We start from the raw sequence: 125,435 nt of genomic DNA on the forward strand, positions 1-125,435 counted from the left end.
TGTGTGTGTGTGTGTGTGTGTGTGTGTGTGTGTGTGTGTGTGTGTGTTTCCATCCATGCAGGTCTGTATGGAGAGCGAGACTGGGAGCTGAGGCAGGTGAAATGTGAGATTAGGAAAAGAAGTGAATAAAAGCTCCTCACGAACTCAATGCTCCTCAGACTATGGTTTCCTCAAAGGCTGCTGCTTATAAAAATTGTCAGAAAATTGTCAGTGTTTAATTTGTCATGAAAGTCTTTTTTTCCATATTCCCTAACTATATGAAAAGGGTGAGTTCAGTCAACTTTTAAATGCGGGTTTTTAGTTCATTATAATTATGCAAAAGGTAATCAACACTCATTTCTAGTATGTTGTGACTGTGGCATGAAAATTCTAACTTCATGTTCCTTCAGAATAACAACATACTATCTCTCCAGTACCATTTTCCTCATGAGCTAAGGGAAGGAGTTCTGTTTCAAAAACATGTCTGTGAACCCTGAGCAGTGCACCTCGATAACTCACCTAAGGTAAGTGATAATGCTGACAATTTTAGTAGAAAGAAAAGAACCTAAAGAAACTGAATGAGAATAGAAGAATATGAATAGTTACATAGTATAACTGAGGGCTAAGGAACAAACTTGGAGCAGTTATCATCCCAAATATAACGTGCATTTTCACTTTTATCTGTGTTACCACACCACTGAGTATGCACCACAGTGAAATGTTATCTCCCACTGGTAGCCTGAAAACTCCTAGAGGGAAGAGATCCAGTTAATGGTTGAATCGCCAGTCTCTGATATTATGCTCTTTATGTAATAGACGCTTATTATTTCTTTGTATGAGTAAGTGTAGATTATCTGAATAAACTTTGGACTTTATTTAATAATAATGTATCAGTTCCAGTTCATTGGGCTTCCCTGGTAGCTCGGTTGGTAAAGAATCTCCCTGCAAAGTAGGAGACCCGGGTTTGATCGTTGGGTTGGGAAGATACCCTGGAGAAGGGAATGGTTACCCACTCTAGCATTCTTGCCTGAAGAATTCCATGGACAAGTCTATGTCCGATGCAGGATATGGCACGCTTGGGGCTGGTACACGGGGATGACCCAGAGAGATGTTGTGGGGAGGGGGGTGGGAGGGGGGTTCATGTTTGGGAGCACATGTACACCCGTGGTGGATTCGTGTCAGTGTATGGCAAAACCAATACAGAATTGTAAAGTAAAATAAAAAATAAATTTAAAAAAAAAAGAATTTTCCATAAAAAAAAAAAAGAATTCCATGGACAGAGGAGCCTGGTGGGTTGCAATTCATGGGGTCACAAAGAGCTGGACATGACTGAGTGACTATTACTTTTATTATAGTAACTTTACTCATTATAGTTCCGAACTGCAAATAACCCAAAAGTCCACCATGACTGAGCAGATTGAAAGGGAATATATATGCCAAACATACAGATGATTCTCAAAAACATCTGGAGTGAAAACCAGATTTAAAAGATGGTTCCAATCATACAAAATTATTGAAAACTAATTTATACTGACAAAAAGCAAATTAATGATTATTTTGGGGGCCCAGAGTAAAGGAATGGATTAAATTGCAAAGGGAAATGAGGGAGATTTTTTATGATGGAAATGCAATGTATCTTGCATTGCATCTTGAGGTATCTTGGTTGTGGTGGTGGTTTCACAGATATATACATTTTTTCCAAACTCACTGAACTGCAAATCTTTTAATGATTGCAGTTTATTATACATAAAAGAAAGAAAGAAAGATAGCACTAAGTCGTGTCCAACTCTTGTGACCCTATGGACTGTAGCCTGCCAGGCTCCTCTGTCCTTGGGATTTTCCAAGCAAGAATACTGGAGTGGGTTACCATTTCCTTCTCCAAGTATACCTTAATAAAACCAAAAAAAAAAATTTGAATTAACAATCCCAAATCCTAAATACCAGCAAATCTTTAGGAGCATTTCTCATATAGTTAATACTACTTACCCACCAACTCAGATGTATGTTCTTTGAGTTGTTCTTTCAAAAGAATGATGCAATAAGAACTAGCACTTTTAAATGAATGTGCTGCTGTTAAAATTTGGCATAATAAATAAGGTGATCAACATAACATACCAATTAAATATTTTTCCAAGCCCATGGACATTGAACACCAAGAATGAACCATAAAGTAAACTAACAGACTCTGAGTGATTGTGACATGTCAAGTTCATCAGTTATAACAAATGTACAGCTCTGGTGGGGGTTGTTGATAATGGAGCGGGGGGAAGCTGTGCATATGTGGAGACAAGAGGTATATGGGACATCTCTGTACCTTCCCCTCAACTTTGCTGTGAACACAAAATTGCCCTAAAGACATGTTTTGATTTAAAACACACCAAAAAAAACTACTAATAGATTTTTCTTGGTTTTGAAAATGGAGTATTTTGGTGTAGGGTGGAGAAGCAAAGAAAGAAGAGGATGGGCAAAAAAACTTCAAAAATGACATCCTGGTCCTCCAGGATGAGGGCAAATATTGCCACAAGGCAATCTTGTTAAGAAGCTGAATGTCAGATTTAATGGCTTTTTAACTTAATATCTATTTAAATATACTTTCTTTTTTCTAATGTTTATTTGTTTGTTTATTAATTTATCTGGTTGCCCTGGTCTTAGTTGCAGCATGTGGGCTCTTCATTGTGGCATGTGGGATGCTGGCATCCCTAACCAGGGATCAAACCCAGGACCCCTGCATGCACAGAGTCTTAACCACTGGACCACCAGAAAGAAAGAAAGTGAAGTCATTCAGTCATGTCCAACTCTTTGCCACCCCATGGACTGTAGCCCACTAGGTTCCCCAGTCCATGGGATTTTCCAGGCATGAATACTGGAGTGGGTTGCCATTTCCATCTCCAGGGGATCTTCCTGACCCAGGGATCGAACCCGAGTCTCCTGAATTGTAGGCAGACACTTTACCATCTGAGCTACATCCTAAATATACTTCCTATTTGGAGAATTAGAGGTGTAAGATTCATAATAGGTATTTCTTATAAATGTCTCAGTAGGATGTCAAAGTCACTGTTAACAAACTGATTATTAAGTAAAAGAAAAAAAGTGCATGTTAACTGGCTTGCTGGGATATTTCATTCATCTTCTAATACTAGGTTTTTATGACATTTGTTTCTTCATGTGGATTCACTCTTGACTTGGCAGGAGGCAGTGATGAGAAATCATACAGCAATCACAACATTCATCCTCCTGGGACTGACAGATGACCCAAAACTACAAGTTCTGCTTTTTGTATTTTTGTTTCTCACCTACATGTTGAGTGTGGCTGGGAACCTCATCATCATCACCCTCACACTTTTGGATTCCCATCTTAAAACGCCCATGTATTATTTCCTCCGAAATTTCTCTTTCTTAGAAGTCTCATTCACCACGGTCTGTATTCCCAGATTCTTGTATTCTATGGCAACTGGAGATAATACTGTTACCTACAATGCTTGTGCCACCCAATTATTTTTTATTGTCCTCTTTGCAGCAACTGAATTTTTTCTCCTTGCAGCCATGTCTTATGACCGCTACATGGCCATTTGTAAACCCCTGCACTACACCACTATCATGAACAACAGAGTCTGCACTGCCCTCGTTCTCTGCTGTTGGTTGGCTGGCCTGTTGATCATCCTCCCACCTCTTGGCATGGGCCTCCAGCTGGAATTCTGTGACTCGAATGTGATTGATCATTTTGGCTGTGATACATCTCCTATTTTACAGATAACTTGCTCAGACACAGTGTTAATAGAGAGAACTGCTTTGAGTTTTGCTGTGCTGACACTCATTTTTACCTTACTGTGTGTGGTCCTCTCCTATACATACATTATCAAGACCATTCTAAGATTCCCTTCTGCCCAACAAAGGCAAAAGGCTTTTTCCACCTGTTCTTCCCACATTATTGTGGTTTCCGTCACCTATGGCAGCTGCATCTTCATCTACATCAAGCCTTCAGCAAAGGAAGGAGTGGCCATCAACAAAGTGGTGTCTGTGCTCACAACTTCAGTTGCCCCTTTGCTTAATCCATTCATCTACACACTTCGAAACAAACAAGTGAAAGAGGCCTTTAAAGACACAGTAAAACAAGTTGTATTTCTCACAAAGAAGTAAGAGGCTATTAGTGTTTTTGAGACCAAGGTAAAATAAATTTAAATCTTAATAACTCGGAAGTAACAATTGTGAATTTGCCAAATAAATGGTTTCTTTATATTCTGTAAATTCATCAAGCTAATCCTACCCCAGGAAGATTTTCCTCTTATCACGCAAAGGCAAAAATAAAGCTTTTTCTTCTTTCCTTCAAGCTTATTTCATTCAGTATGGTTTCTTCAATTAATGCATGTTCCAGAGACCAGATTCCCCTCCAGTATCTAGTGTTCAATTGTACAAGAGTTGTTAGTCATTAAAGATTCTTTACCAAAGCTTTAAAAATGATCTTTAAATCGTAAAGCTCTCTTTCTCATTTTAAAATGTTTATTTTTCAAGAATGAGTAGATGGTATTAATAGAGCAAACTCAAAATCAGTGAAGATAATTATATTCTTTCTTTTAAATCAATTTATATACAAAAATGTTTCTGCTGGCCTTTCTGAAAATTATTTGTACTACATCCTGAAATATATGATTACAGAAGAGAAAGAAAAAGACTTCCAAATGCTGAAGACTTCTACTGACACAACCATCAGTGGTGCTTAGACATAGACCCAAGAAGAACAAGCCCTGAATTTAGGAATAAAATATGTAAATCTTAGTTAATTAAGTTCTCCAGTATCCAAACATTTATTATCTCTTTTTTAAATATAAATTTATTTATTTTAATTGGAGGTTAATTACTTTACAATATTATATTGGTTTTGCCATATATCAACATGAATCCATCACAGGTATACACATGTTCCCTATCCTGAACGCCCCTCCCTTCTCCCTCCCCGTACCATCCGTCTGGGTCGTCTCAGTGCACCAGCCCCAAGCATCCAGTATCATGTATCGAACCTGGACTGGTGATTCGTTTCATATATGATATTATACGTGTTTTGATTTAAGGAGAACGTTAGAAATTAGAAGGGTTGATCAAAACATCGAAAAGTTCACGATTTGGGAAGGACATTCTAAGGAGTGTTTTGTTGCTTATCCTAGACTACTGAAGATAAAATCCAGGTATAGTGTGAAAAAAATGATAGACTTACAGAAGATAGAAGTGGTAAAACAGGTAACAGTTACACAAGGACCTTGGACCAAATGATTAAAATTCTATTAAATGGTCAGGACAGTCTTTGTAGTTCTGCACTTGTAAATAAAATTTTGTGCTTTCACACTATTATCTATGTTTATTAACCATCATCTCGTTGCTCAAATGTACTTTTTATTTCAATCATATTTTTAATTGTTCTTTACATGATAATGGCCATAGCATGAGTGCAAGCTTCTTCTATACTTCAAAAATATTCAGGGAAAATAGGGCTCTATTCTCCAAGACCTTTCTTCTTTTTCCATTTAAAATTTCTAAAACACCAAGAGTCCATACTGATACAAGTAAATGATGGAATAAATTAACAAAGGAGGGAGAAATATTGTGCAGAAGTATCCCAAATAATTTATATAGATACTCCTTTTATACAGGAGAAACTGACAAACACTACACCAGTCAGATGATCCAGATCAACATCATAAATCATGTTGTGGTATGTATCCTTGACAGCATGTGAAAAAAAATGTCACTTTACCTCTGTGGTCTTCTTCCCAATATTGTCAGACTTCCAATAGTGGAGCATCTTATATTAATAAAATATCTAACCAGCAATCCTCAAAGCTGCCAAAGTCTTCAAATATAAGAAAGTCTGAGAAACTGTCACAGGCAAGAGGAGCCTAAGGAGATCTGACGACTAAATGTAACATAGTGTCCTAGATGAGGTCATGGAATAGGAAGAAAGAAAAAAAAAACCTTTGTAAGCTAAGGAAATCTGAATAAACTGTGGGCTTTATTTAATAATAATGTATCAGGACTAGTTCATTAGGCTTCCCTGATAGTTCAGTTGGTAAAGAATCCTCCTGCAAAGTAGGAGACCTGGGTTTGATCCCTGGGTTGGGAAGATCCCCTGGAGAAGGGAATGGTTACCCACTCTAGCATTCTTGCCTGAAGAATTCCAAGGACAGAGCAATCTGGCAGGCTGCAGTTCATGGGGTCGCAAACAGCTGGACACGACTGAGTAACTGTCACTTTTCTTATAATAACTTTATTCATTATAGTCCTAAACTGCTTCCCTGTGGTTCAGCTGGTAAAAAATCCACCTGCAATGCAGGAGAGCTGGGTTCGATCCCTGAGTTGGGAAGATCCCCTGGAGAAGAGATAGGCTACCCACTCCAGTATTCTTGGGCTTCCCTTGTAGCTCAGCTGAGAAAGAATCCACCTGCAATGTGGGAGACCTGGGTTCAATCCCTGGGTTGGGAAGATCACATGAAAAAAAGAAAGGCTACCCATTTCAGTATTCTAGCCTGGAGAATTCCATGGACAGTCCGGGGAATCACAAAGAGTTGGAAAGGACTTAGAGACTTTCACTTTCACTTTTTCACTAGTTCATTAATGGTAACAAATGCATCATCCTAATGTAAGATTTTAAAAGGATAATTTGGGTATATGGTATACAGGAATCACCCTTACTATCCACTCTGTGGGAGCTCAGTCGTGTCTGACTCTTGGCAACCCTATGGACTGTAGCCCTCCATGCTCCTCTCTCCATGGGATTCTCCAGGAAAGAATACTGGAGTTGGTTCTCCAGGGGATCTTCCCAACCCAGAGATCAAACCCGTGTTTCTTACATCTCCTGCATTGGCAGGCGGGTTCTTTACCACTAGTGCCACCTGGGAAGCCCACTACCTTCTCCATTTTTCTGTAAATCTAAAATGTTCTTTTAAAAGAAAAGTTCTTAAAAAAATAAAATCTATTAAAAAATAAATATAAATCCTCAAGTTAAATAGCAACTATTTCTCCATGCTGAGAAAAATCCATGGTTACTTAAGTGATGGATTTGAATGACGACATAAAGATATGTTTTGCCGGCCACTCAATGCAAGGATGCCTCCCAACTACATTGTTCTCTCTCATTCTTCTCCTTAGTTTCCTGATGACCTATGTTTGTTGCTCTCATTGCAACTTTCTTACCAATCTCTCTGGGATGACTTCTCTTAAACATCTACTTAACTTTGTTCTTGGAGATGGCAACAAAATGTCTTTATTAGTCCCTCAGAACCAGGATCCCCAAGGAATGTATATTTTCTCAGTACGATTGATCCCAATGTGGCTGTTCTGAAGAGAGAAAAAATATGTTACTTTGGATGTTTGCTGCTGCTGCCGTTAAGTTGCTTCATTCGTGTCCAACTCTGTGCGACACCATAGATGGCAGCCCACCAGGCTCCCCCATCCCTGAGATTCTCCAGGCAAGAACACTGGAGTTGGTTGCCATTTCCTCCAATGCATGAAAGTGAAGTCGCTCAGTCACGACCGACCCTCAGCGACCCCATGGACTGCAGCCTTCCAGGCTCCTCCATCCATGGGATTTTCCAGGCAAGAGTACTAGAGTGGGGTGCCATTGCAAAACCTCTAAAAAGTTAATGATATTTCCAGTATTCTGGGAGGTGGATCACAGAAGATCCTGCTGTGATTTATGTCAGAGAGTGTTTTGCCTATGTTCTCCTCTAGGAGTTTTATATTTTCTGGTCTTACATTTAGATCTTTAATCCATTTTATTTTTGTGTATGGTGTTAGAAAGTGATCTAGTTTTGTTCCTTTACAAGTGGTTGACCAGTTTTCCCAGCACCACTTGTTAAAGAGGTGCTGTAATCCATTATATATTCTTGCCTCATTTGTCGAAGATAAGGTGTCCATAGGAGTGTGGATTTACCTCTGGGTTTCTATTTTGTTCCATTGATCTATATTTCTGTCTTTGTGCCAGTACCATACTGTCTTGATGACTGTGGCTTTCTAGTAGAGCCTGAAGTCAGGCAAGTTGATTCCTCCAGTTCCATTCTTCTTTCTCAAGATTGCTTTGGCTATTCGAGGTTTTTTGTATTTCCATACAAACTGTGAAATTATTTGTTCTAGCTCTGTGAAAAATACCGCTGGTAGCTTGATAGGGATTGCATTGAATCTGTAGATTGTTTTGGGTAGTATACTCATTTTCACTATATTGATTCTTTCAACCCATGAACATGGTATATTTCTCCATCTATTAGTTTCCTCTTTGATTTCTTTCATCAGTGTTTAATAGTTCTCTATATATAGGTCTTTAGTTTATTTAGGTAGGTATATTCCTAAGTATTTTATTCTTTTCGTTGCAATGGTGAATGGAATTGTTTCCTTAATTTCTTTTTCTACTTTCTCATTATTAGTGTATAGGAATGCAAGGGATTTCTGTGTGTTGATTTTACATCCTACAACTTTACTATATTCATTGATTAGCTCTAGTAATTTTCTGGTGGAGTTTTTAGGGTTTTCTATGTAGAGGATCATGTCATCTGCAAACAGTGAGAGTTTTACTTCTTCTTTTCCAATTTGGATTCCTTTTATTTCTTTTTCTGCTCTGATTGCTGTGGCCCAAACTTCCAGAACTATGTTGAATATTAGAGGTGAAAGTGGGCACCTTGTCTTGTTCCTGACTTTAGGGGAAATTCTTTCAATTTTTCACCATTGAGGATAATGTTTGCTGTGGGTTTGTCATATATAGCTTTTATTATGTTGAGGTATGTTCCTTTTATTCCTGCTTTCTGGAGAGTAATGGGATCTAATTAAAATTAAAAGCTTCTGCACAACAAAGGAAACTTAAGCAAGGTGAAAAGACAGCCTTCTGAATGGGAGAAAATAATATCAAATCAAGCAACTGACAAACAACTAATCTCAAAAATATACAAGCAACTCCTGCAGCTCAATTCCAGAAAAATAAACGACCCAATCAAAAAACGGGCCAAAGAACTAAACAGACATTTCTCCAAAGAAGACATACGGATGGTTAACGAACACATGAAAAGATGCTCAACATCACTCATTATCAGAGAAATGCAAATCAAGACCACAATGAGGTACCATTTCAGGCCAGTCAGAATGGCTGAGATCCAAAAGTCTGCAAGCAGTAAATGCTGGAGAGGGTGTGGAGAAAAGGGAACCCTCTTACACTGTTAGTGGGAATGCAAACTAGTATAGCCACTATGGAGAACAGTGTGGAGATTCCTTAAAAAATTGCAAATAGAACTGCCTTATGACCCAGCAATCCCACTCTGGGCATACACACCGAGGAAACCAGAATTGAAAGAGACACATGTACCCCAATGTTCATCGCAGCACTGTTTATAATAGCCAGGACATGGAAACAACATAGATGTCCATCAGCAGATGAATGGATAAGAAAGCTGTGGTACATATACACAATGGAATATTACTCAGCCATTAAAAAGAATACATTTGAATCAGTTCTAATGAGGTGGATGAAACTGGAGCCGATTATACAGAGTGAAGTAAGCCAGAAAGAAAAACACCAATACAGTATACTAACACATATATATGGAATTTAGAAAGATGGTAATGATAACCCTCTATGCGAGACAACAAAAGAGACACAGATGTATAGAACAGACTTTTAGACTCTGTGGGAGAGGGAGAGGGTGGGATGATTTGGGAGAATGGCATTGAAACATGTATACTATCATGTAAGAAACAAATCACCAGTCTATGTTCGATACAGGATACAGGATGCTTGGGGCTGGTGCACGGGGATGATCCAGAGAGATGATATGGGGTGGGAGGTGGGAGGAGGGTTCAGGATTGGGAACTCATGTACACCCGTGGCTGATTCATGCCAATGTATAGCAAAACTAATACAGTATTGTAAAGCAAAATAAAGTAAAAATAAAATTTAAAAAAAAAGTTAATGATAGTGCAATGGTAAAGAACACAATGCAGGAGACACAAGAGATGCAGCTTTGATTCCTGGGATGGGAAGCTCCCCTGGAGCAGGAAATGGCAACCCACTCCAGTATTCTTGCATGGGAAATCCCATGGACAGAGGAGTCTGGTGGGCTACAGTCCATGGGATCACAAGACTCAGACATGCCTGAGCAACTGAGCATGCATGTCTGGATCTACAGTCTGTGTATATGATGGAAGCACAATACTACTTTCTATTCTGGCAGGACCAACAAGGAGAAAGAACTCACCTTGGACTCAGAAAAGATTATAAAAGTGGAAAAGTAAGCAAAGAGTATTTCTTTAAGAAAACTGGATCAACAAATATATGAGTCTGTTTTTTAAAACTCTTTGGGTTAATCTTTCCACCTGGGCAAAATGTTTCAGGCAAATATAAAAATTAGAAATAATTAATGATCTTTGCTGGCCTTAATACTAGATGAAAGCAAAGTATAAGTTTCTTATAGAGTTTCAGTCTGGATGACTGGAATTATACTGCCTTTGACACAAATAGGCAATTAACATGGAGAATCAGCATTGTGCTTTTTGATCATTTCTCCAAATTGGTCTTTCCGCCTTCTTTCAAGATTCTTACTTCTTAAATCTACATTCCTACTTTTTCCAGAATAATCTTCCATAAATGAATTTGAGCTTTTCACATTCCTCAAAAAAATTCTTCAGTGCCTCCTTGAGGACAGATTTTAGTCAAATCTTCTTAAGATAGCACTCTAGGACTTCATCCAGTGTAAAAATTCTTTCTCACTGTCCTCTTCTAATATTTCAGGTCTTCTGTTCAGTCACATGAGATCATGCAGCAGAGTTTCTGCAATGCAGTTTCTTCAGTCTAGAAGACCCGTCCACTTTTGAAAAATAATTGCTTCTAACATAAAATTGTAAATCAACTATACCTCAATAAAAAGAATTTTAATAAATAAAAAATAACAGATTTATTGATACATAATTCACAAACCATAAAATTCATCCTTTTTTATTGAATGAAAGATTCTTTAAATTGTATAGTGCTTTACAATTTTCAAAAATTCCACACATATGCTTTCATATAATCCCATAATAACCTTTCTTTTCCCTTTCCCTCTCCTTACTGGTAACCACTAGTTTGTACTCTATATCTCAGAAGTAGAAAACAAACATATGGCTCTACCAGGGTGAAAAAATAGTAGGGCTAAATTGGGAGATTGTGATTGACATATATACCTTACTATATACATAAAATAGATAACTAATAAGAACCTACTGTATAACACAGGAAACTCTACTCAAAATTCTATAATGACCTATACGGGAAAAGAATCTAAAAAAGAGTGGATATATGTATGTATATAGCTGAGTCACTTTGCTGTACAGCAGAAACTAACACAACATTGTAAATCAACTATGAAAGTGTTAGTCGCTCAGTCATATCTGACTCTTTGCAACCCCAGGGACTATAGCCCACCAGGCTCCTCCATCCATGGGCTTTCCCAGGCAAGAATACTAGAGTGGGTTGCATTTCTTTCTCCAGGAGATCTTCCCAACTCAGGGATCGAACACAGAGTCTCCTGTGTCTCCTGCATTGACAGGTGGATTCTTTACCTTCTGAGTCACCAGGGAAACCATAAATAAATCAGTCTGGCTTCCCTCAGGGAATTCTGAGCAGCTTCTCTCCTAAATTCATCTAAACTATCTCTAGGCCTGTGGAGTGAATCAAGTCTTTTGACTTTTCATCTGATTCTTTTTGTTTTGCAGATGACCTGTTGTTGCATCTTCCTTTCTCCAAAGACTCACCTCCCACTGATGTATGATGAAAACTTCTATTTCAAAGAATTTCTTCAAGTTCAATACCCTGTAGATTAATTAGTGACTTTTGAACCTGGGCTCCCAATGGAACCTTGAGTTTGTTTAGTCTGTTGTTCCCTGCACATCTGTGGTGGACTCAGCAGATATAACTAATCCTGTTCTTGTAAATGTAAATTTTAGGAGGAAACCTGTCTCCCTGTTTGAAAAGGCCAAAATCTCAATTTCTCAAACTGGAGAGAGTTCCAATCAGTTTCCACAGTCTTTACATCTTTTCAGTTAACCATAATTCAGTTCGGTTCAGTTCAGTCACTCGGTCATGTCTGACTCTGCAACCCCATGAATGATAGCACGCCAGGCCTCCCTGTGCATCACCAACTCCCGGAGTTCACCCAAACTCATGTCCATTGAGTCGGCGATGCCATCCAACCTTCTCATCCTCTGTTGTACCCTTCTCCTCTTGCCCTCAATCTTTCCGAGCATCAGGATCTTTTCAGAATACATGAACATTTTTTGCTACTGATAGAGTGGAACCATAAAACTGAAATTTGTTTCTTTAAAATTTCTTAAAAGGAGAGGTGACTGGAAATTAATAGGCATTGGTTACTAAGGAGAACATTCTCACATAATTTTTGTGAAATACTAATGTGAGGTGCACACAAATAATGTGGTGAAATCTACACTTATTTGCCTTCAGTCATCCGTTCTTGTCTAGCTTTGAGTCACACGAAGGACTTTTGTGATTAAAGTGTACTCAGAAGCTATGAAGGACCATCAAAGAGGTGAGTATAATGAAGCTGATATTTTTATCAGCATAATGAGTTTAGCAGAAGACTGTAATTTGGAACAAGCTGCTATAGCAAAAACTATAGTCAAGTCTAACAAGCAAATAAGAGAAACGTTACTTTGTAGAGAAAAGAGTGGAAGTTGGGAGGGGTTGTTTCAAATGAAATTCCTTGGAAGGAAAATGAGAGTTTTTTTTTTTTATTATTTTATTGAAGTATAGTTGATTTACAATGTTGTGTTAATTTCTTCTGTACAGCAAAGTGACTCCATTATACACATAGATATTCTTTTACATATTCTTTTCCATTGTGATATTAGTCAAATGATATTGAATACAGTTCTCTGTGCTGTAGAGTTGGTCCATTTGTTTATCTGTTTATCCATAGGTCCATTGTTTATCTACCCTATATATAATAGTGTGCCTCTGCTAATCCCAAATTCCCATTCCTTCCCTCTCTTACCCACTGCCCTTCAGCAACCACAAGTCTGTTCTTGGTAAGGAAAGGAGTTCAATAAGTAAATAAGTATAGTGCGGTAGTTTCCATTGGCTGGGCTTGTTCCTGGGCAAGGAGAATTCTTCCTGTCAGGGTCTGTGATTGATGTCAAGTTGTAGTGCATGACGGTTCTTAATTCTGTCCTTCTGCCTCCATTTTAAATGAAATTTCCTCACCTTATTTCACAACATCCTGTTTCCTTCATCCTGTATCATTGCTCTCCTCTGTTGATATATTTGTTTCTGAACAATTATTAAACTTTACAACTGTGAAGTATAATAAAATTTGTTCTGTAAGTTTGTTGATTTTGACAGATATTCACCACTCGAAACTAATAGACTCAAATTTAGGTGCTAAATAATGTTGATAATATTCCAGAAGAAGAATCAACAGATAGTTCTGAGATATTGCCTTGTCCTATGACATGTGACATGATTTTGCACAAGATCTTTTTTTAATATAAATTTATTTATTTTAATTGGAGGTTAATTACTTTACAATACTGTATTGGTTTTGCCATACATCAACATGAATCCACCACAGGTATACACGAGTGCCCCATCCTGAACCCCCCTCCCTCCTCCCTCCCCATACCATCCCTCTGGGTCATCTCAGTACACCAACCCCAAGCATCCAGTATCATACAAGATCTTTGAATAGTGTTCATGAAAGGGAGAAGGGATAAGAACAGAGACAGATGATTTATAGAGGATACAGTCAGTAGGAAAAGTTCCAAGAAAGCCCTTTCCTCTCAATCTGAGGACAATGTCTCCCTCATTGTTCTCCACTACACAATCTAAATCTCCAAACTAAGAATATAATCTTCTTTAATGAGCTTTATATTTTATAACACATTTGTCCCCATGTATGTAAACACATTAAGCTATTGGTCAATGAATACATTGTTAGGACATTTCTATGCTATTGCACAGGAGTTTATTAATTTATTTCCCAGATGAAATTGAGATATGGAAAAAGTAGCTACTGACAGGGAAAAATAAGGAAATTTTCAGGGACCAGACAAAAGTCCAGGGCAAGGTATCATATGAGGGCACCTGAAGCCAGAATCAAAAATAAGAGATAGAATCAAGTAGATAAGATGGAAAGACAGTTGGAGGTCAGAGATTTGACCTTGCACATGAAGTCTCCTATGATCAGTCCCTGAGTTACTGTATTACCTAGAATGGCAGCAGCTAGCAGATAACAAAAGCCATTCCACTTCCCTATAATGCTATCTGAAAATTAGATGCATCTGAAAACTCTGCAACTGGACACAGACCATTCCCTCACCATGGTGGGCAAAGCCATGTTTCCTTAGACTCAAGGGAAACCCACCTCAAGGCTCTTTGTGGGAAATATTTTCCAACAACCAAGTGAAAACCATTCTTGCAAAAAACTAGTTGGTGTTTACTGGGAGGATCCTGTTCTAAAAGGGAAAAATCAAGAGCCCTGGAGATAGAGTACAGATGGGAAACATTTGAATAGCTACAGTGTGATTAATCATAGTTTTTAAAGAGCAATTGTCTGCCTACTACTGGTCCTAATTCAGATACAATTAGTTAACTGACATTCACTTTGGTCAAATAGGCAGAGGTGGCATCATATAAAAGATTGATTCTCTACTCAAAAAAACAGGGGAAATGAGAACATGGAGAAGTCAGTTATCCATGTCCTCCCATCTGCCCAATAATGAAAAGCTATACACAGGCAATGGCACCCCACTCCACTACTCTTGCCTGGAAACTCCCATGGACGGAGGAGCCTGGTAGGCTGCAGTCCATGGGGTCGCGAAGAGTCAGACACAACTGAGCGACTTCACTTTCACTTTTCACTTTCATGCATTGGAGAAGGAAATGGCAGCCCACTCCAGCGTTCTCGCCTGAAGAATACCAGGGACGGAGGAGCCTGCTGGGCTGCCGTCTATGGGGTCGCACAGAATCGGACACAACTGAAGCGACTTAGCAGCAGCAGCAGCAGCATACACAGGTAAAGTGGAAGGAAGTTTCAATGGCAGTATTCTTAAATGTTTAAGAACTGAATCTCTGGAATCAAATTATTTGTCATCATATCCCCACTTTACCATACTCTTGATGGATGGTAATCTAGATGGATAATTTAGGTTCCCTAATACTTATGAGGGGCTTCGTTCAATGCTCACTGGTAAAGAATCAACCTGCCAATGCAAGAGACACAGGTTCAATCCCTGGGATGGGAAGATCCCTTGGGGAAAGAAATGGTAACACACTCCAATATTGTTGCCTGGGAAATTCCATGGACAGAGAAGCCTGGCAGACTACACTTCATGGTGTCACAAAGAGTTGGATACAACTTAGCAACTAAACAATACTTACTCCTCATCTTCAAAGTGTGAATTACAATGCTACAGACCGCAAAGAGTTGCTACATTCAGTTCAGTTCAGTTGCTCAGTTGTGTATGACTCTGCAACCCCATGAACCACAGCACAGCAGGCCTCCCTGTCGATCACCAACTCCCAGAATCTGTCCAAACCTATGTCCATTGAGTCGGTGATGTCATCCAACCATCTTATCCTCTGTTGTCCCCTTATCCTCCTGCTCTCAATCTTTCCCAGCATCAGGGTCTTTTCAAATGAGTCAGCTCTTCCCATCAGGTGGCCAAAGTATTGGAGTTTCAGCTTCAACATCAGTCCTACCAAAGAACACCCAGGACTGATCTCCTTTAGGATGGACTGATTGGATCTCCTTGCAGTCCAAGGGACTCTCAAGAGTCTCCAACACCACAGTTCAAAAGCACCAGCTTTCTTTTTTTTTAATTTCTATTTTTACTTTATTTTACTTTACAATACTGTATTGGTTTTGGCATACATTGACATGAATCTGCCACATGAACCCCCCTCCCACCTCCACCCCACATCATCTCTCTGGATCATCCCCGCACACCAGTCCCAAGCATCCTGCATCCTGCATCGAACATAGACTGGCAATTCATTTCTTACATGATAGTATACATGTTTCAATGCCATTCTCCCAAATCATCCCACCCTCTCCCTCTCCCTCTCCCTCAGAGTCCCAAAGCCCACTCTACACATCTGTGTCTCTTTTGCTGTCTTGCATACAGGGTCATCATTACCATCTTTCTAAACTCCATATATATGTGTTAGTATACTGTATTGGTGTTTTTCTTTCTGGCTTACTTCACTCTGTATAATCAGCTCCAGTTTCATCCATCTCACTAGAACTGATTCAAATGTATTCTTTTTAATGGCTGAGTAATACTCCATGTGTATATGTACCTCAGCTTTCTTATCCATTCATCTGCTGATGGACATCTATGTTGTTTCCATGTCCTGGCTATTATAAACAGTGCTGCGATGAACATTGGGGTACATGTGTCTCTTTCTATTCTGGTTTCCTTAGTGTGTATGCCCAGTAGTGGGATTGTAAAGACAATCCTTTAACAAGTGGTGCTGGGAAAACTGGTCAACCACTTGTAAAAGAATGAAATTAGATCACTTTCTAACACCACACACAAAAATAAACTCAAAATGGATTAAAGATCTAAATGTAAGACCAGAAACTATAAAACTCCTAGAGGAGAACATAGGCAAAACACTCTCCAACATAAATCACAGCAGGATCCTCTATGATCCACCTCCCAGAATACTGGAAATAAAAGCAAAAATAAACAAGTGGGATCTAATTAAAATTAAAAGCTTCTGCACAACAAAGGAAAATATAAGCAAGGTGAAAAGACAGCCTTCTGAATGGGAGAAAATAATAGCAAATCAAGCAACTGACAAACAACTAATCTCAAAAATATACAAGCAACTTATGCAGCTCAATTCCAGAAAAATAAACGACCCAATCAAAAAATGGGCCAAAGAACTAAATAGACATTTCTCCAAAGAAGACATACGGATGGCTAATGAACACATGAAAAGATGCTCAATGTCACTCATTATTAGATAAATGCAAATCAAGACCATAATGAGGTACCACTTCACACCAGTCAGAATGGCTGTGATCCAAAAGTCTGCAAGCAAGAAATGCTGGAGAGGGTGTGGAGAAAAGGGAGCCCTCTTACACTGTTGGTGGGAATGCAAACTAGTACAGCCACTATGGAGAACAGTATGGAGATTCCTTAAAAAATTGCAAATAGAACTGCCTTATGAACCAGCTTTCTTTATAGTCCAACTCTCACATCTATATATGACTACTGGAAAATCCATAGCCTTGACAAGAAGGACCTTTGTTGGAAAAGTAATGTCTCTGCTTTTTAATATGCTGTCTAGGTTGGTCATAACTTTCCTTCCAAAGAGTGAGCGCCTTTTAATTTCATGGCTGTAATCACCATCTGCAGTGATATTGGAGCCCAGAAAATAAAGTCAGCCACTGTTTCCCCATCTATTTGCCATGAAGTTATGGGACCGGATGCCATGATCTTAGTTTTCTGAATGTTGAGCTTTAAGCCAACTTTTTCACTCTCCTCTTTCACATTCATCAAGAGGCTTTTTAGTTCCTCTCCACTTTCTGCCATAAGGGTGGTGTCATCTGCATATCTGAGGTTATTGAGATTTCTCCTGGAAATCTTGATTGCAGCTTGTGCTTCTTCCAGCCCAGTATTTCTCATGATGTACTCTGCATATAAGTTAAATAAGCAGGGTGACAAGATACAGCCTTGATGTACTCCTTTTCCTATTTGGAACCAGTCTGTTGTTCCATGTCCAGTTCTAACTGTTGCTTCCTGACCTGCATACAGGTTTCTCAAAATGCAGGTCAAGTGGTCTGGTATGTTAAGATAAATGTGATGTGTAATGTAATGTCTTTAACACTACATCTGGCACCTAGTTTAAGAAATGTTAGCTGCTAGCCTAATAAAATTTGAAAGTTAATTTGAAGGAAGAAAAATGGACTTCCTTATCCAGAAGCATCTTTTCAATGATTAAAATTTATTATCAGAAATCTGCTTTCCAATTAAAACAAAATATCTCTAGAATCAATAGTTCAAAATATTTTGAGTGTTTAAAAAGTTAATGAAGCTTTTGAAAATTTAATATTGAACCATTTTCTGACTCTACAACAAGAAAGCTATTAGAAAGAAGCTTTCTGAATAAGAAGACACCCTCACAAAGTGGTTAACCTTTCACATAATAAGTAATTTACTTATTAAGTTTTCCAGAGAATTTTAGAGACCAAGAAACAGAAATAGGTGAACTAGTAATTGTTGGAAGCTAGAGAACACTTTAGAGTTAGAAAATCTGAATATCACAAAACAGATTCCTAAAACTTTTTCCCCTACACTTTTATAGGAAAGAAAATATATAATTAAGATTCAGGAGACAAATTTATTTTCTTGCCAATTATGAGACAGTTACACATATACTTTCAACAATTTGTTCTCAACATCAAAATTAGGGGACTGAACAAAACGGTTGACAGTATCAGCTGCATTTAAAATTATACTGATCTGTTCATAATTTATAAATAAAAATTTTATATAAAGGGGACTGGTATTCATTAAGTTTGAGTGTTTTTTTAATAAACAAAGAGATAAAAGGAAATAAATAAGAGTGTGGAAGAGAGAGCTAAGTTTGCAGCACAGTCTGAACAAGGTATTCTGATTTGGCAGGTTTTGAGAGGTCAGGGTACCAGGACAAGTCCAGAAGATAACTTAAAGTTATGTGCATTTGTAGAGTGAGTTCAAAAGGAGGTGAATGGATTAAGAAATATGGTCAGCATGCTACGGCACAAACTGCAAACAGTAAATGACAAACCTGAGTACTTCTTTCTCTCTTAGAAAGAAGAGATCATACTGTGTGCTACATATACAAAGAGCTCTAGTAATAATTAGACTTTCCAAGGAAGCACTACTTGTGAGATTCCAGAAGTTCTCAAAATAAAAGTGGATAGAAAAGTTTATGGAAGTCTGGGAAATAAGGAGGATAGAACTATGATCACAGTGAAGGAAAGAATGGAAAGGGTACCAAACTTCACTTAACCAAAGAGGGAAAGGAGACTTCCCTGGTGGTCCTGTGGTTGAGAATTTGCCTTCTAATGCAGGGAATGCAGGTTCAACTCCTGGTAAGGGAACAAAGACCCCATATGTCATTGTTGTTTAGTTGCTAAGTATGTCTGACTCTTGCAACTCACCAGGCTCCTCTGTCCATCAAGCTTCCCAGGCAAGAAGACTGTACTGGAGTGAGTTGTCATTTCCTTCTCCAGGGGATCTTCCCAATTCAGGGATCAAACCCAGGTCTCCTGCATTGGAAGGTGGATTCTTTACCACTGACCCACCAGAGAAGCCCAAGATCCCACATGCCACAGGGCAACTAAGCCTGCATGCCACAACTAGAGATGCTGAGAGCCACCGACTAGTGAGCCTGTGTATTCCAAAGCCCGTGTTCTGCAAGAAGAGAAGCCTGCAGGCTGCAATGAAGACACGGCGCAGCCAAAAACAAACAAAAACAAAGAGAGAAAGCACTTAGCACACACAACTCCTTTTTAAGGGAAAAAGAAGAGTAAAAATACTCAGGCTTTATTTAGTATTAACAATGTCCCTAAAACTATGCTAAGAACCTTGGGTTTGCTGGTAAATCACTTTAGTCGTGTCCAACTCTGTGCGACCCCAGAGATGGCAGCCCACCAGGCTCCCCCATCCCTGGGATTCTCCAGGCAAGAACACTGGAGTGGGTTGCCATTTCCTTCTCCAATGCATGAAAGTAAAAAGTGAAAGTGAAGTCGCTCAGTCATGTCGACTCTTAGCGACCCCATGGACTGCAGCCTACCAGGCTCCTCCCCCCATGGGATTTTCCAGGCAAGAGTACTGGAGTGGGGTGCCATTGCCTTCTCTGAAGAACCTTGGGTTTAATCTTAATTCTCACCATAATTCAATGAGGCACATGATATTAATATTTGCACTTTTTGGGTGATGAAATAAAGAAAGCAGAGGGCAGCAGACCCATTATTTGGCTCATTACCCAGATCATTACCCTAATCTGACTGATTCCATTACCTCAGTCCTTCACCATCACCATTTACAAAATGACCCAGGTAACTGAACTCTGCCTATTCAGGAATTACCTTTCCTGAAGTCTCAACCAATCTCCTAGAGAAGAACTGGGAATGGGGGTAGACTCAAGGGCTGGAACAGAATTCAGTCCTATAGCAGCTCATTTCCACAAAACATTTCTGCATATTAATCTATAATAAAGTAAAAACTTTTGTCTGATTTACTCTTGGGCCAAGGCAAAGACACCTGGTGTCGGTTGAGGAGAGGGGCTTCCCAGGTGGCTCAATGGTAAAGAATCCGCTTGCCAATGCAGGAGCCATGGGAGAGGGTCAATCCCTGGGTTGGGGGGACCCCTTGGGGGAGGAAATGGCAACCCACTCCAGTATTCTTGCCTGACAAATCCCATGAACAGAGGAACCTGGTGGGCTACAATCCATGGGGTCACAAAGAGCTGGACAAGAGCAAGCATGCACCCACATCAGTTGAGGGGACTCAGGTAAAAGTGACCTCTTTACCCTTGATGCCAAAAATAGCTTCATTAAGTTTTGAGACTGGGAGGTAAGTAAGATTATATGGAAATAGATGAATGATGTTTCAATTAAAGGGAAATCAGCCAACTTATTTCCATGTATGAAATGCTTGGTCCTTCTTATTGACTTGAAAAATGTTTATTTAACTCTTCCTGAGTGTCAGGCATGTTGCAAAGCAATCCACTGAAAATAGTGAGCAAAACAAACATGATCTGTGTTCTTGTGGGTCTTGCAGTGGGGTAAGAGAACAAAGATGAAGAAGTTTAAAAGAAAATACATAATTGTGAATAGCAATGATGTGCCATAAGATAAGCAGTGATGTTCGAAAACCTCAAGTTGACAGGTTTGTTTAGGAGAGCATAGGACCTCCTCTCTGAAGCTGGAGGAACTAAAAAAGGGCAAGCTAACTGGGACCTGCTGAGTGAGAGAAAGAGCAGAAAAACTGAGATTGGAGAGAGATAAGGGAGCCAAGTTACGTGGGAATTTTCAGGCCAAAGTGAGAATTTCACTTTAATTCCAAGTTCAGAAGGAAACCGTGGAAGGAACTGAAACCAGGAAAGGACATAGTTCAATGTATCAGCTTAAAAGAGCATTCTGGTTAATATGTAGAAGATGCCTCATTTTGTTTTTTCTAGTTTTGAAAGTAAAGAGAGTAGAAAAACGATCTTTTTTTTTTTTTTTTTTTTGCAATTGTTAAATGAGCATGTTTGGCTGTGGAATTCAGAAAAGACATGGGGCTGATGTGCGGAGATGACCCACAGAGATGTTGTGGGGAGGGGGGTGGGAGGGGGGCTCATGTTTGGGAACACATGTACACCTGTGGTGGATTCATGTCAATCTATGCCAAAATCAATACAGAATTGTAAAGTAAAAATAAAAAATAAATAAATAAATTTAAAAAAAATAAATAAATAAAAACATTAAAAAAAAAAAAAAGACAGAGAGTGATAGAAAAGGCTTTAGGAACATCCCACCTTTCATTATAGTCAACTCTGTTTGCATTCCACTGAAAGAACATACACAATATTTATGACCTATTGGCATTCATTCTGAAGTCTTGTATAGAATAATAATAATAACATAATCATATATGGTGTTGATTATATTTCAGATAATTTTCTAAGTGGTTTAAACATATTGACTCATTTATTCCTTTAACAACACTATGCAATAAATTCAGTTATTCTCCATGTAATAATTCTTCTGTGTGAAGAAAATGATACACAGAGATTAATAGTTTGCCTAAAGTTATGTGCTAAATAATCATAATTTGAGCCCAGAAAATCAAGCTCCAGAGTCGATGCCCCAAGCCAATGTGTTGTGCTGCCTCTCTGGTGTCTTTATATGATTCATGATAAATAATGCTTTTGCTTTTATTTTTTCCTTTTCTACATGACTGATGTCATCTGAAAGAGGTTCATTCTCTAGAGGGCTTTATCTGGGAATCCTTGTACCACAGACTTATAAGTATAATGATAAGAATGTTTAATACCAGCTTTTGGCCACACTATTGTATGAATCTTGGAGGAGCATGAGTCACCAATGCAATCACATTATCAAATAAAATTATATTGTCTTGCCTGGCATTCTTACTCTACTCACACTTTTAAGCCATTTGAACCCTACTCATATCCAATTTCTACCTTATTTTAACCAGCGAAAGGTGCAGAAGTCAGAGGTCAGTGATGAAAAATTACACTGTGTTAACAACATTCATCCTGGTGTGACTGACAGATGACCCAAATTTACAGATTTTGCTTTTTATCTTTTTGTTCATCACCTATCTGTCTACTGAGTATGACTGGGAACCTGACAATCATCATCCTCACCTTTATAGATTCTCACCTTAAAATACCTATGTATTTCTTTCTCCATAATTTCTTCATTTTAGAAGTCTTTTAGCGCTGTCTGTATTCCCAGATACCTGTATACCTTGCTTCTGGGGACAATACAGTTACCTATAATCTTTGTGCCACTCAATTATTTTTTCTTATTGTCCTGGGTGTGACTGAGTTTTTCCTCCTGATGGCCACGTCCTATGACCACTACGTGGCCATCTGCAAACCCCTGCATTACACGATCATCATGAACAACATGGTCTCCATCAAGTTCCTCATCGGCTGTTACATGATTGCTCTAATCATCATCATCCCACCATTTGCCATGGGCTTTGAGCTTGAGTTTTGTGACTCTAATATCACTTTGGCTGTGATGCTGCTCCCATCCTGAAGATTACTTCCTCAGACACAGAGTTCCTAGAGTGATTCTTCTTCGTCCTGACTGTGTTGAGACTCATTTTCACCTTGGTGTGTGTAATCATGTCCTATACATACATCATCAGGACCATTCTCAGATTCCCTTCTGCCCAGCAAAGGAAAAAGGCTTTTTCTACATGTTCTTCCCATATAATTGTGGTTTCTAACACTTATGGAAGCTGCATTTTCATCTACATCAAACTACATGCAAAAGAAGCGGTTGCTATGAATAAAGTGTTGTCAGTGCTAACAACTTCAATTGCCCCCATAATGAATCCTTTCATTTTTACTCTGAGGAACAAGCAAGTGGTACAAGCTTTCAAAGATATGATCAAAAGGGTTGCATCTATTTCAAAGAACTAAGATTAGTGAACTTCAAAGATCAAAGTGTAAAACAACTTCTTATAATTTTACCAGTTTTATTGAGATGTAATTTAACTATTATAAAATTCACAAGTTTTAATTGTACCATTGAATACACTCAAATAAGTTAACAGAGCTATCCAATCACCATTATAATCCATTTTAGAACATTTCCATCACCCCAAATATTTTTCTGATGACCATTGGCAGTCAGTCACCACTTTCATCCCCTCACCTCCAGTACGAATACTGATCTCTTTTCCTACTCGATAAATTTGCTTTTTCTGGACATTTCATACAAATGGAAACATATGTGTATTTGTGTCTAACTTCTTTTATTTGGCATAATGTTTTTGAGGTTCATTCATGTTGTAGCAGTTACTAGAAGCTTGCTCCTTTTTATAGCGAATAGTATTCCATCATATGGATGTATTACATTCAGTTTTTCCTTCACCATTTTAACATTTGGGTTGTTTCCATGTCATTGTGAGACATGTGTTTTCATTCTTTGTACCTAAAGTGGAATTGTTGAGTTGTATGATACCTATAGAGCTGTTTTCTAAATCTGTACCATGTTAGTCCCACTAGCAATGTGTAAAGGCACATACTCACCAACACTTGAATTTTGACTCTTTTTTTATTATGGCCATTCTCATGAGTGTGTAATGGCACTGGATTTGGGGTTTGATTGGTATTTCCCTAATGATGAATGATATTAAGCATCTTTTCCTGTGTTTATCATCTGTTTATATGTCTTCTTTGGTGAAATTTCTATTCAAATAATTCGCCCATTTTTAATTGGGTTGCTTGTCTTTTTTTTTAATTTTTTATTGCACCATATGGTACGCATGGTTCTTAGTTCCCCCACCAGATATTGAACCCATGCCCCCTGCATGAGAAACCTGAAGTTTTAACCACCGGACTGATAAGGAAGTTCCAGGTTGCTTGTCTTCTTACTGAGTTGTAAGAACTCTTTGTATATTTTTTAATATAAATTTATTTATTTTAATTGGAGGTTAATTACTTTACAATATTGTATTGATTTTGCCATACATCAACATGAATCCAAGTCCTTTATCAGATATTTGATATTCAAAAATGAAATATTTTCTCCCAATTTGTGGTATGTGAATAAATCTGTGAAGTAATATTCATTTAAAGTCATTCTTTTCAGCATTGCTTGTAATAGCAAAAGGCATTGAGTGCAATGTTTTTCAATAGAAGACTGCTCTATTCAACAGAAGTTCCATTCTGTAGAATACCTTATATCTATTAAAAAAAAAATAAAGTAAGCTTTTTGTGTATTGACATAGAAAATTTTCCATTATGCTATATATTTAAAGTAAGAAAGATGCAAAACAGTGCATACATCCTTTCTGTTTAGAAAAAGATGAAAACTAATCATCTAATTATGCATATGCCTAAAAATGCATTCAGTTCAGTTCAGTTCAGTCTCTCAGTCATAACAATGGAAAAATAGTGAAAATATATGGATAGGTAACCAAGCATATAAGGATAAGGTGATGAAAATGAGCTTTAACTGAATATCTTTTTATACATTCTGCTGTTACAAAGCTTCAAATACTCATGTAATGAATATGAGTATTCATCATGTAAATATATAAAAGTACTATATACAAATACAATTTATACAATATATTCCATCAAAAATTAAATTATAGATACTACATAAAATACACTTATATTTCATTAATATTAAAATCTTATATTTACATTTTATTCACATCTGTATTTAATTCATATTCATGCAAGTTCATTCATAATTCATACAATTTAAAATATGTTTATATTGAATGTATCTATCATAAAACTGAATACCAATATGACACATTCAAACATGTATCATGCTGTGAAAGTGTTAATTTGAGGCATTTTTTAAAATAAATATTTCTGTTTATTTGAAATTTAAATGTCACTGGAGATCCTGTATCAGCAGCCAGATTTTAGGGGTGTTTTTAAACTTAAATGCACATATTTGGAAAAAATGACCAAAGTTAAATTTTCAACTTTAATGGAATTTTTTAAGACTCTAAGTAAATATATTAAAATATAAAGATAAGATATAAACACAGGATCAGAAATTAATGAAATGAAAACCAAAGATACAGCATGAGGGAAATTAATAAAGTGAGCTCCCAATAAACAGAACTAACAAGGGTTTCATATTCTGGTAAAATTGTTAAGTAAATAATAAGGAGGATATAGATAATATTAAAAATGGAGAGACTTTGAAAGCTACAACTTAGCAAAGATAAAAATGCCATAAAAATATTATATCAGTAAATGTAAATCTTAGTAAAATGAACTACTTCTTTTTATTTTTTTTAATTTTTACTTTATTTTACTTTACAATACTGTCTTGGTTTTGGTATACATTGACATGAATCTGCCACGGGTGTACATGAGCTCCCAAACATGAACCCCCCTCCCACCTCCCACCCCACAACATCCCTCCGGATCATCCCCGTGCACCAGCCCCAAGCATCCTGCATCGAACATAGACTGGCGATTCATTTCTTACATGATAGTATACATGTTTCAATTCCATTCTCCTGAATCATCCCACCCTCTCCTTCTCCCTCAGAGTCCAAAAGTCTGCTCTACACATCTGTGTCTCTTTTGCTGTCTTGTTAAAAAGAATACATTTGAATCAGTTCTAATGAGATGGATGAAACTGGAACCAATTATACAGAGTGAAGTAAGCCAGAAAGAAAAACACCAATACAGTATACTAACTACTTCTTTTTAAAATGACCTGAAAAAATAAAAAGCCTAAATAGTACTCTAAAATTTAAGGAAATTAATCAATAGTTTTGGTTTTTCCAGTTGTCATGTATGGATATGAGAGTTGCACCATAAAGAAGGCTGGGTGCCAGAGAATTGATGCTTTTGAACTATGATGTTGGAGAAGATTCTTGAGAGTCCCTTGGACTGCAAGAAGATCCAATCAGTCAACCCTAAAGGAAATCAATCCTGAATATTCATTGGAAGAACTGAGGCTGAAGCTGAATCTCCAATATTTTGGCCACCTGACGCAAAGAACTGACTCACTGGAAAAGACCCTGATGCTGGGCAAGACTGAAAGCATGAGGAGAAGGGGATGACAGAGGATGAGATGGTTGGATGGAATCACCAACTCAATGGACATGAGTTTGAGCAGGGTCCGGGAGTTGGTGATGGATAGGGAAGCCTGGTGTGCTGCAGTCCATGGGGTCTCAAAGAGTCAGACACAACCGAGCGACTGAACTGACTGAATTTTTCTGTTGTTCAGTTGCTAAGTCTTGTCCAACTCTTTTTGACCCCAGGGACTGCAGGATGACAGGCTCCCCTGTCCTTCACCATCTCCCAGAGCTTGTTCAAATTCATGTCCATTGGGTCTAATTACTAGATATTTTTAAAATTGATAAAATTCAAAATTCATTCTTGATCATTCTTAGTGAGTTATGAATGGAAGTGAATTGTGGAGTGTCCAAGTAGACCTGAAATCGTTAGTTTTGCTCTTTCCTACCATGTTACTTACAAAAAAATAAAACCATCTGATAGTGAGGTATATTGTTTTACTTTAGAATTATGAGTGTGCAGTCTCCTAAGTACTTGTAATAACAAGTCGTGTAATTGGGCAAAACACACATGAGATGAATGGTGCCCCAAATCAAGGGAAGAGCTAATTCTCCCACAATAGAAGAAGGTGTGGTTTCACCAAGAGCAGCAACTTTGCATTCCTGAGAGCTTCTTCCCTGAACTCTGCAGAATTCCTTAAACAATGAAAAAAAAATGGTGAAAGAAACCACACTTATGATTCATCAACAACAAACACTTACTGTTTTGCACCTGACCTATTTCTGATTCTATTGTCGCATCTTCCTTTCTCCAAGGACACAGTCCCAATTGAGAACAGTATTTTTTCCACCCAAAGTTAATTACACTATAGGTTAATTAGTGACTTTTGAACCTATGATCCCAAGGCGTTGTATTGTTTCAGATGATCCCTGCTAACCTGTTGAGGACCAGATATAACTTATACCATTCTTGTTAATATGTAATTTGCAGAGAGTCCTCTCTTTCTGTGCAGAGGTCAAGATATCAGTTTGCCCAAACCAAAAAGAGCTTCTCATCAATGACAAGAGTCTTTAACTCTTTTAACTATACAGAACATATGAGCATTTTTCCTAGAATTAAATCAGAAAATATCCTTCATTTGGTATCCTTATAAGACCATAGAAGATAAAAGGACATCTGAGAAAAATCCCTGGGAAACTGTGGGCAATGGGACTCTAAGAGATCTCTGCTCACTCACACACTTGCCAGTGAGTGCAAGTGTGTGAGTGTGTGAAAAATATTGTAGGACACACCATCAGCTAACAAATTCTTCTCCGCTCTGAGTCACCCTAAGGATCTTTGTGGTTAAATTGCACAGAAGCCATGAGCAGCTATCTGAAAGGTGAGTATGATTTACTTGTTTCAAAGTTACAAGACAGAAAGCTTTGACCTAGGTGTATCAAAATACAGGTCCAAAAGAATTAAGAACAGTGTTTCACAATAGAAATCAATAGTTATATCCAATGTTATTCTATTCTCTGAAAAGTGACATTTGAATTCTAATAAAACTTTAGAAAGGTGTCCTCTGGAAAAGTTTGAAGGCTAGGACAGTAAATTTTTAGGGGAAGAATATAGTCTCTCATGTGTGAGACCGTAAGACTTCCTTTTCTCTTAATCCAGCAAAAATGTCTCCCTAATGTTTCTGTTTTGCTCAAAAGCTTGAATATCTACCATTAGAGATAATTCCCTGTATTTAATGAGCAGTACCACAAAATATACTTGAGAGGGTAAAATATTGTGCTATTAATAAGTGTGTGTTAGTCACTCAGTCGTGTCTGACTCTTTGTGACCCCCTGGACTGTACCCTGCCAAGCTCCTCTGTCCATGGAATTCTCCAGGCAAGAATTCTGGAGTAGGTTGCAATTTCCTCCTCCAGTTCAGTTCAGTTCAGTTCAGTTCAGTCACTCAGTCATGTCCGACTTTTTGCGACCCCAGGAATCTCAGCACAACAGGCTTCCCTGTCCATCACCAACTCCCGGAGTTCACCCAAACACGTGTGCATTGAGTCAGTGATGCCATCCAGCCATCTCATCCTCTGCCATCCCCTTTTCTTCCTGCCCCCAATCCCTCCCAGCATTAGGGTTTTTTCCAATGAGTCAACTCTCCTCATGAGGTGGCCAAAGTATTGGAGTTTCAGCTTTAGCTTCATTCCTTCCAAAGAACACTCAGAATTGATCTCCTTTAGAATGGACTGGTTGGATCTCCTTGCAGTCCAAGGGACTCTCAAGAGTCTTCTCCAACACCACAGTTCAAAAGCATCAATTCTTCGGCACTCAGCTTTCTTCACAGTCCAACTCTCACATCCATACATGACCACAGGAAAAACCATAGCCTTGACTAGACGGACCTTTGTTGGAAAAGTAATATCTCTGCTTTTTAATATGCTATCTAGATTGGTCATAACTTTCCTTCCAAGGAGTAAGCAAGCGTCTTTTAATTTCATAGCTGCAATCACCATCTGCACAGGGGCTATTAATAAGATGCCACAATACATCAATGAACTTTCGTATGTTATTCTGCATGAGTTTACCCAATATGTTTCAGGTGAGACTAAGGTAATAACAGATATTTGCAAGGAGAGAAGTTAGAATATTGTGAATTCACAGGGCTTATCCCAGGTTGAGGAGAGTTTGGTGGACACCATATGTGAGCACTGGGAGTCTAGATCAGAAGACAAGGAAACATAATAGGAATGCTACTCAACTTCAACATCTGGTCGGGGGTGGTCACTCCCTGAGTGGTTCCACAGTACCTGAGAAAGAAGCAGTTAATTGACCAGCCATTTATTACACACCCAAGTCAGAACCCTGTCCATCAATGCAAGATAGTGGACTCTGAAGTGAGATCTGAGCACATATTGGAAAGGGACGCTGCATCCCCAGTGGGAAGGGAAAAGCCACATTTCCCTTGTCTCAGGGGAAACTCACCTGAAGATCATTATGGGAAATAGGTGGAAACATCCAAGAGAAAACATTCATGTTCTAAACTAATTGAGCTCTCTTAGGAAGATCTTGTTCCATCCCAATGATGAGAGAAACCAGAGGCCCTAGAGACAGTGACTACAAATGGGACACATTCCATTTGCTACAAATGTGTGCATTAGTTGCTCACTCTGTCTGATTCTTTGCAACCCCAAGGACTGTGTAGCCCACCAGACTCCTCTGTCCATGGGATTTCCAAGGCAAGAATATTGGAGTGGGTTGCCATTTCCTTTTCCAGGGTATCTTCTTGACCCAGGGATCTTCCTGACCCAGGAATCGAACCAGCATCTCCTGCATGGCAAGCAGATTCTTTTACTGTCCGAGCCACCAGGGAAACCCTACAAATGTAATGAATTATTACTGTTGAAGACCAACTATCATTCTACTATAACCCTTAACTCAGGAATAAATACACCCTTGGCACTGATTTATTTCATTCCCTGAAGGTTACTTGACAGCATCACAGAGAAGATGTTGGTAATTTTCTGTTTCTCAAAAGATAAAGAGGAGAAATAAATCAGTCAAATAAAGAGTTGAGAAGGCAGTGTTTTATAGTGGTTATGAGCTGGGTCATATAGACAGATGGTTAATATTCCTGCTTTACTGCATCCTAAGTCATTGACCTTGGGCACAATTCTAAACATTTCTGGACTGTGATTTCCTCAATTGTAAAATGAGGATTAAATTACAACCAGCCTCAGAGAGCTGCTTTGAGAATTAAATGATGTACTCTAAATGTTTAACATAATTATTGACATTTAGTACCTGTCTTATAAATATTATCTTCCTTGAAGAAGTTTGTGAATTAAATTGAATAAAATGAAAAGGGGATTCTCTACACTGGTATCTCCATTAAAAGCCTATTCTTGTCCCAGGAATTTCTTCATGAGAAGTTTATTCTTCAATTAAAAACATAAATATGCCTGAGGTGAGCAACATAAATATGGTTACCAGCTTATAAAACCCTAGGTGAACTTATTTCCTCCTACAGCACTGACGGTAAGTGTTCCCTGAAGTAATATAGAGACTGAGGAATCAGCTAGAATGGACTGAGTACCCTTGGAAGATTAAAACACACACACATTAGAAGTGGCAAACTTCCTAAGAGGTGAGTGGAAATCAGGGAAACCAAAAAAAAAAAACCTGAAATTCTCTCCTAATTTTGGCACAGTGCAAAAAAAGCATAGAAATCAGATTTAGAAAACTGAGATTCTTCCTTAGACTTTGCTCCTAGTGAGCCTGGTGACTGCTGACCCTCTGATTTCTATCTTTAAAATTAGAGGGTTGGCTAAAACAATTATTAAGGTGATTTGTATCTCAATTTACTTCGCTCTCTTAAGTCCTTGACCATTTCATTTACTGTAAGCTGGCATCCATTCAACTAAGGTTTTGTGTTTTTTGGTGGGTTTTTTTTTTTTTTGCTTTTATTTTTTTCTCTCTTGTTCCTTTGCAATAGTTCAAAGAGAAAGAGATAAGGCAACATGTAGAGGTCATAAAAGAGATTTCTTATAAATTAGTGGGGGGGGATTTCTGGGGAGTTCTCAAGTACAATGAAATGAAACAAGAGGACCCTAGGAAAAGGAGAGAATATGAAAGCTGCAGTTACTGAAAGGAAGTGAATATCCCAAGGAACAATGCTTGAATTAAGAGACTTGGGCAGGAAATCACATTAGAAAGTATAAACAGTGTAGATCATGAATGTACGAAATTCAGAGAGAATAAGTCACATGTTACATTGTATACAGTTGAATTACTTCCATGTAAATAGACTTATCAATGAATATTACATTTGTGGAACTTAAGAGGACCTTATAATTTTGTATTTAATCTCAAAGATAGCAGCAAACTTAAAATATGTATACAGAATACAGTAAGAGGTGAGAGGTAAATCTAGGGAAAAGGTAGGGAAAAGTATGAGACAGTATGTGAACACAGGGAGAGGCAGTAGGTCCTAGAAGAAGAAATAGAGTGAACAGAGTGTGTTTGATATCTGTTCTATGCCAGGCAGGTGCTAAGAGCCAGAAGAATTAATGTACTTAATCTTTATACTAACCCTTGAAAATATACAATTATTATTTGCATGTCACAGATCAGGAAACAGAGCCCATTACTGAAATTTCCAAAGTTTCATGACCATGTGTGAACCCAAGTATCAAGCCCTGGTATCTATTTTGTTGCAGAACTTCCACTCTTAACCCCTACCTCTCTTTTTTAAGCTTCTCTGGGTCTTCATTGCTGTGGGTGGGCTTTCTCTAGTTGCACCGAGCAGAGGCTATTCCCTAGTAGGGTATGTGGATTTCTCGTCCTGGTGGCTTCTCTCGGTTGTGGAGCACGGGCTGTAGAGCCGATGGGCTTCAGCAGTTGTGGCTTGCGGGCTCCAGAGTGCAGGCTCAGTAGTTGTGGTGCATGGGCTTAGTTGCCCTGCAGGATGTGGGATCTTAGTTCCTGAACCAGGGTTCAAACCCATATCCCCATATCTTGGCCACCAGGGAAGTCCCATCCCTATGTCTTATAATTAACCCAGGTGGGCTCTCTCAGAGGAGACCTAGGACTGGGTGGCAATTCTCCTCAGCCAAGTTCCTTCTGAGAAAATGAGGCAAAGAGATGAGCAAAGTGAAAACCTTACCACCAGGTCACCTCCTTCCCTCTGCAATTCTTCCTTCAAGACACCACTGTTAACCCCAAGTAGCTTTAAAAGATTAATTCTTATTCAATCTTAGGTACAGATGATGTAGTTTCGTGTAATCATGGAAGATGATGACTAAAATTGATCATTTATCTTTCTGATTTCTAGAATTGCCTCAATACACTGAGATCCTTAAGTGAAGATTAAAACATAAAATATAAATGAATGATGTAACTTTTCAGTTACCCTTTAAACGAAACTAGTCAATCAATTATCGATGACAAAATGCCCGGCCTCATTCACTCAGTAAACTTGTATTGCATATCTGCTACATGCCAGGAAAAAAAATCTAGCCCTGGGTTTACAGTGGTTTACAAAATAAATCCATCTGTGTTCTCATGGAAATTGCTACCAAGTAGAGGATGAAAGTAAAAAGTAAGTGGATAATAAGGATGCTTGGGGCTGGTGCACTGAGATGACCCAGAGGGATGGTACAGGGAGGGAGGAGGGATGGGGATTCAAGGTGGGGAACACGTGTATACCTGTGGCGGATTCATGTTGATGTATGGCAGAGCCAATACAATATTGTAGAGTAATTGACCTCCAATTGAAGTGAATAAATTTATATTTAAAAAAATAATAATAAATAAAAGAAATAAACAGAGAGTGTGCTCACAACACTGGAAGTAGAAACAATACAGATAGGATTCTCAGAGATGCATCTTTGAGGGGATTATGTTTAAGTTGGCACCTGAAAAATAAGATCCAATCACACGAGAATGCAAACAGAGCATTTCTAGAAGAGAGAAAACTGCAAAAGGTCGGGGATGGAAAAGAATTTGGCATCTTCAAGGAACAGAAGACCCAAACAGCTAAGTGGAGACAAATTAGGAGCATTTCACAACAATGAGATCATGAAATATCTTATAAACCAGAGTAAGGAGTCTGACTTTTATTCCAAGGGTTATGGAACTCCAGTGAGTGACTGTAAACAGAGAAATGGATCTTATGTAAGGTTTTGAAAATTACTCTGATTCTATCTTTTGGATAGACTTATGAGCATACTTCTGTGTGGTTTAAAAGGGAAGAGAGCAGAGAGATGTAAGGCACCTTAGAGGAAAATGTGGATTATCATCACAAGCAAGGAAGCAGAGGCAGAGAGGAGAAAAAATTTAATTTCCCAACCTTAACTGTAGTCACCCCCGTATCCCACATAGAACCAAGATGACAGCACAGCTTGAAGTTTTATTGTCAGGAAATTAGAAACCATGGGTATTTTTATGACAGTGATTTTCTGTTCATTAACACTGATAATAAAGCCTAGCTTCCTTTCCATTCGGTTGTTAACCAAATAATTCCTTTACTACTGAATTAATACTACATTGATATAGTAATAAGAATCTTTAAGTAGAGCCTTCTGACTAGTATCCAGTATAATGCTCCGCAGTGAGAATCCAGTAGCAATAATGATTAATTAACCACTGCTCCAATAGCTTTCTTTATTAACAGGTAAATAAAATAGCATTTTTGATTCACAGGTAAATAAAATAAAACTTCGGCTTATGTAACTAAGTTAACATTAGCTAGGAATTTCATGTCATCCCTCTGCTAATTCATGTAACAGTCTAGTTCCCTGATCTAATTTCTCTCTTTTTTAACACAAAGACACAACCACAGTCAGGAATCAGGGATGAAAAATTATACAGCAATAACAACATTCATCCTTGTGGGACTAACTGATGACCCAAATCTAAAGATTCTGCTGTTCATCTTTTTGTTTCTAACCTACCTTTTGAGTGTTGTTGGGAACCTGATCATCATCACTCTCACTTTGGTAGATCCTCACCTCAAAACACCCATGTATTTTTTCCTCCGGAATTTCTCCATCTTGGAAGTGTCATTCACAACCGTCTGCATTCCCAGGTTCCTCTACACAATGGCCTCTGGGGACAATACTGTTACCTACAATGCATGTGCCACTCAATTATTTTTTGTAGTTATCCTGGGTGTGACTGAGTTTTTTGTTCTGACGGCCATGTCCTATGACCGCTACGTGGCCATCTGCAAACCCCTGCATTACACAACCATCATGAACAACATGGTCTGCATCAAGTTCCTCATTGGCTGTTGCATGATTGCTCTAATCATCGTCATCCCACCATTTGCCATGGGCTTTGAGCTTGAGTTTTGTGACTCTAATGTCATAGATCACTTTGGCTGTGATGCTGCTCCCATCCTGAAGATTACTTGCTCAGACACAGAGTTCCTAGAGCGATTCGTCTTGGTCCTGGCTGTATTGACGCTCCTGTTCACCTTGGTGTGTGTAATCATGTCCTATACATACATCATCAGGACCATTCTCAGATTCCCTTCTGCCCAGCAAAGGAAAAAGGCTTTTTCTACATGTTCTTCCCATATAATTGTGGTTTCTATCACTTATGGAACCTGCATCTTCATCTACATTAAACCACATGCAACAGAAGGGGTAGCTATTAATAAAGTGGTGTCAGTTCTTACCACCTCTGTTGCACCAGTATTGAATCCTTTCATTTATACTCTGAGGAACAAGCAAGTGGTACAAGCTTTCAAAGACATGATCAAAAGGGTTGCATCCTATTTCAAAGAACTAAAATGATTACTGAGTACAAAAAAAAAAAAAATTGTAAAAGTATTCCTTGGTATTCATTTTATTTTTTCTTTAATGGTATATTAGCCATGGTTTTATACATCACAACCTCATTCCATTACACTTAGTACCTACCATTAATACATGTATTGATAATCCTTTTAGCTCAGTCTATCTCCAGGAGTACATGGGGGGGGGGGGATTCTCTGTAAATATTTATAACAATATGTCTGTTACTTAGAGAACCAAGAAATGTAGGCAATATCAATGTACTATTATATTGGTGCTCAGCTACTCCTCTTTTACTGACTGATATGTCCTAAGCTGAGTCCCAGATCTCCCAGGAACAGCAGTGACAATGGTTTCACCAGTGTATGAATATGTCTGAACTCATTGTATACATTAAATAATGTGAATTCCTGTGAAAATATGTAATTTGCACATATGTTAAATATGTGAATATCAATTATAACTCAATAAAGCTGTCTTCAAAAGGGAAAATTATTTGTGAAGTCATATGCACAGACTCATTTCCTTCTAGGATACACTTTCTGTCAAGTATGTGCTTTTTTGCCACTTTGATATTGATGACTGTATCTCTAAGATGACATATTATGGTAATTAATTATAACACCTTAAGGCTTTTTTCTTTTTTAATATAAATTTATTTATTTTAATTGAATGTTAATTACTTTACAATATTGTATTGGTTTTGCCACACATCAACATGAATCCACCACAGGTATACATGTGTTCCCTATCCTGAACCCCACTCCCTCCTCTCTCCCCGTACCATCCCTCCGGGTTGCCCCAGTGCACCAGCCCCAAGCATCCAGTATCATGCATCGAACCTGGACTGGTGATTCATTTCATATATGATATTATACATGTTTCAGTGCCATTCTCCCAAATCATCCCACCCTCGCCCCCTCCCACAGAGTACAAAAGACTGTTCTATACATCTGTGTCTCTTCTGCTATCCCACATACAGGGTTATCCTTACCATCTTTCTAAATTCCATATATATGCATTAGTATAATGTATTGGTGTTTTTCTTTCTGGCTTACTTCACTCTGTATAATCGGCTCCAGTTTTGTCCACCTCATTAGAACTGATTCAAATGTATTCTTTTTAATGGCTGAGTAATACTCCATTGTGTATATGTACCACAGCTTTCTTATCCATTCATCTGCTGATGGACATCTAAGTTGCTTCCATGTCCTGGTTATTATAAACAGTGCTGCAATGAACACTGGGGTACACGTGTCTCTTTCAATTCTGGTTTCCTCAGTGTGTTGGGGTACACGTGTCTCTTTCAGTTCTGGTTTCCTCCATGTGTATGCCCAGCAGTGGGATTGCTGGGTCATAAGGCAGTTCTATTTCGAGTTTTTTAAGGAATCTCCACACTGTTCTCCATAGTGGCTGTACTAGTTTGCATTCCCACCAACAGTGTAAGAGGGTTCCCTTTTCTCCACACCCTCTCCAGCATATATTGCTTATAGATTTTTGGATTGCAGCCATTCTGACTGGCCTAAAATGGTACCTCATTGTGGTTTTGATTTGCATTTCTCTGATAATGAGTGATGTTGAGCATCTTTTCATGTGTTTGTTAGCCATCTGTATGTCTTCTTTGGAGAAATGTCTATTTAGTTCTTTGGCCCATTTTTTGATTGGGTCGTTTATCTTTCTGGAATTGAGCTTCAGGAGTTGCTTGTATATTTTTGAGATTAGTTGTTTGTCAGTTGCTTGATTTGCTATTATTTTCTCCCATTCAGAAGGCTGTCTTTTCACCTTGCTTATAGTTTCCTTTGCTGTGCAGAAGCTTTTAAGTTTAATTAGGTCCCATTTGTTTATTTTTGTATTTATTTCCAATATTCTGGGAGGTGGGTCATAGAGGATGCTGCTGTGATTTATGTCGGAGTGTTTTGCCTATGTTCTCCTCTAGGAGTTTTATAGTTTCTGGTCTTATGTTTAGATCTTTAATCCATTTTGAGTTTATTTTTGTGTGTGGTGTTAGAAAGTGTTCTAGTTTCATTCTTTTACAAGTGGTTGACCAATTTTCCCAGCACCACTTGTTAAAGAGATTGTCTTTAATCCATTGTATATTCTTGCCTCCTTTGTAGAAGATAAGGTGTCCATAGGTGCATGGGTTTATCTCTGGGCTTTCTGTTTTGTTCCATTGATCTATATTTCTGTCTTTGTGCCAGTACCATACTGTCTTGATGACTGTGGCTTTGTAGTAGAGCCTGAAGTCAGGCAGGTTGATTCCTCCAGTTCCATTCTTCTTTCTCAAGATTGCTTTGGCTATTCAAGGTTTTTTGTATTTCCATACAAATTGTGAAATTATTTGTTCTAGCTCTGTGAAAAATACTGTTGCTAGCTTGATAGGGATTGCATTGAATCTATAGATTGCTTTGGGTAGTACGGCTTTTTTCTTAATAGATGATCAGACTCTAATCTTAAAAATGTGAAAAGAAAAATAACAAATCTTCTAGATGAAAATTAGAAAAATATTTCCATGATCTAGGGGTAAAGAATTTTTTTTATATATTGGAGTGTAGTTGATTAACAATGTTGTGTTAGTTTCAGGTATACAGCAAAGTGATTCAGTTATACATATGCTGTTGTTGTTATTTTAGCTGCTTAGTCATGTCTGACACTAGTGGAGCGGGTTGCCATTTCCTTCGTCACCAGTTATACATATACATGTATCTATTTTTTTCTAATCTTTTCTAATTCTTTTCCCATTTAGGTTCTTACAGAATATTGAGCAGAGTTCCATGTGGTTAAATAATATTTTTTTAAACTAAAAACAGAAAGCATTAATCGTTTTTTAAAGCCTAAAAAAATAACTTTTTAAAGTATGGTAAACTGAACTATTTTACAATTAGGAAGTTTCCATTCATCAAAAAAACATTAGAAAATGAGTCTAGAAGAGTATTCAGATAAATGTGGGAGTATGAATTTTCCCTGGATTTCTTATGGTTCCTGTAAAATGTCAATTCTTTTGGTTGGCATTTGGGAATGTAATTGGCAGTTGAGAATGCCAATTCCCAAATCTTCTCCTGCCTTAAGAATTAGGTCTACAGCCATTTGGCTAGTTAATTGCTCTGATCCAAAAAGATAATAATAAATTTCTGTCTCCTCTAGCAAGTCAAATGGTTACAGCCAAAGACTGTCTTTAGGTTAAACACCAAGGTTCCAGGAAGACTAGAATTGTTTCCCTAATTATTTTACACATCAAGGAAGAAGGAAACTCGGGAACTTGGCTGCCATCTCTAAATTGTAAAAGCTAAGACCTGCATGGATCTATCTGACTCCTGGAGACATTTCATTTACCTATCAAATGGCTAGAGTAAAAAGAAGACCCTTTCTAGAAGGGAGCAGACAACTGCCTCCTTTTCCTTTATAAGCAGAGAATTATTTCTCCTCATCTATTGCCTATGGGCTTCCCAGGTGGCGTTAGTGGTAAAGAACCCACCTGCCAATGCTGGAGATATAGGAGAAGAAAGTTCAATCCCTGGATTCAGAAGATTCCCCAGCAGGAGGGCATGGCAACCCACTCCAGTATTCTTGCCTGGAAAACCCCATGGACAGAGGAGCCTGGCGGGCTACAGACCATGGTGTTGGACAGATTCGGACACGACTGAAGCGACTTAGCATGCATGCGTTGCCTGTGGGTTTAGAATTGCTCACACAGGATATCTGACTTGGCTATCTTCATGTCACTGCAGTGATTAGACATAGGGTGAGGAGATCTAATATACTTATTATTTATTTGTGTTAGTCGCTCAGTCACGTCTAACTCTTTGAAATCCCAAGGACTGTAGCCCACCAGGTTCCTCTGTCCTGTGGGCTAATAAAGGTTTACTAATAAAGGTTGAGCGTTTCCCTGGTGGCTCAGAGGTTAAAGCGTCTGCCTGCAATGCAGGAGACCTGGGTTCGATCCCTGGGTTGGGAAGATCCCCTGGAGAAGGAAATGGCAATCCACTCCAGTATTCTTGCCTGGAGAATCCCATGGACTGAGGAGCCTACTGGACTACAGTCCACAGGGTCGCAAAGAGTCAGACACGACTCATATACACTTTCTTAAGACTGGAGGATTACATAGCTACTCACCTAATGTTGAAAATGTTAGTCACTCAGGTATGTCCCAACTCTTTATGACCCCAGGGACTGTAGCATGCCAGTCTCCTCTGTCCATGAGATTTCCCAGGCAAGATACTGGAGTGGGTTGCCATTTCCTTCTCCAGGGGATCTCCCCAACCCAGGGATCAAACTGGAGTCTTCTGCATTGCAGGAGGATTCTTTACTGTCTGAAACACTAGGAAAGCCCCATATTTATTTACTGAGAGATAAATAAGCAGGTCAGGAAGCAACAGTTAGAACTGGACATGGAACAACAGACTGGTTCCAAATAGGGAAGGGAGTACATCAAGGCTGTATGATGTCACCCTGCTTATTTAACTTCTACGTAGAGTACATGAGAAACGCTGGGCTGGAAGAAGCACAAGCTGGAATCAAGAGTGCTGGGAGAAGTATCAATAACCTCAGATATGCAGATGACACCACCCATATGGAAGAAAGTGAAGAAGAACTAAACAGCCTCTTGATGAAAGTGAAAGAGGAGAGTGAAAAGTTGGCTTAATGCTCAACATTCAGAAAACTAAGATCATGGCATCCAGTCCCATCACTTCATGGGAAATAGATGGAGAAACAGTGGAAACAGTGGCAGACTTTATTTTTCTGGTCTCCAAAATCACTGCAGATGGTGAGTGCAGCCATGATATTACAAGACGCTTACTCCTTGGAAGAAAAGTTATGACCAACCTAGATAGCATATTCAAAAGCAGAGACATTACTTTGCCAACAAAGATCTGTCTAGTCAAAGCTATGATTTTTCGAGTAGTCATGTATGGATGTGAGAGTTGGACTATAAAGAAAGCTGAGTGCCGAAGAATTGATGCTTTTGAACTGTGGTGTTGGAGACAATTCTTGAGAGTCCTTTGGACAGTAAGGAGATCCAACCAGTCCTTCCTAAAGGAGATCAGCCCTGGGTGTTCTTTGGAAGGAATGATGCTAAAGCTGAAACTCCAGTACTTTGGCTACCTCATGCAAAGAAATGACTCATTGGAAAAGATTGATGCTGGGAGGGATTGGAGGCAGGAGAAGGGGACGACAGAGGATGAGATGGCTGGATGGCATCACTGACTTGATGGACGTGAGTCTGAGTAAACTCCAGGAGTTTGTGATGGACAGGGAGGCCTGGTGTGCTGCGATTCATGGGGTCGCAAAGAGTCGGACACAACTGAGCGACTGAACTGAACTGAACTGAACTGAACACCTCTGAACTTGAGTCCACAGGGCACCTTTAGCTTCTTAGGGAAATTGATCCCCTTGTGCATTCTCTAAAAGGAACAGATAAAACCTGGGTCACTGTTGATAACACAGGATCTGCAAAGAAGTCCATATCTTGGCTTCTAGGGAGAGCAACATAATTTATCACAAATTAGAAAATTTAGGGTATTTTCAGTCTGATCAGTCCTCCTTTTTAATCCTATCACTGCTACTTTTTACAGTTTTTTGGTATGCTATTTTGCCCCTGTTAAGTAGAACCCTGTCTCTCAAGAACTGAGGTTTAATCAAATTTGAATTATTTGAAGTAATAGAGAAAATAATTCTCTTACTATTTAGTTAAACCTTATAAGGTTGAGTACTGCCATGAAAGAGCATGGCGGGATAAGGCAAGACAATACAAATAAATTATGCTAATTTTTTGCTATTTGTAGACTATGTGAATCTCACCTTTGATTCATCTTTTAGTATCAACCAGGTAAACAGACCACCACAGTCATTCAAACTATGAATAGTATAAGCACTTTATGTTTCTAGTTTCCAAAATCACTGATGTAATCATTAGTGGACATAGACCATGAAATTTTACCATTGTGAAATTCTGAAAGAAACTGTAAAGCTACTGTTAAAAATTTCAGGTGAGTACAATCAGGGAAATAAGATCCAGATCTGAGAAAGCTAGATTCAGGTTTCACCTTACCTGGTCTCTCAATATTCATGTATGGCCATCATGGGATATTAGTGATGTCTGAAAGTATATGAATTTTCTAACTAACCATACAAGTTGATTAAAGGATCCCTTAAAATGTCCTTTGCCACAAGAATATTTTTAATATTCTATCAAGTGCAAAAATATGTAACTATCAAGTTTGCCTTCCTTAGTGACTACCAGTATATCTACAAAGAACAATTATAACCAATAATACTGGCATCAATTTCCTCATTTCTATGCTCTAAGAACAGTGGAAACACATATTTTTGAGATTTATAACCAGTCTCTATTCCTAGATATCATTCAGCAGTCTTCAAAACTTTGAGCAAAATCCATTCTGGGAGCTATGTCCTATGACTGCCACAATATCTCTCTCCCCAGTTGTATGCCAAATCAGTGCCCAGAAGACTCTGGCAATGAAATGTAAGTGAAAAGTGAAAGTGTTAGTCACTCAGTCATGTCCAATTCTTTGCAAACGCCGTGGACTGCAGCCTGCCAGTTTCCTCTGTCCATGCAATCCTCCAGGCAAGAATATTAGAGTGGGTTGACATTCCCTTCTCCAGGGGATCTTTCTGACCCAGGGATCAAACCCAGGTCCCTTGTATTGCAGGCAAATTCTTTACCATCTGAGCCACCAGGGAAGCCCATAAAGCATAAGGCTTAATGCATATCAATACAATTTAGTGATGGCAGAAGCCTGGACATAGGAAAACACTTATGGTATAAAATGAAAGCATTCTGAGACAGTCTCATAATCTTAAAGGCCAAATAGACATTCATCCAAAAAAAATCAGGAAGGTAGCAAAAACAAACAGCTTTGGATTTGGGGTTTATAGCATTGCCTATATTGGGAGAATTTCCACAGGTTACTTTAAAGAGGAAACCAGGCAACTAGACTGTGAAGGAGATGAGGGTCAGCTACATATATGATGAAGTATCAGGTAGTGTATGAAGGGGAACAAAAAAAAGAAGAGAAAAGAAGAACAAAGAGAAAAATTTACACCAAGAACATAGAAGTAAAAAAGACATAGAGAACTAAAATCAGATAAAATTATTTAAATGTAGGAAATTTATGAATATTTCATAAGTAAGTAAGGGAAAGACAAAGTCATTCTTGTGTGACATGTCTGTGTTAAGAACCCAGGAATCAGAGAAATGACAAAAGCTTTATTAATTGAAACAATATTTTATGTTTTAGTGTTTTTACTCCCTTATATAAATTCTCTATGCACATCATTCCTGTGTGTATTTTAGATCATTCTTTGTATTTAATCAATTTTATTCATGTTGTAATGTGAAAATATTGATCCATTAAAATATTCACTTGCCGAAAAAAGAGCTTTATGAATGAAGCCACTTACATAGGAACCCTGGGTCTTCCAATGAGCCATCCTTAGTCCAGAGGGATGCCACTTTGGGCCAATTTGGATGAAGAGTTGATAATATGACCTGATTCTGTTGGTTGCAGTTAACTTCATTTTTTCCTAGCCTGAGAAACACCAGTTTTCATCACTGACCTTCCCTTTTCCCTTTAGATCTACTGAAGGTCAACAATGAAAACCAAACCACATTTACTGACTTTATTTTGTTGGGCCTCACAAATCAACCTGAACCCAGGTGGTGATATTCATCTTTCTGTTCCTCGCCTACTTGCTAAGCATCTTAGGAAATCTGACTATCATCATACTCACTCTGGTGGACGCTCACCTCAAGACTCCCATGTATTTCTTCCTCCGGAATTTCTCCTTCTTAGAAGTTTCCTTCACATCCATTTTTATTCCCAGGCTTCTGACCAGCTTGACGACAGCTTTGCTGGCTGCTTGACTCAGTATTTTTTTGCTATATTCCTAGGGGCAACAGAGTTTTACCTTCTGACTTCTATGTCCTATGACCACTATGTGGCCATCTGCAAACCCCTGCATTACCTGACCATCATGAGCAGCAGAGTCTGCATACAATTTGTGTTCTGCTCCTGGCTAGGGGGAGCCCTGGCTATCTTGCCACCAATTATCCTGATAAGCCAGATGGATTCCTGTGCCTCCAATGTTCTAAATCAATATTACTGTGACTATAGACCCCTCCTAGAGGTTGCCTGCTCAGACACAAGCCTTTTAGAATTCATAGTCATCTTCTTAGCAGTTGTGACTTTGGTGGTTACTCTGGTGCTGGTGATACTTTCTTACATATATATTATCAGGACCATTCTGAGGATTCCTTCTGCCCAGCAAAGGACAAAGGCTTCTGCCACTTGTTCCTCTCACATGATTGTCATCTCACTCTCTTATGGCAGCTGCATCTTTTTAATACATGAACCCATCACCAAAAAAAGGAGGGAATTTCAACAAGGAAATATCTCTGCTCATGATTTCAGTTAGCCCTTTGTTGAACCCCTTTATTTATACGCTAAAGAATCAGCAGGTGAAGCAAGCTTTTAAGAACACAGTAAAAAAAAATTACAAAATTTTAATAATCAAAATTTATACTTTAATTAATAAAATTAATAAATAATTGAGTTACTACATATCTAATAAGTGTTGACTGTGTTTCAAGGAATATTCTGGGCACTGAGAATAGAAATACAAGAAACATAGCTCCCAAATTTCTAAGAACCTCCAGGCCCGTATCATAGAGAGATATAAAAGCATATAAATTATAATGAAACTTATTAAATGCTATTACAAAGAAAGAAATGAGATGCCATAAAAAATTATTTGAGACAGCTTTGCTCTTGATATCATGATTTCTCACTTTTGAGACATTTGAGAGGCAAAAATAGTGTATAATGGGAAGAGTAGGAGGATATTAATTTAGAGTGGATGGTAGGAGCCCAGTAGTGAAGATATTTATTGCACATTTAAGAGTTGACTAAGTATTACTAAGCCAAGAGAAATTATAAGAAAGTGATATATCAATTTTGCTTTATGAGGAATATACTAAAGCAGTGAATAAATTAACTTTTACATACAAGATGACTAACAAGCAATTAATCAAGAATAGCATTCAAGCAAACAACAGTAAAGGTTTCATTATGGTCCATAAGATAGAGGAAAAGGACACAATTACTACCTTAATTCAAGCAATGTAGTGGACAGAGATGAGAAAGTTTTCCAGCTTGGAAGACTGCATGGTTGATAAAGCCATAAATCAAATGAAGGATTCAAGAGAAAAACATATACTCACAAGTTATATTTAATCATTTGTTTTGAAATACAGATGAAAAAATAAATGTATGAGAAGTATTTATCAGTGTGCCAATGGACTCAGCTTTAGGACATATGAAATGTAAGATTAATTTAAAGGTAAATTTGAGCAAGCTATCCAAGGAACAAGTGAGGTTTGAACAGAAATGTCTGGTTTTTATGTCAGAGTGATTGAAGAGCACAGACTTAGGAAACAGTATGAAAAATAGTTTCCAATCAAGGATATTCTGAAATAAAGTCTACCAATAGTAGCCATCAGAGAGATGAAAGAGGAAGAGGAGGAAGGAGACCGTGGAAAGAGAAGAAGGGTAGGAGAAAGGAAAGAAGGGAGAAAGGAAATAAAGAGATATTATAGAAAAGGAAGTAAAATGTCCCCCTGGAAGTCAGAAATTATAGGCATAAAAATTGTCAGAAGTGGAAGCAAAGCAGTTGAATTAGCAGTGTTAAAAAGGTTCACTATACTTTCAAAGTTTTATAAATGAAGTTCAAAATTATTTCAATCTAGTAATGCCAGACAACTAGAGGTCATGTAGAGAAGGAAAAGACTGTCATACCTAATTTAAAAAGAAATTAAAGTTTTAGACATGCAAGGTAGACACTGAAGGAAATAACGAGAACTAGAAAAATCTTGAATCTACTTGCCTGGCAAGTGGAAGCATTTCACTGTGCCTCTTTTCATAATAATAATAATCCACCATCTGTGCTGTTTGATATTTTCCCTAGAATTAGTGTCTTATGATTTCTTCTGAAAAGCTTCCTCAATTGTGTTTTTTTAATTTATTTCTAATTGGAGGATAACTGACTTCTGCCATACAACAACATTAACCAGCCATAAGTATATATATGTCTCCTGCCTCTTGAATCTTCCTCCCCCCAACCCCCATCCCACCCTTCTAGGTTGTCACCTAGCACTGGGTATAGATCCCTATGTTATAGATCAATTGTATTTTAAATGCACAGGTGGGAGACTTTGAACATTTTAAAGAAATTAGCTCCATCACTCAGTCATGTCCAACTCTTTTGCAACCCCATGGACTGTAGCCCGCCAGGCTCCTCTGTCTATGGAATTTTCCAGGCAAGAGTACTGGAATGGGTTGCCACTTCCTTCTTCAATAAATACAAATGGTACCATACAATTACATTATTTTCTTGAACAGCTTTTTTACTTGTCTGAAAGTGAAGTCACTCAGTCATGTCCGACTCTTTGCCACCCCATAGACGGTAGCCTACCAGGCTCCTCCATCCATGGGATTTTCCAGGCAAGAGTACAGGAGTGGATTGCCATTTCCTTCTCCAGAGAACCTTCCCGACCCAGGGATCGAACCCAGGTCTCCTGCATTGTAGGCAGACGCTTTACCGTCTGAGCTGCCAGGGAAGCCTTTTGCCGTATCTTATTTTCAAATGTTTGTCTGTTAAACATTCTATTGAGTTCTCTTTCATCCTGAAGACCTCACTTCTAAGTCTTCCATCCTCCTACTCCATCTGTACAAGTGCCTTCTGTGTATGTTCAACAGTTGTCCTATATTCACTGTTGGTTAATGGATTAAAATGTGAAATGAGATGTAATTTTTAAGAGTAAAATGGGTTATAACCACTCAACAAGAATTACAACAATGGGAGAACATTACAAAAAGATAATAAATCAAAAACCAAGACTCAAAATACATTTGTGTATCATAAAATTAAACAATAAGATGTTTCAACATGTAGGAACAATTCCTGAGACCCACAGATAAGAGTTATTCTTAGATAAAGATTATCTCAGATGCTACAAATACAGCAGGTAACATTGTCCAGATAAATGCCTTAAGAGGAAGTGAGTTTTACCCACCAACAATTGAGCCTTTACCTAGCATATATCATCAACTGGGAGAGTAGGTAATGTGAAATTTTGGAAATCCTTTATAATCATTCCCATAAACTTATAAAGATTGGATTGTGGCAAACCAGTGAATGTCTGGTCCCCTCAAAGTAAGCAGACTCCAAGAGTACACATATAAAATGTGTATATATCATTCCTGGAGTGTTCTATGATTGCTACAAGAGTCCTCCAGTCATTTTGATCCACAGGAGAAGTTTGCTTTATGTAGTTGAACAATTTTTATAGGACAAGCTTGAGAGGTAGAGATAAAAATAAATAAACTAGTGTTCATATAATTGGTCCCATATTTGCCTCTTCTTCATTGGTTAATCCTGTGTTTTGAATTTGTTGAGCTATTTCCTCAATGGTATTATGTTTACCTAGGAGGATAAGAATGTTGCAAGAATGGTGCATAATGTGATTTCCTATTATATCTTCCATGGTTGGCCTTAAGACTTCTTTGGATTCTGGTTTTAGAAGGTATTATAAAAATTTGGAAAGAGATTTAAACAAATTGCTCTGAACCTCAATAGTCTCGGCTCCAATCATGGTGCCAATGTCAGTGGAATGTCTGATTAATAAGGAATCTGGGGCTTCATGGAGTTCCTCCAATGTGTTTTACTTAGACATAAGGACAAACTATCTCAACTATCAAGGCAAAACAACCTTAAATTTCCTTTTGTCAAGAGAATGTATGTACCATTGTAAACACACCCTGTTGTACAATGACAAATTATTCTTACAAAATTAAACAATATACATCCATATTTTAAAATATATAGTTATCTAAGGTAGAACCAAATAAAAAAAACAAAGACATGCTTTTGTAGCCCAGATTTAGAAATCCAGGACAATGACAATTTGCAAACTTTAATAGAATCCCAGGGATGGGGGGCCTGGTGGGCTGCCATCTATGGGGTCGCACAGAGTCGGACACAACTAAAGTGACTTAGCAATAGTAACCTTTATCTAAGTTTGTCTGCCTTACAGTACCTGATATGTGGTCTTCAGGATTGTAAAAGTCATTCAGTATATGCCATGGCAAAGGATTCAGCAACTGGATTATCTAATATAAATAAATCAACAAGATCTATGCAGCAGGAGATTGAAATGACTACTGTTGAAAACAGTGTATGATCACAGCCCACTCTACAGCAATACAGAACCAGCTGATCACACACACACACCAAAAAAATGATCTATTTTCCATCACAGGCTGGAAATTACATAGTGTGGATGGTACAGTTTTGTTATTCTTTTCAAAATTGTTTATACTATCCGAGTTTCTTTGCCTTTCTTTATATGTAAATTTTAAAATCAACTTATCTATATCTACAAAAAAATCCTGCTAGAATATTGACTGGATTGCTTTTTCTTGGTAAATATTTATTTACTAATTTATTTATTTGGCTGCACTGAGTCTGAGTTGCGGCATGCAGGTTCTTTGGTCTCTTTAAGTTGCAGTGTGTGGAATCTAGTTCCCTGACAAGGAATCAAACCCAGGCCCACTGTATTGGGACCTTGGACAACCAGGGAAGCCCCAACTGGAGTGCTTTAAGTCTAGAGATCACACTGAGAAGAATTTATTTCTTAACAGCATTAGAACACCTTCCCACTAGAGTTGTTATAGAGGGCTGCTACCACAAGAAATTGTGGTTCCCCAAAGGCCAGGACCCTTTTCCCCAGGATCACAGCAGAGAGTGCACTAGTCTGAGGGAGCTGGATTTCAGACCTGCTGCAGGATATTGAAGACAGGAGCAGCACACCCCCAGGAGGTAGCAAATCAGCAAGGGTCCCCAGTACATGATCACCAGCATGTGAGTATTAGAACAAGGATCATTTTCTTCTCATCAGGTTTTAGAGAACTGAGAGCTGAATAGTGAACAGCAGTACACAGATTTTGAGAGCTGGCAGCAGCAAGTTGGCCCAAGATGCAATGGACCACAAAACAGCAACCATGCTGAAGCAGCGGCAGAATCTGAAGTCTCAAGGACTGTGGTCACCATCATTTTAGACTCTGATGACCTAAATGGCTTCAACATTTAGGCTAACAATGTGGGGAAACATGGTCAATTTGTGCTGAATATCAGAGAGACCATTCTTATCATCAATAGAACCAAGAAATGTGTTGAGCAACATTGTTCTGGGTCAGGGTCCCTTGAGGTCATTCATTAATTCATGCATTTTCTAGCATAGTCTCTTGACAAACTACCAACAAGAGCTTTAGTTCATTTTAGTAAAAGTATAAGAATAGCCTCATTGAGGTCTTTTATTGTGGCTTCAATGGTAGCATGTCTGGAAGGAGAGGGGAATACTATTTCCAATTGTCTACCATGATCCAAGAATAGTAACTGACAGCAGAGGGAGTCAGTGGCCTCATAAATCTATATGGCCACTGGCTAAGGGCCATCCCCCATGCTTCCCTGGTGGCTCAGATGGTAAAGCGTCTGCCTGCAATGCGGGAGACCCAGGTTTGATTCCTGGGTCGGAAAGATCCCCTGAAGAAGGAAATGGCAATCCACTGCAGCACTCTTGGATGGAGGAGCCTGATAGGCTACAGTCCATGGCGTCACAAAGAGTCGGACATGACTGAGCAACTTCACTTTCTAAGGGCCATCCCCCAGGGAGATAATCTTCTTCCATTATATAGGCAGGGGCACATTTTCCCTCATAAGATTCATGGGTTAGTCACTGTGTTATCTTATGTTCCCACTGGGAAAGGGAAGTCCCTTTAATTCTTCTCAGGCCTTGAAGGCAGAGGCCATACTATGGACTGGCATTTTATGGGCCCACCAGGAAGAGATTAGTGGCATCAAATCTAAGACTGTACCAGTGTGTGTTTCAGAAATCCAAGCTAATTTATCAGCCTGTGCATTGTAATGAGGCTCTGAAAATTGAATTTTAGTATGCAACCTTGATTTGCATTTTGGGTATCTGTGATGCAAGAAATTCCTGGAGTTCTTTACCCCAAAAGAGAGTGTGAAACAACTTAGATAAGGGATTGTTGTTGCTGCCATTAGCCAGACCATGTGACCATACAGTCGGCAACAGACCAAGAGTCTATAAAAATGTGAAGGGGCCAGTTGTTGTCCATCACATCCTCCAATATTAAAATGACTGTGCTGTGGTGCACTGGGATGACCCAGAGGGGATGGGATGGGGAGGGAGGTGGGAGGGGGTTTCAGGATGGGGAACACATGTACACCCATGGCTGATTCATGTCAATGTATGGCAAAAACCACTACAATATTGTAAAGTAATTAGCCTCCAATTAAAATAAATAAATAAATAAAATGACTGTGCTGACCCCTGGGTCCCACTTTTGATTAGGGATGTCCCCGTGCAGAAGATTTTCAGAGGGCTTCATTCTGTGTGATGATGGTGCTGAATCTATAAAGTATACGAATTCCATTTCCTGATCACTCAGTTGATCCCAAGAGGCTCCCCAAATGACCAGTGGATATGGGGGAGGGGTGACCTGTTCAGGCACCACTGCATCTAGCAAAGAATTGAGGACATGGAAATCATTTCCTCCTGCAGGTGAGATATGCCAGAAGGCCCAGGTTTGGCTCTCTAAGTAGCATTTTCATTTGAATAATGAGGCTTCTGTGGCCATGCCAAGTTTGTGGGGTGGTGCCTCAAAGACCCAAGGCATAACGAACAACTGGGTGCAGAGTCAAAGGTTCAGGATTTGTAAAAGCATTTATTCCAAGAAACATCCACTATACAGCCAACAGTTGCCATTCTAATGTTGTGAAATGTGCAGCCAGAGAAGGCAGTTTTTTGCAGCAGGAACCCATGAACAATGACTGATTCAGGGACTCCAAAAAGAACAAGATAAGGTAGCCAAAGCCTCTACAGTGAAGAAGTTTGGGGGGTTGGGATGGTTGAATGACACTGATAGAAGTGCCTGTTTTATTGCAATTTAGAGATTTTTGGTTTGGGGTGGCAAGCCATTCAAAGCAAGCCAATTTACATTCAGCCACTAGGAAAAACAGAATAGAGTTTCCTCAAAAATTTAAAAATAAAAAAATCATATGATCCATCAGTTCCACTTCTGGGTATTTATTTGAAGAAAATGAAAACACTAACTTGAAAAGGTGCCTGTCCCTCCATATCCATTGCAGCATTATTTACAATAGCCAAGATATGGAAACAACCTAAGTATCCTCTAACAGATGAATGAGTTAAGAAAATATGATATACATGACTATTTAGCCATAAAAAAGAAGAAAATCTTGTCATTTGCAACAACATAGGGAGACCTTAAGGGCATTATGCTAAGTGGAATAGATCAGACAGAGAAAAACAAATAATGCTTGATCTCTCTTACATGTGTTCACGGCAGCACTGTTTACAATAGCCAAGATATGGAAGCAAACTAAATGTCCATTGACAGAAGAATGAATAAAGAAGATGTGGTGTATATAGATAGATAGAAACAATGGAATATTACTCAGCCATTAAAAAGAATGAAATTATGCCACTTGCAGCAATATGGATGGATCTAGAGATTATCATACTAATTTAAGTAAGACAGGCAGAGAAAGACAAATATCATATGATACTCCTTATGTATGGAATCTAAAAATAAAGTACAAATGAACACACTTTAAAAAACAGAAATAGAGTCACAGATATAGAAAACAAACTTACGGTTACCAGGTGGGGTAAGGGGGAATGAGATAAATTGGGAGACTGGGATTAATATGTACACACTACTACTATACATAATATAGATAACTAGGACTTACTATATAGCACAGGGAACTCTGTTTAATGTCATGTTTCAGCCTGGATGGAATGGGAGTTTGGGGGAAAATGGATACATGGATATGTGTGTGTATATGTACATACATGTACATGTATATACATATAGGTGTATATATGTGTGTATGTATATATGTATGTATGTATATGTGTGTGTGTGTATATGTGTAGCTAAGTCCCTTTGCCTTGGTCTACCTGAAACTATCATATTAATTGGATATACTCTAACACAAAACAAAACATTTAATAAAAAGTAAAATAGATGACTATTAAGGACTTACCATATAGCCCAGGGAACTCTACTCAATACTCTGTAATCATCTATATGGGAAAAGAATCTAAATAAGAGCAGATATGTGTTTATGTATAACTGAGTCAATTTGCTATACACCTGAAACTAACAGCACTGTAAATCAACTATTCTCTAATAAAAATTTTTATAAATCAATAAATAAAATTAAACTGATAGATACAGAGAACAGACTGGTGATTGCCAAAGGTGGGGGATTGAGCTGGGAGAAATGGGTAAAGAGAGCCAAAATATACAAACTTCCAGTTATAAAATAAATTAGTTATGGAGATGTACTATATAGTACCGTGACTGTAGTTATTGGTACTGTATTGTATATTTGAAAGTTGCTAGGAGAGTCTATCTTAAAAAGCTTTTATCACAAGAAAAAAAATTCTATAACTATGTACGGTGACAGATATTAATTAGACTTATTGTGGTGATCATTTTGTAATATATATATACTTATTATCTTGTATTAATGCAATGTTGTATTCAATTATGCTAATTCTAAAATTAATTGATTTTTTAAAGCAAAACAAAATGAGTCCATTTGTAAGGAGCAGCATAATGGACTGAAATCAAATTCCTAAATGACGAGCATGTTGCTTCTGAAAACCAATTAAGCATGTAAATATTGAGACTCCTTTAAAATAACAAATGCTAATAAAACTGGAGAATTGGTTCCTTACTACATCAGGTATAAATCATTCCTGGGCTGAGGAGTATTGTTCAGAAATTTTAGTGCAGTAGCGGGGCCTTGAATTTTATAGGATGCAGTGGACCAATTCTGATTAGAAAGTTCTATGAAAAGTTTTGTTTAGCCCATGTGAAAGCATTGTTTGAATTTCCTTGCAGAAGGATGTTATCAATATAATGTCACAGCTGTATTCCTGGAATAAGTTGGATGTGGTTAAGATCTTGCCTGTAGAGTTATGTGCAATAGGCAAGGTTGTTGGAATATCTCACAGGGAGGCAAGTGAAAACATACTATTCCTTCAGAAGGTGAAGGCAAATAGCCTCTGAGAGCCTGTAGAACTTTAGAATGTATATATAAAATCAAATCTTCCATAAAAAAATATTTTCCAGGTGCTGATTGGATGTAGTATTAATTTCAGAAATAATAAGTATGCAGATCTTAGTGGAGGATACCATGGCGTGTTGTTTAGTTGCTAATTCGTATCCAACTCTTTTGAGACCCCACGGACATAGCCCAACCAGACTCCTCTGTCCATTGGATTTCCCAGACAAGAATACTGGACTGGTTTGCCATTTCTTTCTCCAGGGGATCTTCCCAACCCAGGGATCAAACCCACATCTCCTGCATTGGCAGGTGGGTTCTTTACCACTAAGCCACCAGGGAAGCCCCAAGGTTGTGATAATCCACTGTGAAGTGACATTCATTTATATCAAGTTTGAGCACTGGCCAACTAGTTTATTAAAGGGAAAAACAATGGGAATAATGATGGGCAGGCACACCAATCCCCTGGGTTCTCACTCCATCACTCTAAACATCACAAACCTCATGACTGTGGCAGATTCTTTCATGACACCCTTACGGTCTCTCAGGAACTTCTCTCCTCAGCCACATGTTTACAATTTGTTCTCCAAACTCTCAACTGAGGTTTATTTGCACCTTTTATACTTGGGTCCACAGGGCATCTTTAACTTCTTTAAGAAATTGATCCCCATGTGCCTGCTCTAAAAAGAGCAAATAAAGTCTATGTCACTCTAATGAACATAGAAACTGCAAAGAAGCCCACCCATATCCTGCCTTCTAAAGACTCTGCAATAATCTTTCTTAGAAAAGAAACATTTTCAGCTTATTAAAGTCCTCTTTTTTAATTCTATTATTGCCAGGAGAGGGGGGTGATTATTTGCTCTTTTTTTATTATACATGTGAAGGACTCTATGTCTCAGAAACTGTGGTTTGACTCTGATCCAGATTCAAAGAATGGAAGCAATACACTTCCTTCCCAGTTAAGCTCTAAAAACTTGGGTACTTCCATTTAAAAAATAATTGAATGTGGATGGAAAGCCAATTTTTAAAAATACTAAATTTTATACAACTCAGAGACTCACATGGCACATCTCACCTTTGATTTACCTCTTGAGGACAACAGGTAAACAGCCCACTACAGTCAATCAGATCAATGAGGGTGAGAATACTGAATGTTTTAAAGTAAACGATGTTATTATTCTATAAATATCGATCGATTAAATCCTCCAACTGTGAAAATCTGGATGAAAATGAAGCATTTGCCAAAGACCACAGGTTAGTACAGACAAGGAAGTCACGGTTGTAGTGGGATACAGGTCAATACCTCCAAAAGCTATATGGAATAATGGGGAGGTTGACAAAAAATGATTGTGAAGGTCTAATTTTTCTTACTCTTACACGTGTGAATTAGAGAGGCATTTTACATTGTTTCTGCTTCTTAATCAGAAAAACCTAAACAGGCACACAGGATACCACCAGTAAAATTTCCTTCCTTGGGGATTACCAATTTATGTACCAGGACTCATTGTCAGAAACATGAATGTTCCTCTTCCTGGGTTCTGTATGCCAAGAAAATTTGAAGCACTGAGGACTCTTTGAGACTTTGAGCAAAATCTACTCTGAGATGCTGTTGGTGGATCTCTCGAGATTTCTATTCTCAGAAATATAGTCCAAATCAGTGTATAGGAGACTTTGAAAATGGCAGAGAAATAAAAGTAAATGCTAATGAATATGATTTATTAATGCCTTAAACTTGTTCATGTAGTCAAAATAAAATGATAGAATATTGAACTAAAGGTCTTTAAGTCCTAAAGCACTGTTACAAATTCACCCTACAAGAACTGGTATGTGCATGCTTAGTTATGACCAACTCTTTGTGACCCCATGAACTGTAGCCCACCAGGCTCCTCTGTGCATGGAATTTTCTGGCAAAAATACTGGAGTGGGTTGCCATTTTCTGCTCCAGGGGAATCTTCCCAAACCAGGAGTCAAACCCGTATCTCTTGTGTATCTTGCAATGAGCAGGCAGATTCTTTACCAAATGTGCCACCTGGGAAAGGGGAGGGTCTAGAAATATCAGTTATGTATCAAGATCTTCAGAATTATCTACTTGGGGAAATTTCTATTGGTTGCTGGAACAAGGGAAGTCAGAGATTTATATAGTAATGGAGATGAGGATCTGTGGCAGGTATCCATCTAAACATTAAATAGTACAAGGAGGGGGAATATTACAGGGAAGGGGAAATAATATAGGGAAAGCACCAGAGGGGAGAGGGAAGCACAGAAAATAGAATCAGATAGAGATATTTCTACCAAGTGCCCAGAAGTAGATTAATAGAGTCAGAGAAATGTGACTTCAATATAGAGACTTTGTAAACATTTTGGAAGGAAAAGATGGGTACAAAATTTTATTCTTCTGAAAAAAATTAAGTAATTATTATGTAGTAATTCTCTTATGTGTGCAGGAATAGATCAACTTTAGGAATTACAAAGACTTTAGGAATAAGTTCATTTACAGGAGTAACAGGAGGGCTTCCATGGAACAAGTCTAGTCCAATGGACACTGGTTTGGGCCAACTGAATGGAGAGTTATATATGACCTGATTCTGTTGATTACAATGAGCTTTATCTCCCCAACCCCAAGAAACTTTAGTTTTCATCATTTTCACCTATTCCCTTTAGATCTACTGAAGGTCAACAATGAAAAACCGAACCACATTTACTGAGTTTATTTTGTTGGGCCTCACAAATCAACCTGAGGTCCAGGCAGTGATATTCATCTTTCTGTTTCTCACCTACATGCTAAGTGTCCTAGGAAATCTGACTATCATCATTCTCACTCTAGTAGATTCTCACCTCCAGACCCCCATGTATTTCTTCCTCCGAAATTTCTCCTTCTTAGAAGTTTCCTTCACATCCATTTTTATTCCCAGATTTCTGACCAGCATGACAACAGGAAATAAAGCCATCAGCTTTGCTGGATGCTTAATTCAATATTTTTTTGCTATATTTCTTGGGGCAACAGAGTTTTACCTCCTGGCTTCTATGTCCTATGACCGCTATGTGGCCATCTGCAAACCCCTGCACTACCTGACCATCATGAACAGCAGAGTCTGCATACAACTTGTGTTCTGCTCTTGGCTAGGGGGATTCCTAGCTATCTTTCCCCCAATCATCTTAATGAGCCAGGTGGATTTCTGTGCCTCCAACGTTCTGAATCACTATTACTGTGACTATGGGCCCCTCCTGGAGCTCGCCTGCTCAGACACAAGCCTCTTAGAACTGATGGTCATCTCCTTGGCAGTTGTGACTTTGGTGGTTACTCTGGTGCTGGTGACACTTTCTTATACATATATTATCAGGACCATTCTGAGGATTCCTTCTTCTCAGCAAAGGGCAAAGGCTTTTTCCACTTGTTCCTCCCACATGATTGTCATCTCGCTCTCTTATGGCAGCTGCATGTTTATGTACATTAATCCTTCTGCAAAAGAAGAAGGTGCTTTCAACAAAGGAATAGCCGTGCTCATTACTTCAATTACTCCCTTGTTAAATCCCTTCATTTACACTCTAAGAAATCAGCAAGTGAAACAAGCCTTCAAGGACACCATCAAAAAGATTGCAAAGCTTTAACAAAACAAAATACACTTCAAGGAAAGATATACTTCATTTAGTAAATATGTATTGAGTGTCTACTATAATTCAAATGCTGACTGGCATTTAAGGATAAAATTATGAAAGGCATATGTCCTAATTTCAGGGAATCTATAGTGTAATGTGATAGAAATGTATATAAACTGTAAATTGTCAAGTTTGCAAGTTACTTATAAGCCACAAGCTTGAGTGTGTGCGTGTGTGCTAAGTTGCTTCAATCGTGTCTGACTCTTTGTGACACTATGGACTGTAGCTTGCCAGGCTTCTCTTTCTGTGGGATTCTCCAGGCAAGAGTACTGCAGTGGGTTGCCATGCCCTCCTCCGGGGGTCTTCCCCACTCAAGAATTGAACCAGCATCTTTATGTCTCCTGCATTAGAATATGGGTTCCTTACCACTAGCTCTATCTGGGAAGCCCCAAGTCATAAGTTTATAAAAAATAAAAGAATATGGTAAGTGTTAATAGAGAAGGATGAATGAGAAAGTCCAAAAAGAACAACTGGAAAGAACTAGCTGTTTTCTGGAGTAAAGTGGACATTGTGAGTCAACAGATGTTTTAAGAAAGGAAGTGGTGCTATGAACATTGTTTCTAAAGAAATCTAGCATTACTGTTCTTCATTATGGAGCTGTGGAGCCATGCTTCTATTAAAGCGAAAATATTTTTTATTCTCCTTCTCTTTTTCATTTATCTTACAACTGTAGCCATTGAAACTACCATCCTCCTGTAAATTAGGTCCACTTTTCTACAAATGAGGGAAAAACTCTCAAGATTTTGTCAACTTACACATTCATTTTCTAAAAGTTGTAGAGTTCTAGAGGCAAGGTTTACATCCTCTTACCTGTTGTTGCTGTTCATAGCTGACATCTTTCTAAGTTAATGACTGAGTTACCCACTCTGTCTCTCTCTCTCTTTGGTAGTCTTTGAAAAAATTTTTTTCAATCACAATTTAATTTTCATCTATTTACTTTTGTTAGGTATTATAAAGGACAAATTTTGTGATATGGCTTCATTCTTTCAACTTTTCCCCAAATTTTTGCTTTTTTTACATAACCCATGGATACCTGTTTTATAAAGTGAAAAAAATATAAAGTATCACACAGTTTTATATCTAAAATGTTCCAAATTATGAATCTTCACAACCAACTGGGAACAGACTACCCTACCAAGAATTCCACACATGGATTTTAGGTAACAACAAACTGAATTTGAAGAGGTGATGGTAGGAACTCAACGTCAATGGAACTTAGGACATTTTGGGAAGCTGATTATTTATACATAGTTTAGTAACACCCTAATTCATTGCAGAATGCTGATTGAGATGCAAATGGAGCATCATCTGATGTATTCACATGTTTTAGACATGGTAATAATATTGAGTGGAATGATGCTTCTTAGCCACTTAAGGAAAAAACTATACCAGCCTGATCATGAGAGAAAATTTCCAAAACCACAGAAGATAGTGAAGAGTGTATAATATTTTTAATAAATGACCTTTTTTGTAAGCCATGGCTATTTTGAATATCTGGGTTTCCTTAATGGCTAAGCTAGGGATTGTGTTAGTTGCTCAGTCATGTCTGACTCTTTGCAACCCCACTGACTGTAGCCTGCCAGTCTTCTCTGTCCTTGAAGTTCTCCAAGCAAGAATACTGGAGTGGATTGCCATTACCTTCTCCAGAGGAACTTCCCAACCCAGGGATCGAACCCTGGACTCCTGCATCACAGGCAGATTCTTTACTGTTTGAGCTACAGGAAAGTCCAAGTTAGGGATTAATTATGCCTTTTAATTTATTCCAAATTTACTGAATTATTAATTAATAGAGAAATGTTCTCAAATGATCACACCTGAATCATTAACTTCCCCCATATCCACATTTCTACCAAAGCCCATGGTGAAATGGAAGACAATGCCATACAGTGGTTGAAAACACAGGCTTTATTTCAAATCCCAGATTTTCAACCTTCTACCCAAGTCTCCTTGAAACAGTTTTTCACCTGCCTAAAGCTTATTTTTCTCAACTCTAAAATGTGGATAATATAGTGTCTATCTTATAGGGTAGTTTTGAGAATTAAATAAAATAATAGGCATAAAAGTTTTAAGTCATTATTTATTATGTTTAAGAAATGACATCCATTATAACAATATGGATGTCAATATAATCAATGTCTTTTTCAAGAAACTCAGGCTTAACTAGTAAGAATAAGCATTAAATTGATTGGTTTAACATAAGCAGGACTGTAAAAATGCTGGTTATTCGATTTGAAATCCCTGTGCAACAAGACCAGTTTATTTCTATTCCTCTTATGTCCATTTGCATAAGACATATGTATCCTTGGATAGCTAGATTATTGCATCCTTGGATAGCTAGATTAGTCACACATTTGATAAAGCAAGGCAGAACACTTGGCAGCAGATTGTTAGGACTAGGCTACCATCAACCCCATGTGACATGGATATCTCTGAGTATAAATGAGATGAAGAAGAAGAGTACTTGGTGTAAATCAAAGTACAAGGACACTAGCCAGGGCTTCACCCAGTCTTCATAATATAAACATTTAGAAATGAATTTTGGAAGGAATGTATCACCTTTTAAATGTACTTGTTCACCCACTGCTGGGCATACACACTGAGGAAACCAGAATTGAAAGAGACACATGTACCCCAATGTTCATCGCAGCACTGTTTATAATAGCCAGGACATGGAAACAACATAGATGTCCATCAGCAGATGAATGGATAAGAAAGCTGTGGTACATATACACAATGGAGTATTACTCAGCCATTAAAAAGAATACATTCGAATCAGTTCTGATGAGATGGATGAAACTGGAGCCAATTATACAGAGTGAAGTAAGCCAGAAAGAAAAACACCAATACAGTATACTAACACATATATATGGAATTTAGAAAGATGGCAATGATGACCCTGTATGCAGGACAGCAAAAAAGACACAGATGTGTATAGCGGACTTTTGGGCTCAGAGGGAGAGGGAGAGGGTGAGATGATTTGGGAGAATGGCATTGAAGCATGTATAATATCATGTAAGAATCGAATTGCCAGTCTATGTCCGATGCAGGATACAGCACGCTTGGGGCTGGTACACGGGGATGACCCAGAGAAATGATGTGGGGGGGAGGGTGGGAGGAGGGTTCATGTTTGGGAACGCATGTACACCTGTGGTGGATTCATGTCAATGTATGGCAAAACCAATACAGAATTGTAAAGTAAAATAAAAAAATAAAAAATAAAAAATAAATCTGGAAATGACAGGTGCTTTAAATAAATAAATAAACAAATAAATGTACTTGTTCAAAAAAGAGAGAAAAATAAAAACACAAGTCATGCTCTTCTGAAACTGTTCATCTTGCTAGCTTTCTGTCAATAGTTACTGGGTATGTAACTCAAGTCACAAAGCAAAGGAATGAATTTACTGATTCTGCAGCTGAATCTTTGAAATGTTCAATGTCTAAATGTGTAGGTTGGTAGGCTTTATCTCTCCTATCACCACTGTAGACAGGAATCAAAAGAAACAGCTTTACCTACCTAGTATTCTCAAGATAATATCAGAGCAGTGCAAAGGTAAGAAGATAATAAAAACACTGGGCGTTCATTCCTCTATCCTCTCCCTCAAATCCCCAAGGTTGTGGACATATGAATTACAAATCTAAACAGATGGTCTTTTCTGAATGCTGTTTCTTGCAAAGAGTTTAAAATAAAATTTAAAAAAATTTTAAAGAACTTTTTAAGAAGCCAAGTAAGGTAAGAACTGTTCTATAATGACTTGGACATTCTGACCTGAGGATCAGCTTTGTCATTTCTTTAAATTCATCCAGAAGTTCACAGACCAGGGCTTAAGCTTCAGCTCACACACATAATTGGACAGGATAGCCAAAGCTATGCAGAGGACATGAGTTCAGAAGCCAAAAGAAATACCCATCTGAGGAATGCATCCACTGTGGGGTACAGTAAGGGCTGGGGACAAGATTACACAAAAGACAATATATGATCCAAAGAAAAAAAGCATCAAGAGATTAAAATAAGTATCAGTTCAGTTCAGTTCAGTCGCTCAGTCGTGTCCAACTCTTTGTGACCCCATGAATTGCAGCATGCCAGACTTCCCTGTCCATCACCATCTCCCAGAGTTCACACAGACTCACGTCCATCAAGTCGGTGATGCCATCCAGCCATCTCATCCTCTGTCGTCCCCTTCTCGCCCTGCCCCCAATCCCTCCCAGCATCAGAGTCTTTTCTAATGAGTCAACTCTTTGCATGAGGTGGCCAAAGTATTGGAGTTTCAGTTTCAGCATCATTCTTTCCAAAGAACACCCAGGGCTGATCTCCTTTAGAATGGACTGGTTGGATCTCCTTGCAGTCCAAGGGACTCTCAAGAATCTTCTCCAACACCACAGTTCAAAAGCATCAATTCTTTGGCGCTCAGCTTTCTTCACAGTCCAACTCTCACATCCATACATGACTACTGGATACATGACTAGACGGACCTTTTTGGCAAAGTAATGTCTCTGCTTTTCAATATGCTATCTAGGTTGGTCATAAGTTTTCTTCCAAGGAGTAAGCGTCTTTTAATTTCATGGCTACAATCACCATCTGCAGTGATTTGGGAGCCCCAAAAAATAAAGTCTGACACTGTTTCCACTGTTTCCCCATCTATTTGCCATGAAGTGATGGAACCAGATGCCATGATCTTCGTTTTCTGAATGTTGAGCTTTAAGTCAACTTTTTCACTCTCCTCTTTCACTCTCATCAAGAGGCTTTTTAGTTCCTCTTCACTTTCTGCCATAAAGGTGGTGTCATCTGCATATCTGAGCTTATTGATATCTCTCCCGACAATCCTGATTCCAGCTTCTGCTTCATGATGTACTCTGCATAAAAGTTAAATAAGCAGGGTGACAATATACAGCCTTGAAGTATTTCTTTTCCTGTTTGGAAAATAAGTATAAGTTCCTCAAAAGGATAGGAATGATACTGATTAAATGAAGGATAAAACCTTATAAACATAACTAGGTAAAAAATACTGCTGAAAAACATAAATGAAATAAAGATGAGATTAATACCAGGAAAGAAAGAACTAAAACAAAAATGAGCTAGAAGATCAGATCAAACAAGTCAGTCCTAAAGGAAATCAGTCCTGAATATTCATTGGAAGGACTGATCCTGAAGCTGAAACTCCAATACTTTGGCCACATGATGCAAAGAACTGACTCTTCTGAAAAGACCCTGATAAGATTGAAGGTGAAAGGAGAAGGGAATGACAGAGGATGAGATGGTTGGATCGCATCACTGACTTGAAGGACATAAATTTGAGTAAGCTCCAGGAATTGGTGATAGACAGAGAAGCCTGGCATGCTGCAGTCCATGGGTTGGCAAAGAGTCGGACATGACTGTGACTGAACTTAATTGAACTGAAAGCAGTAGAAAACAAGACATTAAGTTGATAATGGAAAACAATAGATAGGTAGATAGATAAGCACCAAAAAACAAATGCAGATGCCAAAATCTAGATAATAAGTGTTACAGGTATAGAGAAGATTAACAGAAGGAAATAATAGTATATTTCCTACACTAGAGAAAGATGGATATCTCCAAGAATGCTGAAACAAGATGTGCTTAGTCGGGTCAGTCATATCCGACTTTGTGACCCTATGGACTGCAGCCTGCCAGGCTCCACTGTCCATGGGATTTTTCAGGCAAGAATACTGGAGTGGGTTGCCATTTCCTTCTCCAGGGGATCTTTCCAAGCCAGGGATCAAACCTAAGTTTCCTGTGTCTCCTGCATTGTAGGCAGATTCTTTACCCACTGAGCCTTTGGGGAAGCCCTGAAACAAGACAGAAAAGCAAATTTTACATCTTAAGAAATCAGACATTTAAATGTGATCGTAAAATAAAAGAACATCTCAGAAGCCTTGCCACACAAAAGACAAATTTGAAGACCCTTTTAAAAGACATATTCAAATGCTTGTGTCGTTAAGCAAGTTAGAAGGTAGTAGTTAAACTAAAATAAATGGTGAAGAGAGTAAACAAAAATATTAATCATACAACAGTCTCCTACTTTATTAAGAATATAAATTTTACTTTCATGTACTCTGGTAATTATGAAATGAAAGGAAAGAAATGAGAAAAAAGTCTTATGGGTAAGACTTAAAAATAGAACTTTGGAAGTTTCCTGGTGGTCCAGTGGCTAAGATTCTGCTTTCCCAATGCAGAGGTCTCAGGTTCAAATCCTGATCAGGGAGCTAGATCCTCCATGCCTCAACTAAAGATCAAAGATCCCACGTGCAATGAGCTAAGATCCAGCACAGACAAATAAATAAATAGTACTTTAGTCTTACAAAAAAATTTAGATGTTACTATCTTGAGAAACCTATATGCAGGTCAGGAAGCAACAGTTAGAACTGGACATGGAACAACAGACTGGTTCCAAATAGGAAAAGGAATATGTCAAGGCTGTATATTGTCACCCTGCTTATTTAACTGTTATGCAGAATACATCATGACAAACACTGGGCTGGAAGAAGCACAAGCTGGAATCAAGATTGCCGGGAGAAATATCAATAACCTCAGATATGCAGATGACACCACCTTTATGGCAGAAAGTGAAGAGGAACTAAAAAGCCTCTTGATTAAAGTGAAAGAGGAGAGTGAAAAAGTTGGCTTAAAACTCAACATTCAGGAAACAAAGATCATGGCATCTGGTCCCATCACTTCATGGAAAATAGATGGGAAACAGTGTCAAGCTTTATTTTTTGGGGCTCCAAAATCACTGCAGATGGTGATTGCAGCCATGAAATTAAAAGACACTTACTCCTTGGAAGGAAATTATGACCAACCTAGATAGTATATTCAAAAGCAGAGACATTACTTTGCCGGCAAAGCTCTGTCTAGTCAAGGCTATGGTTTTTCCAGTAGTCATTTATGGATGTGAGAGTTGGACTGTGAAGAAAGCTGAGTGCCAAAGAATTGATGCTTTTGAACTGCGGTGTTGGAGAAGACTCTTGAGAGTCCCTTGGACTGCAAGGAGATCCAGCCAGTCCATTCTGAAGGAGATCAGCCCTGGGTGTTCTTTGGAAAGAATGATGCTGAAACTGAAACTCCAATACTTTGGCCACCTCATGCAAAGAGTTGACTCATTAGAAAAGACTCTGATGCTGGGAGGGATTGGGGGCAGGAGGAGAAGAGGATGACAGAGGATGAGATGGCTGGATGGCATCACGGACTCGATGGACGTGAGTCTGAGTGAACTCTGGGAGTTGGTGATGGACAGGGAGGCTTGGCATGCTGCGATTCATGGAGTCACAAAGAGTCAGACAGCGACTGAACTGAACTGAACTGATCAAAGTTTCAGAAATGTGTTCAAAACTAAGACATTTTAATCAAAATGCAAAATGTCATTCATATCTATTTTTATTCTAAAGCAGTTGTTGCTTGAATGTAATTTATGAAATGGAATGGATAAAAAGTGGTATTTTGGTGATATGTTTCTTTTGAACTGGGGGGCTTACCTTGTGGCTCAGCTGGTGAAGAATCCACCTGCAATGAGGGGGACCTGGGTTCCATCCCTGGGTTGGGAAGATCCTCTGGAAAAAGAAAAGGTTACCCACTCCAGTATTCTGGCCTGGAGAATCTCATGAACTGTACAGTCCAAGGGGTCGCAAAGAATCAGAAACAACTGAGGGACTTTCACTTTCACTTTTCGCTGGAACTGAATATTTCCTACCTTGTATTGCAAAGGAAATGCCTGAACTTCATTTATCACAATGAATAAATGATAAATACCTCCCTCTACCAAAGAAAGGAAAAAAAGACTAACTTACTTGATTGGAGAGCAGTCTGTAAAATTATTTGGATTATCTTCTTGAACACTTTTGCTTTCATTTATATTTGTTTATTATACGCATCAACCACTTGATAGGTCATACAGTCAGGTTATGCACTCATCTCATTCAGTTCAGTTCAGTCGCTCAGTCGTGTCCAACTCTTGCAACCCCATCTCATCCTCTGTCATCCCCTTCTCCTCCTGCCCCCAAACACAAAAAAACAACTATTCAAAGCAGCAAGGGAAAAACAACAAATAACACACAAGGGGATTCCCATAAGGATAACAGCTGATATTTCAATAGAAACTCTTCAGGCCAGGAGGGAATGCCAAGACATACTTAAAGTGATGAAAGAAAATAACCTACAGCCCAGATTACTGTACCCAGCAAGGATCTCATTCCAATATGAAGGAGAAATCAAAAACTTTACAGACAAGCAAAAGCTGAGAGAATTCAGCACCACCAAACCAGCTCTCCAACAAATGCTAAAGGATATTCTCTAGACAGGAAACACAAAAAGGGCATATAAACCCAAACCCAAAACAGTAAAGTTAATGGCAACGGGATCATACTTATCAATAATTACCTTAAACGTAAATGGATTGAATGCCCCAACCAAAAGGCAAAGACTGGCTGAAAACAAGATCCCTATATATGCTGCCTACAAGAGACTCACCTCAAAACAAGGGACACATACAGACTGAAAGTGAAGGGCTGGAAAAAGATATTCCACGCAAATAGAGACCAAAAGAAAGCAGGAGTAGCAATACTCATATCCAATAAAATAGACTTTAAAACAAAGGCTGTGAAAAGAGACAAAGAAGGCCACTACATAATGATCAAAGGATCAATCCAAGAAAAAGATATGACAATTATAAATATGTATGCACCCAACATAGGAGCACCACAATATGTAAGACAAATGCTAACAAGTATGAAAGGGGAAATTAACAGTAACACAATAATAGTGGGAGATTTTAATACCCCACTCACACCTATGGACAGATCAACTAAACAGAAAATTAACAAAGAATGCAAACTTTAAATGATACAATAGACCAGTTAGACCTAATTGATATCTATAGGACATTTCACCCAAAAACAATTAATTTCACCTTTTTCTCAAGTGCGCATGGAACCTTCTCCAGGATAGATCACATCCTGTGCCATAAATCTAACCTTGATAAATTCAAAAAAATAAAAATCATTCCAGGCATCTTTTCTGACCATAATGCATTAAGATTAGATCTCAATTACAGGAGAAAAACAATTAAAAATTCCAACATATGGAGGCTGAACAACACGCTGCTGAATAACCAACAAATCACAGAAGAAATCAAAAGAGAAATCAAAATATGCATAGAAACAAATGAAAATGAAAACACAACAACCCAAAACCTGTGGGACACTATAAAAACAGTGCTAAGAGGAAAGTTCATAGCAATACAGGCATACCTCAAGAAACAAGAAAAAAGTCAAATAAATAACCTAACTCTACACCTAAAGCAACTAGAAAAGGAAGAAATGGAGGACCCCCAGAGTTAGTAGAAGGAAAGAAATCAAAAAAAATAGGGCAGAAATAAATGCAAAAGAAACAAAAGAGACCATAGCAAAAATCAACAAAGCCAAAAGCTGGTTCTTTGAAAGGATAAATAAAATTGACAGACCATTAGCCAGACTCATCAAGAAGCAAAGAGAGAAAAATCAAATCAATAAAATTAGAAATGAAAATGGAGAGATCACAACAGACACACAGAAATACAAAGGATCATAAGAGACTACTACCAGCAATTATATGCCAATAAAATGGACAACGTGGAAGAAATGGACAAATTCGTAGAAAAGTACAACTTTCCAAAATTGAACCAGGAAGAAATAGAAAATCTTACCAGACCCATCACAAGCATGGAAATTGAAACTATAATCAGAAATCTTCCAACAAACAAAAGACCAGGTCCAGACAGCTTCACAGATGAATTCTACCAAAAATTTAGCGAAGAGCTAACATCTATCCTACTCAAACTCTTCCAGAAAATTGCAGAGGAAGGTAAACTTCCAAACTCATTCTATGAGGCCACCATCACCCTAATACCAAAACCTGACAAAGATGCCACAAAAAAAGAAACTACAGGCCAATATCACTGATGAACATAGATGTAAAAATCCTCAACAAAATTCTAGCAATCAGAATCCAACAACACATTAAAAAGATCATACACCATGACCAAGTGGGCTTTATCCCAGGGATGCAAGGATTCTTCAATATCTGCAAATCAATCAATGTAATTCACCACATTAACAAATTGAAAAATAAAAGCCATATGATTATCTCAATAGATGCAGAGAGAGCCTCTGACAAAATTCAACATCCATTTATGATAAAAACTCTCCAGAAAGCAGGAATAGAACAAACATACCTCAACATAATAAAAGCTATATATGACAAACCCACCGCAAACATTATCCTCAATGGTGAAAAATTGAAAGCATTTCCCCTAAAGTCAGGAACAAGACAAGGGTGTCCACTTTCACCGCTACTATTCAACATAGTTCTGGAAGTTTTGGCCACAGCAATCAGAGCAGAAAAGGAAATAAAAGGAATCCAAACTGGAAAAGAAGAAGTAAAACTCTCACTGTTTGCAGATGACATGATCCTCTACATAGAAAACCCTAAAGACTGCACCAGAAAATTACTAGAGCTAATCAATGAATATAGTAAAGTTGTAGGATATAAAATCAACACACAGAAATCCCTTGCATTCCTATACTCTAATAATAAGAAAGTAGAAAAAGAAATTAAGGAAACAATTCCATTCACCATTGCAACGAAAAGAATAAAATACTTAGGAATATACCTACCTAAAGAAACTAAAGACCTATATATAGAGAACTATAAAACACTGATGAAAGAAATCAAAGAGGACACTAATAGATGGAGAAATATACCATGTTCATGGATCGAAAGAATCAATATAGTGAAAATGAGTATACGACCCAAAGCAATCTACAGATTCAATGCAATCCCTATCAAGCTACCAGCGGTATTTTTCACAGAACTAGAACAAATAATTTCACAATTTGTATGGAAATACAAAAAAACTCGAATAGCCAAAGCAATCTTGAGAAAGAAGAATGGAACTGGAGGAATCAACTTGCCTGACTTCAGGCTCTACTACAAAGCCACAGTCATCAAGACAGTATGGTACTGGCACAAAGACAGAAATATAGATCAATGGAACAAAATAGAAAGCCCAGAGATAAATCCACACACCTATGGACACCTTATCTTCAACAAAGGAGACAAGAATATAGAATGGAGTAAAGACAATCTCTTTAACAAGTGGTGCTGGGAAAACTGGTCAACCACTTGTAAAAGAATGAAATTAGATCACTTTCTAACACCACACACAAAAATAAACTCAAAATGGATTAAAGATCTAAATGTAAGACCAGAAAGTATAAAACTCTTAGAGGAGAACATAGGCAAAACACTCTCCGACATAAATCACAGCAGGATCCTCTATGATCCACCTCACAGAATACTGGAAATAAAAGCAAAAATAAACAAATGGGACCTAATTAAACTTAAGAGCTTCTGCACAACAAAGGAAAATATAAGCAAGGTGAAAAGACAGCCTTCTGAATGGGAGAAAATAATAGCAAATGAAGCAACTGACAACTAATCTCAAAAATATACAAGCAACTTATGCAGCTCAATTCCAGAAAAATAAACGACCCAATCAAAAAATGGGCCAAAGAACTAAATAGACATTTCTCCAAAGATGACATACGGATGGCTGACAAACACATGAAAAGATGCTCAACATCACTCATTATCAGAGAAATGCAAATCAAAACCACAATGAGGTACCATTTCAGGCCAGTCAGAATGGCTGAGATCCAAAAGTCTGCAAGCAATAAATGCTGGAGAGGCTGTGGAGAAAAGGGAACCCTCTTACACTGTTAGTGGAAATGCAAACTAGTACAGCCACTATGGAAAACAGTGTGGAGATTCCTTAAAAAACTGGAAACAGAACTGCCTCATGACCCAGCAATCCCACTGCTGGGCATACACACCGAGGAAACCAGAATTGAAAGAGACACGTGTACCCCAATGTTCATCGCAGCACTGTTTATAATAGCCAGGACATGGAAACAACCTAGGTGTCCATCAGCAGATGAATGGATAAGAAAGCTGTGGTACATATACACAGTGGAGTATTACTCAGCCATTAAAAAGAATACATTCGAATCAGTTCTAATGAGGTGGATGAAACTGGAGCAATTATACAGAGTGAAGTAAGCCAGAAATAAAAACACCAATACAGTATACTAACACATATATATGGAATTTAGAAAGATGGTAATGATAACCCTGTATGCAAGACAGCAAAAGAGACACAGATGTATAGAATGGACTTTTGGACTCTGAGGGAGAAGGAGAGGGTGGGATGATTTGGGAGAATGGCACTGAAACATGTATACTATCATGTAAGAAACGAATCGCCAGTCTATGCTCGATAAAGGATACAGGATGCTTGGGGCTGGTGCACAGGGATGATCCAGAGAGATGATATGGGGTGGGAGGTTGAGAGGGGTTCAGGATTGGGAACTCATGTACACCCGTGGTGGATTCATGTCATTGTATGGCAAAACCAATACAGTATTGTAAAGTAAAATAAAGTAAAAATAAAAATTTTTTTTAAAAAGCATCAATTCTTCAGCACTCAGCTTTCTTCACAGTCCAACTCTCACATCCATACATGACCACTGGAAAAACCATAGCCTTGACTAGACGGACCTTTGTTGGCAAAGTAATGTCTATGCTTTTCAATATGCTATCTAGGTTGGTCATAACTTTTCTTCCAAGGAGTAAGCATCTTTTAATTTCATGGCTGCAATCACCATTTGCAGTGATTTTGGAGCCCTAAAAAATAAAGTCTGACACTGTTTCCCCATCTATTTCCCATGAAGTGATGGGATCGGATGCCATGATCTTCGTTTTCTGAATGTTGAGCTTTAAGCCAACTTTTTCACTCTCCTCTTTCACTTTCATCAAGAGGCTTTTTTGTTCCTCTTCACTTTCTGCCATAAGGGTGGTGTCATCTGCATATCTGAGATTATTGATATACCATTATCCAAATGATGGGAGTTGCTTACTGGGAACATCCCATATAAACAGTAGAAATATTTCACCTACTTAAAACATTTAGTTCCAAAAGACATTCAGAGTATCAGCTATAAACACTTGAGTATGTAAAATGTCCATCACATATTTTGGTTACCAGCTGATTACTGGGTGGCTTTGTGTCAATAGATGCACAAATGTCAACTGAGGTGGTCCAAAATCCTGACAAAATGACAGTTAATCTCAAGGATCCCAGTTCTGGGGCTATTGTAGGCTGATCAACCATTGTTGCATCACTTCCACTACACTCTTATCACAGATTATAGACTAGCAGAGTATAAACCCAGCTAAGCCAAAACAGAGAAAAGAAAGCTTTTGTGCCCTGATGGAGAAGTTGACATTAAATAATGTGAAGCAATCTTTAATCCATCACAGCCATGAACCTGAAAATGCCTCTAAGGGCAGAAGCAGCTGCATACAATCAACTGCCTCTTCAACAGTTCCACCTTTTGCAGAATCTTGTTTCAGCAGCAACCTGATTACTTTAAGCCAATGGTTTTTGCGTTTTATTTTGGCTTTTCTAGTTGAACTTTGAGCAGTTACTCAAGGAGGGCATCTATCAATAATCTTCAAAGGCTATACTGCAACATATTGACAAGGCTGGTCTGAGGAAGAAGAGAGCTTTACATTTCCTGAAAATTCATGTATTTTCCTCTTGAAAAGGGAAGAGTCCTCAAAACAGAATGTGCAGCAAAAATGAGAAAGAAGTGATAAATACCAAAAGTGACACACAACTCTCATGGCAGATGCATATTTGAAATGACTAAGAAGAACTGGCTGAATTCCAAATTAAGAAGAGAGAGGTTTTAGCAGTTTCAGAGTAAAGGAGAAATGCTCATGCCCTTATGCTGGGTACTTCAACGTTCTTTCTTCTCAACTCTGTTTCATGCCTATCAAAATGTGTCATTCTCATGACTTTAATTTCCATCTATATTCTCATGATACATGTTTGATTTTCTTTTTTTTTTTTTTTTCAGGCAAGGCTCTATTAGGGACCCTGCTGAAGCAGGGGGAATGAGAGCATAATTTGATTGAATTCCCAGTATGCTGTTCTACTACTTCTTTGAATGAAATGCAAATCTTTTAAGAATGCCATAGAAAGAGCACTTCACTTGTTTATTTCTCAGGGGCAACAATATAGTGAGCAGAGAATCTCCCTTATTAAGGGCCACTTCATCCTTATCTGAAGGTTTCACATACATAAAAATGCAACTGCCATTGATAATGGAAACCACAATCATGTGGGAAGAACATGTGAAAAAAGGCTTTTTTTCCTTTCCTGGGCAGAAGATAAACTTAGAATCATCCAATGATACCTATGTAGGACATAACTATACACACAAGGGTCACTATAAAGGTCAACACAGCACAGAATATAACTAGCTGCTCTAAGGACCATGTATCAGAACATAAATTCTTCAGTATTGGAGAAGCATCACAGAAAAAATGGTCAATAAGAGAGTCACAGAATTCCAGGTAGGGGCTCAGGCCAAGGGGTACAAGGATAATCAAGAAGCCAGATACCCAACAACAGAGGATAAGATTTCCAAGACTCTACTCTCATGATGGTCATATAATGCAGAGGTTTGCAGATGGCTACATAGTGGTCATGGCTACATAGGACATCACAGCCAAGAGAAAAAATTCTGTAGCCCCAAAGAGGACAATAAAAGAGATCTGGCTGGAGCAGGCATTGGTGGTGATGGTTTTGTTCCCACTTGATATGATGCAGAGGTATTTGGGCACACAGGCCAGTGAATGAGATTTCTAAGAAAAAGAAATTTTGAAGAAAAAAATACATAGCTGTTTTAAAACAAGAATCCACAAAGATGAGAGAAATTACAGTCAGATTCCCAATGACACTAAACATATATGTTATCAACAGGAAGATAGAAACCAAAATCTCTAGTTGTAGGTCATTTGTCAAACCCAATATGATGAATATTGTTATTGCTAAATGGTTTCTCATCACTGACTCTGTATATTGCCCAATCTTCAGATAAAAAACACAGAAATTGGATATGAGGAACAATTTCAAAATATCACAGGATCAAAATAACTACAAATAACAAACCAATCACATGCATTTCCTTCTATAACCTGATAATTCATCTTTCATGATATGATGACCTCAAACTCCACTGAATGGACCACAGAAGAGCTGATACACCACATGGAAGCTAGCAGCGTTTTTTGTGGTTTCAAATCATATCTCTGTCCTCTACTATATGAGCAACATTGGGAAAGTCACTTAACCAATCAGTGCTCCCAATTTCCTCCTTAATAAGATGAGTTTAACAATAATACTACATTATAGCGTTATTGTGAGAGTTAAATGAGATAAAGCATAACAATCTTACAATGATACATAGGAGATATATCATTTCTCAGGGACAACAATATGGTGAGCAGAGAAACTCCCTTATTAAGGGCCACTTCATCCTTAAGGGCACTGTATAAGTGGAATTTTTTATTTTCTAAAGCCAATTTGATAATCTCAAAAATGTATTTAGCTTTTTTATACATTATAATTCTTGGTTAATAAATTTGATGATTAGAAATGGTCTATGGCTTGTAGAAAAGTAGATATCTAAATGTCTTTAGAAATAGACATTTTAAATACTGTTAATTAAAATAAATCTAAAAACAAGCAGCAAAATTTTCCTGCATGAGAAACTCATGGATCAGATTCTCTCAAACATAAATTGTAATTCTTTGTTAAAGAGTTAGCCTTTACTCCATGCATTACTAGATTCATTGCATAACATTGGTACTATAATCTTAACAAGTTACATGTTTATTAATTATGTTCATTGGTGAATATACATGCAAAACTCAGCCTTCACAAGAAATAAAAAATGCCTTTAGCTTTTCAGGTAGATTTGTTCCATCAGTATTTTCTTCCACACCTCAGGATTAATTTCATCAACATACAAATTTTTTATAGTTTTCCACATACAATTTTTATCATACATTTATCATACATTTCTATCATAATGTTTCATACAGTTTTCACAGAGATTTGCTACTTAGAAACATGTTAATTTAGACATTCAGAAACAAAAACAATTTCAGTCAAGAAAGATGGAAGGAAGGACATAAAACTGAAAGCAATTTGCACGGGGATGACCCAGAGTGATGTTGTGGGGAGGGGGGTGGGAGGGGGGTTCATGTTTGGGAATGCATGTACACCCGTGGTGGATTCATGTCAATGTATGGCAAAACCAATACAGAATTGTAAAGTAAAATAAATAAATAAATAAATTAAAAAAAAAAAAGAAAAATATTAACCCATTTCTATCTCAAATAAATACCTTAACTGTTATAATGACAGAGAAGAAAAAGAACTAATCCAAACTTATCAACATATTGTTTTGGAGGAAGAATAAAACTGAGATTATGCCTTCAAATTTATGTTGTTATTCACTTAAAATAGACTGTTACAAATGTAAGTTTTTTTTATAAGTCTTAGAGTAAACACAAAGCAAAAACCTGTAATAGATACACAAAAGAGAAAGAGAAAGAAATCTAAGTATATCACTACAGAAAATCATCCAGTCACAAAAGGAGCGAACAAAAGACAAAAGGAAAAAAGAATTACAAAACAGAAGGAAACATATAACAAAATGGTGATACTAAGTTGATACTTATCAACAATGAGTTCGACTGTCAGCGGACATTTCTCCAGTCAAAAACAGTCAAAAAACAAAACAAAAACAAAGTAGAGTGGTATATCAACTATATAGAGGTGATATATATCAACTATCAGTTCAGTTCAGTTCAGTTCAGTCACTCAGTCCCGTCCGACTCTTTGCGACCCTATGAATCACAGCACGCCAGGCCTCCCTGTCCATCACCAACTCCCAGAGTTCACTCAGACTCACGTCCATCAAGTCGGTGATGCCATCCAGCCATCTCATCCTCTGTCATCCCCTTCTCCTCCTGCCCCTAATCCCTCCCAGCATCAGAGTCTTTTCCAATGAGTCAACTCTTCTCATGAGGTGGCCAAAGTACCGGAGTTTCAGCTTTAGCATTATTCCTTTCAAAGAATACCCAGGGCTGATCTTTAGAATGGACTGGCTGGATCTCCTTGCAGTCCAAGGGACTCTCAAGAATCTTCTCCAACACCACAGTTCAAAAGCATCAATTCTTCGGCGCTCAGCTTTCTTCACAGTCCAAATCTCACATCCATAAATGACTACTGGAAAAACCAGAGCCTTGACTAGACGGAACTTTGTTGGCAAAGTAATGTCTCTGCTTTTCAATATGCTATCTAGGTTGGTCATAACTTTTCTTCTAAGGAGTAAGCATCTTTTAATTTCATGGCTGCAGTCACCATCTGCAGTGATTTTGGAGCCCCCCAAAATAAAGTCTGACACTGTTTCCCCATCTATTTCCCATGAAGTGATGGGACCAGATGCCATGATCTTCATTTTCTGAATGTTGAGCTTTAAGCCAACTTTTTCACTCTCCACTTTCACTTTCATCAAGAGGCTTTTTAGTTCCTCTTCACTGTCTGCCATAAGGGTGGTGTCATCTGTATATCTGAGGTTATTGATATTTCTCCTGGCAATCTTGATCCCAGCTTGTGCTTCTTCCAGCCCAGCATTTCTCACGATGTACTCTGCATAGAAGTTAAATAAGCAGGGTGACAATATACAGCCTTGACATACTCCTTGTCCTATTTGGAACCAGTCTGTTGTTCCATGTCCAGTTCTAACTGTTGCTTCCTGACCTGCATATAGGTTTCTCAAGAGGCAGGTCAGGTGGTCTGGTACTCCCATCTCTTGAAGAATTTTCCACAATTTATTGTGATCCACACAGTTCAATTTATAAAATAAAGTGACTGAATACATCTTAAGAACAAAAAGCCCTAATTGTATGTATGAGACCTACAAAACTTTCACTTCACTTTTAAGGTCATATACAGCCTGAAAGTATTAGAGAATTATACTTCATTAAAATGGAAATCAAAAGAAAGCAGAGGTATCTGCACTTATATCAAACAGACATTAATTAAAAGTCTGTAATAAGAGATAGATATTTATATGTCGATTACAAAGTCAATCAAATAAAAGAATATAACATTTGTAAATATTTATGCACCCAACTTGGGACCCAACAAATAACAGACCTAAAGGGAGAAATAGACAGCAATACAATGATAGTAGGAGATTTTAATTCCCCACTATCAATCATGGATGGATAGATCATCATGGCAGAAAGTCTATACTGAAACATTAAACTCAAACTACACATTAGACCAGATGGACTTAATATTTACTGAAGCTTCCATCCCAAAGGGGCAGAATACACATTCTTTTCAAGCAAAACTAGAATATTCCTTAGGGAAGATCATATGTTAGGTCACAATATTAATAAATTTCAGCACATTGAAATCATATCAAATATATTTTCCAACCACAATGAAATATGGAAAAAGTGTGAAGTGGTAAACTTGGCTAAACTTATGGCAATCATTTATAATATCAAATATTCAAAATATCATCACTACATTATATACCTAAAACTAATACAATGTTATATGTCAATTATATCTCAATAAAACTGAGATGAGAGAGAGAGAGAAATTACTTAACCATACATCTTCAGTCCAAGTCTCAAAGGAGGGCAGGAAGAACTGTAAATAAGTCCTGAACTATTTTTAGTAAAAAAAAAAAAAAAGTTCTAAGTTTGAGATTTTAGTGGTAAAATCAAACTTTTGGGCAAAGTTAAGCTGACATTATTTTATATCTATAATAGAAATAAGTGAATAAATACACGTTGATTGTCAGAGTCGGTCATCAGTCTTTTAGAATCACTTAAGACTGAATCAGGCAAAAAACATCAATAAATGCAAAATTTAGGGGAAATTTTTGTTGAGAAGTAGAATACTTGCATGGTCATAAGATATATTCTCATAGACTGCTTACTAGTTAAGGGAACTGTTATGATTACACAATGGAAAAGGCAGATAGGAATCAGACATAGTGATCAGAAGTGTCTCCTTGAGAACAATAAAATACCATGGGTATAGTACTCTAATGGTGATAGACAAGTGATGGCGACAGACAGAGAAGCCTGGCATGCTTCAGTCCACGGGGTCACAAAGAGTTGGACACAACTGAGCGACTGAACTGAACTGATAGTACTCTGGCCAAGGATAAATAACCTGAATATAACTAGGAAGGATCATCAGAGAAAAGCAAACTGAGGAAATTCTATTGAAAAAAGGAAGTGACGAGAGACTGCTTTCTACAAAAAAGTACATCTTTAAAATATATACACACACGATGCGCCAAATATAAGCAGCCAGTTATGACAACTAAATCCAATATTTTATCCAATGTGGATACCAGGTAAAAGAGAACAAAAAATTATAATATTGGGTTAGTGCAAAATGGAAACATGGGTGACGAATTAGGTAAAATTATTTTATCAGCGTTAAATTTACTGAACAGTACTATGACTTTGCAAGTAAATATCTCAATTCTTTGGACTTACACAGTAAATTGTCTAGGGATGCAGAAGTAAAGGGCGATGATGAAAATATTTTTCCTTCAAATATATTATGAAAACATTATTATGAAGAGAAAAAGCAAAAGTATTAGACACTCAGTCATGTCCAACTCTTTGTAACCCCATGGACTGTAGGCCACCAGACTCTTCTGTCCATGGGATTCTTCAGGCAAGAATACTGGAGTGGATTGCCATTCCCTTCTCCAGGGGATCTTCCTGACCCAGGGATTGAACCTGGATCTCCCGCATTGCAGGCAGATTCTTTAACATCTGAGCCATCAGGGAAGAGAATTATGAAGAAAATTAGACAGCAAATAGCAAAGTAAATGGGGAAAATATTAACAATGAGTATACTTGGATATTCACATATTCTTGACATAATTGCTAATTTTGCAAGTTTTCTGTAAATTTAAAATTATTTCCATATAAGAATTTAAAGAAAAGCCCTCATACCACCTTACTGCCTATCTATTGCTCCATATTTTTCTTTCCTCCATTTAACAGCAAATTTCCTCCAAAGAATTTTCAGTCTGTTTTCATCTCTTTACTGACTACCTGCTCTTTTTTTCTCACAGGAAGTACTTGGATTGTTTTTAGAAATTAATGTCTCCTACTCCTCTATTTAGATTTTATATTCTGGTAAGAACACAAGATGAGATCTACTCTCTTAAATTTTTAAGTATTGCTGACTACAGACACTATATTTTACAGCACAGCTCTAGATCATATTCATGTTGCATAACTGAAACTATATCTGTTAAATAGTGACGCTTCCTTTCACTATTCTTTCTACATCAATCTCGCCTTCACAGTCCTATACCATAGAATATTCTTTTATCAAAAGAAACAGTCACTTCCTTGATATCAAATGCAGTAACCACTCATTAATCTTCACTTATTTCAAACTCAATTACTCTTAAACAGGTTCTCAAAAACTCTTTTTACTCCTAGCTTCTTTATTACCACACCCTTGAAATCCTTACCTCAGTGCTCCCTTCTTCTCAGTGGAGTGGATTGCCATTTCTTTCTCCAGGGGATCTTCTCAACCCAGGGACTGAACCTGGGTCTCCTGCATTGCAGGCAGACACTTTAACCTCTGAGCCACCAGGGGAACCACCACCTCCCTTATACAAATTATCAAAAAATAAAGGACCATACTGCCCTCTTGCGTTTATATTACATACTGTCCCAAGGTGACCTTACTAATCACATTATTTCAGTGACATCTAATTCTTATTGATGCTCAGGTGATGATAATGATGATGGTGATGCAATAGATAGAACATATATGTATGTATTGAATTACTTTTGTATGTCAAATGCCTCCTTTAACATTCACAAAATTAAATTCTTCAGTTTCCCACCCATTTTCCTCCCCTTGATCTCAGTTTTAGCAACACTGTCAACCAGATATTCAATTTAAGAAATAGATTTGGCTCCCTATTTTCCGTCTTTCTCACACCAGTACATCAGCAAATACTGTATTTTACATTAAATTAAATCTATAATCCAACAACAGCTTACCAGTACCAACACACGGAGCAAAATCCCCATCCTCTCTGTCAACTGATCTTCAGTGTACCCTTTTATCCCCTCTCTAAACATTTTCCTTTGTGGAAGCTGGAGAGACATTTTTAAAAGGTAGATTAGTCTATGTCTCTCCCTATTAAAATGCAGCAGTACCTTCTTATTACTCATGAGCCATCACTTCCGAACCATCTCCAATCATTGTCTCTCTGACTACTCCCTAATCATCTGGTTTTCTCTCTGATCCTCAAGAAAGCCCTGCTCTGAGCCATTGCACACACTGAGCCATCTTTCTAGATTATTCTTCTTCTGTCTGCATGCTCCTGGATGCCTCTTGTCACTGTGGGCTTGCTCAGAGATCACCTACTTCTAGGTCCTCCCCTGATCATCAGATTTAATGAGGTCCCTCATCATTTAGTTACTAAAATTTGCACCAGCTGTTTTTCATTGTCTTCCTAATAATCAGCAAATTCTGAAATTATCTGTCTTCCCCTCACTTGACGCCAACTATAAGTTCCACTTGGGAAAGGAACTCAAATACCTTGCATTCTCCCCTATACCCATCTCTGAGGACAGTGTCAGGCATAGAGGTTTGCATGACAACTTTCGCTGAAATACCGACTTTTATACTTTTACAAAGAGAATCATTTAAAGAGACATTATAATGTAAGCAAAGAAACTACAGCAGAAACTCTGAGAACATTTTTAGGAGCTACTTGGCAAAGGAAAGCATTTCATGAGATGCTTTTTGCCAGTATCTATTAAATAATATTTTATAATAATAATAATGATGAACATTAAGTAATGTTTTCATATTCATGCTAATGAGGAGAAAAAATAATCAAATGTTCTGGATTTATCCTCCCTGCCATAACTTCCAACCAGATAATTGATGTTTCTTTTCTTCATTTTCTAATTGGCATACAGTTGATTTACAACATCATATTGTTTCAGGTACACAGCAAAGTGATTCAGTTATGAATATATATACATTTCTTTTTTATATTCTTTTTATTATCATTTGTTAACAACATTATTATGAATGTATTATGCTAAATATATTGATATAAAGAAAATATGCAATTTAAATTCATTTAAGTAGGGAAAACCGCTAGACCATTCAGGTACGAACTAAATCAAATCCCTTATGATTATACAGTGAAAGTGAGAAATAGATTTAAGGGCCTAGATCTGATAGATAGAATGCCTGATGAACTATGGAATGAGGTTCATGACATTGTACAGGAGACAGGGATCAAGACCATCCCCATGGAAAAGAAATGCAAAAAAACAAAATGGCTGTCTGGGGAGGCCTTACAAATAGCTGTGAAAAGAAGAGAGGCAAAAAGCAAAGGAGAAAAGGAAAGATATAAGCATCTGAATGCAGAGTTCCAAAGAATAGCAAGAAGAGATAAGAAAGCCTTCTTCAGCGATCAATGCAAAGAAATAGAGGAAAACAACAGAATGGGAAAGACTAGAGATCTCTTCAAGAAAATTAGAGATACCAAGGGAACATTTCATACAAAGATGGGCTCGATAAAGGACAGAAATGGTATGGACCTAACAGAAGCAGAAGATATTAAGAAGAGGTGGCAAGAATACACGGAAGAACTGTACAAAAAAGATCTTCATGACCTGGATAATCATGATGATGTGATCACTTATCTAGACCCAGATATCTTGGAATGTGAAGTCAAGTGGGCCTTAGAAAGCATCACTACGAACAAAGCTAGTGGAGGTTTTGGAATTCCAGTTGAGCTGTTTCAAATCCTGAAAGATGATGCTGTGAAAGTGCTACACTCAGTATGCCAACAAATTTGGAAAACTCAGCAGTGGCCACAGGACTGGAAAAGGTCAGTTTTCATTCCAATTCCAAAGAAAGGCAATGCCAAAGAATGCTCAAACTACCACACAATTGCACTCATCTCACATGCTAGTAAAGTAATGCTCAAAATTCTCCAAGCCAAACTTCAGCAATACGTGAACTGTGAACTCCCTGATGTTCAAGCTGGTTTCAAAAAAGGCAGAGAAACCAGAGATCAAATTGCCAACATCTGCTGGATCATTGAAAAATCAAGAGAGTTCCAGAAAAACATCTATTTCTGCTTTATTGACTATGCCAAAGCCTTTGACTGTGTGGATCACAATAAACTGTGGAAAATTCTGAAAGAGATGGGAATACCAGACCACTTGACCTGCCTCTTGAGAAATCTGTATACAGATCAGGAAGCAACAGTTAGAACTGGACATGGAACAACAGACTGGTTCCAATTAGGAAAAGGAGTACATCAAGGCTGTATATTGTCACCCTGCTTATTTAACTCATATGCAGAGTACATCATGAGAAACACTGGACTGGAAGAAACACAAGCTGGAATCAAGATTGCCAGGAGAAATATCAATAACCTCAGATATGCAGATGACACCACCCTTATGGCAGAAAGTGAAGAGGAACTAAAAAGCCTCTTGATGAAAGTGAAAGAGGAGAGCGAAAAAGTTGGCTTAAAGCTCAACATTCGGAAAACGAAGATCATGGCATCTGGTCCCATCACTTCATGGCAAATAGATGGGGAAACAGTAGAAACAGTGTCAGACTTTATTTTGGGGGGCTCCAAAATCACTACAGATGGTGATTCCAGCCATGAAATTAAAAGACGCTTACTCCTTAGAAGAAAAGTTATGACCAACCTAGGTAGTATATTCAAAAGCAGAGACATTATTTTGCCAACTAAGGTCCGTCTAGTAAAGGCTATGGTTTTTCCTGTGGTCATGTATGGATGTGAGAGTTGGACTGTGAAGAAAGCTGAGTGCCAAAGAATTGATGCTTTTGAACTGTGGTGTTGGAGAAGACTCTTGAGGGTCCCTTGGACTGCAAGGAGATCCAACCAGTCCATTCTGAAGGCGATCAACCCTGGGATTTCTTTGGAAGGAATGATGCTAAAGCTGAAGCTCCAGTACTTTGGACACCTCATGCGAAGAAATGACTCATTGGAAAAGATTCTGATGCTGGGAGAGATTGAGGGCAGGAGGAGAAGGGGACGACCCAGGATGAGATGGCTGGATGGCATCACGGACTCGATGGATGTGAGTCTGAGTGAACTCCGGGAGTTGGTGATGAACAGGGAGGCCTGGCGTGCTGCGATTCATGGGGTCTCAAAGAGTCAGACATGACTGAGGGACTGAACTGAACTGAACTTTCTTATTTTATTCCAGTTTTTGTAAGTGCTACTAGAAAGCTTTAAATTCCAAACTTGGCTCCATTTTACTCCTATTGACTGGAGTTGTTAGAAATTCCAAATCCTTTCTATTAGATATTTTTACAACCTCACAGGAACTGATTACATTGTTTCCTAATTAGCTTTTCCACTTTTAATCATTCCCACGAACATCCCTGAAGCGTAAGTTCTTTGCACCAAGGATATGAAGCTATCCTTTCTCCTTGTGAAGTGTTTAGATCCCACCAGGTGGAGTCCCCCAGCACAGCACCAAGTTTGCCAAATCATGAAAAATAAAACAAGGAGACGTTAACCTGGGTTTCTGAGACAGATGACATGCAAAGAGGTGGTGTTGTTGCTGCCGTTCAGTCACTAAGGTGTGTCTGACTCTTTGCGACCCCATAACTGTAGCCTGCCAGGCTTCTCTGTCCACAGGATTCTTCAGGCAAGAATACTGCAGTGGGTTACCATGCGCTCCTCCAGGGGATCTACCCAACCCAGGGATCCAACCCATGTCTCTGACATCTCCTGCATTGGCAGGCAGGTTCTTTACCAGAAACCCATATATATATATGCGTGTGTGTGTGTGTATACACATCTGAAATAACCAAAAGAATATTTCTTCAGAAAACATAAAAAAGATTTATCATATGATCCTGCAATTCCACTCCTCAACATATACCCAGAGAAGACCATAATTTGAAAAGACACATGTTCCCTGATGTTCAGAGCATGACTATTTACAACAGCTAAGACAAGGCACCCCACTCCAGTACTCTTGCCTGGAAAATCCTTGGACGAAGGAGCCTGGTAGGCTGCAGTCCATGGGATCGCTAAGAGTCAGACACGACTGAGCGACTTCAGTTTCACTTTTTACTTTCATGCATTGGAGAAGGAAATGGCAACCCACTACAGTGTTCTTGCCTGGAGAATCCCAGGGATGGGGGAGCCTGGTGGGCTGCCATCTATGGGGTTGCACAGAGTTGGACACGACTGAAGCAACTTAGCAGCAAGACAAAGGAAGCATCCCAAGTGTCCATCTACAGACAATTGGTCTAAGAAGACATATATATATATAGGAAATGGAATATAACTCAGCCATTAAAAAAAGAATGAAATACTGCTATTTGCAGCAACATGGGTGGACCTAGAGATTATTATACTAAGTGAAGTAAGCCAGACAGAGGAAGACAAATTTCAAGTAATATCACTTACAAGTGGAATCTAAAAAAAAGAGAAAAAATGCAAATGAGCTTATATACCAAACAGAAATAGAAGATCCTTAGCAGTTCCTGAACCTTTGATTTGGCTCTATATTCTCTCATCATCTTCTCTGAAGATGAAGAAACATCACCAGGTGTGGGCTGGTGGCAATCTGAGGCCAGCAGGGACAGAGAATGGGCTGCCTGTTGGCAGCGGGTAGAGTTGTGTGGCAGGAAAGCAAACAAAATAGCAGGCAGGGAAATGGGGAACAGGGGGATTCTCCAGAGCTAACTTTAGGACTTCTAGGGGAGACATTTGTGCACTGAGGAGATGACTGAGTAATCATTTGCGTGAGTTATTTTATGATAGGAGTCCTAATAAGGAAAATGGAACTAACAAGCCACCGCACACCAGAAGAGTTCAGGAAAGGTCAAAGGGAGATACCATGTGTCCTGCCACCTCCCAGAATCCTCCTTGCTGGAATACATCTTGGCTAAACAATGCATGTGCCACCAGGAAGCACTCTGAGTCAGAATGATTGGCCAAAGACAACCCAGAAACTAATCCCAGCTCCATAAAACTTGACACTACAAGCCACATGGAAGAGCAGTTCTCCTGGGTTCCTTTACCCTCTTGCTCTCCACCTGAGCCCCCCTTCCCAATAAAGTCTCTTGCTTTGCTAGTGCCTGTGTCTCCTCAGACAATTCATTTCCGAGTGTTAGACAAGAGCCCGTATTTAGGCCCTGAAAATGATCCCCATTCCTGCAACACTTCTCTTTGCCCATTCCCTCACTCCCTAATTAGTAACTTCTCAAGTCTGCTCTTTGGAGCTCAGTGAAGCTCTAGGAGATCAATGCCTTTTTCTACAAACAAGAAACATGGAACACAGAAAGGCTTTGACCCTGGAGTGCCCCCTTGGGGTCCCGCTCCTCTTCAATCCCAAGTGAACAAGGGTGAGAAAAGAAAGGAAATAGAGTTTTGGATAGAGAGTTTAATCATTAACTTGGCAAGGGAACTCAGTTTTAGGGGGACACAGTCTCAGATCTCACTTGAGTCTGTCATTGAGTCGTAATCAGACAATAAGTTGGGTTGGAATGACAAGAGGCCTGCAGCGGACTGTTTATCTAAAATGGCATCTTCATTCACGTGTCTGACACCGCAGCTGAGAGGCCTGGAAGAGATGGGCTGCCCGGGCATCTTTTTATGGTGTTTCCATGAACCTAGCTTAGGTTTTCTCACTGCTTGGCAAGATTAAGGTTTTCAGACTTTTCATTTGGCACCTGGATCCCCCCCAGGGAGGGTGTTCCCAAAAAAGAAGGTAGAAGTTGCAAAGCTTCTTATCTCTTAAGTCATACAACTTCACTTCTGCCACACTCTCATGATCAAAAACATAGACCCAGGCAGGTTAAAGGGGAGAGGAAGTAAATTACATCTCATGATGAGGAAATGAGATTGAAGAATATGAAACAACCATTAACCCACCACAGCCATGACTCTGAAAAGACCTCTAAAGGCTGAAAGTAGCTGCATACATTCAGCTCACCCTTCAACAGTTCTGCCCTTTGCAAATTCCTGGACTTTCAGATCCTTACTGTTTCACCACCATCTGATGCTTTAACCCAATGATTTTTGCTTGGTATCTGCCTTTTGTAAGTGTTCTTACACAAGTTACTAGAGGAGGAGGAAGTATACCCATAAACTCTAAAGACTATGTAGTTACGATTTTTATGTATTGCCAAGGGGATGGCCAGTTGTTTCTATCTTCATTTTAGTACATTCAGATAAAAATATTCTAAGTTATACAAATTAACATATTATTTATTGTGAAGCAACATTGACAGGCTTAAAGTTAAAATTAAGGCTGCTTACATAAGACTCTTGAGAGTCCCTTGGACTGCAAGGAGATCCAACCAGTCCATTCTGAAGGAGATCAACCCTGGGATTTCTTTGGAAGGAATGATGCTAAAGCTGAAGCTCCAGTACTTTGGCCACCTCATGCGAAGAGTTGACTCATTGGAAAAGACTCTGATGCTGGGAGGGATTGGGGGCAGGAGGAGAAGGGAATGCCCAAGGATGAGATGGCTGGATGGCATCACGGACTCGATGGACGTGAGTCTGAGTGAACTCCGGGAGATGGTGATGGACAGGGAGGCCTGGTGTGATGCGATTCATGGGGTCGCAAAGAGTAGGACACGACTGAGCGATTGAACTAACTAAAATTTCCTGAAAATTGACGTACTTCTCTTGAAAAATAAAGGCACTTCAAAGCAGAGTTTATTGCAAAGAGGAAAAAGCAGTGATATGTCCAGAGTAGGTTCCACATGCAAAACTAATGAATTTGAGAATGCTAAGTGGAATTGTTAAATTGCAGATTGGGCAGATATTAAAAGGGTTAGCAGTTTCAGAGGATTAGAAAAATGTATCTACATAATGTTAGTCCCTTCAGGATTCTTTCTTAGATGTTCTCAGTTTTGTTTAATGCTTGCCCAAATATGTCACTCTCATGGCACAAATTGCCATCCACATACCAATGACAGATATGTTACTTTAGAGTTTCCAGTGTACTGTTCTGCTACTTTTTTGAATAAAATATTAACCTTTCAAGAATATCATGGAAAGACCGCTTCACTTGTTTATTCCTCAGGGTATAAATGAAAGGGTTCAACATAGGGGCAATAGATGTAATCAGCAGAGAAACTCCCTTATTAAGGGCCACTTCATCCTTAGCTGAAGGTTTCACATACATAAAAATGCAGCTGCCATAGGTGATGGAAACCACAATCATGTGGGAAGAACACGTGGAAAAGGCTTTTTTCCTTTCCTGAGCAGAGGGTAATCTTAGAACTGTCCTAATAATGTATATGTAGGACAGAACTATGCACACAAGGGTCGCTGTAAAGGTCAAAACAGCACAGAATATAACCAGCTGCTCTACGAACCATGTATCTGAACATGCATTCTTCAGTATTGGAGAAGCATCACAGGAAAAATGGTCAATAAAAGAGTCACAGAATTCCAGGTGGACACTCAGGCCAAGGGGTGGAAGGATAATCAAGAAGCCAGATACCCAACAAGAGAGAATGAGGTTCCTGCAGACTCTGCTGTTCATGATGGTCATGTAGTGAAGGGGTTTGCAGATGGCCACGTAGCGGTCATAAGACATCACAGTCAAGAGGAAAAATTCTGTAGCTGCAAAAAGGACAATAAAAAAGATTTGGCTGAAGCAGGCATTGATGGTGATAATTTTGTCCCCACTTGATATGATGTAGAGGTATGTGGGCACACAGGCTGTTGTGAATGAGATTTCTAAGAAAGAGAAATTTTGAAGAAAAAAATACATAGCTGTTTTTAAATGAGGATCCACAAAGATGAGAGAAATTATGGTCAGATTCCCAATTACACTTAACATATATGTGACCAACAAAAAGACAAAAATCAAAATCTCTAGTTGTGTGTCATTTGTCAAACCCATTATGATGAATGCTGTTATTGCTGAATGGTTTCTCATCACTGACTTGGTAGTATTGTCTGATCTTCACATGAAAGTCACAGAAATTGGATCTGAAGAACAATTTCAAAATAAGACAGGATCAAATGATGCCTTTAAGTGACAATTAAATCAGTCACATATATGTCTTTCTACAACTTGATGATTCATCTTTCGTGAAATGATGCCCTCAAAAGCCACTGAATGTACCACAGGGAAGATAAAAGCATTTTTCCAGAGTCCAGCTCCAGCAGCCAGGTATTCAACCTGAAGAGATGAACGGTGTCGGCGAACGAGTCAGCCTTTCAGTTTTCTTGGACTGCCTATTTATTTCAAGTTTAAGATTCTGTTTTATACTTTTACAAAAACATTAGGTCAGAGGTTTGACATTTTCAGTTCCCCCTCTCTCAGATTTATTATCTCCATAAATCATCGTTGCTCTTCAAACAGAGTTCCTGCCTCAGTGATTCTCTCAGAATCAGCCTTGTCATCTATTACCTCCTCTAATGTGTCCTATAGTTAACTTGTGATTGCATTGTAACTCATGCTACCTTCCTCAGTTTACTACTTATCTTCCTAAATCCTGTTTGCCCCTAACATCCTGAGCTCACTATCTCTTAACAAGGCTTCTAGCTATAGTGTCTCTAAAAATTCCTAACTTCTATAAGCTATAGTAAAATATGCTAACTTACAACATTCCTTAAATCTTTAACTTCTAACTATTTTAATTATTTCTAAGCCCTATATTCAGTAAACTCCTTTGCCGTAAACATTTTCCTCACAAATAGGCTTCAGATAGCAATCTCTCCCATGACCTCGAGCTGTGGCCTGTGTGCTCATCCTGGAACACTCTTTCATAAAATCCTTGAACAAATGTCAGTGATTAACTTTATGAATTATTCTCTGAGCACAGCTGCAGAAGGCTTTGTGCCTTCTCATGCTCCTCTCAAGAACAATAAACACCTTAATATTCCTTTTCAGTCAACTCAGCCGAGAAGAGGAAAAAATAAGTCAGAATTACAAGGCCTAACTCCTTCATCCTGGGTCTGTGCCTGCGGAATGAGAAGAGGGGGCCTGGGGCCGTGCCTCCATTTTGTCAGTAATGCCTAATGCGGCTCCCAACAGCATTTTGTGTAGGTTCAATCATATCTCTGTTCTCTACTGCATGAGAAACCTTGGGAAGGTCATTGAACTGATCTATGCTCCCACTTTCTTCCTTAATAAGATGGCTTTAATGATAATACTACATCATAGTGTTATTCTGAGAGTTAAATAAGCTATACCATATAACACCTTATATAATAGTAATTAGGAGATAATAATCTCTGTATAAATGTTATTTTCTGATGCCAATCTCTCATAATCTCAAAAAAAAATTTTTTTAAACACACATTTAGTTTCTCAGTTAGCATCTCTCCCTCTCTCATTATTTTCTTCCTCATCTCTAGATTAATTTCATCAGCATACAACCTCTCTCTGGTATTCCACATATAATATTTTAAATGTTTCCCATTGGGAAGTAACATTTCTATCATAATTTTAATGTTTCCTATAGCTTTCATATAGTTTTGACATTTAAAAACACGTTAATCTGAATATTCAAAAATAAAAGCAATTTATATCAAGAAAGATGAGTGGGAGGACTTAAAACTGAAAGCAACTTGAAAAACAATCAACCCATTTTTACCTCAAAAGACATATAACCATACAATGCCAAAGAAAAAAGAAGACCTAATCCCCTTCTCCTCCTGCCTTCACTCTTTCCCAGCATCAGGGTCTTTTCTAATGAGTCAGTTCTTCTCTTCAGGTGGCCAGTGTCGGAGTTTCAGCTTCAGCATCAGTCCTTCCAATGAATATTCAGGACTGATTTCCTTTAGGATTGACTGATTTGCTCTCCTTGCAGTCCAAGGGACTCTCAAGAGTCTTCTTCAACACCACAGTTCAAAAGCATCAGCTCAACTCTCTTCATGGCCCAGCTCTCATATCCATACACGACTACTGGAAAAACCATAGCTTTGACTAGACGGACCTTTGTCAGCAAAGTAGTGTTTCTGCTTTTTAATCTGCTATCTAGGTTGGTCATAACTTTTCTTCCAAGGAGCAAGTATGCCTTAATTTCATGGTTGCAGTCACCATCTACAATGATTTTAGAGCCCAAGAAAATAAAGTCTGTCACTGTTTCCATTGTTTCCCCATCTATTTGCCATGAAGTGATGGGACTGGATCCCATGATCTTAGTTTTTTGAATGTTAAGTTTTAAGCCAGCTTTTTCACTCTCCTCTTGCATTTTCATCAAGAGGCTATTGTATGCTTATATCTGGGGATATTTTTATGCTGTAGTATAGTATATGTGTATATGCTTCCATATATTTCTTCAGACAACTAAAATGGCTGAGAAGAAAGATACCACAGTTCACTGAGCTCACCTACAGTCCATATTAAAATGTCTCATTAAAATGAATCAGGAATCCCTAAAACTTTGGCCAACTAGAGCTGAGTGGAAGAGGTAAAAAGTGAACATGCCAGAAGATAAGGAAATCCTTAGGTAATAAATGGGAGCTTGTCTCAAGGCCTATAGAAGTCAGCTTAAAGGTGTCTAATTGACAAAATGGGAGACCATTTCAGCATCATGATTATTAAATATAACAATGAATTATAACCCACTGAAAACTTGGAATGCATGAGTCTGTACAAATAAACAATCAATGGATCAAGTAAAAGTCAATGAAAAGAAAAAGCTCTTGCTTATAGTAGAATACCAAGGACAAGCTGGTAGATGAGAAAGAGGGCTGGCATTGGAAATCGGTCTTTTGCAATCACTAAAGATGAAAGCATCACTATGAACAAAGCTAGTGGAGGTAATGGAATTCCAGTTGAGCTATTTCAATCCTGAAAGATGATGCTGTGAAAGTGCTGCACTCAATATGCCAGCACATTTGGAAAACTCAGCAGTGGCCACAGGACTGGAAAAGATCCATTTTCATTCCAATCTGAAAGAAAAGCAATGCCAAAGAATGCTCAAACTACTGCACAATTGCACCCATCTCACACACTAGTAAAGTAATGCTCAAAATTCTCCAAGCCAGGCTTCAGCAGTACGTGAACCATGAACTTCCAGATCTTCAAGCTGGTTTTAGAAAGGGCAGAGGAACCAAGGATCAAATTGCCAACATCTGCTGGATCATTGAAAAGCAAGAGAGTTCCAAGAAAACATCGATTTCTACTTTATTGACTATGCCAAAGCCTTTGACTATGTGGATCACCATAAACTGTGGAAAATTCTGAAAGAGATGGGAATACTAGACCAGCTGACCTGCCTCTTGAGAAACCTGTATGCAGGTCAGGAAGCATCAGTTAGAACTGGACATGGAACAACAGACTGGTTCCAAATAGGACAAGGAGTACATCAAGGCTGTATATTGTCACCCTGCTTATTTAACTTATGCAGAGTACATCATGAGAAACGCTGGGCAAGAAGAAGCACAAGCTGGAATCAAGATTGCTGGGAGAAATATCAATAACCTCAGATATACAGATGACACCACCCTTATGGCAGACAGTGAAGAGGAACTAAGAAGCCTCTTGATGAATGTGAAAGAGGAAAGTGAAAAGGTTGGCTTAAATTCAACATTCAGAAAACGAAGATCATGGCATCCAGTCCCATCACTTCATGGGAAATAGATGGGGAAACAGTGGAAACAGTGTCAGACTTTATTTTGGGGGGCTCTAAAATCACTGCAGATGGTGACTGCAGCCATGAAATTAAAAGACGCTTACTCCTTGGAAGGAAAGTTATGACCAACCTAGATAGCATATTCAAAAGCAGAGACATCACTTTGCCAACAAAGGTCCGTCTAGTCAAGGCTATGGTTTTTCCAGTGGTCATGTATGGATGTCAGAGTTGGACTGTGAAGAAAGCTGAGCACCAAAGAATTGATGCTTTTGAACTGTAGTGTTGGAGAAAACTCTTGCGAGTCCCTTGGACTACAAGGAGATCCAACTGGTCCATCCTAAAGGAGACCAGTCCTGGGTGTTCATTGGAAGGACTGATGCTGAAGCTGAAATTCCAATACTTTGGCCACCTCATGTGAAGAGTTGACTCATTGGAAAAGACTCTGATGCTGGGAGGGATTGGGGGCAGGAGAAGAAGGGGACGACAGAGGATAAGATGGTTGGATGGCATCACCGACTCGATGGACATGAGTTTAAGTGAACTCCAGGTGTTGGTGATGGACAAGGAGGCCTGGCGTGCTGCGATTCATGGGGACGCAAAGAGTCAGACACGACTGAGTGACTGAACTGAACTGAACTGAAAGATGGAACAGGCAAACAAAAAACACCAAGAATGCAAAATCAAGGGGTGTTTTTTGTTGAGAAGCAGAATACATGCATGGTCTTAAGGTATATTCTCAAAGACATTTATTAGCCAAGGAAATTGGAATGATTATATAATGGATAAATGGAATTATGATCAGACCTAGTGATCGGACTTGTCTCCACAAGAATAATACAATATCATCTGTTTCATGCTCTGGCCAAGGATAAATAACCTGAGCTTAACTATGATGGACCATCAAGGAAAATCAAACTGAGGAAATTCTATTGGAAAAAGAAGATGAAGAGAGACTGAATTCTGCAAAAATGCCTATCTTAAAAAAAAAAACATATACACATATGATGTTCCAAATAAAAGAGAATAAAGAATCATGACAAATAAATGCAATATTTTATCCAATTTCGATACTTGGTAAAAGGAAGGGGAAAATTACATTACTGTGTCAGTGACAAATGGAAATGTGGATAATGAATTAGATAAAATTATTTTATCAGTGTTAAATTTACTGAACAATACTGTGGTTTTCCAAGTAAATATCTCAATTCTTTGGACATAGACAGTGAATTGCTAGGCATCAGTTTAGTTCGGTCACCCAGTTGTGTCCAACTCTTTGCGACCCCATGGACTGTAGCACACCAGGCATCCCTCTGTATCACCACTTTTGAAGCGTGCTGAAATTCATGTCCAGTTGGTGATGCCATCCAACCATGTTGTCCTCTGTCATCCCCTTCTCCTCCTGCCTTCAATCTTTCCCAGCATCAAGGTCTTTTCCAATGAGCCAGTTCTCGCATCAGGTGGCTGAAGTATTGGAGCTTCAGCTTCAACATCAGTCCTTCCAGTGAATATTCAGGACTGATTTCCTTTAGGATTGACTAGTTTGATCTCCTTGCAGTCCAAGGGACTCTCAAGAGTCTTCTCCAACACCACAGTTCAAAAGTATCAATTCTTCAGCCCTCAGCTTTCTTTATGGTTCAACTCTCACATCCACACATGACTACTCTGTCTAGGGATACAGCAGAAAAATTCATCAGAAGGACTGATGCTGAACCTGAAGCTCCAATACTTTGGCCACCTGATGTAAAGAGCTGACTCATTAGAAAAGACCCTGATGCTGGGAAAGATTGAGGGCAGGAGGATAATGGGACGACAAAAGATGAGATGGTTGGATGGCATCACGAACTCAATGGACATGAGTTTGAGCAAGCTTCGGGAGATGGTGAAGGGCAGGGAAACCTGGTGTGCTGCAGTCCATGGGGTCACGAAGAGTCAGACACAACTGAGCTACTGAACAACAGCAACAAAGTACACTTAACATGAGATTTGCTCTCTTAAACTTTTAAGTGTACCATGTCTCTAAGTGTCTCAGATAATAAAGCATCCACCTGCAATGCAAGAGATCTGGGTTTGATCCTTGGGTAGGGAAGATCCCCAGAGAAGGGAATGGCAACCCACTCCAGTATTCTTGCCTGGAGAATTCCGTGGACAGAGGAGTCTGGTGAGCTACAGTCCATGGGGTTACAAAGAGTTGGACACAACTGAGCAACTAACACACTTTCCCAACATGTGGTATTAGGGCTTCCCTGGTGGCTCATACAGTAAAGAATCTGCCTGCAGTGTGAGAGACTTGGCTTCTATCCCTACATTGGAAGATCTCCTGAAGAAGGGAATGGTTACCCACTCCAGTATTCTTGCCATGGAAAATCCCATGGACAGAGGAGCCTGCCAAGCCACAGCCCATGGGGTTGCAAAGAATCAGACACTACTGTTCAATGAACACTTTCACTTTCTTGCTCATTATAGGCACTATATTGCACACAGATCTCTAGATTATATTCTTTTTGCATATCTGAAACCATACCCACCAAATAGCGACTCTCCATTTCATTAGTCTTTCTGCATCAGTCTTGCCTCCACCATACTGTACCATCAAATAGACTTTTATCAAAGGAATCAGTCACAAGGCTGGATACTACAAAAAGGCAGAACTCTCTGTGACATAAAGTGCAGAAAGACCTTTTTTGATCCACCTTCTAGAGTAATGAAAATAAAAACAAAAGTGAACAAATAGGACCTAATAATACTTAAAAATTTTTTGCACAGCAAAAGAATCCATAAACTAGATGAAAAGACAATCTCAGAATGGGAGAAAATATTTGAAAATGAAGCAACTGGCAAGAGATTAATCTCCAAAATATATAACCAGTTCATGGGAGGTCAATATCCAAAAAATATTACCCAATCAAAAAATGAGAAGAAGCACTAAATAAGATATTAGTCCCTGTACCTGGGACTCTGCCTAGTTAATGATGCGTAAGTGAAAACTACCCATATTTTCAAACTAATGAAAGTTCATCACTCTAGAAATAATCTGAGAAATTAGTAGTTTTCTTAGTGAAATATCAAAGACAAATTTTGAAACTAGTATAAATTTTTTTTCCTTTTCTACAGTAAAACATACAGAGTAAAATGTTTTATATAAGTAAAACATAAATATCTTCTCTATCAGTTACAAATGGAAAGTTACTCAACTAATAAAATACTCAGTTCTTACCTTTGACATTCTTCATTGTTTTGTCTGGAAGCTGTACTTCTAATGACAGAAGTGAACCTCCATTTGAAAAAATACATTCCAGTAGGAGCATCTAAATGCATTACTAGCCCCTTGCTGTTAGAAACACATACACACTCATTGCTAATATATATTGGCTTCTAAAATACAACATAGACTATCTTATTTTTAAATTAAGAAACATTTCTCTGCACATTGAGGAACTCAAAGAAAGATAAAAAATTCAAAACAAAGTGAAATTGAGATGCTTACAAGCAAACAGATTTTTACATTAAAGACCTCCTTTATAACCTCCATCTGCAACAGATTCCCAGGGGGAAAAAGGGGTGGAGGTGAAGGTCCTTGAAAGACTTGATTCAAAAGTCTGTAATATATCTAATATAATTCATTTTGTCACAAGAATCCCAGTCCAGCACCAATGGGATTAATGTCCTTCGAGAGAATAAGATGCAATAATAACAAATTCGGTCCAAACATAGAAACTAAGATACTATTTATAAATCAGAATCTATTCTTTATTATTTGTTAATAGTAATGATAAACATATTTCTTCCTATTTAGTTAAAAACAGATATAAACTACGATTTTATACTTCACTATGATATTTGCTGTTCAGTTCAGTTCAGTTCAGTCGCTCAGTCATGTCCAACTCTTTGCAACCCCATGAATCGCAGCACGCCAGGCCTCCCTGTCCATCACCAACTCCCAGAGTTCACTCAGACTCACGTCCATCGAGTCAATGATGCCATCCAGCCATCTCATCCTCTGTCATCCCCTTCTCCTCCTGCCCCCAATCCCTCCCAGCATCAAAATCTTTTCCAATGAGTAAACTCTTCGCATGAGATGTCCAAACTACTGGAGTTTCAGCTTTAGCATCATTCCCTCCATAGAAATCCCAGGGCTGATCTCCTTCAAAATGGACTGGTTGGATCTCCTTGAAGTCCAAGGGACTCTCAAGAGTCTTCTCCAACACCACAGTTCAAAAGCATCAATTCTTCGGCACTCAGCCTTCTTCACAGTCCAACTCTCACATCCATACATAACCACAGGAAAAACCATAGCCTTGACTACACGGACCTTAGTCAATATTTGCTGTAGGTTCTTATTTAAAGAAATCTTAAATCTTGCCACCTCATCTTAATATCTTCTGCTTCTGTTAGGTCCATACCATTTCTGTCTTTTATCGAGCCCATCTTTGCATGAAATGTTCCCTTGGTATCTCTAATTTTCTTGAAGAGATCTCTAGTCTTTCCCATTCTGTTCTTTTCCTCTATTTCTTTGCATTGATCGCTGAGGAAGGCTTTCTTATCTCTCCTTGCTATTCTTTGGAATTCTACATTCAGATGCATATGTCTTTCCTTTTCTCCTTTGCTTTTCGCTTCTCTTCTTTTCACAGCTATTTGTAAGGCCTCCCCAGACAGCCATTTTGCTTTTTTGCATTTCTTTTCCATGGTGATGGTCTTGATCCCCGTCTCCTATACAATGTCACAAACCTCCGTCCATAGTTCATCAGGCACTCTATCTATCAGGTCTAGTCCCTTAAATCTATTTCTCACTTCTACTGTATAATCATAAGGGGTTTGATTTAGGTCATACCTGAATGGTCTAGTGGTTTTCCCTACTTTCTTCAATTTAAGTCTGAATTTGGCAGTAAAGAGTTCATGATCTGAGCCACAGTCAGCTCCTGGTCTTGTTTTTGCTGACTGTATAGAGCTTCTCCATCTTTGGCTGCAAAAATATAATCAATCTGATTTCAGTGTTGACATCTGGTGATGTCCATGGGTAGAGTCTTCTCTTGTGTTGTTGGAAGAGGGTGTTTGCTATGACCAATGCGTTCTCTTGGCAAAACTCTATTAGCCTTTGTCCTGCTTCATTCTGTATTCCAAGGCCAAATTTGCCTGTTACTCCAGGTGTTTCTTGACTTCCTACTTTTGCATTCCAGTCCCCTATAATGAAAAGGACATCTTCTTTGGGTGTTAGTTCTAAAAGGTCTTGCAGGTCTTCATAGAACTGTTCAACTTCAGCTTCTTCAGCATTACTGGTTGGGGCATGGACTTGGAATACTGTGATATTGAATGGTTTGCCTTGGAAAAGAACAGAGATCATTCTGTTGTTTTTGAGATTGCATCCAAGTACTGCATTTCGGACTCTTTTGTTGACCATGATGGCTACTCCATTTCTTCTAAGGGATTCCTGCCCACAGTAGTAGATACAATGGTCATCTGAGTTAAATTCACCCATTCCAGTCCATTTTAGTTCGCTGATTCCTAGAATGTTGACGTTCACTCTTGCCATCTCCTGTTTGACTACTTCCAATTTGCCTTGATTCATGGACCTAACATTCCGGGTTCCTATGCAATATTGCTCTTTACAGCATCAGATCTTGCTTCTATCACCAGTCACATCCACAACTGGGTATTGTTTTTGCTTTGGCTCCATCCCTTCATTCTTTCTGGAGTTATTTCTCCACTGATCTCCAGTAGCAATTTGGGCACCTACCGACCTGGGGAGTTCCTCTTTCAGTATCCTATCATTTTGCCTTTTCATACTGTTCATGGGGTTCTCAAGGCAAGAATGACTTCAGTGAAAGCCTTTTAAAGGCCACATAGGGGTGAGGGCTGAAGTTCATGGACTTTCTTCTATTTTTGGTGAGGTACCATGCTAATGTTTCAGAATCTTGATCCTCAGACTCCTAGTTCCAGCCAGTCTGAGGTCCTCACACTTGTGCTCAGCAAGTAGACATGATCCCCCCTGAGAGGGATGAGGGGAGGGGCTTAGTTGCTGCAGAACATCTCAAAGATATATGTCACATTGTCATGTATATCACTGGAAGAGGAACCAAGACGGTTTTGTTGCCGCTTTTTTTCAGTTGCTCAGTCGTGTCCAACTCTTTGCAACCCCATGAACTGCAGCACACCAGGCTTTCCTATCCTTCATCTCTCCTGGAGTTTGCTCAAACTCATGTCCATTGAGTCAGTGATGCCATCCAACCATCTCATCCTCTGTCGTCCCCTTCTCCTCCTGCCTTCAATCTCTCCCAGCATCAGGGTCTTTTCAAATGAGTCAGCTCTTTGCATCAGGTGACCAAAGTATTGGAGTTTCAGCTTCAGCATCAGTCCTTTCGATGAATATTCAGGGTTGATTTCCTTTAGGAATGACTAGTTTGGTCTCCTTGCAGTTCAAGGGACTCTCAAGAGTTCTTCAGCACCACAGTTCAAAAGCATCAATTTTTCTGCACTCAGCTTTCTTTTTGGTCCAACTCTCACATCCATACATGACTACTGGAAAAACCTTAATTTGAATAGACAGACCTTTGTCAGCAAAGTGATGTCTCTGCTTTTTAATACACTGTTTAGGTTTGTCATAATTCCAGGGAACAGGTGTCCTTAAATTTCATGTCTGCAGTCACTGTCTACAGTGATTTTAGAGCCCAAGAAGATTAAATCTGTCACCATTTCCACTTTCTCCCCATCTATTTGCCATAAAGTGATGGGACCAGATACCATGATATTAGTTTTTTGAATACTGATATAAGTTAAATAAGCAAAGTAACAATATACAGCCTTGACATATTCTTTCCCAATTTTGAGCCAGTTTGCTGTTCCAGTCCAGATCTAACTGTTGCTTCTTGACCTGCATACAGATTTCTCAAGAGGCATATAAGGCAGCCTGGTATTCCCATCTCTTGAAGAACTTTCCACAGTTTGTTGTGATCCACACAAACACTTTAACGTGGTCAATAAAGCTGTAGATGTTTTTCTGGAATTCTATTGCTTTTTCTATAATCTAATGCACATTGGCAATTTGATCACTGGTTCCACCTTGAACATTTGGAAATTCTCAGTTCATATACTGTTGAATCTTGCTTGGAGAATTTTGAGCACTATTTTGCTAGCATGTCAGATGAGTACATTGTGCAGTAGTTTGAACATTCTTTGGCATTGCCTTTCTTTGGGATTGGAATGAAAACTGACATTTTCCAGTCCTGTGGCCACTGCTGAGTCTTCAAATTTTGCTAGCATATTGAGTGCACTTTAACAGCATCATCTTTTAAGATTTGAAATAGCTCAACTGAAATTCTATCACCTCCACTAGCTTTGTTCGTGGTGATGCTTCCTAAGGCCCACTTGACTTTGCACTCCAAGATGTCTGGCTCTAGGAGAGTGATCACACCATCATGGTTATCTGGGTCATGAAGATCTTTTTTGTATTAAGATCCTCTATGTATTCTTGCCTCCTCTTCTTAATATCTTCTGCTTCTGTTAGATCCATACCATTTCTGTCCTGCTTCATTTTGTACTCTAAAGCCAAATTTGCCTGTTACTCCAGCTTTCTCTTGGCTTCCTACTTTTGCATTCCAGTCCCCTATGATGAAAAGGACAACTTTTTTTAGTGTTAGTTCTAGAAGGTCTTGTAACTGTTTCAAATTCACTTTTTTTCAAGTCTATTCTTTAGTTGGGATTACTCCTATTGGATCGGGAGTTGGCCACTTTTGAGCTATACTTTGATGCGTCATGCTGCTGCTGCTGCTAAGTTGCCTCAGTCGTGTCCAACTCTGTGCAACCCCAGAGACAGCAGCCCACCAAGCTCCCTCTTCCCTGGGATTCTCCAGGCAAGAACACTGGAGTGGGTTGCCATTTCCTTCTCCAATGCATGAAAGTGGAAAGTGAAAGTGAAAAGTGAAAGTGAAGTCACTCAGTTATGTCCAACTCTTAGTGACCCCACAGACTACAGCCTACCAGGCTCCTCCATCCATGGGGTTTTCCCAAGAGGACTGGAGTGGGTTGCCATTGCTTTCTCCTTGATGCGTCATGGTCTACAACTTTAAGCACAGGAATTTTAGAATTTAATTTTTCAGTACAGGTGTTTTGGAATAAGGAGAATTTATTGATGCATCATAGATTCTTATTCCAAAACACCTGTACTGAAAAGTTAAATTCTAAAATTCCTGTGCTTAAAGTTGTGGTCCATGATAAAAAACAAATATATGAAGGATGATGATAATGCCATAGGTGCGTAATCTCTCCACATCCCTCCTCCAGTCAACTAAGCATTTACATTTTAGAGATCAAGTTAGATTTCTACCAGAAAATTGTCATTCATTTCTCCTGACTTCCTCTATTCTTCCCTTATTTTCCATTTCTGTTCTCAGGAGAGAAGCCTTTAATATATGATTATTTTAATATAACTGGAAAAACATGGGGTAAAAGTTTAAATAACTGAAGGATATGAAGACACACTTTGTTTTCCCCCATTCATGGCAACAAAACGTGATACATGTTAGTAATGCCCAGGGTATAATTGTATGGACCTTGGAACAGCTTGTCTGAGATCAAGTCATAACTCTCTCATCTACTAGCTGAGTGACCTTGGGCAAGTCATTTAATTTCTCTGTACTCCCTGTTTCCTGATGTGTAAAGTAACACCTCCCTGGTGGTCCAGTGGTTAAGAATCTGCCTGGCAATGCAGGGGACAAGGTTCCATCCATGGTCTGGGAAGATCCACTTGCCACCAGGCAACTAAGCTCCTGCAGCACAATTACTGACCCCATGTGCTCTAGAGCCTCTGCTCCACAACAAAAGTAGCCATGACAACTAGAAGCCCACACACCACAACTAAGAGTAGCCCTCACTGCAACTAGAGAAAGATCGAATGCAGCAACGAAGATGGTGCAACAAAAATTAATTAATTAACTCAACTAATTTCTAAAGTAGAGTCAACAGAAATGACTACATCATAGGGATACTGTAAGGTTGCTTTTAGTCGCTAAGTCGTGGCCAACTCTTGCAACGCCATGGGCAGTCTCCTCTGTCCATGGGATTTCCCAGGCAAGAATACTGGAGTGGATTGCCATTTTCTTCTCCAGGTAATCTTCCCAACCCAAGAATCAAACTTGGATCTCCTGCATGGCAGGCAGATTCTTTACCAACTGAGCTACAAGGGAATCCCTACTGTAAGGTTAAATGAGATAAACTATGCAACATATTTACAATAGCACTTAGCACATAATTGGGCTTCCCTGGTGGTTCAGAGGGTAAAGAATTTGTCTGCAATGTGGAGAATCCTAGTTCAACCCCTGGGTTCGAAGACTCCCTGGAGAAGGAAGTGGAAACCTACTCCAGTATCCTCACCTGGGGAATCCCATGGACAGAGGAGTCTGGCAAGCTACAGTCCACGGGGTCACAAAGAGTCAGACATGACTGACTGACTATTAATTTAACTTTTTTCACATATTATATATATTATATATATATTTGTATAATTAATAGTTTAATTAATTAATATTATAATTTTATAATATAATTATAATTGTAATGTTCATATAATTAATATTATACATATATTTGACTTTTTTTTTATTTCTGAATCTCTCTCATCTCAAGAAGGCACATTGCTCTACAAGAAGCATCTCTCACTCTCTCACACACACACACCCTCTCTGCATCATCAGTTTCTTCCACTTTTCTAGATTTATTTCATGAGCATAAAAACATTTTCTGGTATTCTCCTATTTTTTAAAAAAAAAAGTAAAATATTATTAAGGAGTGCCACTTCCATCAGTATACACTTTATATAGTTTTGACTTTAAGAAACATGTAAATCTACATATTTAAAAATAAAATATCATATCTGTCAAGCAGATAATTTACCCTCTTTTTATTAATATCATTTCTATTTTTACTCAGCTTTTCTTTCAATGTAATATTAAGACAAATGCCCAAGTATTACATGGCCACTCAGGGTCTGGGAAACAGCCATACTAAATAGTTGTTCTTGAAATAACCTAATTAGTTATATTGGTCTATTCAGCTATTTATCTTCATTTAATGTTCCAGGCCTCCACTACTCAATAGAGTAGCTACTAGCCATGTATGGCCATTAACCACTTGAGATGTGGTTATTCCAAACTGAGTTGTGCTATAGCTGTAAAATGCACATCAGATTTCAAGACTTAGAAAAAAAATAAGTAAAATATACTACTTCTATTTTATACTGAATGCATGTTTAAATGTTAATATTTTTTATATATGGAGTTAAATAAAATACATTATAAAAATTAAGCTCACCTGTTTGTTTTTATATTCTTAATGGTACAACCAGACATTTTTATTTTTTAACATAAATTTATTTATTTAAAAAAAATTTTTATTTATTTTGATTGGATTAATTACTTTACAATATTGTATTGATTTTGCCATACATCAACATCAAAACACCAATACAGTATACTAACGCATATATATGGAATTTAGAAAGATGGTAACGATAACCCTGTATGCGAGACAGCAAAAGAGACACAAATGTATAGAACAGTCTTTTGGACTCTGTGGGAGAGGGGGAGGGTGGGATGATTTGGGAGAATGGCATTGAAACATGTATAATATCATATACAAAACGAATCAACAACCAGAAATTTTTAAATTACAAATGTGGCTCACATAAATTTTTGTTGCACTGTACTGTTTTAGGTTTTCAAATTTTTTCACATTGGGGAATTGTAAAAAAAAAGGAACTAGTCATGAGACAAATTAATTTCTTTTCTAAACATCTTTCACTCTCTTTTCAATAAAACCCTCAACTATGTTTGAAGTGTATGCTCCCTGAGTCTGAGAAAGTGAAGCTCTTTTTAGTCTTTGTGAGGTGAATAGTATCAACTCTCACCAAATACAGATTTGCTGGCATGCATTGCCAGGTATCATAACAGGAAAAAAGAACATTAACCTGGATTTATGAAGCAAATAGTGAAAATAGATGATACAGGCACTGGAAGAAGGAAGATATTTTTTTAAATGGAGTGTTTACCAGTGGTAATTGAGATAAATGATTTAAACATATATACAGACACATTTAAACATATAGATAAATGGGAGAGAGACAAAGAAAGAGAAGGAGAGGTAAAGAGAAAGAAAATAGGAAGTTTTCCCCATGTGTCAATCAAATCATTGTACATGGGATTGCACCAAGTCAATGAACCATAAATGAATCCTGCCCACATTTTCAACTGGGAAAAGTTCATGAATTCTATAGATAATCCCGGAAATAACTAGTTCTCTTTATAATGAATCAGAAACAAATACTGAAACTAGTAATTACTTTTTTTTTTACTATATAAATAATCACAAGCATCTTCTCTATAAATTACCCATGGAAACATGCCTGGCTTGAAAACATCCCAGTACTTAACTTTGATATTCTTCATTGTTTCACCAGAAAACTATACCACAAATGACAAATGATATTTGTGAACTTCATGGTTTAACAAAACATACCAGTAGTGTCATCTAAATGCATTCCTAGTCCCTTACCCCCAGAACCTATCCTCACTGGATATACACATCTTTCTAGAATTATAAAGAAATACCATCCTATTTTAAAACTTGGATATATTTCTGTGCATTATAGGTAGCTGAAAGGATGCTAAAGTTCAAAGAGCAAGGAGGAGTTAAGAAGCCTCTCTTGCTCTGCAAAAATGGGCACTCTGATTTTCACTGGACAAACAGGTGACTCTTTTATTCCCTTCATCAGCAACAGGAGTGCATAAAACAACTAAATAAAAAGCCCTTAGAGGCCCTGACTCAATGCACTAGTGAGTTCACTTGAGTGAATTTAAAATGTAACTTACTTTGCCAAAAAAAATCCCAAGCTAAGCACCAATGAGGATAATTTCTGTAGAGAGAAAAGCGTAATATAATAGTAACAAACTCAGTTCAAGAATAAAAATAAGAATTCCATGGAGAAAGGACAGTCTCTTCAATAAATGGTGCTGGGAAAACCAGACAGGTACATGTAGAAGAATAATATTGAAACACTCCCTAATACCATGCACAAAAGTAAACTCAAAATGGATTAAAGACCTAAATGCAAGACCTGATACTGGCAGGCAGATTCTTTTGCCTTTGAGCCACCAGGGAAGCCCTTGATACCAGTAGATTGTCATAAGTAACATATGTGTATTGTAATACCCAAAGCAACCACTGAGAAAATTATACAACATGATATGATCAAAAACCTTGAATAAGTCAAAATGGAATCTTAAAATATGTTCAAACAATCTACATAAGTGCAGAAAAAGACAAACAAGAAGCAAAGGAAATAAACAGAAACAAATAAAAGACAGATAAATCTGAATACATAATTATCTTAAATATAAATGGTTTAAATACATCACTTGAAAAGAAGAAATTGGCAGGTGGATTTATTCCTGAAAATTACCCAAATACTATAATGTTATTAGAAACTCAACAATATGCATAGATTGAAAGTAAAGGATAAAGAAAAATATATCATGAAAAAATCAAGAAAAAAAACTGACATGGCTATATTAATATTAGGTAAAGTAGAAGCAAATAAAATTGCAAATGGGAATTAAAGGGAAATTACATAATGATAAAAGCATCAATCCACCAGGAATCAATCCACCAATCCACCTTGCTTTATCTACTATTGCATTTATCACCATCTCACTTATTTTATGGGCTTCCTGGTGGCTCAGATGGTAAAGAATCTGCCTGCAATGCAGAAGACCTGGATTTGATCCCTGGGTTAGGAAGATCCACTGGAGAAGGGAAAGGCTAGCCACTCCAGTGTTCTGGCCTGGGGAATTCCATAGACAGAGGAGCCTGGTGGGCTACAGTCCATGGGATTGCAAAGACTCAGACATGACTGAGTGACTTTCACTTTCACTTATTTTATATTTACCTGTGGATTCATTTATTGTCCCTATGCTACATCTAGGCAGGGACTTCAGTGGCTTTGTTGATAGCTGCATGTTGTTGTTGTTTAGTAGCTAAGTCATGTCTGACTCTTTGCAATCCCAAGGATTATAGCCTACTAGGCTCCTCTGTCCATGGAATTTCCCAGGCAAGAATACTGGAGTGGGTTGTGATTTCCTTCTCCATGATAGCTGTATATCCAGTGCCTAAAATGTTAGTTGCACATGGTATTGAAGCTGCAGCTCCAATAGTTTGGCCACGTGATGCAAAGAACTGACCCATTGGAAAAGACCCTGATGCTGTGAAGGTAGGAGGAGAAGGGGACGACAGAGGATGAAATGTTGGATGGCATCATTGACTTGATGGACATGAGTTTGAGCAAGCTCAGGGAGTTGGTGATGGACAGGGAAGCCTGGCGTGCTTCAGTCCATGGGATCACAAAAAGTCGGACACAACTGAGCAGCTGAACTAACTGACATGGTAAGTACTCAACAAATATTTGCTGAATGAATAAAGGGTTAGCTTATTATCTATTGAGATCTGTTCTTTAAGATACAAGGCATTTTCTGGCTTACTTCACTCTGTAGAACTGATTCAAATGTATAATATCATATAAGAAATGAATCGCCAGTCTAGGTTCGATGCAGGATACAGGATGCTTGGGGCTGGTGCACTGGGATGACCCAGAGGGATGGGATGGGGAGGGAGGTGGGAGGAGCGTTCAGGATGGGGAACATGTGTACACCCATGGGGGATTCATGTTGATGTATTACAAAACCAATACAATATTTTAAAGTAGCTAGCCTCCAATTAAAATAAATTTAAATTTAAAAAAACAAATAAAAAATAAAAATCAACAACAAAAAAAAGATACAAGGCACTAATCACTTTAAGTTCAAGTGCTTTAAATGCTTAGTTACACTATGAACTAATCTGTAAAGTAATTAACCTCCAATTAAAATAAATAAATTTACATTTAAAAAAATAAAGTAAAATATTCCAATATCAAGTTAGAAAGGACCAAATGTTTTGATTCTTCTTACAGCTTCTCATGCAAACAGAAACTTCTGACATTAAAATGCTTCCTGAAAAAAAGAGTTATCATTTCCAAAATAACTTTCTTCCATCAGTCACATTTACCTCAATCACTTCTTTATCACACAATCTAGGTACGTCTTAAACTTAAGAAAAAAGTATAGCCTTTCCAAATAATTCATTATCAAATAATTTCCTTCATGGATCACTTCCCAAGCAGATTTCCACCTCTTGCTCTCCTTGTCTTACTTTATGCTGATTGTTGTTCTCAAATCCCAAGCCTGCACAATCTGCAGCCTAGACCGACACATCAATGAGCTAGAACCTGTCCCTCAGCTTAACTTCCTCTCCCTCTGCTTTTTAGCTAAAAATGAGTATCCAGGCAAGAACACTGGAGTGGGTTGTCATTTCCTTCTCCAGTGCATGAAAGTGAAAAGTGAAAGTGAAGTCCCTTAGTCATGTCCGACCCTCAGTGACCCCATGGACTGCAGCCTTCCAGGCTCCTCTGCCCATGGGATTTTCCAGGCAAGAGTACTGGAGTGGAGTGCCATTGCCTTCTCCAATCTGAGCTACTAGGGAAGGCCATATGTGAGACATACTATGTAATATGGTTGGATAGCATCACAGACTCAATAGATATGAGTTTGAGCAGACTCTGGGAGATAGTGAAGGACAAGGAAGCTTGGCAGGCTGCAGTCCATGGGGTTGCAAAGAGTCAGACACAACTTAGGGACTGAGCAAATACTATGTAACAGATACTTAACAATGATCATCCTATTTAATGGGCTTTATGATCCCCATTTTATAGTAGAGGAAAGTGAGAATCAGAGAATGAAGTTTCTTATGTTGATTATTAATAATCAAGATCGAGTTGATTATTGTGTTAGAGTTGGTGAGACCACATTCCTTCTCTTGGCCCCACATTTTTGTGAGAATTATACACAACCCAATACAAGCAGCCATGTGTAAGACATATGTGTAATGGGTAACTTGTCCCTAATTCTGGCATTTTGTTCCCAAGACTAGCTTTGGTTTTTTCTGGTGTTTGTTCACTTCAGTTCAGTTCAGTCTCTCAGTCGTGTCCGACTCTTTGCGACCCCATGAATTGCAGCACGCCAGGCCTCCCTGTTTGTATACTGATATTAAATAGGTGATTAATCTGATGAATTAACTGCTATGAAAGTGTCTTTGAGTGGCAAAGGTTTATCCCTCCCAGGTAATATATACATATTTTCTCAAGTTCCTCTCCTTAAACTGGACATTTGCAAGTGTGTTCTCAGAAGCAACCCACAGGTCAGTGTGGGCTCTGCTCTCCCTCAGTCTGAGTACTCCATTTTAATCTGTTTTACATTTGGTTTATGCATACACTCCAAAAAATTAAAATTACTGCTTATTGTCTTTACCCAGTAGTGTCTATAACTAGGCCAATTACAACCAGGCTGATGTTGCTTAGAAAGTGGGAGTTTTCAGGACATTCGTGACCTGCAAATGGTTCCAACTAGGCTGTTTGTCCATGGCCAAGTCCAGCTATGCCCACCCACTAGGAAAGTCAAATGCCATAACTCCATAGCCTCCCTCTTCCCTGCAGCTGATGCTCTTATACTATGGCACCCCCAATCCCACCTCACCTCCAAGCTAGTCTCTCTGGACCCTCATCCAACAGCCATATGTTTAAAATTTGTTTCCAGAGTTGTCTACAGAGGACAGTCTTTAGCCTGCTCCAACGAGAATCCCCAGGGCAACTTATGCTTCTTCACTCAATTAATTCCCCAGTGCATGCTCTCAATAGAACAAATATAACCTGTGTCACTTTGGGTTAAGTATAACCTGGATTGGGAGGTGTAGTTTATATTCTGTCTTCTGAGATCATCAACCTCACTTTTCCTAGGAAAGAAAAACCCAGGACTACTCTGCTCCTCAAAGTCCTTCTTTTAACCTCCTATATCCACTTCACTTTTAAGAGGACATTCAAAAACTCTGATTCAGCTCCAATCTGAATTAGTGGAAAAACAGAAATGGGCAAGTCCCCGTTAACCTGATAAGGGATAGGAAAAGACTATTTCTTACTAATAGAAGCCCCCAGAAGTTTTTATTATTCCTGTGAAATCCAGGATAGGACTTCGTGGCTGATAATGTAGAAAATGCAATACATTTTATATCATTTTGTAATGGCACAGCCTTACAGTTTTCACTCACCTCTAAGAATATCTAGGACTAAAATCCCACTATAAGCCATTTGGATAGCCAAGTGAGGAAGAATATTCTTTGTTCACCACTACATTGACTTCACTTCTCTGTGATTGGGAAGCCAGAAAGTGACACAGACGTGACTATTCAACCTTTCCCTGAAGATTTCAGGTTGGTAACCTAGAGGGCAGAGGCATCCAGAGCATTGTGTAACTTTACTTGATCTCTGATGCCTACTGTGAACTACAACCCACTAACAGTTTATGGAATCAATTTAATGGGTTGCAATCAGTATTTGAAAAAAAATTAATAGAATAAAATAAAATAAAAAATACTTGGTTGTATCACATGCAGTAAGGAAGGAGTGTTTTATAAAACTTTTATTTATGTTAGATATAGATGTGTTTACCAGAAAATTACTAAAATGTAGAATACTCCAAAAATGCTTGAAAATGGCTGCTGTATAAAACAGTATATAGGGGAAAAAATTGTAAATCAATAAGGACACTCACATATAATGTGATTCTTTAATAACATGAACTCACAAATCAGGAGAGATTTGAAATGCTTTTGAAGTGCTTAAACATGAAGTCTCCTAGAAAACCTTGGATCACAATTTTTATACTTTCCCCATAAAATTTCCATACTCACAAATCAAAAATGCTTTATACATGATTTAGTGGATTCATAGACATGGCAAATTCAATCTAGAATTGTTTAGAAATCTTACTTTAAATATTTTTAAGCTCCCAAATTTTCCTTAGAAAATAATAAAATCTCCTTGTCCTTATGAGGAAGCAAAACTCTAGATCTAAATATTCTGAATGTGCTTATGTAAGTAAATGCAAATTTTTATTCTAATCTAACACTGACTCAATGGACATGAGTTTGGGTAAACTCATGGAGTTGGTGATGGACAGGGAGGCCTGGCATGCTGCGGTTCATGGGGTCGCAAAGAGCAGGACACGACTGAGCGACTGAACTGGACTGGACTGAATATTTACTGAATCCTAGACAGGTATATTGGAGAAGGCAATGGCACCCCACTCCAATACTGTTGCCTGGAAAACCTCATGGACAGAGGAGCCTGGTAAGCTGCAGTCTGAGGGGTCACTAAGAGTCGGACACGACTGAGCGACTTCACTTTCACTTTTCACTTTCATGCATTGGAGAAGGAAATGGCAACCCACTCCAGTGTTCCTGCCTGGAGAATCCCAGGGATGGGGGAGACTGGTGGGCTGCCGTCTGTGGGGTCGCACAGAGTTGGACACAACTGAAGTGACTTAGCAGCAGCAGCAGCAGACAGGTATATGGAATGGTTCAAGGAACAGAATGACATAATCCTAATACAGAGAACTTTGAATTCTAATGGACAGACAATGAGAGAAACATGGAGGGTCCACTGGGAAGAAATGAGGAGCTGGTACTTTTTGACATCAAGGGAATCAAAAGGAGTTGAACAAGAAGGAAAATAAATGAGAGACTGCTATAGTCACATGAAAAATAAAAGCAAAAATGCCAGGGGAGAGTAAGAAAAACAGCTAGTCTAAGCAAAGTGAGACAAATGACATAGAGCAATAAATGGAATCAGTAGAAAGAAAGAAAAGAGAATATGGAAGAAAGAAAATTACAAACTATTCTAGGAGGCAGCTGCTGGAAGCATTCCTTTAATAACTCATTCCAAAAGCTATTTAAACATCATCTATGGGGCAAATATTTATTTCATATTGGCACTGGGGAGAGTCCCATGTGGGAAAATAATGACAACTTTTCTATGCAGGGCAAAAGAGACTGGCAAGGACCCAACACCATTCAGTTGGGCCACTGGGCTGGGTCATATTATCAGAGGAAAAATTCATCTCCTTTTGTTTTTTTCAGATTCCATCTGTCCATTTCAGAGCTCTTCTTCCTCTATCACCTTTTATTACTATCACTTTTCTACCTTGAGATAAACTTTTTCAGCAATGAAAAATAAAACCGTGTTGACTGAGTTCATCCTGCTGGGTCTAACAGATGTCCCTGAACTCCAAGTGATGGTTTTCATCTTTCTGCTCCTCACCTATTTACTCAGCATCATTGGAAATCTGACAATCCTCATCCTCACCTTGCTAGACTCTCATCTTCAGACCCCCATGTATTTCTTTCTCCGAAACTTCTCCTTCTTAGAAATTTCCTTCACAAGCATCTTCATTCCCAGGGTCCTGATCAGCATCACAACAGGGAACAAGAGTATCAGCTTTGCTGGCTGCTTTGCTCAATATTTCTTTGCCATATTCCTGGGGGCCACAGAGTTTTACCTTCTGGCTGCCATGTCCTATGACCGCTATGTGGCCATATGCAAACCCTTGCATTACACAACCATCATGAGCAGCAAAGTCTGCACCCAACTTGTTCTCTGCTCTTGGCTGGCTGGGTTAATGGTTATTATACCACCAATCACTCTAATGAGTCAGCAGGACTTTTGTGAATCCAATAGGCTGAATCATTATTTCTGTGACTATGAGCCCCTTCGGGAACTCTCGTGTTCAGACACAAACCTCATAGAGAAGGTTGTCTTCCTTGTGGCATCTGTGACCCTGGTGGTCACTCTGGTGCTAGTCACTCTCTCCTACACATCCATTATCAGGACTATTCTGAAACTCCCCTCTGCCCATCAAAGGACAAAAGCCTTTTCCACTTGTTCTTCCCACTTGATTGTCATTTCTCTCTCTTATGGAAGCTGCTTCTTCATTTATGTTAAGCCCACAGCAAAAGAAGTGGACACATTCAACAAAAGAGTAGCTCTTCTCAGTACCTCAGCTGCACCTTTGCTAAATCCCTTCATTTACACCCTAAGGAATCAACAGGTAAAACAAGCCTTCAAAGACACAGTCCGGAAGCTCATGAGTCTTAAAGAATTTCAGGATTAAAGCCTTAATGGATGACTCCTTACTATGTACCAAACTCTCTGCCAATTACTAGGCTTCCAATATACAGTTAAACTTCAGGCCAGTGAGAAAGATTGGAAATAAATAAATTATAACCTGTAAGTGTTCATATAAAGAAACAATTAGGCTTTATCAATGAAAAAGCAGTTCCACCTGAATTAGTGAGTCAATAAATGTTTTCAGAGGGAGTGCCATTTAAACTCAGTGCCATTAAACTCAATCTTAACAAGTAGGAATAGATCAAGCAAGTGAAAATAAGAGGAAGAAACTTGAGTAGAAAGAATATTGTTGGTAAGAATACCAAATTTCAGTCCTACAAGATTGAGTAAACGTTGTCATTCATTTCAGTGAAATAAAAAGGAGGAGAGAGTTGAGGAGATAATATTTTTTAGTTTTGAATTAAGTTAAATCCCATTTTAAGTAAATTAAGTGCTCATAATGTCAAGTCATTTGGATTTGGGACAAGATTTTCTCTCAGATGGTAAAGAATTCACCTGCAATGTAGGAGACAGGAGTTCAGGAAGATCTTCCCTGGGTCAGGAAATCCCCTGGAGAAGGGAATAGCTACCCACTCCAGTATTCTTGCCTGAAGAATTCCATGAACAGAGGAACCTGGCAGGTTATAGTCCATGGGATTGCAAAGAGTTGTACATGACTAAGAGACTAACACTTTTATTTCTATTTTTTATGGATTTAGCAATCCATAGCTATTGAAATAGAAATTGATGTGAAAATTGAGGGTGTCATGAATAAAAGAAGGTGAGCAGAAGAGGTAGAGAAGATGATAAGAAGTCAATAGAGGAGTTCCCTCGTGATCCAATGGTTAAGAATCCACCTGCCAGTGCAGGGGACAAAGTTTCAACCCCTGGGCCAGGAATATCCCACATAAACCCATGTACCCCAACTACTGAGCCCACTTGCCTAGAGCCAGTGCTCTGCAACAGAAGCCACCACAATAAAGAGTAGCCCCCACTTTCAGCAACTAGAAAAAGCCTGAGCAGCAACAAGGACCCAGCACAGCCAAAAATTAAAATTTTAAATAAAAAAAAGAAGTCAATATATCTATGGAATTCATGGGAAGAGAATGTTTCAAGAAATATAGATAATTGGCAATGTGAGATGCTTCAGAACCCAATTAATATGAAGAATGACATTATGACAATTAGGGTGTTCTTATTGATCATAACCATTTTCAAAAATGTGGAATTTGAAGATGGGACAGGAAGAGGTCTGACTGTAGTGGGATACTGGTGGGTAAAAGCTAAAAATTTAGGAATTGTAAAACGGAATGTCAAGAGTGGAGAAATGAAAATAAAAACAACCTCCAAATTGTGTTCCCTATCATTTCTCACTACTAGTATCTATGCTTTCACAGTACACAGTATATCACAGTATACATCATAAAAATGGTTATATTAAACTACATTCTCTTCTTATCTATAAGACTGCAAAATTCAGAGTTAATATTTTTGACCACAGTTCCATCTACAATATCAACCAGTGATAGGTGTTCAATAATTCATTGTTGAGTGGATAAATGAATAATGGATGAGTAGATGGGTGGGTGGGTGAACAAATGAATGAGGGAGCCCAGAAAGGAATCTTTTTAAGTGAAGAATCTCAAACCTTTGAGAGTTTATATACTGAGAGCAATGAATTAGCAAGGCATGCCTCATATGAATGACTTAGATCTGCCTGGAAATTCCTCTCTGTTTTACAAATGAGGGAATGGAAGATCAAAGAGGTGAAATAAGTTGTGCAGGGTCACACAGCTGAGTGCCTGCATTAGAATTAAATACTAAATACGTCTGATGCCGAGTCCAACTGTTGAACTTCTGAATAGTACAACCTTCCACCCACTCTAACTAAAGTCCACTCTTTTAAGTGTTTCTAAGTATTTTAAGTAGCCTTGGATTTCGGCTTTCTCCAAGCTTTCAATACACACAGAGGAAACCAGAATTGAAAGAGACACATGTACCCCAATGTTCATTGCAGCACTGTTTATAATAGCCAGGACATGGAAACAACCTAGATGTCCATCAGTTGATGAATGGATAAGAAAGCTGTGGTACATATACACAATGGAGTATTACTCAGCCATTAAAAAGAATACATTTGAATCAGTTCTGCTGAGATGGATGAAACTGGAGCCGATTATACAGAGTGAAGTGAGCCAGAAAGAAAAACACCAATACAGTATACTAACACATATATATGGAATTTAGGAAGATGGCAATGATGACCCTGTATGCAGGACAGCAAAAAAGACACAGATGGGTATAGCGGACTTTTGGACTCAGAGGGAGAGGGAGAAGGTGTGATGATTTGGGAGAATGGCATTGAAACATGTATAATATCATGTAAGAATCGAAATGCCAGTCTATGTCTGATGCAGGATATGACACGCTTGGGGCTGACACGCGGGGATGACCCAGAGAGATGTTGTGGGGAAGGGGGTGGGAGGGGGGCTCATGTTTGGGAACGCATGTACACCTGTGGTGGATTCATGTCAATCTATGCCAAAACCAATACAGAACTGTAAAGTAAAAATTAAAAATAAATAAATAAATTTAAAAAATTTAAAAAAAAAAAACAAGCTTTCATTAGGAGCCTTTAGGAGGTGAATCTCTTTAGGAAGTTGAAAGCTTGTAAAAGCCTATATTATCCCACCTATGGCTCCTGACCTCTCTTAAGAAGCTTCTCCTTTCCACATCCATATCTCTTCTGAAGAACATGGATCTTCTATTATCCTCTTTAAGAGGGATCAACTTTTCATCCACAGAGTGCAACTCAACTCAGTTCAAGATGCTGAAAAAACTTCAGAGCTGATGTTTGAAAGACAGAATTGTAGTGCTTGAAAGCAACTTTTCATGAAAATAAGGTGTATTTGAACATGTGACAATTGATATATACAATATAGAGGCTTTGCTTTCTTTGTGCCTTTCATGGTGGTAGCAGGGGTGAACTTTCAAAAAGGTACCAAATACTGATATTTGTAAGGACAGATATCTCAGGAATTCCATGATGGTCCAGAGGTTAGGGCTTGACAATCTCACTGCCATAGCCCAGGGTTCAGTCCCTGTTTGGGGAACGAAGATCGTGCAAGCCACATGGCATAGCTAAAAAAGAAAACAAACAAACAAATAAAAAAGCACATATATCTGCTTTTAGAGAACTTCTATAGTATAGAATTCCATCCCAATCAGTCATGGGGAATAGATGGGGAAACAGTGGAAACAGTGTCAGACTTTATTTTGGGGGGCTCCAGAATCACTGCAGATGGTGACTGCAGCCATGAAATTAAAAGACGCTTACTCCTTGGAAGAAAAGTTATGACCAACCTAGATAGCATATTCAAAAGCAGAGACATTACTTTGCCGACTAAGGTCTGTCTAGTCAAGGCTATGGTTTTTCCTGTGGTCATGTATGGATGTGAGAGTTGGACTGTGAAGAAGGCTGAGCGCCAAAGAATTGATGCTTTTGAACTGTGGTGTTGGAGAAGACTCTTGAGAGTTCCTTGGACTGCAAGGAGATCCAACCAGTCCATTTTGAAGGAGATCAGCCCTGGGATTTCTTTGGAAGGAATGATGCTAAAGGTGAAACTCCAGTACTTTGGCACCTCATGAGAAGAGCTGACTCATTGGAAAAGACTCTGATGCTGGGAGGGATTGGGAGCAGGAGGAGAAGGGGACGACTGAGGATGAGATGGCTGGATGGCATCACGGACTCGATGGACGTGAGTCTGAGTGAACTCTGGGAGATGGTGATGAACAGGGAGGCCTGGCGTGCTGTGATTCATGGGATCGCAAGGAGTCGGACATGACTGAGCGACTGAACTTCCATCAGCTATACCCAATACAAAATTTAAAAATTAAAGTTTGGGAAAAGAAAGAATTCAATTCCATTATTTAAAATGGGTTTTCTATCAACCAGTCCCAGCCTCAGTAACTAGACTAGCTTTTCTACAATTATCTTAAGACAACTTGTCAGCTTCTTTAACTGACAAAAGTTATTTTCAAATCTCATTCTAAACGAATATTCAAAAGAATATTCTAAATGTATGTTTCAAAGTATGCTGTTTAAAATTTGGGGTTTTCTGCTTGCAATTTTTTCTATACTAGACCATTTGATGACTAAATTTGACCCCCTTGATAGAAAACAGATCAATGGATTCTTAAGAATTGGGGAAGAGTTTATTGCACAGGGTTTGGGGGTGGAGTGATCGAAGAACTTTTCTATACTTTGACTATGATGGTGACTGCATTTGTCAAGTTTTGGAGTTTTACTGAATGTAAATTCTACTTTAAATAAACATGACTTTTTTTCCTTCTTTTTTTAAATTAATTTATTTATTTTAATTGGAGGCTAATTACTTTACACACTGTGAGTTATGCATAAGCCTTTCCTCACCAAGACTGATCTGACCACTGTCTGTGCTGCATCTAATCTCCTGAGGCATGGCACCATATGCCATCAACCACTCGCTAGTCAGTTAATTGTACAAGATCTATTCTATTACAGTGGGGAGCAGCAGTTGTCTTCACTAGAATAAAATTTCATTCAGGATATGAATTTCTTTTCCCAGTTCAGCATTTTCATCCACCCAAATTATGTGTTTTATTTACCATAATGTTATCCCATGTGTCTCTTATAAACATAGAGAAGGGATTGATATATACACACTACTATATATAAAATAGATAACTTATAAGGACTTACTATATAGCACAGGGAATTCTACTCAATACTCTGTAATGGCTTATATGGGAAAAGAATCAAAAAAAGAGTGAATGGATGTATACATGTAACTGATTCACTTTGCTCTACACCTGAAACTAACACAACATTGTAAATTAACTGTATGCCAATAAAAATTTTAAAAATAAAAAAGATTTTAATAAGTAATATTTATTTATTTATTTAATGTATTATCTTCTAGCTTGATCACCCATCATTTACCAACATAGTCTCTGTACCTAACTCCAAATTCCTAAAAGGAGAATGTAATTAGCTCATGTCTATACCTAGGTCATTCTCCTCCAGCCAAGTTCTCTCAAAAGGAGGTGTGGACTGGGAGAGAAATAAAGTCTATCATATCTATTGTAAAATTATCTCTTTGTCTAGTCTGCAACATCAAGGATGATCCACAAATAAATGTCCTTTCCCTTGAAGTTCTAGGCTAGATTGCATTAATCCCTTCTGCAAATCTTAATGTTAAGGTTCTGCTACTCCATCTCTCTTGCCTTTTCCTTATATACCTACTGTTATGGTTATTGCCCTCTGATATTCTCTGAGCCCTATGTTTGTCTTTCCTAAAGAGCTCTACCTGCTGTAATGCTGTATCTCATTAGCATTCTCAGAAATACATATATGCCACACTCACTCATTCCATCTCTCCATCAAAAGCCAAACTGGGCACAGGGGGAGAAGTTGCTCCCACAAGTAGCTAAGGTAACTCTCAACTGTCAAGAAGCAACCCCAGTTAGAAACATTCCTCACACTAAGCACAAGTGGAAAATTAACATTATATAGCAGATTTTGGCCAAAGCAAATTATTGATCTTATTCCTTTGACCAATCCAATCTGAAAATCCTTTTATAAAGGAAATTTGAATTTTAAGCCCTTGGGGAGCCACATGACAATTATCATATCTGTGTAAAAGTTTAAAAATTGAGAGAGTCAGTAAATACGTGGAGGAGGGGTTTTCAAGCCCTATAGAAGAAAGAGAAGGACACAGGGCCTCCAGCCTTCCTTCTGAGAATAGTTTTCAGGACATAGAAGACTGAAGGGAAGGGAAAGAAACTAATGGGGAAAACGCTAAGCCCTCCACAGGATTCATGTCACTTGACCAAGGCAGGCTCACCACAGCAACAGAAGGCTGATGCTCTGCTACTGTTTTGTTCCTCGGGAGATGTCCGACATGGTGTTACGAACATTAAGCAAGTTGTTAAGGCGCATTCCCTAGCATTATACGTAACATAATGAAGACGTGTTTAGAATTATGCCCAGCATATGGTAAATGGCTCAAAAAACATGTTCCTCAGTCTCTCTGGGCTTCGTCCCCAATCCCTTATTAAAAGTTCAGTTCCAGAGTTCTCAACAAACAGGGTTCATTAGCATGCTCTGAATGTGGGCCTCCTGGGATCTTTTCTTTCCTCAACTGATTGTTCTGAGGCCTCCCCTGAATAGAACATTTAAAATATGCTTCTATCTAGTATAAAGTCAGAGACAGCACATATTCAGGCTCAGAAGGGTCAGAACAGAGGAAATCAGACTCTGAAGGGAGGGTGCTTTCTACTATCACTACGATAAATGTGTTTAACTTAAATAAATCATATCTCAAAGGATTACTTACTGGCCAGGGTGCATTTTAAATTAATGCAGAAATAAAAAGTAGTGAATGACAGCTAAACTCATAGATAGAAAAGAAGTAGCATTTTTCCTAGGAAATTTTCATAGGTTTGTGAATTTTTGTGAATAATTAGGTCAATAAGTAGTTGTGGGAAGTGAAACAAGTTCAATTTTATTCTATCTTTCCTCTACATCTTACTTCTAAATTGTGATTCATCGCATGGACATGTATGGGTAAAATCCTACAGGACCACTCTGAAAGTCAAGTGTAAGTATATTCTCAGCTTATACTTATATCAGTGTTCCTTGTTCATGACTATAGAGCATGATATAATATTACTATGATTTTTTTAATTAAAAAGCAACTTATGCTTGCTTTGTTGCATTCATATAATGTAGATAAGTATAAAGTAAAAGGACCCAGCTCCCCTTATGTCCCCACTTCTTCATCTAACTCCATAAAAATAATACTGATAGCAATTTTTCCAGATCTATATGACAATGCACGTAAAAATATAATTTTAGAGCATAAGATATATATTTTTTAGACCAAATGGAATAATATAAAACACAGTTATTCAACAGCTTCCTTTATTCATATAACAATATACCAGATATGTCCTTCCAAGTGAGTTCACATAAATCTTTGCCATTTATTTTATTTATTTAATGCATTTTATAGTTTGGAGGCACCAAAATTACTTAGTCACTTTCCTATTGATGGAAATTTTCATTATTTCCAAGTTTTTATGTCTACAGACAAGGTTGTAATGAATAGCTTTGTAAAATTATTAAAGCAGAATTATTATAGAATTTGTGTGGAATATGAATATAAAGGTTTGAATGATAACACACAGTTGTTCACCAAAGACCAAAAATTAATGACCAGGAAGTTCAAGAGCCTGGACGTTCAGGCACTGGATGACGTGGCCATGTTCCATACATCCTTGTGATTAGGATATTCTTAGGGACAATGGCAGAGATGGCTCCCTGGTGATCCAGAGAGGCCAGGGATATAGGGAGGTGGGGTTAGGATTTCTCTGTTTCAGGGACCTTAAAAGATCAGAACAGGAAAATGCCTAAAGGATTCTAGAAATTTGAGGCTTCTTTCTTAGGACAAATGCTGAGCTTTTGTAAAAGTATATTATGACTAAATAATCTGGTAGTCCCTTTCCTGGTTCTGTGTTAAAGCTATACCTGTATCCCAAGTGAAGTGACTCAGCCCATCTAGGAGGCTTAGAGGGCGTAGGATGGAAGAGTCTGGGTGCAAAGGAACACCACTCCCTTAGTGTCAGTGGTCAGAGGAGCCTGGTGAGTTACAGTACGTGGGGTCGCAAGAGTCGGACATGACTTAGTGACTAAACCACCACCACCAAGTGTTGATGGTAAGAATTTTAAGTAGTTCCTGAAAGCCCCTCCTGAAGTTATTTGGTGTCTGAGATTTGCCTTTCCATCGCTGACAACTCAGTATTGTGAAAACTAAGCAAGAGAGAGAGTCAAACGGACTTTATATACATTTACTGTTGTTGTTTAGTTGCTACGTCAGATCTGACTCTGTGACCCCATGGACTGTAGCCCCCCAGGCTTCTCTGTCCATGGTATCTCCCAGACAAGAAACTGGAGTGGGTTGCCATTTTCTACTCCAGGGGATCTTCCCAACCCAGGGATTGAAACAGAGTGCCTTTGTGTCTCCTGCATTGGCAGGTGGATTCTTTACCACTGTGTCACCTGAGAAGTCCTTATATACATTTTAAAATTATTATATTCCCCTCACCCACAATAACAAATAAGAGAAATATACTTTTATGATTTGGTGGTAGAAGAGCACCAAGTGTGAACAAGGAAAATTTCAAAATACAACCTTGCTGATAAAGGTTGGGCTCTCAGCTATTAGAGGAAAGACCAGATAATACACATGACTCCTTGACTTTCATCAGTGAAAGAGAGACAGGAAACAGTAAAGTCAATTTATAGGCTCAAGAGATTTTACCTTAGACTGACTCTTAAATGCTCCTATTTGTTGTTAGATTTTTAAAAGCTAGGGAAAATGTACAGTTTATATAGCAAATTGCCAAAGATAAAAGGCTAAATGAAGAGCAAAATAAGGTGTAGAGAGAAAAGGCACTATCTTTTTTCATTTATTTAACAATTATGTATTTATTATGCTGTGTGCTTTTGCCAGTGTTATTGGGGGGTAAAAGAATACCAAAAAAGAATATTATTTATGAAAGAGCCTACTTTAATACCAACACTACAATCATTCAATAAGTGTTGGTTCTCCTGTTCTTCCTCTGCTATTAAGGAACTTAAAATCTGTTTTTGGAAAAGTGACATATACCCATAAAACAGAGAATGGATAATGCCCAAATAGAATGCATCATTTATGTTAATTCTTATCTTAGAATCAGACAGCTCTCTGTATTTATCCTGTGCCACAGACATTCAGATATTCATTTTGATATAAAGTTTCCACACAGAATGTGGCCCGCATGGAAAGCAGTATGGCTATTTCTAACAAAACTAAAAATAGAATTATAATATGATCCAGCAAAATATGCTTCTGGATATATATCCAAAAGAAATGAAAGTAGAATCTTGAAGATATATTTGGATACCCATGATTATAGCAGCTTTATTCACAATAATCAAGAAATGGAAGCAACCGATCAGCAGAAGAATAGATAGATAAAATATGACATATACATACAATGGAATATTATTTGATCTTTAAAAGGAAGGAAATCCTGTCATGTGGATTATTAACCTTGAGAACATTACACTAAGTGAAATAAACCAGTCACAAAAACACATACATACATACACAGTGTATGATTCCACTCATATGAAATGTCTAAAGTAGTCAAAATCATAAAAATAGAAAGTAGAATGGTGGCTGCCAGGAGCAGCAGTTGAGCAGGAGTAGGGAGAGTTGTTCAACAGGCATAGCATTTCAGCTTTACAAGATGGAAAAGTTCTGGAGATCTGTTGCACAACAATGTGGATATGCTTAACATCGAACTCCACACTTTGGCTGATTCGTGTTGATGTTTGGCAGAAACCAACAAAATTCTGTAAAGCAATTATCCTGCAATTAAAAAATAAATATATTTTTAGAAAAGAAAAAAATGGTTAAGATAGTAAATTTTATCTTGTGTTTTTGACCACAATTTTTTAAAATTCCATAAAACATCTCACAAATGCTAATTACACTTTGCACAGATTATCTCACTCAGATAACATACTTAGCAACTGGACTTAACTCACTGATTTTCCTACCCATTTGCACAGGAGATCTGCTGGAAGTGAAGGAAGAGGCCAGCTCTCACAGAGGCCTATAACTTCTATAGCCTTATGGCTACAGAAAGAGAGAAACTATTTGCTTGAGCCATATATTTCCAGGGTCAATGCAAGAACTATAATTTTCCTTTTGAATGTGAGTGGCTAAATAATCAGAAAATTAAACTTAGGTCAGTGGCCTATCCTGGGGAAAGAACTGGCAACCCACTCCATTATCCTTGCCTGGGAAATCCCATGGACAGAGGAGCCTGGCAGGCGACAGTCCATGGGGTTACAAAGAGTCAGACATGACTTAGCTACTAAACAACAGTGGTCTCTAAACACAGTTTTTTCAATTGACTTCTAACAGAAAAAATGAAGTTATAAAACTGCCACTTTGTATAAAATAATATTTTTAAGATAGGAATTAATGTATTTTATTCAGTCATTAACCATTTTCTTTTTTTTAATTTATTTTTGTTTTTGGCTGTGTTGGGTCTTCATTGCTATGCATGGGCTTTCTCTAGTTTCAGCAAGCATAGGCTACTCTCTAGTTGCAGTGTACAGGCTTCTCATTGTAATGACTTCTCTTGTTGCAGAGCACAGGCTCTAGGGCACGCAAGCTGAGTAGTTGCAGCCTACAGGGCTAGTCACCCTATGGCATGTGGAATCCTCCTGGATCAGGTATCAAACCCATGTCCCTCAAACTGGTAGGTGGATGCTTAACCCCTGGACCACCAGAGAAGTCCCAACCATTATCTATTTCATGTGTACATTACATCTCTCCAAAAACTGAATGTAAGTTCCTTAGATCAGAGGAAAGGCAAGAGAACCAACATTTATTTCAAAAGTAAACATCTTAAAACGCCAAACAAAAAAAAAATCTATCAAAGAGCTTGGAAATTTAAAGAAGTTTTAATCACAACGTAGAAATATGCTGATTTAATTTTAACATGTAAGTTTAGTTAGAAAGGAGGATATCCAAAAGAAATATGCTAAAGCTAATGATATGGAGATGAAAATGAAATAAGAATTCAGGCCTACAAATATCCACTTGAGAGGTAGCATGAGACAGGCGTAAGACAGTACCATTTCACTGATGTGGAAACTAAAGCAGGCTAACCACCTGTATGTGTGTTTGGGAGAAAGAATTGCCAAAGTGAGAGATACATCATTAGTGTCTGAAGAAAGGAGGAAAAATCAGGGAGAAACCACTAGTTAAAGGCAGAAATTTAAAAGATACTAGAAGAAAAAAATCAAATTTCTCAATAAGGTTCACAACTTTTGATTTCAGTTATGTTTTTCTAGCCAGAGTAAAATTACATGCTTATTAATAAACATGGATATGGAAGAAAATGATAGCAGGTATCTGATTGGAGAGATACCATCTGTTTCTCTGCTAAAACCACCTAAGACAGGATAACTGGGACCTGAGGGAAAGCTGACACCAGCAGCAAAGATTGTGAGACTGGTGAAATTAGTTACAGTGGTCCACAAATTTAAAACGTCAAAGAAAAGTTGGGGCATCTTTGGTTACCATAGTTATAATGGCATTGCTGATTCTATTCTAAAGACTCCTCAACTATAGCTAACAAATTAGCATTTCTTCTCACACTGAGACCAAGAGAGTTATGGATGTGAAATTTCACTGCCAAATTAGCAGAAATAAAGAAAGATCAGAAGTAAAGTTAACACTGAAAATGAAAATAAAAATAGGAAATATAGAAAATGATAACTTGGGCATTGGTTTAGAAGGTAGGCTAGGGAAGTACATGAAAAGTTGAAAAGGATCATGGAGAAAACTCTCATACATGGAAATTTAAGAAAATAATCCTTGGGACTTCCCTGGCAGTCCAGTGATCAAGACTCTGCACTTCTACTGCAGGGGGCTAGGGTTCCATCCTTCATTAGGGAACTACAATTAACTAATTAATCAGTTAATAAATTAATTAAAATTAAAAGCTTATCCCCAGCTTTCATTCAAGAAACCATGAATGAAATGAAAGGCAACCAACCAGAATGGTAGATAATATTTAGAAACCATGCATCTGATAAAGGGTTAATAAATCGTAAGGAACTCACACAACTCAATAGCAAAGTAAAACAAAACAAAAACCAATAAATTGATTTTTTTTAAAGGAATTCTTGTGAATAGTCAACTTCTGTCCAATAGAAAAGCTCATTTAAGTCAAAATGACAGGGAAAAAAGGCATTTGAACCAATTCAACAAGAAAAGCTTAGGCTCTCCCAAAGGTTTTTGAGCTCCTCTTCCATTCTCACCACTATTTCTTTCCTTTGTAGGCAGCAAAGGGTAGCAATGAAAAACCAAACCTATATAACAGAATTCATTCTGCTGGGACTAACAGACATCCCAGAGCTTCAATCTGTAATCTTCATACTTCTCTTCCTCACCTATGTATTCAGCATTATTGGAAACCTGACAATCATCACCCTCACACTACTGGACTCCCACCTCCACACGCCCATGTATTTCTTCCTCTGGAACTTCTCCTTCTTAGAAATTTCCTTTACAACCACTTTTACTCCTAGGCTACTGTTCAGCATATCAACTGGAAACAAGAGCATCAGCTTTGCTGGCTGCTTCACTCAGTATTTCTTTGCCATATTCCTGGGGGCCACAGAATTTTACCTTCTGGCTGCCATCTCCTATGACCGCTATGTGGCCATATGCAAACCCCTACATTACATGACCATCATGAACAGCAGAGTCTGCATCCAGCTGATCCTCTGCTCCTGGCTAGGTGGATTTCTCATCATTTTATCCCCAATCATCCTGACCAGTCAACTGGACTTCTGTGCCTCCAACAAGCTGAATCATTATTATTGTGACTACGGGCCCCTCATAGAAATATCTTGCTCAGACACAAGACTCCTGGAGCTGGTTGACTTCATCTTAGCAGTTGTGACGTTGGTGCTCACCCTGATGCTGGTGATTCTCTCCTACACAAACATCATCCAGACTGTTCTGAAGATCCCCTCGGCTCACCAAAGGAAGAAAGCCTTTTCCACATGCTCATCCCACATGATTGTCATCACCCTCTCTTATGGCAGCTGCATCTTCATGTACATAAAACCCTCAGCAAAAGAAGGAGTTGCCTTCAATAAGGGAGTCGCTGTGCTCAATACCTCAATTGCCCCTTTATTGAACCCATTCATTTATACTCTGAGGAATGAACAAGTAAAACAAGCCTTCAAAAATGTGGCCAGAAAGATTGTGAGTCTTTAGTGAATGTAAGACCTCAAACTTAGAACACAATCTGAATAATATTTATGAAGTTCTTCTCAAGGATAACTTCTTCAACCCTCTTCTTATTAAAGCAGTATCTCAGGGGACTTCCCCGGTGGTCCATCGGCTAAGACTCCACACTCCCAAAGCAGGGGACTTGGGTTCAATTTCTGGTCAGGGAACTACTTCTCACATGCCACAGCTGAGACTCAAACTAGAACTAGACTCTGAGGTTTCTGATTCTGTATTAATAACATACCACAATCACAGCATGCAGGGGTACCCATCTGAACTGCCACATCTCAATAAAATATTTTAGTTGTTGTTCAGTCGCTAAGTCATATCCAACTCTTTGTGACCCCGTGGACTGCAGCATGCCAGGCTCCTCTGTCCTCCACTATCTCCCGGAGTTTGCTCAAATTCAAGTCCACTGATTCAGTGATGCTATCTGAACTATCTCATCCTCTACCACAGCCTTCTCCTTTTGTCTTTCAATCAGGGTCTTTTCCAGTGAGTCAGCTTTTCCCATCAGGTGGCCAAAGTATTCGAGCTTCAGCTTCAGCATCAGTCTTCCAATAAATATTTGCGTTGATTTCCTTTAAGATTGACTGGTTTGACCTCCCTGCAGTTCAAGGGATTCTCAAGAGCCTTCTCCAGCACCACAGTTTGAAAGCATCAATTCTTCAGCACTCAGATTTCTTTATGGTCCAACTCACACATTCTTACAAGACTACTGGAAAAACCATAACTTTGAGTACATGGACTTTGGCAACAAAGTAATGTCTCTGCTTTTTAATACACTGTCTAGGTTGGTCATGGCTTTCCTTTCAAGGAGCAAGTGTCTTTTAATTTCATGGCTGCAGTCACCATCCACAGTGATTTTGGAGCCCAAGTTTGAAGCTATCACTGTTTCCACTTTTTCCCCATCTATTTTCCATGAAGTGATGGGACCAGGTGCCATGATCTTAGTTTCTTGAATGTTGAATTTGAAGCCAGCTTTTTTACTCTCCTCTTTCCACATTCATCAAGAAGCTCTTTACCTCCTCTTCACTTTCTGCCATTAGAGTGGTATCATCTGCATATCCAAAGTTGTTGATACTTCTCCCAGCAATCTTGATTCCAGTTTATGATTTATCAGCCTGGCATTTCACATGATTTCTTGTGGCTCAGCTGATAAAGAATCTGCCTGCAATGCTGGAGACCTGGGTTCGATCCCTGGGTTGGGAAAATCCCTTGGAGAAGGGAAAGGCTACCCACTCCAGTATTTGGTCTGGAGAATTCCTTGGACTGTATAATCCATGGGGTCACAAAGAGTTGGACATGACTGAGCGACTTTCACTTTCACTCTGCATATAAGTTAAACAAAGTGAAGAGTCATGTCCAACTCTTTGGGACCCCATGGACTGCATCCTGCCAGGCTCCTCTGTCCATGGAATTCTCCAGGCAAAAATACTGGAGTGGGTAGCTGTTCCCTTCTCCAGGGAATCTTACCAACCCAGGGATCAAATCCTGGTCTCTCACATTACAGGCAGATTCTTTACCATCTGAGCCACCAGGGAAGCACAAGTTAAATAAGCAGGGTGACACTATACAGCCTTGACATACTTACACATTTCACAATTTTGAGCCAGTCAGTTTTTCCGTGTCCAGCCCTAACTGTTGCTTCTTGCCCTGCATACAGGTTTCTTAAGAGACAGATAAGGCAGTCTGGTACTCCCATCTTTTTAAGAATTCTCCACTGTTTGTTGTGATCCACACAGTCAAAGGCTTTAGCATAGTCAATGAGACAGATGTAGATATCTTTCTAGAATTCCCTTGCTTTCTCTATGATCCATCAGATGTTGGAAATTTGATCTCTGGTTCCTCTACCTTTTCTAAATCCAGTTTGTACATTTGAAGCTTCTCAGTTCACATACTGCTGAAGCCTAGCTTGAAGGATTTTGAGCATTACCTTGCTAGCATGTGAAATGAGCACAATTGTGCAGTAGTTTGAACATTCTTTGGCATTGCCCTTCTTTGTGATTGAAATGACAACTCACCTTTTCCAGTCCTGTGGCCACTGCTGAGTTTTCTAAATTTGCTGACATATTGAACTGCCACATCTGAATAAAATATTTTAGTATTATAGTAGGATTTAAAGCCAATTAACAACTTCCGTGGTGGTCCAATGTTTAAGAACCACCATCGCCTGCCAATGCAGGGAACATGGGTTTAACCCTGGTCCAGGAAGATCCCACATACTTCAGGGCAACTAAGCACATGAGCCGCAGTTACTGAGCCCACACTTTAGAGCCAGGGAGCCACAAAGAGAGAAGCCTGCATATTACAACTAGAGTAGCCCCCACCTACCACAACCAGAGGAAACCTACCACTGACCAAAGACCAAGCACAGCCAAATATAAATAAATAACACATTTTAAAATGATTTAAAAACTCATGAACTAACTCAACATTTATAGATGCTTGTGAATGGACCAGCCAAGACTGTAAGAATGACAAAGTTGTCTTCAGTTCCTTCCAACATACTCATCAGTTCAGCTCAGTTCAGTTGCTCAGTCGTGTCCGACTCTTTGCCACCCCATGAACCACAGCACGCCAGGCTTCCCTGTCCATCACCAACTCCTGGAGTCCACCCAAACCTATGTCCATTGAGTCGGTAATGCCATCCAACCATCTCATCCTCTGTCGTCCCCTTCTCCTCCTGCCCTCAATCTTTCCCAACATCAGGGTCTTTTCAAATGAGTCAGCTCTTCACATCAGGTGGCTAAAGTATTGGAGTTTCAGCTTCAACATCAGTCCTACCAGTGAACACTCAGGACTGATTTCCTTTAGCATGGACTTGCTGGATCTCCTTGCAGTCCAAGGGACTCTCAAGAGTCTTCTCCAACACCACACTTCAAAAGCATCCATTCTTCCATGCTCAGCTTTCTTTTTTTTAATTTAATTAATTTATTTCTTTTATTTTACAATATTGTATTGGTTTTGCCATACATTGATTTGAATCTGTCATGCTCTCACATCCACACATAACTAGATGGACCTTTGTTGGCAAAGTAATGTCTCTGCTTTTTAATATGCTGTCTAGGCTGGCCATAACTTTCCTTCCAAGGAGTAAGCATCTTTTAATTTCATGGCTGCAGTCACCATCTGCAGTGACATTGGAGCCCAGAAAAATAAAGTCAGCCACTGTTCCCACTGTTTCTCCATCTGTTTGCCATGAAGTGATGGGACCGGATGCCGTGATCTTAGCTGTCTCAATGTTGAGCTTTAAGCCAACTTTTTCACTCTCCTCTTTCACTTTCATCAGAGGCTCTTTAGTTCTTCTTCACTTTCTGCCATAAGAGTGGTGTCATCTGCATATCTGAGGTTATTGATATTTCTCCCAGCAATCTTGATTCCAGCTTGTGCTTCTTCCAGCCCAGTGTTTCTCATGATGTACTCTGCATATAAGTTAAATAAGCAGGGTGACAATATACAGCCTTGATGTACTCCTTTTCCTAATTGGAACCAGTCTGTTGTTCCATGTCCAGTTCTAACTGTTGCTTCCTTATATGCATACAGGTTTCTCAAGAGGCAGGTTAGGTGGTCTGGTATTCCCATCTCTTTCAGAATTTTCCACAGTTTATTGTGATCTACACAGTCAAAGGCTTTGGCATAGTCAATAAAGCAGAAATAGATGTTTTTCTGGAACTCTCTTGCTTTTTCGATGATCCAGCGAATGTTGGCAATTTGATCTTTGGTTCCTCTGCCTTTTCTAAAACCAGCTTGAACATCTGGAAGTTCACAGTTCACATATTGCTGAAGTCTGGCTTGGAGAATTTTGAGCATTACTTTACTAATGTGTGAGATGAGTGCAACTGTATGGTAGTTTGAGCATTCTTTGGTATTGCCTTTCTTTGGGATTGGAATGAAAATGGACCTTTTCCAGTCCTGTGGCCACTGCTGAGTTTTCCAAATTTGCTGGCATATTGAGTGCAGCAATTTCACAGCATCATCTTTCAGGAGTTGAAATAGCTCAAATGGAATTCCATCACCTCCACTAGCTTTGTTCGTAGTGATGCTTCCTAAGGCCCACCTGACTTCACATTCCAGGATGTCTGGCTCTAGGTGAGTGATCATACCATCGTGATTATCTTGGTCATGAAGATCTTTTTTGTACACGTCTTCTGTCTATTCTTGACACCTCTTCTTAATAACTTCTGCTTCTGTTAGGTCCCTACCATTTCTGTCCTTTATTGAGCCCGTCTCTACATGAAATGTTCCCTTGGTATCTCTAATTTTCTTGAAGAGATCTCTAGTCTTTCTCATTCTGTTCTTTTCCTCTATTTTTTTGTGTTGATGGCTGAGGAAGGCTTTCTTATCTTTCCTTGCTATTCTTTGGAACTCTGCAACATACTCATCAGTTCTCAAAAATATTTATCAACACTTGTTACCAACTACTGATACATTGTTAACAAATGACAGGTGTACATATTCTTTTAGGTGAAGTTTTAGGTAAATGTCTTTTTCTCTGGGGATTTTTCACAAACTGTCCTGCTTACAACTGTGGCCAAAACAACCACACCCAAACCTCATTAGTAAGTTCTGAGCAGATTCCCCTGAGCACCATTTGTTGTTTCCCATAATTGATCCTCTGGGTCCACAATAATAGAGTGAGTATATAAAGCCAATGTCCCATTTTGATTGAGTGGGACCTGTTCAGGACCCTTCTTGCATGACCCAAAATGCAGAACCTTAGGTTCCAGTGGGGAAATCATGTGCCATGGCACAAAGGGAAGCTTCCAGCCCGGTCACAGACTCTCTCTAACCCTTCTGATACATGGTTTGGATGTTGACTAATCAACAGAAATTTGTCCTTGGATAGCTATGATTTAGAATTGTTACAGCTGAAGGGGCAGATATGTTGGAAAAGGCCAGGTAGAAATGAACGTGAGTCAAGAAAAGAAATTTTTATGAAAACTTAGTCCTGTGATTATTTCAACAGTGTTGCCTCCACATTTTGCTACAAGTCTGAACTCTTCATGAAACATAGGACATTCAGGTCTGTACACTTCCTGCTTTCTTTTTGAAGGATCATCACCTGAGGTGCTTGTGTTGTCCCTGGACTAGGGAGTTCCTGAGGCCACTTCCCAGATAACAAGTCATTGTACTGAAAAAGAGGGAGTTGCAGGTCACAGCTTCCTTTGCCAGGCCCCAGAAATGACCCAAGACCAAGGCTTCTGAATCACTGGGCAAATTCTCTACTGCCCTTGGGAACTCCTTCTGGCTCATTCTGAGAAAATAACAGGTTCAGAAATCTTTCTTTAATGAGGCTAAAGGATAGTTTTGTGTGTGTGTGTGTGTGTGTGTGTGTGTTAGTTGCTCTACTGCTGCTGCTACTAAGTCACTTCAGTCGTGTCCAACTCTGTGCAACCCCATAGACGGCAGCCCACTAGGCTCCTCTGTCCCTGGGATTCTCCAGGCAAGAATA

General features: G+C 38.5%; 6 protein-coding genes and 3 pseudogenes across 6 annotated transcripts; 7 read left to right on the forward strand and 2 right to left on the reverse strand.

Annotated features, from left to right (window-relative positions):
* Positions 1-3,177: 3,177 nt before the first annotated feature.
* On the forward strand, positions 3,178-4,116 carry LOC120857396 (olfactory receptor 6C2-like). Its single transcript, XM_040232835.1, has one exon. It carries the CDS (start codon positions 3,178-3,180, stop codon positions 4,114-4,116), a length of 939 nt encoding a protein of 312 aa, XP_040088769.1.
* Positions 4,117-22,231: 18,115 nt separating this feature from the next.
* LOC120857397 lies at positions 22,232-23,164 on the forward strand (annotated as a pseudogene).
* Positions 23,165-33,581: 10,417 nt separating this feature from the next.
* Positions 33,582-34,526, forward strand: LOC120857398 (olfactory receptor 6C2-like). The gene has a single exon (XM_040232836.1). It carries the CDS (start codon positions 33,582-33,584, stop codon positions 34,524-34,526), a length of 945 nt encoding a protein of 314 aa, XP_040088770.1.
* A 5,923-nt stretch (positions 34,527-40,449) lies between these two features.
* On the forward strand, positions 40,450-43,032 carry LOC120858052 (annotated as a pseudogene).
* Positions 43,033-54,404: 11,372 nt separating this feature from the next.
* Positions 54,405-55,334, forward strand: LOC120857399 (olfactory receptor 6C4). The gene has a single exon (XM_040232837.1). The coding sequence runs from the start codon at positions 54,405-54,407 to the stop codon at positions 55,332-55,334; it is 930 nt and encodes a 309-aa protein (XP_040088771.1).
* A 14,094-nt stretch (positions 55,335-69,428) lies between these two features.
* On the reverse strand, positions 69,429-70,342 carry LOC120858053 (annotated as a pseudogene).
* Positions 70,343-83,409: 13,067 nt separating this feature from the next.
* LOC120857400 (olfactory receptor 6C2-like) lies at positions 83,410-84,345 on the reverse strand. Its single transcript, XM_040232838.1, has one exon. It carries the CDS (start codon positions 84,343-84,345, stop codon positions 83,410-83,412), a length of 936 nt encoding a protein of 311 aa, XP_040088772.1.
* A 21,783-nt stretch (positions 84,346-106,128) lies between these two features.
* LOC120857401 (olfactory receptor 2AP1) lies at positions 106,129-107,073 on the forward strand. Its single transcript, XM_040232840.1, has one exon. It carries the CDS (start codon positions 106,129-106,131, stop codon positions 107,071-107,073), a length of 945 nt encoding a protein of 314 aa, XP_040088774.1.
* Positions 107,074-119,035: 11,962 nt separating this feature from the next.
* On the forward strand, positions 119,036-119,965 carry LOC120857402 (olfactory receptor 6C4-like). The gene has a single exon (XM_040232841.1). It carries the CDS (start codon positions 119,036-119,038, stop codon positions 119,963-119,965), a length of 930 nt encoding a protein of 309 aa, XP_040088775.1.
* Positions 119,966-125,435: the final 5,470 nt, after the last annotated feature.

The sequence above is a fragment of the Oryx dammah genome, unplaced genomic scaffold, assembly GCF_014754425.2.
Source record: "Oryx dammah isolate SB20612 unplaced genomic scaffold, SCBI_Odam_1.1 HiC_scaffold_29, whole genome shotgun sequence".
Taxonomy (NCBI): Eukaryota; Metazoa; Chordata; class Mammalia; order Artiodactyla; family Bovidae; genus Oryx; species Oryx dammah.

Excerpts from the sequence above, each read along its gene's own strand:
- LOC120857396 (XM_040232835.1), top strand. The coding sequence starts at position 3,178 with ATGAGAAATCATACAGCAATCACAACATTCATCCTCCTGGGACTGACA.
- LOC120857399 (XM_040232837.1), top strand. The coding sequence starts at position 54,405 with ATGAAAAACCGAACCACATTTACTGAGTTTATTTTGTTGGGCCTCACA.
- LOC120857400 (XM_040232838.1), bottom strand. The coding sequence starts at position 84,345 with ATGAGAAACCATTCAGCAATAACAGCATTCATCATAATGGGTTTGACA.
- LOC120857398 (XM_040232836.1), top strand. The coding sequence starts at position 33,582 with ATGAAAAATTATACAGCAATAACAACATTCATCCTTGTGGGACTAACT.
- LOC120857401 (XM_040232840.1), top strand. The coding sequence starts at position 106,129 with ATGAAAAATAAAACCGTGTTGACTGAGTTCATCCTGCTGGGTCTAACA.
- LOC120857402 (XM_040232841.1), top strand. The coding sequence starts at position 119,036 with ATGAAAAACCAAACCTATATAACAGAATTCATTCTGCTGGGACTAACA.